The 144,179-nt window shown below is 43.0% G+C and overlaps 3 protein-coding genes and 1 pseudogene across 12 annotated transcripts in view; 2 read left to right on the top strand and 2 right to left on the bottom strand.

Annotated features, from left to right (window-relative positions):
• Positions 1-30,816: 30,816 nt before the first annotated feature.
• Positions 30,817-60,342, bottom strand: slc2a8 (solute carrier family 2 member 8). Of its 2 annotated transcripts, XM_078549941.1 has the most exons (10): positions 60,200-60,342; positions 49,945-50,107; positions 49,164-49,370; positions 45,013-45,112; positions 43,685-43,896; positions 41,859-42,008; positions 40,274-40,382; positions 37,192-37,368; positions 35,316-35,461; positions 30,817-32,336 (listed from the first exon to the last, which is right to left on the bottom strand). In XM_078549941.1, the coding sequence occupies exons 1-10, from the start codon at positions 60,271-60,273 to the stop codon at positions 32,196-32,198; spliced, it is 1,479 nt and encodes a 492-aa protein (XP_078406067.1). In that variant the 5' UTR covers positions 60,274-60,342; the 3' UTR covers positions 30,817-32,195. The 2 variants fall into 2 exon arrangements, with proteins under 2 accessions (XP_078406067.1, XP_078406068.1); XM_078549942.1 differs by lacking the exon at positions 49,164-49,370.
• A 1,090-nt stretch (positions 60,343-61,432) lies between these two features.
• fbxw2 (F-box and WD repeat domain containing 2) lies at positions 61,433-99,406 on the top strand. Of its 6 annotated transcripts, none has more exons than XM_078549935.1 (9): positions 61,433-61,575; positions 74,019-74,193; positions 80,171-80,341; positions 84,139-84,648; positions 86,479-86,673; positions 88,374-88,507; positions 90,541-90,627; positions 94,790-94,959; positions 98,474-99,406. In XM_078549935.1, the coding sequence occupies exons 3-9, from the start codon at positions 80,281-80,283 to the stop codon at positions 98,760-98,762; spliced, it is 1,446 nt and encodes a 481-aa protein (XP_078406061.1). In that variant the 5' UTR covers positions 61,433-61,575; positions 74,019-74,193; positions 80,171-80,280; the 3' UTR covers positions 98,763-99,406. The 6 variants fall into 6 exon arrangements, with proteins under 6 accessions (XP_078406061.1, XP_078406060.1, XP_078406062.1 ...); XM_078549934.1 differs by having other exon boundaries at positions 74,014-74,193; XM_078549936.1 differs by lacking the exon at positions 74,019-74,193.
• A 12,352-nt stretch (positions 99,407-111,758) lies between these two features.
• Positions 111,759-144,179, bottom strand: part of LOC144685438 (ras-specific guanine nucleotide-releasing factor RalGPS1-like) — a 911,907-nt gene continuing 879,486 nt past the window's right edge. For all 4 annotated transcript variants that reach the window (XM_078549928.1, XM_078549931.1, XM_078549929.1 and 1 more), the window contains 5 exons: positions 142,037-142,129; positions 116,289-116,394; positions 114,720-114,811; positions 112,312-113,190; positions 111,759-112,271 (listed from right to left, as the gene is read on the bottom strand). In XM_078549928.1, the coding sequence (XP_078406054.1) occupies positions 113,161-113,190; positions 114,720-114,811; positions 116,289-116,394; positions 142,037-142,129 (321 nt within the window). In that variant the 3' untranslated portion in view covers positions 111,759-112,271; positions 112,312-113,160. The remainder of the gene's footprint in view (positions 112,272-112,311; positions 113,191-114,719; positions 114,812-116,288; positions 116,395-142,036; positions 142,130-144,179) is intronic.
• LOC144686084 (large ribosomal subunit protein uL5 pseudogene) lies at positions 127,358-127,892 on the top strand (annotated as a pseudogene).

Here is a 144,179-nt window from a genome sequence, read left to right as displayed (position 1 = left end):
TCTCCAAGGAAAACAGTCCCAAATTTTCCAACCCATCTATGTAATTGAAGCTCCCCATCATTGGAACCATTCTCGTGAATCCTTTCTGCACCCTCTCTAATGCCATCAGTGCTGACTTTCATTTGTTAACCCCATACTTTTCCAAATGTAAAATAACTTTGTCCTGGATTGTCCTGGTCTCTGAAAGTTCCACCTGCAGTTACTGACTTCATCCCTCAGCCCTTTTTTAAGCAGGGGTGTAATATTTACAACCCACTGACACCACCTCCATATCTAAGGAGGATGGGAAAATTGTGGCCAGAGCCTCCACAATTGCCATCCTTATTTTCCTCAGCAACCTAAGATGCCTCCCATCCAAACCGGGTGGCCTTTCTACTTTAAGGACTGCCAACATTTTAAGCACATCCTCAGCAGCCATTTTAATCCTATCCAATATCATTACTGCCTCTTCCTTTATGGCTTTATGTTGGCAACATCCTCTTCTCTCGTACCTCAGCCACATAAACATTTCTCCTTTTCCGTCCCTAATTATCCCCATGATTATGACTAGGCTTTGACTATTCGGTTTAGAAACAGAATAGAAACAGAAATTTTATTGCACAGAAGGAGGCCATTCGGCCCATTGTGCCTCTCACAGCCGAAAAGAGCTAATCAGCCTAATCCCACCATTCAGCTCTTGATCTGTAGGTTATAAAAGTGCATATCTGTAGTAATCTGATATGTAATAAACCTTTCAGACAAGCATTGTAATGTAAGGTCACATGATCTTAATATCCACTAGCAGAGTAGCGCGGGGTATCTCTATGTGCAGAGTCTTGAGTTAGTTACTGATGAGTGAAGACAGAGTTTTATATAATGAGCACACAAGTGTGGCTGCTGAGTTTAGTTTGTAAATAAACAGCATGTGAGTATTCTAACAACAATCTCCTGATGTTCCTTGTCTCTGTACCGACTTGGTCACCCTGAAACAAATGTGCAACCCGATCCTTTAGCCTCTACAAACCAAGGGCACTGGATCCAACAAACCGGCGATGAGAACCAAAGCACGAAAAATCGAGACAAAAAGCGCAACAATAACAAAGGAATCCAGAGGAATTGAAGTCAAGCTGTATCTCACATGGCAGTTGTAAGTAAAAGAAAATTTCCTTCTGAGCCATCGAAGTAATCCCCTCAGCGCATGCTGCAATTTGGAAGAGTGGAGCCTTTTTGATCCCGCCTCGGACGACTGGTCTCACTATGTTGAACACCTCGTGTTCTTCTTCCAGGCGAACAAGATTGCGGGGGAGGAGAAGAGGCGAGCGATCCTTCTGTCCAGGTGTGGGAGTAAGACATATGGACTAATTTGGAATCTGTTGGCCCCCAGTGCCCCAGACTCGAAAGTATCGATGATTCAGTGAACCTTGTAAAAAATCATTACCAGCCCCAAGCCGTCGCAGTTTAAATTTAACTCAAGAAATAGCACCATGGGGGAGACTGCCACTTATGTGGCAAGTCTGAAGCAATTAACCGAGTATTGTGAGTTTGGTCCTTCTTTTAATGATATGCTTAGAGATGGTTTGGTGCGCGGTATAAACGAAAACGCGAATCGGAAGAGATTACTGGTTGAATAAAATCTAGATTTTCAGAAGGCGTTGGAAATCGCTCTTGCAATATGGAAGGCGCAGTATGAGACTCAGAAGCCTTTCGGAGAGCGCAAAATGGCGCCGTCCTCCATGTTGGGTGTGGTGCTTCAACAAAAAAAAGTACGAAAGTGCAGAGCTTTGTTCCAAAGCAGGAAGCAGCCACCACTAGTGAACAAATTAAAAAGGAAATCTTTGCAGCAAATAGTGGCAAAATATTGACAGAGGTGGAAGCAGACAGCCCTGTAATGGAGAACAGCTTAAAAGAATTGAATGTTTCTTCTGCATCCTAATGGGCACCTCATGAGACATTGCAAAGATAGAATCAGGCAGACTTTCAGACAAAAGCAAAAACCCAATGAGATTAAAAGTGTTGAACAGCCTGAAGTAATAGATGCTGATATCTATTCGTCATATAATTTAATGGTAGGAAGAACGGAGCCTATGTAACCATGAGAGTGAATGAGATGTTTCTCAGAATGGAAGTGGGTACCAGGGCAGCCACTACAGTGATTAGTGAGCATACGTTTAAATAACTGAATCATGGAGAATGTAAGTTGAATTTAGAAGGAACTGATGAAAAATTAAGAACTTACACAGGAGAAGACACACAAGTCAAGGGCGTATGTAAAGTCACAGAACACTATGAAGGTCAAACAGTGAGATTGCCCTTGATGTTAGTAGCAGGTGAGGCACCTAGTCTTCTCTGATGAAACTGGCTGAAAGAAATTAAGTTGGAATGGACAGAAATCTTTCAACTGAGAACTAATGGGTTATCACAGCTACTACAAAAATATGCCTCAGTTTTCAAGGAGGAACTTGGAAAAACTGAAGGGCTGCAAGCAAGATTCATGTAGATCCATAGGCAACCCCAAGATTCATCAAGGCAAGAACAGTACCTCATACAATGTGGGATAAAGTAGACGCCGAACTGGACAGATTAGAAAAACTGGGAGTGATACAGCCAGTGCAATTTTCAGAGTGGGCAGCACCAATTGTACCTGTTCTCAAACCTGACCAAAGCGTTTGTAATAGTTAATAAAATGGCAAAAAATTGGATAGACAACCCATACCTAAAATTGAAGATTTATATGCGAAATTGGCAGGTGGAAAGGCAGTTAGATATGAGTCATGCCTACCAGCAATTGGAATTAGAGAAGGCATCCCAAAAGTTTGTCACCATAAATACACATAAGGGATTGTACCAATACACCCATTTACCATTTGGCGTATCTTCTGCTTGCGCCATATTCCAAAGAACCAGGGAAAGTTCACTACAGGGAATGCCCCATGTTGTAGTTTATTTGGATGATGTTCTCGTGACTGGACTCACCGAAAAGGAACGATTGATGAACTTGGAAGGAGCTCTGAAACGTTTTTCACAGGTTGGCGTGAGATCGAAAAAGGAAAAGTGCACTTTCCAGGCCAAAGAGGGAACTTACCTAGGTCGCAAGGTAGGTTCACAAGGCCTACACCCAGTTGAAGAAAAAGTGAAAGTCATTAAAGAAGCCCCCGCACCAAAGAACACATCCAAACTGAAATCATTCTTGGGAATGATCAATTACTTGGACGTTTCTTGCCTAATTTGTTGACAGAAACTGGCTCCCCTGTATTACTTGCTCAAGAAAAACCAGAGATGGTCATGGAAAACACCACAACAAGAAGCTTTCACAAAAGTGAAAAAAATTGCTACAATCTTCTACGCTGTTAGTACATTTTGATCCAAAGAAAGAGTTGGTATTAACGTGTGACGCATCACCTTATGGAGTAGGAGCGATGCTTTCCCATCGAATGGATGATGGATCAGAATGACCTATTGGATATGTGTCAAGAACACTTAGTACTGCAGATAAAAAGTACTCACAAATTGAAAAAGAAGCCCTGGCAATCATTTTCAGTGTTAAAAAGTTTCAATATGTACATGGTTGTCATTTTACTATTATAGCAGACCATAAACCATTATTAGGACTATTCGTTGAAGACAAGGCTCTACCTCCTATAGCTTCAGCAAGGTCTGGGTGTTGATCTTGGCAGTGTATGATTATACATTTCTTCACAGACCCGGAAATCAAATTGCAAATGAGAAACAGTCAGTCATTTACCCTTGCAAGTAAAAGATGAGGATGTTCCAATTCCTCAGGAATTCACCTTGTTGTTGAACTTCCTGGACCCATCACCGATATGTACTAAACAAATTAAAGATTGGATGAATGGAGACCCAGTCTTATCCAAAGTGAAGAATCAAGTTCTTCATGGTTGGTCACAAACACAAGAATCCGATGAAATGAAACCGTATTTCCAGAGAAGATACAAGATAACCAGCCAAGAAGGTATTTTATTGTGGGCAGCACAAGTGATTGTTCCTCCAAAAGGATGAAAGCCATTGTTATCTGAATCTCACAGTGCACATCCCAGAATTTCCAAAATGAAATGCAATAGCACACAGCTATATGTGGTGGCCGGGAATGGATGGAGAGATAGAAAACTTAGTGATAAGTTGTATGCAGTGTCAACAAGTGCAAAAATTACCTACAACAGCGCCGTTACACCCCTGGGAGTGGCCAGGAAGGCCATGAGTACGAGTATGCATCAGCTATGTGGGACCTTTTATGGGAACAACATTTCTCCTTATCATAGACTCTCATTCCAAATGGATGGACATATACGAAGTAAGGTCACCCACATCTTCAGCGACAATAGACAAGCTATGACAAAGCTTCGCTAGAAATGGACAACCTAAAGTGCTAGTATCAGATAATGGAACAGTATTCACAGGTGCTGAATTTAACCAATTTACAAGACTCAATAGTATTGTTCATGTGAAAACATCTCCTCACCACCCTTCTTCAAACAGACTGGCCGAGAGAGCAGTTCAGACATTCAAATCTGGTATGGAGAAATTACCCGGAGATTCGATTGCAACTAAATTAGCACGATTTCTTTTCCATTATAGAACCACCCCTCATTCGGCAACAGGTATCACACTTGCTGAATTGGTGATGAAGTGCTGTCTCCGATCGAGACTGAGCCTAATTATGCCAAACGTGTGGGGAAGGTAGAGAGAAAGCAGGAAAGCCAGAAAATGGGACATGATTATCACAGTCGCGACACAAAATTTAATGTAGGAGAGAAGGTATTTGTGAAAAATTTTACAGAAGGATCAGCACGGTTGTTCAGTGAAATAAGTGCTGTAACAGGACCTCTTTCCTACCACATGAAAGTTGAAGATCAAATAGTAAGAAAACATGTGGATCACATATGAAGTGGCGAAACCAAAATTCCAGAAATGACTCCACCAGTGCTCGAGACTGAACTAACATTTCCTGTTGAAAGAACTCAACCAAGTACAAATGTTCTTGAAGGGCCGACTGTACCTGAAAGAATTGAAGAAACAAATTTACAGGTACCTGCTGTAGAACCAGGCACTCAGACAACTTCAGTAAGGGAGACTCCAAAACAAACTTCAGAAGCTGTAGAGCTGAGACGTTCCACAGGCATAAGGTAACCCCCAGAGAGACTGGTTTTGTAAATAATTGATCTGTGTAAATAACTTGATACATTGAAAAATTGTAAAATGTATTTTTCAGTAAAGTGGGGGATGTAGTCATCTGATAATATACCTTTAAGACAAGTATTGTGATGTAAGGTCACATGATCTAAATACCCAACAACAGAGTCGCGCGGGCTACCTCTGTGTAGAGTCTTGAGTTAGTCACTGATGAGTGAAGACAGAGTTTTTAAGTTGTGAGTACACAAGTGTAGCTGCTGAGTTTAGTTTGTAAATAAACAGCACGTGTTTATTCTAACAACGATCTCAGGATGTTCTCTGTCTCTGTATCAACTCGGTCATCCCGAAACAAGCAACCCAGATCCTTTAGCCCCTACAAACCAAGGGCACTGCATCCAACAATATCCAACTAGTTTTTAAATGTAATGAGGGTTTCTGCCACTACCACCCTTTCAGGCCGTGCGTTCCAGAACCATTGGCAAAAATTTTCTCCTCAACTCTTCTCTAATCCTTCATCCAATCATTTTAAGTCTGTGCTACCTCATTATTGACTTCTCTGCAAATGGAAATAGGTCCTTCCCATCCGCCATCTAGGCCCCTATGTGTTGAAAAAGACTTTTGGGCTCTATTTTCTGTTAACCACATCTATTCTCATACTATCTCTTTTCCCCTTTTACTCACTCTTTTAGATCTCTGTACTTTCTACAAAGCTATATCTGAAAAGCCTTAGCTATTTGGAACTTTTACCTTCATATGCAGTGACACGCAGGCTTCTCCTCATACACGCTTTGGGAAAAATCTTCTCTCAAGTCAAAGTGTGAAAAACAGAAAATTGGTAAACAATTTATAAACACTTAGAGAAATGTAGATTGCAAACTGCGCCAGTATGGAGGGGAATTGTCAATTTAGAACCAAATCAAGTGAATCTTGGGCTGAGTTTCATGGGGAGGGGGCCTATTGCTCACCACCGTGCCCCCACAGCCCTCCACCACCCCACCCATCCCCCCCCACCCCCCCGCCCCCCCTCAATTGCAAGAGACGGCCGGCAGCTGACACACCTGAACAAGCTTGTCCCGCAGCCATAATGCGCTGCTGGTGGGATACACAGGCAAAGAGTGGGATTTCTGCCACTCAGCGGGAGTAAGGGCCACCTTCGAGAGCTGACGGCCAATCATATTGGCTAGCAGCTCCAGCAGGCCCAGCAGCGCCAGAGCTCAGTAGTGGGCGCTGCTGGGATAGCAAGGAGACCCGTCAGGAAGAGCGAAGGTGTCCGGAGTGAGGTAAGTCCTGATCTTTCAGTGCGGGAAGGGGTCTGGCAACCTAGGGAGTGGGTGAGGAGAGATGGGGGAAGGGTTTTGGAGGCCGGGGGGAGAGGAACAAAGTGGAGGGGAGTGGGGTTACATCTTGGGGTCGGGGGCGGTGCCCCGGATATGCACAGGGCACCGCCCAAAGGACAGTCCCCGCCTCATTATATGCATTCCGGAGAAACACGCCATTTCCATGGCGACTGGGCTGTCATTCGCCCGCTCGCCATCACCCCGCTGTTGCATCATGCTGGCCGCCATCCATAAAAGGCAGCCGCCAGCAAAGTGCTCATCACCACCAGCTCACCACTGCTGCCCGGGAGATATGGCCAGCAAAGGAAAAAAGACTGCAGCCCCCTGCTTCAATGATGGGTCTCTCTCGAGCGACTGCTCGAGGAGGCCCCGACAGGATGTGCTCTATCCCCGCTCCGGCCGCAGGATGGGCGACAAAGTCACCAATCCGGCTTGGGAGGCAATGGCAGCAATGGTCAGTGCGAACGCCCTGCAGAAGAGGACAGCCACCCAGTGCCACAAAAGGATGAATGATCTCCTCTGTTCCACCAGTGTAAGTCACTCTTTTCATCATTCCCAACTCACACATTCACAAACACATCACACGTCCACAGGGCCCTCACTCACTGCCAGTGCAAGGTACATCACCATTCACTCTTTCACACACACCTTCATTGTCCTCATCCCGTCCATGGGACCACTCACCACCCACACAGGCCAGGCAGACTTATCACCTGGCCTGGCAGGCATCCTGATACACTCTCCCCATCACTATCCACGCAGGACAAACTGGCTCACAACAGGAGAGAAAGGTTGCTGACAGGTGGAGGGATGCCCGAGGTCAAAGTTCTGACAGAATTTGAAAACAGAACCATCCAGCTGGCCGGCAATGACCGGGACTGGTCCTGTGCTGATGGTGAGGTCGGCACTGCTCTACCAAGTGAGGATCTAGCAATATTCATCAGACAACCATGCTGTGAGTGACATGCCCTCTTTCACAGGCCACTCCCATGCACTAATTATCTTTCCTTGCTTTCACAGGCACATCTGCCAAACAGCCGACAGAATCCATGACCCAGAGCCTCTAATCAAGCCCCAAAGAAGCCCCTGATGTGGAATCTGGAGGCACCCTCCCTGAAGATCCATCACAGCGCTCACCCACACCCTCCACCAGTGCAGAGACACACACCTCGGTGGGACCTAGCTTTAGCGTAGCCTTGGGATCACAATCTGGTGAGCACATTGCACTTTCTGATCCACAGAAGGCGGTGACAGAGGCTTCCCAGGTGTCCGGCACTCGGAGGACTGTTGGAGGTCAGGACATTGCTGAGTCGGGTGAGAGATGATCAGCCTCTGGACTTGGTCGTGTCTCAAGTTGATGGAGCTGCAAAGGCAAGCTTGGGAACATCAGGAAGGGATGTCCACTGCACTCCTCAGATTACAAGGCACGATGGAGGAGTCCGTCCATCTTCAGGCTGAGGTGATAGCGCCAGCATTGCAACCCACCGAGGTCAACACTGGTATGGCGATATAGTTCCAAGTCAGGGCGGTGTGTGGTTTGGAGGGGAACTTGCAGGTAGTCCTTGTTCTTATGCATCTGCTGCCCTTGTCCTTCTAGGTGGGAGAGGTCATAGGTTTGGAAGGTGCTGTTGAAAGAGTTGCTACAGTGCCTCTTGCAGATGGCACACACTGCTGCCATTGTGCATCGGGGTGGAGGGAATGAATGTTGAAGGCGGTGGATGGAGTATCAGTCAAATGGGCTGCTTTGCCTTGGGTGGTGTTGAGCTTTTTGAGTGATGTGGGAGATGCACTCATCCAGGCAAGTGAGGAGTATTCCATCACACCCCTGACTTGTGCCTTGTAAATGGTGGACAGGCTTTGGAAAGTGTGTGACTCGCCACAGGATTCCCAGCCTTTGACCTGCTCTTGTAGCCACATTATTTATATGGCTAGTCCAGTTCAGTTACTGGTCCATGGTAACCCCCAGGATGTTGATAGTGGGGGGATTCAGTGATGGCAATGCCATTGAATGTCAAGGGGAGATGGTGAATGCTCTTGTATTACATTTCAGATTTATTAAACAATAGTTATTTCATAATCCCTCTCCGAGCCAGGTCTGTGTGTCCGTTTCTGTGTTGGATACTTAAACTTGGGGAGCAGGTTTTGAACTCACCTCAACTGACTAACCACCTGGGCGGAAATTTTAGGTTGGCGTGTGGGCTTGCGCCCGACCCGATCGGGCATGACATCGCGCGCGATGACATGGGGCGAGTGTCCCAACGTCGTCCTGCGCTCGGGCGATATTTCAGTCGGTGGTTGCATGCAAAAGTCGGAAGTGTGCCCGCCGCCGATTAAGAGGCCAAATAGCGCAACTGAAATTGTAATTGTCTCCGATTTTTCGTGGTCCGGTGAATTGGCCAGGCGGACTTTGCGTTTTTCATGAAACCTCATCCAAGGTTGGGATGAGGTTTCTGTTATCAAATTAAAAAAATAAAAACGTATGGGCAGAATTTTTATCATGTATATGTTCAGGTGACTGACTGTGATGCGTGGACAGTTTTTTCCGGATTTAAGAAACTTTATTTATTGGTTTTAAAGGCTTCATCTCCCTGAGGCAGCTCTCTGCCTTCAGGGAACTTCCATTCAGCACTCGCCAGCGCCTACCCTCATCCCACCCCCACTCTGGCAGCGTCCAGCATTTCAGCGTGCGCTTCACGTTGGCTGGCTGTTAATCGGCCAGCCAATGTGAAATCATGGCCGGGGTCCATTTCCCGGCCGCTCCCAACCTAAAAATCCTGCCCACTATCTCCAAATTATGCAGAACAATTAACCTTACAAAAACGAAAATCAGTTTTATCTTGAATGAGTTAAGTAGTGGAGTGGTGATGAGCTGCTTCACGTCATTGAGGCTCATTGTATCAGGAAATCAGGAGGGTTTGAGCCTGAGTCGTGAATCAGAGACAGATACATTTTGACTTGTCCTGGTTGGGAGGTATCCATCCCCTCAGTGGGTGGGAGTGGTATTGTCTGATAATGATGCAGGTTCATAATGCAATGATCATTACTTGTCAGAGAAAGGCTATAAAGATTGACTAAATGTCTTGCAGGAAGCGCAAGTGATTTATTGTTGCTTAGATCGCTCACAAGCTGACATCTTTGCTGCCAATGTGATTTTGAAAATGTTATCAATGCTAACGTTGTAGGTGGTAAAGGTAGAACTTGGCAGAGTTATGTGACACCATTGTTAGATTACATGTCCTGCTCACAGATCCTGATCTCAGAGCTCTTTACAATTAAATTTAGCTCACTGGATTTTAGTTGTTTAAGTCAGATATCTATTTTCAAGGAAATTTCAAAAGGAAATTGCTGTCCCAGATGCTGCACCTCGCCAATGTTAATCAGTCTGCCATTAGCAACCAAGTCTTCAGCTGTCTTTGCCCTAAGCTCTGGAATTTGCTCTCTGAACATCTCTGCCTTTTCACCTCTCTCCCCTCCTTTTATAGACTCATAAACATTTACAGCCCAGAAGGAAGCTATTCAGCTTATTGTGTCCGCATCGGACAACAAAGATCTGACTACACTAACCCCATTTTCCAATGCTTGGCCCATAGCCCTGGAGGCTATGGCAACGCAAGCGAATATCTAAGTATTTAAATATCTTTTAATCTACTTCTTTGACCAAGCTGTTGATTTTCCTTCCTAATATCTCCTTATATGGCTCGGTGTACAATGTTGTTTGACAATGCTCCTATGAAGCCTCTCGGAAGATTTAACTACATTAATGGTGCTGTATAAATGCAAGTTGTTGTTGGCCCCTTTCTATTTGGGCCTGGGGTGGGCATTGGAAGCAGCTGAAGTTTCTAGTGGAATATTTCAAAGGGGTAAAGAAGGGGATTGTTCCATTTTGCAGATGGTTGCCAAGTCCCAGACTGAAGCTCTGAATGCAGTGCCCAGAGTTTTGCTCGTGGACAGTGCTGGGGAAGCAGCAGGCCCTGTCTTGCTTGATGACTTGAGACTCATTCATGTCCCTCGGTCATCCCTTTGGAGCCCTTCAGTTTCCACTGGCCTTAATTTTGGCCTTTATCGCAAAGGGATTGGGGTACAAGAATAAAGAAGTCGTGCTACAGTCATATAGGGTTTTGGTGAGACCACATCTGGAATACTGTATGCAGTTTTGGTCTCGACATTTAAGAAAGGATATACTTGAATTGAAGGTGCAGCACAGCAAAGGTTGGTCCCTGGGATGAGGCGGCTGTCCTATGATGAAAGTCTAAGTAAATTGGGCTTATATTTCTTGACGCTTAGAAGAATGAGAGGCGATCTCATTGAAGCCTGCAAAATCCTTAAGGGGCTTAATAAGGTCGACGCAGAGATTGTTTCCTCTGGATGAAGGGTCGATCATTTAGGACTGAGATGAGGAGAAGTTACTTCATTCAAAGGGTTGTGAAGTTTTGGAATTCTCTACCCCAGAGGGTCGTGGATGCAGCATCATTGAATTCATTTAAGGCTGGGATAGACAGATTTTTGGTCTCTCAGGGAATTAAGAGATCAGGTGGGAAAATGGAATGGAACCCCAAGATCAACCATGATCGTATTGAATAGTGGAGCAGACTTGATGGGCTGCATGGTCTCCTGCTGCTCCTATTTCTTGTGTACTTACGTTCACTGAATCATAACAATTAGAGTGTAAGAAATAGGAGCAGGAGCAATAGAAACAGCATGGCTCTGAAAATCCAGGCACACAATTACTGGGTCTTAACACTGTGCGCTCTCGCTCTGAGCCATTTTTCACGGCCAGGTTTAACTTTTGTTGCAAAACACTGTTCTGTTAACATTGATGCGGCATGGGATAAGTTGGAGTAACTTTTATACCAAACAAAAGCCCACAGGCCTTAAATTCTATTGTTGACGCTGTTTGCTTGTTATCCCACATTGCTGCACCAGTGGACACTAAATGGCTGCCCTGAATTTTCCTCTTCAGTAGTATTAGAGTGAGTCACTTTGCTGTTGGACAGAGTCCGTGCAGGCCCAATGAGAAATTCTGGCCAACAGGCCCAACATAAAGGCATGTGTGCACTTAGAGAAGTTCAAATTAATTTCAATCTTTATCAACCTTTAAAATGAAATTTAGATACTCGCTAACTTTGGCCAAGACTTGGGGAAGAGGAGTGTGAGAGGAAATGCAATGTGGAGGCAAGACTGATTCTGGGGGCAAAAGAACACCCTTGACCCTCTGTTTGATGGCTGCAAGGAGGGTTGCTTAATTTGATCGGCTTCATGGGACTCACTCTAGAAGAGAATATCAGAGCACCATTCCTGGCAGCAAGTGAACACTCTGTACATTACCTGCAGGGCCTGGGAACAGATACAGAGCCAGCACACTTCAAGGAACCTGGCAAGTAACCAGCACCATGTATCTCTTGGATAGCTCCAAGGATTGCTTCTTGGAAAGCATTGTCCTTTCCACATGAGGCTCCTCACCCATGGTAAGTCCTCATGCGACCTTAGAGGCATGTTCTCTGGGATGAGGCAGCTGCCCTATGATGAAAGGCTAAGTAAATTGGGCTTATATTTCCTGGAGCTTAGAAAAATGAGAGGTGATCCCATTGAAACCTGCAAAATCCTTAAGGGGCTTGATGAGGTGGATGCTGAGAGATTGTTTCTGCTGGATAAGGGGCCGATCACTTAGGACTGAGATGAGGAGAAATTACTTTATTCAAAGGGTTGTGAATCTTTGGAATTCTTTACCCCAGAGGGTTGTGGATGCAGCATCATTGAATACATTTAAGGCTGGGATAGACAGATTTTTGGTCTCTCAGGGAATCAAGGAATATGGGGAGCTGGTAGGAAAACGGAGTGGAACCCCAAGATCAGCCATGATAGTGTTGAATGGTGGAGCAGAGTCAATGGGCCATGTGGGCCAATTCCTGGAGGTACACCTTCATAGTCACATCCTTGTCAGACTAACGTTTCTCAGGGCCGTGTACTACAAGTCATTCCACAGCAATCTAACTGCATGAATGATGCACAGCCACTTACGGACACCAGATTGGCAATTTGTACCTAGCTCTGTCACTGTGCTTGTATTCCTTCAACTTTCAACCTCTCGAGGCTATTCCTCTGATAGTTCATCCAGATGCCACCTGGGGAGCAGGTGCCCACCTGTAGAAAGGCTTCCCTGGTCAAATGTAGGTGCCGGAGGCGCATTTCCGCTGACATGCCCAAGGAGCTCAGAAGGGATTTGCGATTATCGGTGGAGTTGGCCAAGCTGCCTTACATACAGCCTTTGATGAATCTTCTGGAAACTCTCACTAGCTTCCAGAGGCAAAGAGGAATTCATAAGGATTGCACATGCTGTTCAGTGGGAGTTGTCGCTCTTGCAGAAAAAATGTTTTACAAGAGAAAATAATCAAAATGCTTAATATTTTATCAAACATACTGCCTCATTTGAGCTAAATAAAATCTCCTGTCATTAGTCTTTGGTTACAGAGTTCACCTGCTGCATAATTTGTGGCATTTATAACTAATTATAGCTATTAAATCACTGACAAAGTATAATTAAAAAGTAACTCAACTGAAAAATTCCTGTGATTTTTCCTATAGGAAAACATATGTGCACAATCTATGTACTCTCCTCCCACTGAGCACCTAGTCAGCTGTTTATTCTGATAGCACCTGGGCAAACGCAATCAATGAGTCATTCAGTGGTATTCAGACTTGATCACTGTCGGAGTGGACCTGCTTCAGTCAGTTTGTTTTAACATTAGTGAAGCTTGTCCATTATGTTGGTCGAACAGCCAACATGAATTAAAACTATCAGGGTCACTTTCTGATCTAGAACCTAGCAGCAGGGTACCTGGTCTCACCTAAAACAGAATTCTAATTCAGATTGATGGTTACAATACGTCGTAACATTGTATATTTCCTTGACAAACCATTGAGATCCAATGCTCAGTGAAAGAGCTAAGATGCTCTGCCCACTGGTAGACGAGGAGTTTTACAAGGTACATTTTGGGAATTGCAAAAATAAAGCACTTTCAAAGAAAGAGCAAGTTAATTTCAGGATTTAAAAAAAAAAATCCTTCTTGGGTACATCGTCGCTGGCAAGGCCAGCAAATAATTGCCCATCTCTAATTGCCCTTGAGAAAGTGATATTCTTCTTCAATAGCTGCAGCTCATTTGGTGTAGGTACACCCAGGGTGCTATTGGGAGCGAATTCCAGGATTTTGACCGTGACAGAGAAGGAATGGAGATATAGTTCCAAGTCGGGATGTTGTGACTTGGAAGGGAACTTGCAGGTGGTGACGTTCCCATATGTCTGCTGCCCTTGTCCTTCCAGGTGGTAGAGGTCACAGATTTGGAAGGTGCTGTTGAAGGAGCCTTGGCAAGTTGCTGATTCTGAAGCATTTAATAAATAGTCCATTTGGTCAAAATAATTTTAAAATACATTTTAGGTTATTTGCTAATCTGTAACATTGGGTGTTTGTCTTTCCTGACTGTTTTTAGCACTCTCAAAAAATGATCAGCAAGGACTGGGAAATTGCTGATAACAATTCTGTTTTGTATATGAGCCTAACAATTGCCTTGAGGAGGGCAGCTACACATTGGGTGTATTCATTGCAATGGGTTACAGCAGCATTAGGAGGAATACCAATATCCACTGTGAAGAAGGGTTGTTGGCAACAGATTGGACTGGATTTCGGGAATCTGGTAGTATCTTTTAACAACTGATTTAATTAAGATCATGCATTTTTTTTCGGTTGTTTTGAACCAATTGGTCAATTTAGCAAGTGCTTCAGAATCACTTTATGCATAATGCAATATTTAGTGTCGCCACGTTTTTTAATGAGGTGTGGGCCAGGAAGCTGTGAGCCTTATGGAGAAGCACTGGTAGACCATTCAACTGTAGAGGGACTCAGAGGTGAGTCAGATTCTGTCCCCATCTAATATCCAGCCAGGGTCACCTAGATACCAATCGGGAATGGGAAGCCTTCCTTAAGCTAAAAGTGTCGAGGCTGCTTGTTGCTGCCCTAACAGATTCCCAACCAGGACCTTACCTTTGAACAATCGGGTTTGTTTTCCTGCTTCATCACTTTTGATTCTTTCTCCGTGTAAGCTGGTGATGAGGTGAAGAGTGGACTTGTAAGTTGATTATCATTTAGAATGGTACTGGAAACATTTCTAGTCCAGTCTATTACATCAAAAAATTGGTTTAAAAATGAACACGTTCTATTGACCTCATTAGTTCCCAGGGCACTATTTGCCCCTGTTGAATTGCCACTATGATCTTAAGACAAGGGTAATTGTTCTTTCAAAGCGTTCTCGGGAGTCAATCTATTGGTTTATGTGTCAGGCTTTAATTTAGCTCAGTACCATATTCTGCTATCGCTTAATCACATTTCCTTTCCATCTTATTATTTGACAGAGTCTAGCCATCCTGTACTTTACTTAATATTTTTTTTTTGTTTTGAAGGGAAACTAAAAGGTTTACCTCCACAAGGTGCATATATACTTCAGGAGCCACTGCTGTATTCACTTTTGAAATAATTTATCATAGTTTCAGCTAAAGTTATCCAATGCAGTATCAAAAACAAAACACGTACTTTGCGTGGAAGCCACTGTTTTTGAATATCTTGACACCTCCTGATCTGAGGTACTTTTCCACCACCTCCTGGTATGTTGTTGAAATGCTCGGGTTCTGCAGTTTTGCTTGGCTGATTTCACTGACTTCATTTTGTCTTTCTCAGGCAAGACTTTCACTTACACGCACTCACGTGATATATTCCTGGTTTCTCCAGTGTGTCTAGTGGGAGATTTCACAGATGGTATTGAAATTCTAGGCGCTGCTAGTCAAAGTTGTAAATATTACACGCTCAAATGTATAAATTACATGTGAGCTTTTAAATGCATGGAGACTCGTGTTTTCCATTATCTCACTGTAGAGGTGAGGATCCAGGTTTCGGAACTATTCCACAACGAAGCCACATGGGCCTGTCTCCAGGCAGAGTTTAGTATGATCTCATTATCCACCTCATTCAGGACGTCCTATTTCATATTAAATTAAAGGAAACATTTTAAAACTTATAAAGCCCCGCATTCGTAATAACATCCAATAGATAATTACTTATATTAATGAACCCAATGAAATCATTAGAATTACCACCTCCCCACCCCCAAAATCAGTGCCAACCATCTCTTTCACTATTGTATCCTGGAGAGTAGCCAGTAGAATTACTTCATCGCAGGCATCTAAGTCTGGAGGCTGCTATAAATCACAGTCACTGCAGAACTAAGTGCCTGTCTGATTGATTTAAAAGCACAATATTGGCTATCACCCTATTTGTTTCCTTTTGCTTCTCCTTCTTCTTCCCTCTTGAAGTGTTCAAAAGTCATCAGTGAATAAACTACAGGAGCGAGGATTTTTGGAGCGTTCACAACTATGTGTTATAAAGCTTACTCCACGGTTCCGATGTGAATACAGCGAAGTTGTTTGGCTAATATACTCTAGAACTGAAATAAAATGGACTTTTGCACAGCGCTATTTGTACCTTGTGTCACAAGGTAGAGAAGGGGAGATTTTCCTGAGACTGGGCCCAGGCACACTCGATTGTCTTGCAACAACAGATTGACATTGGATAGAGTCGGCGTGCATGCTGGCAAAGAAAACAGCACAATTTCCCTTTTGTCATTCAAAACGGGGAACCCTGGGCACTTCCCTTCCGCAGACCTTCCATCTCACCCACCCAGGTTTCCAATCCATTGCAGCTGGCTGCAACCCCAGGAACACCTCCCATAGCGAGGCCATTGATTCTAGTGAACAATGCAACAAGACAGCAGTGGCGGCCCTGAGGGATATGGTGAACAGTTAAACTTAAAGCATGCTTCACGCATTTATCTGATACTTCTCTCTATAACAGTATCGTAATGTCATATAGACATCACAGCACAGAAACAGACCATGTGGCCCAATTGATTTCTGCTGGTGTTTATGCTCCAGTTGAGCCTCCTCCTTCTCTACCTCATCTAACTCGAACAGGATATCCTTCTAAATACGTGTACCTTCTTGAGGAGACACCTCTTCTTTGTGAAAGTCTATGCCACCGATAGCTGATTATGTTTTCTGCTCTAGGCACTTCAGCAAGAATAATGCTTGTAATACTCGAGTATACTGCACCAGTATCCATTGTGTTAGGAGCGTTGTCAGTCTAACTGCAGAAACTGAATTTCCAGAGCAAAACCATTTTGGATAGGAAATCACAGCACTCTATTTGTTGGTGATAAATTTGGAAGCTACAAAGTCTTCGTTATGGCACAGCAGTTGGTAAAGGCTGAGTTGTTTAAATCCCAGAGGGAAACTTGAACAACTGTCATAACCTATATTTTCAATAGGTAAGTTTGAGATGCAGCTCTGAATTCAGGAATAAAACCATCAAGCCTCAAGAGCTTTTTTTTATATATAACTAAATTAAACTTTTATTAATTTAACAACAAATTAAACACATACACATGTCTACAAATTACTACCATAATAACTTTTAAACAAATCCCCAAATTAATCACTCTCAGGTAAATCTTCACCAAGGTAACAGTAACCCATAGACTTTAAACAGACACCAGGCAAAGCACATTTAACCTTACAAATTCAAAATGTGGTCTCTTGCAACGTTGTTCCTTTACACACACAGTTGTAGGCTTATAGGCTGGTTAGGTCTTAAATGCCTCTGACCTTATACACACAAACTCCTTTCTGTTTATACCTAGCTTTTTCTTTGCATGTAAATTTTTTTATGGTATCCCAAGGCTTTTAATGTCACATCTTCTAACAGTAACATTTTCATCCCACTAATTTTATTAGTAACATAAACACATTGCTAGGCATCTCCCAGCTAGGTGAAAGATTTTACTCATTCCTTTGAATGCTTCATTTAAAAATGCAAATTGCCCCCTTGACACTTATGTTTCTAAACTTCCCCATGTTATCTAATCAAACCTGTTGCCCTGCATCTGATTTAACACCGTAGTGCCACTCATTTCTCTTGTTTACTAGAAAATGTCAGCAGCGAAAAAGGGAGAAGGACCTTCGGTTTTAATTTCCTTGGGTAGGAAGATTGATCTAAAGCCAACTTATTCAAATGCTAGAGACTCTGTTCAAAGCGCTTTACTGTATATTGCTTGATGGATCTGCCTAGATGGCTTTTTCCACTTGTGCTTGTGTAATAACTGTGCCAGCTTGAACCGAGTGATTGCACACTTGCCTCTGACTCAATGTGCTGTGCATTGCCCAGGATTTAAGTCCATAATGAGGGAGAAACAAATAGATGGATAGACTGATAGGGTTAGATGGAGTGGGGTGGGTGAAGGTTGTGTGAAGTATAAGCTCCAGCATGGACCGGTTGGGCCGAATGCTGTACATTCGATGAATGCATTGAAGCCATTTGCTTCTGCTTCCTGATTTAATTTCTCCTACTGCAAAATTGATCTTAAACAGAAGGGGACACTGCAGGGATAATTCCTGATGCCTGATGCTCCCTTGACGAACTAATCTTTGCTGCGCTGTAATAACCAGTTGCATTTTACAAAAAAAGACTGAAAAATCATTATTTTACATATTGTTAATATGCGAATGATAGTGATAGAACCATGGATGTTTCCAACACAGAATAATGCCATTGGCTCCAATATGTCTGTGCAGCAAATGGAGTGCAACTGAGGAAACTGAGTGCAGACTTGGATTTTGATGACAGGGGGAGTTTAAAGTGTTAATTTTGTTCTTAAATTTTGCTCTTAAAATCTAAGCTAGCCTGTAATTAGCAGTAACTGGAAAGTGCTGTGTAAGTAGGCTAAGTTATTTTTCCTTGCAGCTTAGACAGGATAAACTCACACTCGGCTGTGAGAGCTGAGTAGTTAACTAGCTAACTGGTTGAATCTGGTTCCTCTAGCCCCAGTTCAGATAGCTATAAATACAGGCCTCTTTAGTGTAGCTGAGGTAAATGAAGTGCAGCTGAGTAAACTGAATGCAGATTTGGGAATTTGGTGAGAGGGAGAGTTTGGTGAAGGGGGAAAGGAGGGGTTTGTTTCCTTTTTCTATTTTCCTCACCCTGGAGGAATTGGCTCTTGCTCTACTACAGGGAAAGGAGCTAGCTATTTGTTGAGAATCTGGTGAGAGGCTAAGGTCTATTCTATTCTGAAGGTTTAAAATAGTATACAAATTGGTAGTAAAGTTAATAAAATATATTTTAAAAAAATCATAAATAAGTGAATAACATAATGAAGTAATTACTTAAAATGCATTAAGGATGGCAGGACAGGTGATGTGTCAAGGCTGCATCACGTGGGAGCTCCTGGTAACATTGTGATCCAGAGCAAACACATCTTCAGTAAGTGTTTGCGGCTTGAGAAACTTCAGCTCAGAGTCATTGAGCTGGAGGCTGAGCTGCAGACTCTGCGACACATCAGGGAGGGGGAAAGTTACCTGGATGCTCTGTACCAGGAGGCAGTCACATCACTTAGGATAGGGTCTTTTGATTTGGTCAATGGTCAGGGACAGGAGTGTGTGATTGTGAGTGAGACAGGTAAAGGGACTCAGAGGGCAGGAATGTAGGAGTGTGAGCCTCTGCAACTGCCCAATAGGCTGGAGGTTCCCTCAGTTTGTTTGGATGAGAGTGGGGGCTGCAGGGTGGATAAGCAAGCTGACCATGGTACAGGAAGCCATTCAAGTGGGGGGAACAAAAAGGAATGTAGTGGTAGTAGGGAGTAGGGGACAGAATAGTAAGGGGGATTGACACTGTTCTCTGTAGCAGAGAGTGCCCGGTGTCAGGGTTCAGGACATCTGCTCAGGCTGGAGAGGAACTTGGTGGTGGGGGGGGGGGAGGGGGGGGTGCAGGATTCAGGTGCCGTGGTCGATGTAGGTGCCAATGACATAGGTAGAATTTGGAAAGAGATTCTGCATAGATAGTATGAGGAGCTCGGTACTAAATTGAAATGCAGAATCTTAAAGGTTATAATCTCTGGACTATTACCTGAGTTGCATGAAAATTGGCACAGGGTACATAAAATTAGAGAGATGAATATGTGGCTCAAAGGTTGGTGTAGGAAAAGTGCGTTCCAGTTTGTGGGGCACTGGCACCAGTACTGGAGAAAGTGGGGGCTGTACCGTTGGGACGGTCTACACTTGAACCGTACTGGGACCAGTGTTCTTACAAACTAGGAAGTAGAGAGGGCTTTAAACTAAAAAGTGGGGGCAAGGGATCAAAAGTGGAAAGATGTGGTATATCAGAGAATAGAGACAAGGTAAGAGAGGAAAATAGTAATATGGGAAATGAGGGTTGGGGAATGGCAGAAAGGGACAGAGAGAAAAAAAGCCTAAGAATGCACCAAGAATCAAGACTAGATGTCACAAAGATATCAAAAAGACAAAACTAAAGGCTCTGTATCTGAATGTGTGTAGCATTCATAACAAAGTAAACAAATTAATAGTGTACATTGAAGTAAGTAAATATGATCTGGTAGTTATTACGGAGACGTAGCTGCAGGATGACCAGGATTGCGTCCTGAATATTGAGGGGTATATGACCTTCAAGAAGAATTGGAAGCTAAGTAAAGGTGGAGGGGTAGCATAGTTAATCAAGGATTTATGCAATAGTTAGAGATGACCTTGGTTCAGGAGATCAGAATGTAGAATTGGTTTGGGTGGAGAGAGGCAGATAACAGGAAACTATAGGCCAGTTAGCTCGACGTCTGTTGTGGGGAAGTTGTTACAGTCACTCGTTAAAGCGGTCATAGCTGGACACTTAGAAAAACACAAGGTGATCGGGAAGAATCAGCATTGCTTCATGAAAGGGAAATCATGTTTAACCAATTTATTAGAGTTCTTTGAAAGAGTAACATATGCTGTGGATAAAAGGGAGCCTGTAGGGATACTATACTTGGATTTCCAGAAGACATTTGATAAGGTACTATATCAAAGCTTATTGCAGAAAATAAAAGCTCAAGGTATAAGGGGTAACATCTTAGCCTGGAAAGAGGATTGGCTGTCTGGCAGAAAATAGAGAATATGCATAAATGGGTCTTTGTCTGATTGGAAGAATGTCACTAGTGGAGTCCCACAGGGATCTGTGTTGGGCCCTCAAATTTTTACAATTTACATCAATGACTTAGATGAGGTGAGCGAAGACATGATAGTTAAATTTGCAGACGACACAAAGATAGGTAGGAAAGTATGTTGTGAAGAAGACATAAGGAGTTTGCAGATGGATATAGATAAGTTGAGTGAGTGGGCAAAAATCTGGCAGATGGAGTTTAATGTGGGAAAATGTGAAGTTGTTCATTTTGGCAGGAAGAATTAAAAAGCAGAGTATTACTTAAACTGAGAACTGCTGCAGAATTCTGAGGTGCAGAGGGATCTAGGTGTTCTAGTGTATGAGTCACAAAAAGTTAGCCTGAACATACAGCATGTAATCAAGAAGGCAAATGGAATGCTATCCTTTATTACAAGAGGAATTGAACATTAAAGTAAGGATGTTATGCTTCAGTTACACAGGGCATTGGTGAGACCACATCTCGAATACTGTGTGCAGTTTTGGTCTCCTTATTTAAAGGGTGTAAATGCATTGGAGGCAGTTCAAAGGAGGTTTACTAGTTTGATACCTGGGATGAGCGGGTTATCTTATGAGGATAGGTTGGACAGGCTGGGCTTGTTTCCATTGTTTTTAGAAGAGTGAGAGATGACTTGATTGAAGTATATAAGGCCCTGAATGGTCTTGGCAAGGTGGCTGTGGAAAGGATGTTTCCTCTTGTGGGTGAGTCCAGAGCTAGGGGGCACTGTTTTAAAATTAGGGGTCGCCCTTATATGATAGAGCTGAGGGGAATTTTTTTTCTCTCAGAGGGTTGTGCGACTTTGGAACTCTGTGCCTCAGAAGGTGGTGGAAGCGGGGTTATTGAATATTTTTAAGGCAGAGGTGGATAGATTTTGGTTAGGCAAGGGAATCAAAGGTTATTGGGGGTAGATGGGAATGTGGAACTCGAAACACAAACAGATCAGCCATGATCTTATTGAATGATGGAGCAGGCTCGAGTGGCTGAATGGACTACTTCTGTTCCTATCTCGTATGTTCGTAGTTCTTCACTGGAGCCCTAAACTAATCCCACTGCCCTGTATCTCTGCTCTAAATGTTGATTCTTTTTCCATTAGAGGATGCAACTGTCTCTGCCTCAGCTACTCCCCATGGAGATTTTATAAATTGTGTTTTTTTTAAGACTATATTATATTACATAACTATCTAAAAAATAGTAGCAGACTGCTGATTAAAAAAAGCCCACAGAGCTGTGCAATTTCAATTGAGATAAGTTAAAGAACCTACATCCAAAGCTTTGGTTTTCATTCAGTATTAAAGCTACATGTTAAAAATACTTTATGCTTGATGCATTTTTCATTAAAGAAATGGATCGAGTTGAAAATGGGCTAACTTAATATAAAGTCTGCTTTCATCTAACATTGGCCCATACTTTTGCAAGAACGTCAAAATGCTGCTTAATTCTGTTAAGCTTCAAATATATTTATTGCAAGCTACGAGTATCATATGATATGCCAGAGACATGTCTATGGTGATTGAGTTTACCTTATTATGAATTATGCATTGCCCTGGTGCACCAGACAGTAACTTCAAAGCATTTGGAAAGCTGGCTTGAACCTGACAAGGGAAGATGCTAAATTAGCATGCACAATTAAAATAACACCATTGCTAAAAGGTCTTGTGTTAATGAATGTACCGCTATAAATCTTAATTCAACTCTCTCAAAATGTCAAACTAATGCCCCATTCATATTGCGGAGCTATTATAGAACATACAGAAGCTCAAAATGTTGAATTATGATAACTTTTCATTATTAACCCCAGACCTTCCTCGAAGGGCTGAAGATCATTTGGTTAGCCTGTACAAGCGGGCTGAGTGCTGTGACATAATGCTGATGGTGTCAGACACCTATGTGCTTGTTTTAGATGAATACTGGGCTATCATTTCCTTTGGTGAAGGTGGTTGTCAGCATGCTGTCTGCTCTTTGTCAATATTCTCCCAATTACTTCACTGCTGTGGTTTTTTTTTTGCTGTGTGATCTCTAACTAGTGACTAAAGGACAACTGCAGAAGTACGTGATTTAGAAAGCTTGCATCAATTGTTTCCTATCCTGTTATATTCGCGCCACCATTCATAGAACATGATATCAGGTTCTTGTGAGAATTAACTGTCAGCCCTTGACCCATTTGGCTTTTCTGCCTTTCTCAGACTTCCACATAAGTCTTTTGAAATACATCAAATGGTTCTTCTGACTTTTGTCCTCTGAGCTGAATTTACATGAAAATCGGTTTAGAGTGATTTTTATTCAAAGCTTACTTGCCAAACCATCGCTTGACAAAAGACCGCCTCCCATAACATTCACCCTTCCTTCCACAGATGCTGCTTGATGTGCTGAGAGTTTCCAGCTTGGTCCATTTTTTGTTTCAGGCTTCCAGCATCTGCGTTCTTTCCCTTTTTGTTCACAGGAATTTCTAACCTTTAGCTGACTTCACAAGCATTCCAAGCTAACGAAGATCCTGGATGGTCCTTAAGGGCAGCAGGAACAGAGAAACCTGCGGTGGGGGTGGGGCGGGGGGTTATGTATAACAAACTTTGAATTTGGCAGGGCAAGTTGATAAATCTGTTTAAAAAAAAAAGCATTTGGGATTCTTGGGCTTATTGCTGGAGGCACAGAGCACAAAAACCAAGAAAGTGATGCTCATCATTTATATAATATGGGTTAGCCCTCTGCTGGAATATTGTGTCCAATTCTGGGCACACATTGCTGGGAGGATGTCAAGGCTTTAGAGAAGATGTAGGAGAGATTTCCCAGAATGGTGCCGACAATGAGCGACTTCAGTTATGCGGAGAGACTTAAGAAGCTGGGGTTGTTCTCCTCAGAGTAGAGAAGGTTATGAGGGGATTTAATAGTGGTGTTCAAAATCATGAAGGGTTTTGATAGAGTAAGTAAGGAGAAACTGTTTCCAGTAGCACAAAGGGGTTAACCAGAGGATACAGATTCAAGGCCGTTGGCAAAAGAACCAGGGGTGACAATTTTAACTCAGTGAGTTATGATCTGGAACGCACCACCAAAGAAGGGCGATGGAAGGAGATTCAATATTAACTTTCAATATTGGATAGATACTGGAAGGGGGAAAAATACAGAGTTACGGGGAAAGAGCAGGAAAGTGGGATTAACAGGATAGCACAACCAAAGAGCTGATACAGGCACAATGGTTCGAATGGTCTCCTTCTGTGCTGCATTATTCTGTGATTCTATATGCAATGGAAACCAGCAGTTCAAAACAGATCATCTGGTCATTATCACATTGCTGTTTGTTGGAGCTTGCTGTGCACACATTCGCTGCCCCATTTTCCACATTGTAGCAGTGACTAAACATCAAAAGTACTTGTTTGGCTGGAAAGTGCATAGGAAAGTCCTGAGGTTGTGCAAGGCCCGATAGAAATGCAAGTCTTTCTTTTTTCTTTTAATGGGCCCATACCGTCAAATAAAAGTCTGGACATCAGTGGCGGATAGGATTACGATTAGGCTTGAATTCCTCTCACCTGCAAAGGGCCATATTCAATTCTAATACAACACCAGCTCCTTCCCAAGACCATCAAGACTGTTGCTGCTGGCTGAATGCATCAGTATTCTATGCTGCTATGCAGCAGCGGAGTGGTGAGAGAATAATCTGCTCCTCATTTTGTATGCAGGCTCTGTCCTTCGCTAGTGAACATTAAGCCATCGCACACAATCATGACTGCCCGGGCGTTTGACAAGTTCGACGAAACCTGAAGGGGCTGCTTCTTGTTCAGAGAAATTAGGCTATTTAAATTTTGATATTTAAGTCTTTAAGAGCTGAGAATAGTGCATCTGTCATAATGTTGACTATTCCCAGGACACTGATGTTTCACTGATGAAAGGTATTCATTAAAATGCTCAATCTGGATAACTATTGGCTATTTGTTACTGCAGTCATGTTGCTAATACAAATTATTCATTATTTCTGCACCCCCTTCCCAGTGATGTACTTACTAGTCTCAGTAAGTTAGCCAGCTCAAACAGGAGATGAGAATGAATACCTGCTGTCAGTCTTAGTTAGGTACTGAGCTGGGCAGACAAGAACTGACAGACTTATAATGAAGTGACGTGAGTTCACAGACATTCTGACTGTTGGGAATATTTCTGCCTTAGTGTTGCTAAGAATGGAAACAATGCATAAATTTTTTATGGGTTTTCTTATGAAATAATTAAAATCGTATTTTAAATGAACTATTGCGTGGGCTGAAATATTCAGGAAAGTAAAGTAGCAGAACGCAATTGAACAGAAAGAAAAGCTCACCGGCACACCCTTACATAGAGCTGAATTTGAACAGAGAGGAGGCAATTTTATAATTAACATATAGTTAAGATGAATCCTGTTTTTGAAGCTTTGTGATATTATTTCCTCTGATTGTATAGGCTGCCTCTCGTTGCAGAAGCAAGAGGAAACTTATGACAACACTGTTTAAAATCACGTCGGGCTTCTGTCGAGTGTCTTGTTTTCTTGATGCCACCTGAATGGGGGGGGTACACACACAGTGAGGAAAAACAGAAAGGGGAGAAAGTGCAAAAAAAAAATCTTAAAACGTTAACAAAGGAGGTAGGATTAGTTAAAGATCTCTGCCAGCCGGCACCAGCTGCTCCATTTGAAACTCTTGATCAGATAAGGGAACTTTGGTGCAAAAACAGAAGGATCTGCAAAATCCACCACCAGGTCATTCAGCTTCTGCCGGAGGGAACGGTCAACATTTTGGGGGGGGTCATACCCTTCGCAAGACTGAAAAATACAGGAGACACAAGAATATTAACAGAATTAGATAAAAGACGGAGGGGAGGGAAAAAGGAAATAGTGAGAAAGTATCTATGGATTGTCTGGTAGATGAGGTTGCTGATCATTCTCAGTCATCTCATAAAACGTATTAAAGAAACGAAAGACATTAAAGAAACATGGATAAGTGGGAGGTCAAAGAAAAGTGCAACAAAATGTGAGAGGTTGTGAACCTTGGGTGAAGAACTATATTTCAGTAAAATGGAGTTCAGTTGTGAAGATTGCCATTTTAAATGTTGAATATCTGACAACGGCAATCGCTCAAAACAGATGCTATTCTCCTTGGGGAGGTGAATTCCCTCCCATCTAGTTTTACCAGTACAGGAGATCCTCGCTTAACGTTGTTAACTAGTTCCTGGAAAGCACGACATTATGTGAAACTACATTATGTGAAACACCACGCAATGTTACAAACGGGAGTTACGTTCCTGGGAGAAGGCTTTTGGAATATACGTTACTGTACAAATTTTTAGAAAACATAGAAAACATCAACAATAAATTTATCGTACCATGAGACAGCTACAAAATCAAAGCTTGGGTACTCACTAGGCTGTGAAGCCTTGTCTCAATTATGGGAATGGATGAGTGATGGTGAAGACGGGTTTTAGTGGAGATTGGGAAGATTATTTTGGAGGGCGATTAGAAGGGTTTTTTTTGAGGACGATTAGTAGGATTCTTTGCAGCATCCTTTGGAGGGTTCTTTGAAGTGGGGCTTTTAAAGAATTTTTCCAGTGACAGCTGCACATTTGCTTTTTTTCTTTTCTCTGTAGAGTTCCTTGTGGCATTTGACTGCATTGTTAATGCTTGTGATCACTCTTGAACTAAGCTGTCAGGGTCTTCTTCATCAAACATGGCCATTGTCTCTTCAAACTTGTTCAAGGCACCACCAAAGCTAAATGTCTTGGTTGGTCGTTCTTCTTGCTCATCTTCCTCCTCCTCTGTTGTTCCTTTTTTTTTTAAGGTCCTTGGTGGACAATACCTCTGCATGGGAGGTAAGCAACTCTGCAACATCCTCGGTGTTTAGCTCATCCAATCTAATTTGCTTCCCCATTTCCACAATTGCCCCTTGGATTTTCTCAATAGGCTCCACAATGCCCTAGGCTCTAACACTATCTTGCTACAACTTTCTCCACACACCACAACAATTCAAGGCAACCAAGATGGTGATGATGGATAACTGTTTTGCCTGCTTCACACACTGGCGCGGTGCACACTCCACCTGTCTACACTGTACAAGGCGATGAGTGTTTAGCCAGCAGTCTTTAAGAGGACCACTGGAGACCACTATACAACAGTGACACCTGGGCCAAGCACAATAAAAATCTAGGCTGCTTCCAATATGTCTGAGGCTCATAACTGCCTGCCAAGATTGCTTCTGCCTACCTCACCCCAGGCCCAGGCATTTGGTGACGTTAATACAAGACAGCAGCAACACAATGTGAATGCAGGGTATCAGATTGACGTTAATGCAAAATGAGGTTTTGTGGGACGATGTTGAGCGAGGATTTCCTGTGATAGTAAGGCTGACTGTAAATCAGCAGTGATTTTTTCATTAAAATTATTGACAGGAGGGTTTTCACACTGATCCTTTTTTAGCTGTCAGGTTGGAAAATAACAAACTTATATGACACTTTTAATATAGTGAAACGTACCAAGGCACTTGAAAGGAGCATGATCAAGCAAAATTTGACACCGAGCCACGTTAGGAAATATGATCCCAGACTGTCGGACTGTCACCTTTTTGCATTTGTGCAGAATCTTTCTTTTTGTTTATTACTCTTTGTTCATAATGGTTTACTTAAATGCACAAGTGGAGCTTTTGCCTGTTGAAGTGTGATGTGATGGTTTTGTGTTGGGTTAAATACTCCTGTTTGTCCTTATATTTACCCATTAACAACTCAGCCCAGTATATTGCTCAACCCTTCGATGTCTGCTTTGCTTACATTTAAAATCTTGGTTTATGCTTTCCTCTCTCAAACTCAATGTCAAAGTCAATCATTGTGTGGTCATGACATTTGCAAGCTATTTCCTTATAGTCAGATTCATATCTAATTCTGCTCATTACTTAGCACTAAATCTTGTATGTCCTTATCGCTTGGCAGTCCTTAAACTTAATCCTCCAGCAAACTGCCCCAAATACAAACAAGAAAGTCACTGCTGTTTGTAGATGGTCTGCTTTTTCCAAGTTTGAAAAGTAAGGTCTTCTACTATAGTCGCATCTGGGAAACATAGCAGAAACAATCTCCATATTTAAACATGTCTCTCACTACCCCATTGTCAACTCCCAAAGTCCTGCATCCTTTACTGTTAATGAGGTCTATCAAATCGGAGGAAAGAAGCACTAATTGTAAATCTGATAGCTCCTAAATTTGGCAGAAAAACAGTTCTTCAGGGACAGTAAGGTAGCTGTAACTATTGCTCCTGTATTATATATATATCACTCATCCTTACTCCAGGACTCCCATTCAGTCCCTCTTGAACATGTCTTTGTCTCAGATTCACAGAGGGACTGCCATATATCTATGATGTCTTTCAGATATCAAGCTACAGACAAACTGTAGGTTTGGTTTTGCATGGAGGCTATGCTGAGAGCACAGCTATTAGTCAGGATAGGTTGTTTGTAAGGGAAAATCGCAGAATGCGAAGTGTAGCTGGTACAGTGACCTGGAAACAGTAAAAGCAGAGTGAACAGCAAAAACAAAGACATCCTCTAGCAATCTAGCATTAATGTAGACAGCTTGGAAAATTTCACAGCTGATTGCATGAGTTGTTGACCAGTGATGCATGATGGTATGAGCATCAACATAATCCTTTGTGAAGTGACAGCAGAAACATGAACAGTGGTAGTCTGTTTATCCTTAACAGGCTACTTGGATTTGTGAAATGTGTAATAAAGCTTACAATTGAAGCCAATGCAAGACTAGTCAAAAATGATCTCTTCTTCAGTGAGAATTATTACCTTTGAATGTAAAAGGGCTACCAGATCCCACTAAGCCTTAAATGATTAAATTTTAGTTAAATGTTTTTCCACATTTACTTTTAACGTATTAATAAAATGTTGAGGGGAATAATACAATGGGAAACTGAGCATTTGCATTTGTCTCCTCTGGCTGCATCAAATACAACACCAGCAGGTTTGGGCCAACTCATGGAGAACATCCAGGGTTTAAAAGGTTTGCTCATCAACAAACCATTTGTTTTGTATCTATGAATAGACCAACTATTTACATTAGAGTAGCTCAACCATACCAATTATGCAATAAGTAGACTACAACTGGTCATCACACTTACCTTCCCCCAATCTCATCCTCACTTATTTCTGGATCTACGTTGCCAGCCCAAGTGTAGGAACGCAAATGTAAGGCATCGCTGCCAATACGGCACTCACTCAATACTGCACTTCATTGCAGACTTGGGTTTCATGTTCAAATCCCAGGGTGATCTACAAACGCCTTCAACCTTCTCTTGTAAGGTGTTCATGTCTATTGCCTCCTCTTTAAATCTAATGTAGGGATATTTAACAAATGTTAGAAATAAAGCGAGCGCGCTGATCTAAATAAAAATAGAAAACGCTGGAAATACTCAGCAGGTCAGGCAGCATCTGTGGAGAGGAACAGTTAACGTTTCAGGTCATCATGAAGGCTCATCATTGACCTGAAATATTAACTCTTTCTCACCACAGATGTTGCCCGGCCTGCTGAGTGTTTCCAGCATTTTCTGTTTTTCTTTCCGATTTCAACCAACTGCAGTGTTTTGCTTCTGAGCTAAACTAAATGTTTAATCGAAACACTCGGGACTCTCGGAGCAGGCGGAGGTCACAAGCAGTTCAGAAAAACAGAAGTAGCTATTTTTAAAAAAGAAACGTGTCTGCATCTATGGCACTAGCTTATGATTTATTTATTTGAGAAGATAACTGCATTTAGAAACCGAGGTTTTTGAGTTTTTGTCTTATGACTTTAGTTTGGCTACGGCTGAATTAGGGGCAGAGTGAGAGGACATTGTGTTCTTGGACTGCTTGGCAATGGCAAGGCATATGACTTACAGCCAGGGAGCCTAATTTAGCAGCAGTTAGAAGTCGTTCAGAGAGGATTTACCGTTAGCAGCAATGCAGGGGTGGTTTACTAAACTAACAACAGGAATGGGCAGCTGTCTTATGAGGAAGGGCTGGACAGGTTAGGCTTGTATCCACTGGAGTTTAGAAGAGAAAGAAGTGACCTGATTGACACCTTTAAGATCCTGAGGGGTCTTGACAGGGGTGGATGTGGAGAGGACGTTTCCTCTTGTAGGAGAATCTAGAACTAGGGGTCACTGTTTAAAAATAAGGGATCGCCCATTTAAAACAGAGATGAGAGGAATATTTTTCTCTCAAGAGGGTTGAGAGTCTTTGGAACTCTTCCTCAAAACGCAGTAGAAGCAGAGTCTTTGAATATTTTTAAGGTAGAGGTAGATAGATTCTTGGTTATCAAAGGGGTGAAAGGTCATCAGGGATAGGCGGGAGGTGACAATCAGATCAGCCATGATCTCATTGAGTGGCAGAACAGGCTCGAGGGGCTGTGGCCTACACCTGCTAATTCGTATGTGCGTTTGTAATTTACTCTACTTGGAGCTGTTAATTTTATCTATCCTGAGTAAAGGGACAGACATTTCATTAGGCAACCTTGTGGTCTCCATCAAAGGGCCAATGCCAGTAGCTCCTCACTTCCATATAGCTTTTTTTGGGGACACCATTACATAATCTGCTTTAATGATTGTTGCTTTAAAAAGAAAAAATATTCCTACAGCATGCAACGTTAAATTGTTTGTATTACATTTAGAACTGGTTTGCATTAAATCTTAGACTAGCTCTAAATCTATCAAAAGCATTGGTAATGGCACTCATCAATAAATTCCCTATAAACAATAGGACATTTATGGTTATTACGTAGCCTTTACCCCACCCAATCCAAATCACTGTTGAGCCATATTCTAGGATAGAAGTTCCTTCCTTTCCCAGCCTCACTATGGGCACTGGTGGGTGGGTTGTAAATTGAGCAATGCTCTTACTGTATGAAACTCAAGCTCCCTTCTCAATATATCTGTCTAAAATTGACCATTAATTACCACTTTTTTCCCCCTGAGAGCCTGATCACATGGCCATTAATTGCCTAATTTTTCCAGGATTCTGTTCACGTGACCACTATTTTTGGGGGATGAAAAGGAGGCTTTCCCTAAACCCTGATCTTGCACCTCTAACCAAAGCTCACTCTCCTCTCCCTGGAAAATAGCTGCCACTTGAGCCTTTCTACCCAACTTGGTAGTGGTGGCAAAGATTATTTTGTCGGAGAGTATAAAATGACTTTTGTTTGTGGATTAAAAGCAATGCAATTCCAATGAAACAACACAGTTGCCAAGTTATATTATCTGCTTGTTCTAAATGAATGGAGTGGATTAGGTGTACAATGACCCAGATCCCATTATATTGAATTTATTACAATATTGGCAACAAGTTCAACATAATTAATCAAAACTCGAGCAAATATTCTATAATTCACATTTTAACAAACAAAGGTAAACATGGAATTAACAATGATGCTACACTTTGCTGACATTATTCAGCGAGGTAGTGTGTTAAATCTGATTCAAGATGGAAAATACAAGTATGTGATCTCTTAAAACATGCAATATATCAAAAAGCAACAAGGACTATAGAACCTTAATGACTCTACCTTCAACTTAAAATAGCACAATTAAAAAGATCAATTTTCGGATCCTGCATTTCAGTTCCAATATATGTTATGGGGCCATACTGATTGGAAAGTCATAAGCCCAGCTTCAGACTACGCTTCTCGAATACTTTACAGTGCAGTGAAACTTCTTTATGGCTATTTCCTACTCATTTTCATCCACGGGTTAGGAATAATTTAAAAAAAATTATTGCTGAGTCTCCCATTTTAATATGGTTTCTGTCCTTTACGTCAGCCACCCCTGGCACCATTCCCTCACAAGGCAAGCAAACAATTTGCTCTGTAATTTGTCTCCAGCTGCTGCACTGCAGAATCTGTTCTGCATTTTCTCAGACCATGCCCTTGGCACCCTGCCCCCCCCCCCCCCCCCCCTCCAACCCCCTACTAGATAGGGCATACATAATCACTGTGTTCTAAAAGTAGAAATGTTTAATGTGTCCCATATTACATTGCTGCTGTGCGCATTTCTTTTTAAGATCAGGTAACTGTCAGCGCTAAGCCGTTGCTTTTAATAATGAGCCTTAAATTATTTGTTTTTAAAAATAGTATGCACAGTGTAGTGCAAACACTATGGGGCCATTTTGACTCTGGACCGTAGCAAATTGGGAGATGTGAAAAAAAGAAATAGGCTTCCCATTTGCTAGTTCCCAGTTTACAATGCCCCAAAAATTACCCCAATAACTGTTTGCATATGAACTTTGTCAGTTGGGATTTCTCCACCAAATCACTCAAATTCAATAGCAATGATGGACAATTGCTAAGACAAACCAGAATAAGATAAAATATGATTAAAACTTTAAAAAAAAATCAAAACATAAAAAATTAAATCAATACAGTACTATAAGCATTTGGGTCCAATCTTCAGCTTCCACGTATGCTAGTGTCATATGTCTTCTCCTTGTCCTAGAATTTTTGTTTCATGCGACAGGGGGCAAGTGGAAGGTGGACTGATGAAAGGAAATGACAATGGCGATATGATATCAACAGTTGCAACATCAGTGAGGGCCCAGGCGTGGTACCAGTTAAAAAGATCTGTATATAATCACAGATATACAAGACTGAACAAAGGCAGCTTTAAAAATAAGTAATTCAGTTTGCCTGCCCTTAAGCAGTTGCTTTAAAATGGGCCTCAATTTGTTCTAGTGTTTTTCCTTTTGTTTCAGGAACAAAGAAAATTGTGAAGACCAGGTTCATGAGGCAGAAACTGGAAAAGAGCCAGAAGGTCCCATATTGAGTAATGTTCTCCTAAAACAAAAAAGGAAAAATTTGTGACTTCCCAGTAAAAACACACATAGGTACGTGAACACTTAAAGGAACATCCAAAGGTTTCTGCATAAGACAAGTACATAAAATAGTTTCATACTGAGCATGCCCTTCATTAATACAAAATTATAGTAATAAATTTTCATCCCTTTCTCCAAATGTTGCAGTGATCTCACAAGTTGAAGCAAGCCGCATATATTCTATTTGGAACAGCTGCTGCATTACTGTCTCTGAGGCTGCCAGGGGAATGAGAAAGGTAAAGCGAGTGGGCAAAAAATTGGCAGATGGAATATTGTATTAAGTTGTCCACTTTGGTGGGAAGAATGGAAAAGCAGAACATTAATTCAATGGAGAGAGAATGCAGAATGCTATGCTACAGAAAGATCATGTCCTCACACACGAATCACAAGAAGTTAACATGCAGGTATGGCAAGTAATTAGGAAGGCAAATAGAATGTTAATTTTTATTGCAAGAGGGACAGAGTACAAAAGTAGGGAATTCTTGCTACAACTATACAGGGCATTGGTGAGACTGCATCTAGAGTGCTGCATACAGATTTGGTCTCCGTAAGGAGAGATATATTTGCATTAGAGGCAGTTCGGAGAAGTGGGCTGATTCCTGGGATGAAAGGTTGTCTTATGAGGAAAGACTGAGCTGCTTGGGCCAGTACTCATTGGAGTTTAGAAGAATGAGAGGTGATCTTATTGAAACATAAAAGATTCTGAGGGGGCTTGACAAGGTAGATGCGGAGAGGGTGTTTCCCCTCGTGGTGGGGGGAATCTAGAGCTAGGGGTCGCAATTTCAAAATAAAGGGTCTCATTTAGTATGGAGATGAGGAGGAATTTCCTCTCCCAGAGGACCCTTAAATCTTTGGCAATCTGTACCCCAGAGAGCAGTGGGGGCTGGGTTATTGAATAGATTTAAGGCTGAGATTGACAGATTTTTGATCTACAAGGGGAATCAAACATTATGGAGCCTGGCAGGAAAGTGGAGTTGAGGCCACAATTAGATCAGCCATGATCTTATTGAATGGCAGAGCAAGCTCAATGGGCCAAACGGTCTACTCCTGCTCATGTTCTTATTCTAAACAAAGTCAAAAATCCAGTCATGTGATAAAGTTTAAAAAAAAACTTCCGTGTAGTGGGGTACAAATCTAACTTTTTAATATTAATATTTAAAAATCCTGAATCTACAAACTGTAAGGAACATGTCTTTTTATTTCTGTTGGACTGGGGATTAAGATTACAATGGCTGCAGGTTGAAAGACATGTCCACTGGAACAGGATGAGAGAAATATTCAACACTGCAGGCTAGAACAGAGTGTGCCATGAAAAACAGGATGGTGCCGTAAAGCAGTCCTGGACCACGGGAGCTGCCTGGCAACAACGTTTTAATTGGCTTCTGACCAGGTGGTCAGGTTTTGTGTGAGAGCAGTGTAGCTGAATAGTTCCTAGCCTGAAAGGATCAAGACCTAAAACCTCTTTTTCCTGTGTGTGGAAGATTCCAGTAATTCCACAATAATAGCTAGCTGGCTTTTTCTTCTCATATCTCTATGACATGCTCTCTCTCTCTGAAAATCCCTGTCAAGAGGCAAAGGGGAGTATCACTGTTAGAGATATTGAAAGGCAAGTGCTCAATCAGTGAACTGGAAACTGAAAGTGCTGGAAGACCACCTTATGTCATCAACAAGAACTGAAAGGAATTTGGAAGACTTCGATCAAAATCAACCCATCGAATCCTGTACTCCGGAATTGGTGCTATTGAACTGTTTTATCCCACCCTTAAAATCCATGCTTTTGTGCGTCTTGTATGTGTGTGTATAGGGATTTAAGAAGGGGACAGAGTTTAAATTATAGCATTAGAAATGAGCAGTTCAGGTTTCTTTCTTTTGCCACTGGTTAACTATTTACTTATTAAGTTTACAAACCTGGTGCTCGTATTCTGTTAACTTGAATTAAACAGGTAGAGTTGGGGCAATCTGGTGGTTTGATCAAACATTTTTATGTTTGTCGTGTCTCAGGGAACAGTGGGGCTTGATATTACAGCGCACTATCCCCAGTGAGTCGTGATAAAACTGCAACATTTCTCTTAAGGCAATTTAGTTAGATAACTTGAGGTCATGCATGTCAGAGTTTCCATTCACAATGTCGACTGAACTTCCAACAACAAAGGAACGCATATAAGTGGATAAGGGAAGGTATTCCTTATGGATGTAAAACCAATGGGCAGTATAAACTTTTCATAAGGAAACCATGTTTTACTGGAATTTAAAACATTTGAGGTTTAACTTGTTCAGATTAATAATTTTGCAATTATCGAATTATCCTTGAGATAAAAACAAAAAACTACTGTGGATGCTGGAAATCCAAAACGAAAACAGAATTACCTGGAAAAACTCAGCAGGTCTGGCAGCATCGGCGGAGAAGAAAAGAGTTGATGTTTCAAGTCCTCTGCTGAAGGGTCATGAGGACTCGAAATGTCAACTCTTTTCTTCTCCGCTGATGCTGCCAGACCTGCTGAGTTTTTCCAGGTAATTCTGTTTTTGTATCGAATTATCCTTGCTGTTTCCTTCCTTTGGTGGGTTCCTTAAAACATTCCTTAAACTTTCCACTTTTTTGGGGTCTTCCAATTCTACTTCCCATTTTATTCTGCCTCAAATCTTTTAAAATCCTGCTGTTAAAAGCCCTGTGCAAGGGAAGGCCTATTTTTGATCTCATCCTTTGGGGTTACAATATCAAACTGGAACTCAAAAAAGTATTTCTACATCCAGAATACTATCTAGTTTTGATGGGCTAAATACTAAATCTGCCCCAGTTCTTAGTTTCATACCTCATGTTCTGAAGCAGTTACTAATTCTCTTTAAGGAATGCTTTCAAATGGCCTTGTCAATTTAGCCTGACATTAAATCGTGTGGTAAACAAGAATTTAATTTTGGACAATAAAAAAAATGTCATACTTACAACCAGATCATGGAACTCCTTGGTTACCAAAAATGCAGCTGACCAGTTTGCTAGGACGCATGCTGCACTTGCTATGCCTCTCGCTCGGATGGGAAATATCTCTGACATCACCAACCATGGAATTGGGCCACAGCCAAGTGCAAAACCTGAGGTGGATCATTTTGGCTTTTTAATGCAAGTTGTTCCTAATAAACGTTGCAAAACATACAGTTGCATTTTCGCTCTAATTCTCAAGCGTTCATGTTCCAAACATACAAATCTCTTTTCCCCCCTGGGGTATTTACCATTTGCAGGTGGTGTTGCGCTTGGTCCTATCCGCACCAAGTCCAGACCTAGGGAGGGACAGTCTCAAGGTAAGCCATTTAAAGAATGAGATAAAGGAGAAATTTCTTCACTCAGGAGGGATGTGAATCTTCGGAATTCTCCGTTCCAGAGGCAGCGGTTATTTTACTGGACTAAAATCTAGACACACAGATGAATGATTTGGAGACAAGTTCAAATCTCTCCATGGCAGCTGGAGAATTTAAAATCATTAAATAAAATCTTCAGTAAAAAAGCTAGTATCAGTAATAGTGACCATGGAACTTCCAGATTGTTTTAAAAACCCATCTGGTTCATTAATACCCTTCAGGGAAGGAAATCACCCGTCCTTTGCTTAGTCTGGCATATGTGACTCTGAACTGCCCTCTGAAATGGCCTAGCAACACAGTCGTTTTCACAGAAAGTGGCTCACCACCGCCTTCTCAAGGGCAATTGGGGATGGGCAATAAATGCTGACTGTCAGCGACGTTACATTCTGGGAATTAATGAAAGGAAAAGGCCGTGGATGCTCAGTTGTTCAGCATATTCAGGGCTGAGATCGATAGATTTTTGGACTCTAAACGAATCGAGGGATATGTGGATTGGGTGGGAAAGTGAAGTTGATGTTGATGATCAGCCATGATCTGATCACATGGTAGCGCAGGCTCAAGAAGCCGCATAGTCTATTCCTGCACCTTTTTATGTTCTTAGCACTATTAACCATCTTGAATCATCCTCTAAAAGCACATGATAGTCACCCAGCAATGTCAGTCTGTTTAAATATTTTCCCAAGGCTCAGTATCTGGGAACCCGGCCGATGGAGGTGACTGAACCCAGCTCCACGTGCACTTTGCTAATAAGGGCCACCATTTTGGTTCCATTGAATCTTTTCCCTCAATGCTCCTGTCACGGGCACTATTTCTAATGACGGTGGGCAGAGGGAACTAAAACTTCAAGCTGCCACATCTGATGATACAATGAAATCAGCGACCTATTTGTGATCCAGGGATGAGGAGCAGGCATATGAAAACAAGATCATCATCCACTCCTTAACCAGTTTCAGAGTCAAATAGTGAACAGCTTTCAAGAGGATGTTTAGTTGAGACCTACAGGCTAAGGGGGTCTCAGGTTTCACAGCCCTGGTCTGTGGTGAGTTAACTGATCTTTAAGGCTCACAGTAGTTGAAGCTTCAATTTGCATAAGCACCGTGAGGCAGAGAGGTCCAGTTATTGGTCCAGCTCCTGCTGGCCATCCAGCAATCACTATTGAAAATTATAGACGAGGGCATCAGGAGAGGAAAGGATCAGGTTTGATTTTGATCTCTCCTGCAGTCATGATCTAGGCTTACATATGAATAAAGGCTACTTTGGAAGGATGCTGGACACGCCAATGAGTCTGCATCTTTAGGAGCAGAGTGAAGTGGAGCGGATAACATTAACGTATGAATTTTCTTTCACGCTAATGGCATACCAGTAACATTGCGAGCACTGAAATCAGAAAACAGCTTCTTGCCCATTCCACAAAAAGAACAATCTAGGACTTCTCAAAGACTTATTGCAGCAACTGTTAAATTTACCTGCTATAAAAACAACCAGACAGGCGAGAGGTAACCACGTTGGAACACTTATTGCCTCAGGGACCGAATTCACAACAGTTAAAATGTCAGCTTTATGAAGAGAGGAGTTGTTGATATTTGCTTGCCAGATCTTAAAATAGACCCCGAAGACCGCTGCACTGATGGACATGATCAACGCTGAAAATAAATACAAAACAGCAATTATCAACCGGTTGAAAGCTCACGTCAAGTGATCTTTAACTAATTACAGACTGGAATTTCCATAATCCCCAGTTACGCTGAAATTTCTGGCACTTTCGGTTCCTGCTGACCAGTGACTTGCACCCAGAAACTCGTTATGTGGATATTGGGTGACTCTGGGCTGTGCCATATACCCAAACTTTTCACATAAATCTACGCCAGTGCAAATCTGATATAAACTGGGCTTTTGCCATGCGGGTGGGGCTATGTAAACCAGTGGCAGAGTGTTTTGGCAGACCCATCATTGAAACAGTAAAGCCATCAAGGAAGCTCATGTTTCAGTGCAGATCAATTACACACAAGTCCTCTAGCAAAAACACTGGTGCTACACTGTAGTTACAGGGAAGCGTTCCAAGAAATTCCAGGAGTTACATTTTCAAGAGATGCTAGACAATGGGAAAAATGATAACAGTGGTATTTCATAATCCCTGCGATTACTTAATTTTTAGCTCTCTTTAAAATACGAAATCTGAGATGAACTTAGGGCAAGGCCACCTGAATGATGTCTCAGTCGATCAGGAAGCCACTAAACCCAGACTACTTGTTTGCTACTCCACGGTCCGCAAACATTGCTTCCTTGCAACTGCTGCACTCCCTGAGGATTCAGTTCTTGCACACGCATTGTTACCGTAATGGTCAAGGTACTATGTTACCTCTCTCCCTCTTCCTAACATCAAAATCCACATGTGACAAGATAAAGCAAACTGCTAAATTAATAAGATCTACCATGGCATGGTGTTTGGAGCACACACTGGTTTAAAATGGGCAATGAGCAGAAAGCCTTGGACACCAAGCAGAAGTTCAAGAGAAGAAGATATGGAATTGCCTGTTATGGTGGGGATGTTCTGCTGTGATCAGTGGTCTCCAATTCTGCAAAATGGTTGCAGCATCTCTAAAATTCAGAGGCGCTTTAAATGTATACATCATTTATAAACTGGCACTGAGTTTAAGCCAGTAATAATCTTTGGGTGCTGACAGCACACAAAAGAATGATTCACCCAAGAGAATGAGGATGAAGGTATCAAACTCGGGAAGAGAGGTTCTTGAGCAAATTGATATAGGGAGTGACAAGGTATTGGAGGTGTTGGCAGGCTTAAAAGTGGACACATCTCCAGGTCCAGATGATTTGTGTCCCAGACTGCTGAGGTAGCCAAGGGAGGAGATCACAGGGGCTCTGACCCAAATTTTTAATTCCTCTCTGGCAACGGGGGAGGTGCCAGAGGACTGGAGAACAGCTAATGTGGTTCTGCTATTTAAGAAGGGTTGTAGAGAGAAGCCAGGGAACTACAGACCAGTGTGTCTCACGTCAGTGGTAGGGAAACTATTGGAGAAAATTCTGAAGGAGAGAATCTATCTCCACTTGGTCAGCATGGCTTTGTCAGAGGGAGGTTATGCCCAACAAATTTGATTGAATTTATTGAGGTGGTGACCAGGTGTGTAGATGAGGGTAGTGCAGTTGATGTAGTTTATATAGGTTTCAGCAAAGCCTTTGACAAGATCCCACATGGGAGATTAAAAAGAAGGCAAATACACATGGGATACGGGGTAATTTGATTAGGGGGATTCAAAATTGGCTTAATTGTAGGAGACAGTGGGTGATGACAGAAGGGTGCTTTAGTGATTGGAAGCCAGTGTCCAGTGGTGTACCACAGGGATCTGTGCTGGGTCCCCTATTGTTCGTCATTTATATAAACGACATAGGTGACTATGTGGGGGGTAGGATTAGTAAGTTTGCAGATGACACAAAGATTGGCCGGGAGGTTAACAGTGAGGTTGAGTGTCTTGGGCTACAGGAAGATATAGACGGGATGGTCAAATGGGCAGATAAGTGGCAGATGGAATTTAATCCTGGAAAGTGTGAGGTGATACACTTTGGAAGGAGAAATTTGACAAGGAAGTATTCAATGAACGGCACGACACTAGGAAGTTCTGAGGAACAAAGGGACCTTGGGGTGTGTGTCCAAAGATCTCTGAAGGCGGAGGGGCATGTCAGTGGGGTGGTGAAAAAGGCATATGGGACAGTTGCCTTTATCAATCGAGGCATAGATTAGAAAAGTAGGGAGGTCATGTTGGAGTTGTATTGAACCTTGGTGAGGCCACAGCTGGAGTTGTGTGTGCAGTTCTGGTCGCCACATTATAGAAAGGATGTGATTGCACTGGAGGGGGTGCAGAGGAGATTCACCAGGATGTTGCCTGGGATGAAACATTTAAGTTATGAAGAGAGGTTGGATAGACTTGGGTTGTTTTAATTGGATCAGAGAAGACTGAGGGGCGACCTGATCGAGGCGTACAAGATTATGAGGGGCATGGACAGGGTGATAGGGAGCAGCTGTTCCCCTTGGTTGAAGGGTCAGTCATGAGGGGACATAAGTTCAAGGTGAGGGGCAGGAGGTTTAGGGGGGGATGTGAGGAAAAACCTTTTTACCCAGAGGGTGGTGACGGTCTGGAATGCGCTGCCTGGGAGGGTGGTGGAGGCAGGTTGCCTCACATCCTTTAAAAAGTACCTGGATGCGCACTTGGCACGTCATAACATTCAAGGCTATGGGCCAAGTGCTGGTAAATGGGATTAGGTAGGTAGGTAGGTCAGGTGTTTCTCACGTGTCGGTGCAGACTCGATGGGCCGAAGGGCCTCTTCTGCCCTGTGATTCAAGCTTTGGTTAAGGTCATTTTCAGAATACCAAGACTGCTTTGCTGTTTATTTTATCACACATTTAAACAGCCTGCAGTTCTGACAAATCTATTTTTTTTCCTTCAGTTCATACTGTTGCTTGGGTTTTAAAAGTGTGTTGATGCAGAGTTTTGAATAAACCGAAGTTGCTTTCTCTTTTAAAAAGAGGCTCACCTGATACTGCCAGGAGAAGTTTTCTCCCTGCTTTGTCCATGATGAGAGCTGCCACAGCTGTGAAAACTACCTGAACTGCACCAACTATTACCGAGCCCTCACTGCTGTTCTGAAAGAGAATGGGCAGAACAAAAGTTGTTTGTTTCCATGCTATGGAAAAAGATTTTTAAAACCACCTAGAAGTGACTGTAAATATTCCTATTCAATTTCCCATAGTTACGTTTGTTATTTTAGTTTTCATGGTCATTTACAATAGTCGGTTACTTTTTCGGACTCGGTGATGCTGTTCTGAAGACCAGGCTAAAATATACTCCTTCCTTTCCCCACTCATCAACATCAAACTATTGCAAACTGCATGCTTAACTCGGCAAAAATCCTAATCTGTTTCACAAGAGAGAATAGACAACTTCATACACTAAGTGAGAATTCAGTTAGGTGACTGACTGAAAGCAAGCCTGGCACAGGGAGGTTAGAGGTTGGGTGAGTAGAGAGAAACAGATGAAGTGAGCTGAGACCATGCCAAAATCAGCAATGAGGTCCTATTGCATTACCCAGAAATTCTGATAACTGGGGTTTATGACAGTTTAGCTCACGGTTAATACAGTGTTAATACCACCATTGGGGCACTAGGTAAGATATTTTTTTAAACAATGTAGCAGTGTGTTAACAAATTAATTAACAAATCAATTTACAAAAGGGAAAGGAACTTTCACGGCGATTACTGTTCACGCGTCCAAGTGGAAATGGTGTATATAGTACATGAATATTGACATACAAGGCTATGGAACAAGTTCTATGCTACATCGCCTTTAATGTCCCACGGTGCTCCACAGAAACGTTACAAAACAAAATTTGACACCAAGTCGCACCAGGAGCTAGTAGGGCAGATGACAAAGAGCAAAGAGGTAAGTTTTAAGGAGCATCTCAGAGGAAAGAGAGGTAAGGGGGGGGGTTGAAGAAGTTTAGAGACGGAATTCCAGAGCTTAGGGCTTTGACAGCTGAGGCACATCCACCAATCGGGGAGTGATAAAAATCGGGGATGCTCAAGAGGCCAGAATTGGAGGAGCACAGATATCGTGGTTATATCTTTTTGTTTTACAACTACATAAAATAGTCAGCACGCTTAAAGAGGAGCCTTTATAATTGACATCCATCATGCAGGCAAATGGTCGGTTCCTTTTCCGATTAAAGGTGCTTGTCCAGTATAAGCAGGAAATGTCCTCTCTGTTTATACTGCATAATTTAATAGCGAGTCATCTTGACTCTTGTGCACATTTGGGACGTTGCTATGCTAACCTGGCCTCTGCCTTCAAAGTTACTGCTCTGAAGAGACAATGGAAGGTAAATGGAGCTACTTATAAATCCCTCAGGTCAATTGTCAACAATTTGCATTTATGTAGATCCTTTTTAATATATAAGGAAATGTGCATGTTGACTGCTTGTAAATTTTAGGCTCCAGGGCAATGACTGGATTTCTTACAAGTGCAAACCTTATTAATAAAACAGTGTGATAGATGATTGCTGAACACAACATTTCATAAAAAAAAACGAATATATTGCCTCTGTGGTTCTGCAACTTTATTACCTTAAAATTTGCTTGTTCAAAGATGGTTTCTGCATAAAACATAACTGCATTGATTCCACTTAACTGCTGAAACAGCATCAGAAATATTCCAATAAGAAGAGGCTTGTAAATTGTTGGATTTTTTAGCTCTGAAAGTGCAAATTTGGTATCCTATAAACAAAGCAGAAAAAGCATGATCAGTTAAAACAAAGTGAATCAAACAATTGCCATAACTTTGGCAGTTTCCTCCTCTAACATTGGCCTGGAATTTACAGGGTTTTGATGGCAAAGTGCCTGCGTTTGTGGTCAATACCCTTCTGAATTGGATCACAACTTCAGGATTTAACGCAAGCGCGGGTGAACACAGAATTCCTGAAACAAAAACAGAAAATGCTGGAAAAACTCAGCAGGTCCAACAGCATCTGTGGTGAGAGAAACAGAGTTAGTGTTTCGAGTCCGTATGACTTCTTCAGAAGAGGAGTCAGAGGGATTCGAAACGTTAACTCGGTTTCCCTCTCCACAGATGCTGTCAGACCTGCTGAGTTTTTCCTGCATTTTGTTTTTATTTCAGATTTCCAGCATCTGCAGTATTTTGCTTTTATCACAGAATTCCTGAGGTTGCGGCCTGTCATTCGCTGCTCCAACACAAGTGGCACTGTGCTAACCACTCTCCCCACGTTACCAAAGCTGGCAGTGAAATCAATTGGTTACATGAGCACTTTCACTCTCATATCGCTGTTAGAAACCCCAAAAGAACTTCAGCCTTGCTCAGTTAGATATAATTGGGGTTTTTAAACGGCAACCTGAAAAACAGCAATTGCTGAACAGATGACCTGCCTATGAAAAATTAGTGGAATGCTATTCTAAATGCCTATGATTAATCATTCGGTTTTTTCGAATCAGAATTTAATTAAACTTAAGCTGAAATTTCATGAAAAATTCATGTTTCCTTTTTACACAGAACAAACAAAAAAAAATTGTAAAGTGATTTGATTGTTACTGCTTTTCATTTCCTGGTTAGCTGCCTGTGAGAATTCATTAATGTGATTGGCTGTTTGGATAGCAAGATGACATCACTGCAGCTCTTAACTTTCATTGTGCAATTGTGTTGTTTAGAGCTCTCGCTAGAGATCATATCATCTCTTAGTGGCCAACAGTGAGCACAAAATCTAGGCCAATGTTACTATAGCTGTAATTTACTAAACCAAGGCCACTTATTGTGTGCAAGTTCATCTAAATTCATTACTATATTCAATTATCGTTAAAACTACAGTAAAGACCCGCTGTTCGCGGGGGTTATGTTTCCTCCAAACCTCTCAAACACGAAATTGCAAACAATTAACATGTTTTTCAATGGGACTCAAGATAGGTTCCAGCAAATTGTGGTGCAGTACCTCTATACAACAGATGGGGGAGCCTCTGAGCAATACAGTGCACTGAAGATTTCAAAATTGTTTGGGCTGCACTTCAGCTCCTAGAATAATAATAATAATTTGACCAAACAAAGAGGAGAGAGGGAGAAAAAAAACAGGAATGAGTGAATATTGTACACTGCATCGCTTATCGCGTGAGCAAAGTGCAGGTAAGTGAAAACGCGAACAAACAAGTCGCGAAAGGCAGGACCTTATCTGTATAGGCCATCAGGCATTAAATTCAAGTGCAACAAACTGCTATTGGCCATATTGTTTCACAGTCCACTTGATATGTTGCTTGTTTTTTTTGTAAAGCTTGTAGTTGTTCACAATAGGTGCCTGATGAAAGGCAGGGGGGGGAGGAGGGGGTGAATTTCAATTCAAAGCACATGTGATCATCAACTTAAAGGTTCAGCTCTGGGTTAATACAATTACCTGTTCATCACAACTTGTTTCGATCTGCCTACATTCCCATTCGGAATCCACTTCAGGTCCTCTGAGCCATACCAGCACCTGCAGTGCTTCAGCACGTTTGTTCTGACTCAGCAGGTACCTTGGAGTTTCTGGCATGAAGCTCATTAGTACAACCATGATGGTTGGTGGTAGGGAACATAGCACAGCAAGCCAATACCAGGGTAAGACCATTCCTGATAAACATGAAAAAGCACACTGTCGTTACCTTCAAACACAATCCAGTTGAGCTCCTGCAATCCTAATTTTACTATGATTTTAAACAGAATTGGGGGTTAGATCAGATTCAAGATTGAATCTCCAAAAATACAGGCAATTCTACTTGCTAAGTGGGAGCCCTGGTCTCCTAAAGTTCACAGCTGGCAGATCAGCTTTTCTGAGTCTTAGTGAGTGTTACTGACCTAGCTGTGTCTAGTACAGTGCTGGCAACGACATAGTCATAGCATATCTACTTGATAAGGTCACATGCATGTCACCGTCCTGTACAAGCTGCGCGTGTTGCAATGTTATTGTTGGAGGTGCATTATGTTTTATGCACTTGGTGGTTAACTTATCAGTCCCTCCGTGTGCACACTTCCCCTTTACTGCAAGTGCACAGGGAGGTCAGTGGCCTGATTTTGAAGTAAGCTCATGAGAGTACGTAGTTCTAAGCTGCTCTTCAAAAAGCCAGAAGGCTTGCATTCAAGCCCACGTTGGTTGTAGAGTAAACGAGCCTGAGCCCAGGCTGGTTTCACCACACCACAGCGAGTTCAAATGCAGCCTATCAAAACATGCCAACCAACTGCAAGACTAAATCTCTTCTGTGGCAACTATGTTCGTTGACCCACACAATATTCCCCGTCAATGCCATTTATTGTCACAATAGGGGTGATCAAGGGTTGGAATTCTGCCCGACTTGTAGACGAAGAGAAGACATTCAAGCAAGCTTGAATGCGACTTGCCTTTTCTTTGTAAGGAGAGTAGTTAGACAATCGGCACCTTTCAAATGAATTAACAAAACAAACCGACCGAAGCTATCAAAGCAACGCTGAAAATACATTGCAGGTAAAGCCATCACCACCACAACCCTCTGCATATCTCAATGCTCTTTACAAGGGGATAGCAGAAAATTGAGCAAGTGACAAAATTGTCAGGTGGTAAAGGAAAAAGCCAAAGATGATGCCTCGAAAAGGCTGCGAGGGTGAGGAGAGAAGTAGTAAGGCAGGTGTGACAGGGGAATGCACAATAAAGTTTCACGATAGCTTTGGCCTTTCAAAAATCCAACAACCGTAAAAGAAAAGCTCCATTCATACCGCCGACATATGCACCCATAATTCCGGTTACCACCATCAGCTGCACACTAGATCCTAACAGCCCCCGTACTTTAGGGTGGGCTGTTTCCGAAATGTACACCTGGAAAAGGAAAAAAAGAGTCCCAAAAACCACAAGTTTTGTTTCAAAAGTTTTTCAGTGAAAACATTACTGCACCTCAATTAAGTGACATTCCAAAAATAGTCCTGTGTTACATGGTTTGAAATTGGATCCAATCAAACCGGAGAGGATTGCAGCAGTTGTGTTCAGATCCCCCACAGTAAAGGACCTGTCATTCCTGTGATACATGACTATTACTCAGTCCTCCACTCCTGAGTTGTTGACATTTCTCATGGGAACCATAACAAACCAGTTTTCGAGAACTCAAAATTAGATTGGTTCTTAAAACACTGTATGTTACCAATTTCCCAGCTAGGGTCGCCCTCTATTGGTTCAGCAGGGTTCCTACAGGCTTCATTTTAGGCCAAAGAGCAAGTGGTGAGCGTTTTAAATACTGTAGGTGCTAATTTTTAAAAAGAAATCTCACCCTTCTCTCAAGGAAATGTTTAATTGAAAAGGTGGAAATTAAAGTCCAGAAAGCAGCCATTCCAGGCAAGTGGAGAAGCCGATGCTTTCTGGCATTAAGCAGGGGCACTTCCATAGGTCTACTGGTCTGATTTCTGAGGAGTTGGCTTGTTTACACACTAAACAATGATCACAAGGGCAATAAAATTGCTGGCATTGAACTATGTCTTCTACACGAGTCATCACCGTGTGAAGATGGAGGGGGGGGGGGTGTTTGGGGGAAGAGAATGAACCAGACAAAGAAAGACAAAAATGAAATCTGACCACTTAGGTCTTCATCCTGTACAGTATACATAGTACAATGCAGCATTTTTGGTTCAGTTAAGTTTTTTTGGAAGGAATTCAGTTTTGGATCTTTTGGGAAGATTGGTCCGGCACGTGTACTTTCCACGCAATTTATTCTTGTACTCAATCTTATGACGTTTTATTTATTTATTTAGCTGAAGAGATAGTGGAGGCATTAGTGGTGATCTTTCAGGAATCACTGGAGTCAGGGAGGGTCCCAGAGGACTGGAAAATCGCTAATGTAACCCCCCTGTTTAAGAAGGGAGTGAGGCAAAAGACGGGAAATTACAGGCCGATTAGCCTGACCTCGGTTGTTGGTAAGATTTTAGAGTCCATTATTAAGGATGAGATTTCAGAATACTTGGGAAGTGCATGGTAAAATCGGGTAAAGTCATCATGGTTTCATCAAGGGGAGGTCATGGCTGACAAATCTGTTAAATTCTTTGAGGAGGTAACGAGTAGGTTAGACAAAGGAGAGCCAATGGATGTTATCTACTTGGACTTCCAGAAGGCCTTTGACAAGGTGCCGCACAGGAGGCTGCTCAGTAAGATAAGGGCCCATAGTGTTAGAGGCAAGGTACTAGCATGGATAGAAGATTGGCTGTCTGGCAGGAGGCAGAGAGTGGGGATAAGGGGGTCCTTCTCAGGACGGCGGCCAGTGACTAGTGGAGTTCCGCAGGGGTCAGTGTTGGGACCACAACTTTTCACTTTATACATTAATGATCTAGATGAAGGAACTGAGGGCATCCTGGCTAAGTTTGCAACAAAGATAGGTGGAGGAACAGGTAGTATTGAGGAGGCGGGGAGGCTGCAGAAGGATTTGGACAGGTTAGGAGAATGGGCGAATAAGTGGCAGATGGAATACAACGTGGGGAAGTGTGAGGTCATGTACTTTGGTAGGAAGAATAGAGGCATAGACTATTTTCTAAATGGGGAGAGAATTCAGAAATCTGGAGTGCAAAGGGACTTGGGAGTCCTAGTCCAGGATTCTCTTAAGGTTAACTTGCAGGTTGAGTCGGTAGTTAGGAAGGCAAATGCAATGTTGGCATTTATTTCGAGACGACTAGAATATAAAAGCAGGGATGTGCTGCTGAGGCTTTATAAGGCTCTGGTCAGACCACATTTAGAATATTGTGAGCAATTTTGGGCCCCGTATCTCAGGAAGGATGTGCTGGCCCTGGAGAGGGTCCAGAGGAGGTTCACGAGAATGATCCCAGGAATGAAATGCTTAACATATGAGGAACGTTTGAGGACCCTGGGTCTATACTCGATGGAGTTTAGAAGGATGAGGGGGGATCTGATTGAAACTTACAGAATACTGAAAGGCCTGGATAGAGTGGACGTGGGGAAGATGTTTCCATTAGTAGGAGAGACTAGGACCCGAGGGCACAGCCTCAGAGTAAAGGGAAGACCTTTTAGAACAGAGATGAGGAGAAACTTCTTTAGCCAGAGAGTGGTGAATCTATGGAATTCATTGCCACAGAAGGCTGTGGAGGCCAGGTCATTGAGTGTATTTAAGACCGAGATCGATAGATTCTTGATTGGTAAGGGGATCAAAGGTTACAGGGAGAAGGCGGGAGAATGGGGTTGAGAAACTTATCAGCCATGATTGAATGGTGGGGCAGACTCGATGGACCAAAAGGCCTAATTTCTGCTCCTATGTCTTATGGTCTTATTTGGAAAATTTGGTATTGCATCCGCCAACTGAATTTTGTAAAAAAAGAAAAGCTGCAATAGAAGCCATTTTTGTTTGTACACAAAATTGTGAAGAATTTTGAAATGGTCAAAAGGTCATGGAATTACTCAGATGCAGACAATCCTGGTTAATAATTGTGGTACTTTGAAATAAACGTGCAGAGATTAGCTGTGATCATGTGAAGTGTGTGAACTAAAATACCCTTTTCCCGGCTTAGAATAACTTCCTATCAAACCATAGAGTTGATGGGCTATAACCTTTTGGATCAAGACGGATCAGTAAGATTTTAATGCACCAAAGAGATCACAAAACATAAAAACTAAAACTGCATAATTCTTATGCAGGTAAACTTTCCGTATTCAGCATTATTTTCCTTGCCCTTGTCCAATATAATTCAAAAACTCAGAATGATTTACCAGCTAGGTTGTGCAATATGAGCAAACCAGGGTTAACAGCATGGCCCCATTGAACTGTTACTAGATTGTGATTTGAAAGGCATGGTTAGCAAAGGCCAAACAGATGCGGAACTCTCAATCAAGGGAGCAACTCGTCAGGTGCTGGTTTTGCATTGCACCCAACTTTGAGCAAATGAATAACAATGGACAGGGTGTAAACAGGCACAGGAAGCAAAATTAGACATTGAATTATTTGCTGCAAAGCTCCCCAACTCCAGGTTAAGTTACAATTACCCACTTTGTTGTCTTGTTCTCTTGCTATGATCCAGTCCCCATTCGGTCACCGAGTCCGCGCTTTGCTCCTTGGGCTGCCGGCCTTGGCTGACTTCGAATATGATAATATATGAAATAATACGGAGACGACTCACTTGAGGCTGCAATTGTAGTAAAGCTGCCTGCAGAAAACTACAATTCATTTACCTTAAGGGTTTCTTCTGATGGGGTGAAACTTAGTCACCTGCCACGTCTCACTTCAACTTAGCCATCATTTGGCAGTTTTCTAAGAGGCAGCAATTTAATTTAATTTCCACTGTCAATCTTTGAGAGAACCGATAGGCACAGAGCAGGAGAAAATTCGGGTAATTGGTAAAATATAGGAGTTCATTACATATTGAGTGACTGCAATGTGTTGTTCATTGGCTTGGCCTTTTACATTGTTCTGAAATCGCATTTTAAACTTTTTGTACAGAGCAATTATACAGGAGATCAGCCTGCAGCAATTAACTCAACGCCCCTATCAAATATAGAATTTTTGCAATGTATCATCATTTTATTTTAACCACAAACGATTAAGTGCTGAGTAACTGAAATAAAAAAAGGGCATCTAAGCCAAGCTGTCCAGTAATTACTAAATTAGTCTAATACATCTCTGGCATCCCTTACAGGTCACAAAATAGCGTCGGGAGCAAGCATCGCAGGAATGATCACTCACGCATCCCAACTGCTGGAACTGTCAGGGATACAGGAACTGGACTAGGTTCATAGGTTACATAGTAAGTAAATGAGTGTGGTTGAAATTTACTTTGCATACTGCCTTTTTACAGATTTAAAATGGGCTGTTTCTGTCAAATAATGCCAAGATTTCTACGTGAATACGGTCCACTGTCGCTCAGTGTGGACGCATTGTACTTACTGGCACAACAAGCGAGGTCACGCCACTGGCTATTCCAGTCACTACTCGGCCGCCATACAACATCCAGACATTCTGTGCTGCAATGATCATCGTAAACCCAGCGACGTAGGGGACAGCACAGATCATCAGGCTCAGCTTTCTGCCAATTTTATCAATAATCCAGCCTCCAATTATGCCGCCCACGGCTGCTCCTATCGTAACCAAGGACTACAAAGAAGTTAGAGGACAATGAAATCAATTTTACTTTCATTTCATTTTACTGAAACAAACATTTAAATTTAAACACACACAACTCTCAATAGGGAAACCATTCATGTAATCAACCAATTTAGGTTAATTCACTCTGGATTCAGACAGTTTCTACATGCAAAGTGGTGCAAATCTTCACGTTAAAGAAATCCAACATTCAGCTCTAGACTTCCGTATTCCAAATAAGTCAAAAAAGGTGACTAGCTGGGACCATAGTACGATGTCACAAAGGCTGACTGACGGAGGAAGTGTGGAAATGGAGGAGATAAATAAGCTGCCTAAAAATTCTGTCCGAACAGTATATTCGCCCAACCTATGTTAACCACCACCGCAGTCGTCCCAACGTTAGATGGTGCAGGGTGGGATGAATGGAAAATTACAGGGGAAGATCAAACATCCTATGCCAAGTTCAGTAACAGGGAGAGCACACCAGTTAAGGGGACTAAAATGGAATATTTAAAGAATTGGCCCAACTACACCACATGCAACGGTTGAAAGAACATCCCATGGATTATTAAGTATAAATGCTTACCCCAAACCAGGAAGCCTGAGTGGAATCAAGATTCAGATTCGGGTTTGGATTAGCTTCCAATTCTGGAATGGCAGGAGAGCTGTAACCAAGGACAAATCCAAAGCTAAGAGGCCCCAAAACAGCAGCGAACGTAGCCAGGTACAGATTCCTGTTGCACACATTACTGTGGAAATAGAGGAAAACCAAGGCATCTTTTAATCCAGAAATGTTTGAAGATTTGAGCATTGAACACTGAAACAAGCGCTGTAAACTACACACATGCTGAGTGTAAAATTCATTGCTCATCTCTCAAGAGTCACAGCTTAAATTATTTTGTGGCATGGCAAGCAGGATTTCTTTACCATACACAAAATCTGCTATTTAACTAGAGGAAAATCGTTTTGATGACAACATAGATTTGCAGGAGCACAGAGCACCTTCGAAAGAATCAGACATGAGCAGAGGGAAAAACTAAAGGTTTAGAGTGGTGGGCTAAACAGTTACTTGCGAACCGAGTACCATTGAGTTGAGTTTGCAGCTACAATACTTTCCTGTGTCTGTTCACAACCCTGAACCAATGTTCCTTTTGAGCTTCTTGTGGAGAAGTGCCCATGTGTGCGAGAAAGGAGTTTTGATGTTGGTGTGCTACTGTTTTCAAAGGCAAGAATTTTTAAAAACTAAGGAAAATGGATTATAAAGTGCCCCATTTGAAACTCTATTTATTGATAGTGATAATTTCAGTCATTGTGTAACAGGCATTTTCAGGCATGTCTACTTTCCAAATTGAACTAGACTCCATTATTTTTCTGCATTCTAGTGGGAAAGATCTACAGGTAAAGGAGAAATACTTTGATGTTAAATGTTGAAAAATGGACCAGTGAGAGAGTGTGCAGTGGATCCTATTGGATCAGCTGGTGCTAAAAAAAAAATTATTTAAACGTGCCAGAGCAAAACACTGATCCAAAAAGACTTTACAATACATTTGAGTCAAAGGATGTGCAGTACTGAAAGTCAAAAGCTAAACCCAATTCTGATTCAGAAACAGGCATTTCCTTCAAGGGCCAGTGAGGGAAAGGAGCACAATAATGCGATGTTCTGGCTGTACAGTTACAAGTATTGCACTTGCAATTACATGAGCGTGGGGAAATTAGTTTTGACCTCCATGCTATGTTTACTTTTATTATCTATTAAAGAAAGGATACTTAACCTTGTGACTGGAACGAAGTACATTTTAGAATTGTCTTCCATCTTGCCATTTTAATAAATATTTTATTTGCAGCCTAAGCATGAAAGGTAAAGTATCTTTGTTGAGAAACTAGAATTGAAATCCTGATGAAGTGCCTAATTTATCCCAGGAGGAGGAAATCTGTTAGCTTGTTGAAAAGCCTCTATGTAGAAGACTAAAGGTTCAGATTGCTGTTTATTCCTGGGATTTGATCACTTGATTTAACAAAATATTTTTTCAGATTTTGCAGTCAACAGCTCACAGCTGCCCAGAGGTTTTGCAGACTTCTGAGCACAGACTTGCTCAAGTCCAGTGTCTAACCCAGTGCAGCACCCTCTAAAGTGCATCTGTGGAGTCTGCGAGCAGCGCAAGACACAGCGAGGCTCTTCAACCAATCAGATTGAGGAATCCTTACTGAACCCACAGAATTCTAAAGTATGGACAGAAAGTGAAAAAGATTGTGTAAGAAACGTAAAAAAAAAGTTTAACTGTTTATAAAAGCTCCCAAATGAATTGACTTCTGAAGAAATGAAACTTGGCACTTCCAAAATTAAATTTTCTGGGCCAGAGAGGCTGTTTAGCAGTAGTGATCACTTATCATGCAATTAGGAGTTCACTTACTTTCGAATGCACCAGCCTAACTTTTACTGAGTCTTTAGTGGTCCAACTTCAGGGGTTGCATTGATTTCAGAGCTGTGCCTTTGATGAGGACCGCTTTGGTGAACACTGTGGAGGAGTGGGTTATCAGATGGCATCTTCCAGATTCCAGAAGTTGCTGCCAGATTTACTCCGTTATAAAAGTGTCAGACTCGCCGTTATTATCTAGTCAAAAATCCAGGCTGTTGAGTTTCATTAGCTCTGTGCATCGAATCCAAGTCAAATAATCTTTCATGGATATTTTCTATTTCTTATACATGAATTATGCTTTCTCTTCTTTTTCAGTTCAGGAAACCAAATTTAATTCTCCGAGCCTCTCTTCACAAGTTAGAGCCTAAGTTCCAGAGCTCCTATGCATCTCCAATCTAAATATAAAATGGTCATTTTCCCTTTAAACCCATAATTTTGATCACCGTGCTTGTAAGTGGTCTCACTAATGATCTAAAGAAGATTAGAATAACTCCTTTCAACTTATACCTGTCTCCTTAACATGAAAATTTGTACTCTTTTCCCCCCAATTAGATGGCAGTTCCTTACAATTCCATCCCATTCTCTGCCTTTGTAATACGTTAAGGGTTGGTACCAACACAACTTTAGCTTCTAAAGTCAACTCGCTGAGCAGGATAGGGAGACAGTAGTAGGCTGCAGCTGATAGACCTTTTAATACATGGTAGGGACGAGCAGTAGCTCAGTTTAAAAAAATCCCACAATAAATGTTGTTCTGGGCGTAGAGCCTCGATTGCATGGAAAACCAGTCTGGCCAATCGGGATACCAATTTTCAGCAGCGTAGCACTCATCTTCAGAATGAGCTGCATTGTGGTAGAAACTTAGAGGGGAATGGTTGGTTAAAATGTGACTGAAGGATCTGAACAGGTTACCTTAACGTTATCATAACACTTGAGAGAGTTTTAGCATCAAGCTACATGAATGAAAACTTCCAAGCTCAGAGCTGAGAACTTGCTGGAGTTATCAGTAATCTGAGGGATAGGCCTACACAGACCACATAAGGAACTGATCATGATTCACATTTGAACTAAACATTGAAATTACCAAACACGAGAAGCAACTTTGAATTCAAAGACAGTATATAATGAAACATATACGCCACGTACATTAACATCAGGAAGTACTGACACTACACAATGTTTGCGAATATCAAATCCATTATTAATGAGATAAAAACAAAAAACTGCGGATGCTGGAAATCCAAAACAAAAACAGAAATACCTGGAAAAACTCAGCAGGTCTGGCAGCATCGGCGGAGAAGAACAAAGTTGACGTTTCGAGTCCTCATGACCGAAACGTCAACTTTGTTCTTCTCCGCCATTATTAATGAGATTAGAGATCCTGCCATCAACATGCGGCAAGCAAGGAAATTGGAATATCAAAACATTCTTCTCACCTTCCAGTGACATTTTGAATATGAAACACAGGTGCTACAAAACCAATTGCATCTTGATGCATTTGGTTGAAACGGGCATCAGTTATGTACAGATTGGAGTGCAATTTATGCACCTGTAGGATCAATCTTTTACCGCCTGGATTTTGCCACGTAAGTGAAATAACAACAGGCTTAATAAAGCTATTGATTTTGTTCGAGTGCGTTGTACACAAATTAGTTGATGTGAGACATTGGAGCAGGGGAGGGGTTTTTTTGGGATGAGATTCAACTACTGACATTTTTGTAGTTATTCAATACAAGATCGCAACATAAAGCCCGTGCACCAGAAAGTGAGACCGCTGAATCTTAATCAGCTGATCCAACAGTGATTTGGTGCAAATGAACAAAACTCTGAGGGAGAACACACACACACACTGCAATATGAAACTCGTTCTGATTAAGAACATATAGCCCAACAAACCCTCATTATTTCTAGTTTCTCTTTACAGCTGCTAACAAAGTTCTGAATTCCCAAGTTTTTCGACATGTTTGCAATTTATATAGTGCTCCTTGCATGAGAAAAATGTCTCCGAACACTTCACTTAAAAGAACAAGAAAGAAAGGAGGTAGCATGTGAAACTCACCATTTAAAAATAAACCTTCAAAGCATTTTCTCTAATGCACTTTACGCTTTAATAAACATTCAAAAGCAAAAATCTGTATCATTGGAGATAACAGCCAACATACTGGACTTGCAGAATCTTTTCAACACATTCGATGGACTTTTGCCTATTTGAAGTGACTTAGAGAAGACAGACTAATCCACAGCAATCCAACATTATCAGGGGGAGAAGATCTGTTCCAAGCTCTCTTCCAGAGGTCAGTACGAGGTAAATGGAAAGCCCGAGTAGGATGAGTCAATTAGTTTTCCCACAGGCAGGTACACTGCTTTGACTTTTCCTGGCATATTCCCTGTCAATTGCCATGTGAAGATCTTGTTATCTGTTCTTTTAACAATGAAATGTAACATCAATGCTTTTTTATTCTTGGTTTACAGATCCATCTAACTCTGAATGGTGAGTCACATGTTGAGCCTGGAGGTTAACAGTGCATTCATTCTATGGTTTTGATATACTAATTTCATCATTGTTTTCAGACAATCACTTTATTCTTTGTACTGTTTACTAGCTACTGTGAAGATACCCACTACATTATTTCCCATAACAAAAACAAAAATACCTGGAAAAACTCAGCAGGTCTGGCAGCATCTGCGGAGAGGAGCACAGTTAATGTTTTGAGTCCGAATGCCCCTTCAACAGATTATTTTCCATATTTATCTCGATTTTCAATTGTTCACCGGATTGGAAACTTGTAAGTGCCGCTCCATTATTGAAGGAGGAATGGGGAAATCAGGTAACCACAAAGTTGTCAGCTTGGTATCAGTTGTGGGGGGTTACTGAAATCTGTAATGGCACTTGGACAAGTATCAGTTGATCAAAGAGTCAGGATGGGTTTGTGAAGGAGAGGACATGGCCTGATTTAATCTGGTCAAATTTTGTGAGAAGGGCACTAACATGGTGGATAAGGGAATGTCTATGGACGTTGTCCATGTAGACTTCCAGAAGACATTTGATAAGGGCCATACAAGAGATTATTTTCAAAAAATTAGGAAGTATGGATTTGGAAGAAGCCTTGAGGCATGAGTTTCTAATTGGTTAGGAGGTAGGAGACAAAGTAGGGGTTGTTTTGATTGGTAGGATATGACAAGTGGTGTTCTCCAGGGATCTGTACCGCAACCATAGCTTCTCACCATATATGTTAATGACTTGGATGAGTTGTATCTCCAAGTTTGCAAATTAAACTAAGTTAGGAAGCAGAATGTGTTGCGGCGAAGATGGGAGCAGCAAGTCATAAAGAGATATACACGACGTGACGCGTGTACGAAACTATGATTGATTTATGCCAACGGAAGGAAGTATGAGGTCATCCACTTTGGATTGGAGATGATAAAAACAATAGAATATTTTCACAATGGTGAGAGATTAGGAGCTGTGGAGGAACAAAGGGATTTAGGTATCCATGCACTAAAATCCCTAACAGCTAAGAACTTTGGGTACAAAATATTCAAAAAGGTTAATAGAATGTTGGTGTCTATCTCATGGAGATTGAAATTCATAAGTGAAGCAACGTGTGCTTCAGTAACAGAGACCTTATCTGGAGTAATATTTGGAACATGAGATGAATAGTTTAAGCTACTACAGGTGATTCCTTAGTATTAACCCATCTATTTAACAGCATCATGGAAATAAGCTGAGAATAAGTTGCGGAAAGATGGGTGCTCGCCACTGGCAAGAACATGGGATAGAGCACAGCTAACAATGCACGGGAACTAAGGTCAGTGTTAAATTTGGAATTTTGGAAACAGGAGAAGAGGAACTAGCATTTCTGCTAAAGGCTTCACAGGGACCATTAACCATTAAGGACATAAAATGTTTTTTTTACACAGGCACAATATTCATTCACGTTACAGCAACTGCATCTGACAACAGCCTCAACAGTCAAAATGGATGTTGAAAGGGAGAAGATTGAAATCTGCACAAGCGGGATGTGGTGCACAAGATAGCTGTGTAACTGGGTAATGGATTTTGGGTGTAAGCCAGCGATTGTTGGGCGTTACTAAAATCAGTATTTGAATTGTAGGAAGCATATTAAAAAAAGTGTATGCATGAGATCAATATCCACTTAGCATCCGTGTATGCTGTTCTCTGATAAACAATAAAAGTTAGGCCTGCAGGTGATGACCGACCATTCAACACCTCGTGCAACTACACCCCACTTACCAAGTTGGATGAAGAGCTGTATTACATTAAGTTTTGAGCACCAAACTTCAGGAAAATTGTACTGAACAAGGGTGGAGTAAGGGGCTCAAAGAATCAAACTGAGGGCAGATTGCATGAACTGGCTTGGAATTCCCTCAAATTTGGAAGGCTGAGGGTTGATCTAATCAAAGTTATTAAAATGATTAGGGAAATCGATAGGTTAGAGATATTTTCACTGATGGGGGAAATCTAGAACAAGAGAGCATAATTCTCAATTAAATATGACTATGTAACCTTTAGGATGAAGTACCAACCATTTTCCATTTATAGCTGAGGAATAAAATCAACACGACTTCACAATCCATTACAGAGCATGTTGCCTGGGCTTGGGGCATTTCAGCTATGAAGAGACTGGATAGACTAGGGTTGTTTTCCTTCGAGCTGAGGCGGGGACCTGATAGAAGTGTACAAAAATTATGAGGGGCATAGATAGGGAAGATAGGAAGAAACTTTTCCCCTTAGCGGAGGTGTCAATAACCAGGGGGCATAGATTTAAGGTAAGAGGCAGGAGGTTTAGAGGGGATTTGAGGAAAATATTTTTCACCCAGAGGGTGGCTGGAATCTGGAACTCACTGCCTGAGGGGGTGGTAGAGGCGGGAACCCTCACAACATTTAAGTCGTGTTTAGATGAGCACTTGAAATGCCCTAGCAGTTACAGCTACGGGCCAAGTGCTGGAAAATGGGATTAGAATAGATAGGTGCTTGATGGCCGGCACGGACACAATGGGCCGAAGGGCCTGTTTCTGTGTTGTATAACTCTATTATCCAACACTCCAAGTAACGAGAGCTTGGTCCCTCCTGGCCTGCATGACTCAGTGCCACATCTCACAGTCCCACTGATCTGCTGAGGGGAGAAAATCGTAAAAGGCAAAAAAAAAAGGGAAAAGAAACTCTGGTGGTTGTGGGTGAGGAAAATTGATGAGTGCACTAATACCGAGACATCCTAAAGATGCTGCAGCCGAGACTTTAAAGGATGCTTTTTAAAAAATAAATACTGCTCCCCCAAGTAATTCTTTTGAACAGGGGTATTAACTCTTAAAATAACAATCTTCTCCCCAGACCTGAATCTGCGCGTGATGAAACTGTTTGCTCACAGTGACAAGAAAAAAAAAAATTTGACTACAAAGAAAATATTAACTACATGCAGATTCACAGAATCATACAATAGTACAGCACAGGAGGCCACGCAGTTTATCGAGCGTAGACCTGCGGCTCTTTGCATGAACAATTCAGTTAAGTCGCACTTCCTTGCTCTTTCCCCATATACCTGTAATGCTTCCTTCTTCCAGTATTCAATCCTCCTTTTAAAGGATATTATGGAACCTGTATCCACTGCACTATAAGGCAGTGCATTCTAAATCCTAACCACTGCTGCATTAAATAAGGGCTTTTCCTCATGTTGCCTCTTGGCTCTTTTACCGATCACCTTCAAATCTGTACATCAGCAGTTTGAAAAAGACCATCAAAGCTTTGTTTAATTTGCACCACTTGTTGTTGCTGCTTTTTAAAAATTCACTGTGTTGCGATTCTTTCATTAATATAACATGACAATAAAGGAGGAAGGGCCTCCTAACTTGTGGTAGATGATTTTTTTTGTTGTTGTTGAAATTTCTACTTCCCCAGTCCCCGTGGAGATGAAAGTCTCAGACTAAGGGGACATTTGAGTGATAAAGATCGTAGATGAATCAGGAAGTAGACCCAGCGACCCCAGAAGCTGATGTTAGGAATTGGTAACCAAGTAAAGATAATAAGAGCATAAGACATAGGAGCAGAAATTAGGCCATTCGGCCCATCGAGTCTGCTCCGCCTTTCAATCATGGCTGATAAGTTTCTCAACCCCATTCTCCCGCCTTCTCCCCGTAACCTTTGATTCCCTTACCAATCAATGTTGCTGAGGCAAGGCTTAGTGCCCCCCACCTCTACTCAGATGAAAGTCTTGGTTCAGTGCTAGTATCCTTGCTTCAAAGCGTGAGAGTTGTGGGTTTGAGCCTAGCTCCAGAGACTTGGATATATATTCAAGGCTGAGACCCCTTTTGGAGTACACTACGATGGATATGCCGTCTATCAGATGTTAAACAAAGGCCTCGTCTGCCTTCTCAGGGAGCTTTGAGAGATATCATGGCACCGTTTCCAAATGGAGCAGGGACTGTCTCCTGGTGTTCTGGCTGCTTTTTAAATCCTTCAACCGGCAGCACTAAAAAAACAAAATGCTGCTGTTTTTTTGGGATCTGACTGTGGCGATTTGACTGTTGCGTTTGCCTATATTACAACATTTGCAACTTTGAGTACACTTGAAGTACCAGGAAGACCCTCAGAATGTGAGGGTGCTCTCTAAATGAGAGTCAGGTCTTTCTCCCAACTATTTTTATGCTGATCCAAGTATGTGCACAGCTTTCAAACTCTTGTTTGTTTACTTCCATTCTCATTAGAGAGCCAACAGGAACAACTGGCTTGTTTTTCATGCTGACGATGATAGCTCTGAGAATCCAGCAAAATCACATGCTAGACGCTGGCATACAGACTTCTTTGCACTACAGGTCAATGACACAGCCAATCTAAGAATGGGTACAATGCCACCAATGTGCCACTGTGAAATGCAACTGGGTATGCATCAAGGCGTAAATGGTAGCTGTAAACCATAGACATTAAAACATAGGGTGAGTTTTTTTTTAATTCTTTGATGGGGTGTGGGCATCATTGGCAAGGCCAGCATTTGTTGCCCATCCCTAATTGCCCTTGTACTGAGTGGCTTGCTTGGCCATTTCGGAGGGCAGTTAAGAGTCAAACACATCGCTGTGGATCTAGAATCACATGTAGGCCAGACCGGGTAAGGATGGCAGATTTCCTCCCCTAAAGGGTATTAGTAAACCAGATGGGTTTTTCTGATAATCGATGATAGTTTCATGGTCACCATCACTGAGACTAGCTTTCAATTCCAGATTTTAATAATTGAATTTAAATTCCACCAGCTGCTGTGGTGGGATTTGAACCCATGTCCCCAGAGCATTAGCCTGGGCCTCTGGATTACTAGTCCAATGACATTATGACTACATTATTATCTTCTCCTACATGTCAGATTGTAGTTACATTGGAACATAGGAAGCATAGCTCCTGCCTACAGGGTTCTTTGTATTTACTTAACCCTGCCTCATTGAAGGAATACACTTGCAAGGGAAATCTATTACACATGCTGCGATTTCTGACACTCCAGAGAGAGGATACTACCTTGAAATCACAATTGCTTTTCTCAGTTTGAAGCAACACCTTAAACAAACAGAACAAAGCACTATACGATCGAATACTAAAGATTACATTTTTCACATGTCAGTAACTAATTCACAAGATTGAGGGAGGGGGGTGGGTGAACAAACTTGAAAACCTTCCTGCATCCACTGCAACGACTATTGCAGAGACACACACTCTAATGAAAATTATTCAGCATGATCTTAACAGTGGGTATAAAATGAAGCTGGCACACTCACTGAATGAATTGCAAAAGATAAAATGCAGTTTGGGCACTCGGTGAAAGTAACGAAAAGGACGTATAAAATGCAAGCACAAAGGCAAAAATACTGCGGCTGCTGGAAATCTGAAACGGAAAGAGAAAATGCTGGAAAAGCTCAGCAGGTCTGGAAGCATCTGTGGTGAGAGGAACAGAGTTGACGTTTCGAGTCCAAAACGGCTCCTCTTTAGAATCTGAAGGGTCACATTGGACTCAGAAATCTTACTGTGTATATAATATATAAAGGCAGCTGAATGTAAAGTATAAATTAAATGCAACTGGGACACTGGATCAGAAGCACAGAGGAGGCTATGTGACCCATCGTGTCTGCACCAGGCCTCTGGATGAGCAATTTACTCAGTGCCATGGCTCCTGTCTTCTCCCCCTAACCCTGCACATGGTCTAATACATTTTTGAATGCCCTGACTGAATCTGCCTCCGCCACATTCCAGACCCTAGCCTCTTGCTGCTTGAAAATGTGTTTTTTTCTGTCATGTCCCTTTTGCTTCTTTCACCCATTATTTTAAATCTGTGCCCTCTCATTACTGATCCTGTCAACAATTCCCCCCCCCCCCCCCCCCCTTTACCCTGATACCCGGGGAAAGCGAGGTAAAGTCATTGGGACACTCACTGAAAATACTGCTCCTCCTCGGTGTCCCGCTCAGTCGTTGGCCCCAGTAACGGTCTGTATTCTTCAGGAGTCATTCTCTCTCCTGATCTCTCACTTGCCCAGTTGCAGCTTGGGCGGGTGGGGGGGGGGGTACGCACGTGACCCTCTCCCTAACTCCTCCCCCCACCTGACCCTTTCCACTAACTCCACCCCCCCACCTGACCCTTTCCCTAACTCCTCCCCCCACCTGACCCTATCCACTAACTCCTCCCCCCACCTGACACTTTCCACTAACTCCTCCCCCCACGCGACCCTTTCCCTAACTCCTCCCCCCACCTGACCCTTTCCCTAACTCCTCCCCCCCACCTGACCCTTTCCCTAACTCCTCCCCCCCACCTGACCCTTTCCCTAACTCCTCCCCCCCACCTGACCCTTTCCCTAACTCCTCCCCCCACCTGACCCTATCCACTAACTCCTCCCCCCACGCGACCCTTTCCACTAACTCCTCCCCCCACCTGACACTTTCCCTAACTCCTCCCCCCACGCGACCCTTTCCCTAACTCCGCTCCCCCACCTGACCCTTTCCACTAACTCCTCCCCCACGTGACCTTTCCCCGAACTCCACCCCCCACGTGACCCTTCCCCCCCCCCCCCCCCCCACCCCACCACCACCCCCCACGCCCCACGTTTGCCGACACACACAGTTGTCCCGCTGCCGGCTCCAGCCAACCCCAGCGGCGTCTCTTGCCCACAGGGAGAGCTGCACCTTCTCAATCGACTACCCCCCTGACCTCCGCCACCGTCCTCTCCAGCCTCCACAGGCCCGATCCCATTTTTCCCACCCCTCCCCCAGGGATGACTGGCAGCCCGGCTCTCTCTCCAGGCCGGTTCTGACCGTCATGTACATGCGCACAACCGCCTGTGGAGGAGTCAGGGCACCGCCATCATTGATACAGGCTCACAAAAGTCTCTCTCTCTTTCGTTCATGTCAAACAAATATTTCGTCGCCTTCATTATCCTAGCCTCACTCCAGGGCGCAGAGCAGCTCCTGCGCTTGTATTCCTGATTTTAAAAAAAAACGAAACAAAGCGAGCAATAACTGCGCATGCGTATTTCACCTTGTGGCTCGAGTGGTGTCATCGGAGCGTGACCAATGAGAGGCGGTGCAGCGAGTGACGCATTATCCCCGCGCCCAGCTCCCGGACCCCCGACGTTGGCGAACGCGCAGCCGCGGCGCGTCGCGGCGATCCTGTTCCGTCATTTCCGGCCGTCTCAAACTTGGACTTGTCTTTTCTCCCTTCGGTTGAGGATGCGGCAGCGGGGGTCCGTGTGAAGAGTGAATGTCCCCCCGCCGGATCGGTGGCAACGGCAACTATGGTGACATTATTCAGGACCTGGTAAGCTGGGGTCAGGCACATTGGGCCTAATGCTGTTAATTTAATGTTTTAAAGAGATAACTTTCTGTTGGTGTGTGATGGGGGTGGTGGGGGGTGGGGTGGGGTACTGTTTACATTGACCTGTTTACTGACAGCCACGTTCAGGGTGACGGGCGCTGAGCCACCCGGCCCTCGCTTCGTGGTTTTGCTTCGGGTTATTTGTGCCAATTCTCTGCCCACCTCCATTCCTCATCCAGCAAGGTTTGGAGCCATAGCACGGAATCCATAGATTGTAGAGTCTAACCTCCCAATTAGCTAAAAGCAAAATACTGCGGACGCTGGAAATCTGAAACAAAAGCAAAAAATAGCTGGGAAAAACTCAGCAGGTCTGACAGCATCTGCGGAGAGGAAGACGGTTAATGTTTAGAGTCTGTATGACTCTCCATCAGAACTAAAGAAAATGAGGTGAAATGTAAGCTGGTTGAAGGGGGTGGGGGGGAGGGAGGGGACAGGTGGAGCTGGATAGAGGACCAGTGATAGGTGGAGGCAAAGGAGAGATTGCCAAAGATGTCATAGACAAAAGGACAAAGGGGTGTTGATGGTGGTGATATTAGCTAAAGGATGTGCTAATGGTGACATTAAGGGTAGAAAGCAGGACGAGCAAGTATTTTTTTGCGGATTGTAGGGTATAACCTCCCAATTAGTGTTGTCCACACCGTCTTATTTTTAGTTAAGAGATCAGACGTTTCTCGGAACCTCACAAAAAGAAACCTCGTTCGCACTTGAAAAAGATCGTAACCACATCATATTGCAAAATAACAGCAGAAACTGAGGTTTGGCATAGGAGCCACCCAAGTTCTACACTACATCTCCCTTGAAATGTTCAAGACCTATACCAATTTCAACCCCAGATACATTTTTAGTGTATGTAATAGATGAACAAACTCAGCTTCTGTACTCTGGTTAACCCACTGTGTAATTTTAAAATGATTTGACTAAGAGATTTAAAGTTTTTTTAATGTAAAAGTAGCTTCCAATCGAATAATAATGAATCCTTAACTTTGCTTGTGACATATTAAAATTGTGGTTAACATAGTATGCTTTTCTCAACACGTGTAATGTCAAATCTGTTGCTAATATAGTTATTCAGGCTAAATCTCTCAATGGTGAATTGGTTTTGGAGGGCACATTTCCTGGCATTACTTCCAAAGTTAACAGATCAATTCTGAGCACTGGCTTTAATGAGATATTCCAAATATGTGGCACTAGGAGATGCATTGCATTGGCACCCTCCTCATTCATTCTCAGGTTGTGGCCATCGTTGGTAAGGCCAGTGTTTATTGTCTGCCCCTAATTGCTCCTGAGAAGGTGGTGAGTCACCTTCCTGACTAGAGTTGAAAGGCGTGTTGGGCCATTTCAGATGACAGTTAAAGGTCAAGTACATTGCTGTGAGTCTTTAGGCACACATAGGCCAGACTAGGTAAGGACAGCAGAATTCCTTCCCTACAGGGCATTGGTGAACCAGATGAGCTTTTACAATAGCACGGTAGTTTTATTGTCAGCATTACTGAGACTAGCTTTTTGTTTAATTAATTGAATTTAAATTCCCAGCTGCCATGGTGGGATTTGAACTCATGTCCCTGCATCATTGGACCAGATCTCTGGATTACTAGTGCAGTCACATAACCAGCATGCCGCAGGACCCACTGAAATTTGAGTTACAATCCAATTCTACCCTGTAGGATGGGGTATACAGGAAGAAATAATGGGGGCTTGTGAGAAAGGTATGGCAAAAATCATGGGTGATTTTCAACTACTTATAGATTGGACGAATCAGATTGACAAAGGTAGCCTGTGTTTTCAGGACAGTTTCTCAGAGCAGCACATTCTAGACCCAGTCAGAAAGCAGGCTATTCTAGACCAGTTAATGTGTAATGAGACAGGTTTAATTAATGACCTCAGGGTTAAAGTGCCCCCTGGAAGCAATGATCATAACATGATTGAATTTTGCATTCCGTTTGAGGGACAGAAGAGTGGATCTAAGACTAGTGTTTTAAACTTAAAGGCAATTATAAGGATATGAAGGGTATGGGAAATTTGAGGAAGAGGTAAGTCAGCAGAGATGCAGTGGAAGACAATTAAGAAGATATTCCATAATAACACTCAGCAAAGACTCCAGTGAAAAAGAAACACTCTAGGAGAACTTGTCATTCATGGCTAACTAAAGAAGTTAGTGTACAATTCCGCAAAGATTAGTGCCAGGTCAGAAAATTGGACAGAAAATGAAAAACAGCAAAGAATGTCAAAAAAACAATAAAGGAGGGAGAAATTAGAGTACAAGAGAATGCTTTCTAGAAATATAAAAACAGACAGTAAGAGTTTCTACAGATATTTAAAGAGAAAAGCAAACTTAAAGTGAGCATTGATCTCTAGAGAGTGAGTCTGGGGAATCAATAACAGAAAATAAGGAAATGGTGGATGCATTGAACTAATGCTTTGTGTCTGTCTTTACTGTAGAAGACACAAATAGCATCCCAATAAATCAAGAGGTGAAAGGGAGGAGGAACTTAAACCAATTACAATTATCAGGGAAAGGATACGTTGAAAACTATTAGAATTAAAGGCTGACAAGTCCCCAGGTCCTGATGGGCTTCATCCTAGGGTCTTAAAAGAGGTGGCTGCTGAGATTGTAGATCATTGGTTTTAATTTTCCAAAATTCCCTGGAAAGGTTCAATCAGCTTGGAAAATAGCTGATGTAACTCCTCTATTCAAGAAAGGAAGGAGACAGAAAGCAGGAAACTATAGGCCAGCTAACATGACATCTGTCATAGGGAAAATGCTAGAATTTGTTATTAAGGAGGTTATAGCAGGACACTTAGAAAATCTCAATGAAACCAGGCAGAGTTGACATGGTTTTGGGAAAGGGAAATAGTGTTTGACTAATTTATTAGAGTTCTTTGAGGAAGCAACAAGGATAAAGGGGGACTGTTGATGTGGTGTACTTGGATTTCCAGATGGCATTTGACAAGGTGCCACATTAAGGGTTACTACACAAAATAAGAGCTCATGGTGTAGTAAGTAACATAATAGCGTGGATGGAGGTTTGGTTAGATAACAGGAAACAGAGTAGGCATGAATGGGTTATTTTCGGTTGGCAAGATGTAACGAATGGCGTGCCACTGGGATCAGTGCTGGGGCCTCAACTATTTACAACCTATATCAGTGACTTGGAAGAAGGTACCGAATGTATGGCTGCTAAATTTGATGACGACACATAGATAGGTAGGATAGTAAGCTGTGAAGATGGCATAAGGAGTCTGCAAGCAGATGTAGATAGGTTAAGTGAGTGGGCAAAAATGTAGCAGGTGGAGTATTATTGGGGAAAATGTGAACTTGTCCACTTTGGCAAGAAGAATGGTACAGAGATCATGAATCGCAAAAGGTTAGCATGTAGGTACAGCAAGTGATTGGGAAGACAAGTGGAATGGAATGTAAAAGCAGAAAGGTTATATTAACCCTAATGAGATCACATATGGAGTATTTAAGAAAGGATATAACTGCATTGGAAGCAGTTCGGAGAAGGTTCACTCGACTGATTTCTGGATGAAGGGGTTATCTTATGAGGAAAAGTTGGGCCTGTATTTTTTTTTTATTCGATTATATATGTTTGTACAATCATGGGATGTAACTGGCCAGCATTTAATACCCACTCCTAGTTGCCCTAGTTCAAGAGGCATTTAACCACATTGCTGTGGGTCTGGAGTCGCATGTAAGCCAGGCCAGGTAAGGATGGCAGATTTCCTAAAGGACATTAGTGAACCAGATGGATTTTTACAACAATCGGCAATGGTCATAATTAAACTTTTAATTCCAAATTTTTATTGAATGGCATGGCGGGATTTGAACCCAGGTCCCCAGGACATTGCCCTAAGCCTCTGGAATACTAGTCAGTGACAATACCACTATGCCATCATCTCCCCATATACGATCCTGAGGGAACTTGACAGGGTGGGTGCTGAAAGGATGCTTCCTCTTGTGGATGAGGCTAGAACTAGGGGACACGGTTTAAATATAAGAGGCCTCAAATTTAAGACAGAGATTAGGAGAATTTTTTTCTGAGGGTCATTAGTCTGTGGAATTCTCTTCCCTGGGAGCAATGGAAGCAGGACCTTTTGAATGTTTTTAAGGCTGAGTTGGATGGATTCTTGATTGACAAGGGAGTCAAAGGGTGTGGGGGTGGGAGTGGGTAGACAGGAAAGTAGAGGCTGCAATCAGATCAGCCATGATCTTATCAAATTGTGCAACAGGCTTGAGGGTCTGAATGGCCTACTGTTGCTCCTTATTCATATGTACGTAGCTCTGGGCAATTTGGTCTGGTATGCTCCTGTTCTTAGTGGGAACCCAGCTAGTGTGTGTCGGTGCCGGTCTGCAGCCTGGAGAAATGGGGAAGGTTAGTGGCAGAAAAAATTATGCCCTTTCGCCCTTGGAGTTGTAAAACCACTGACCAAATCCAAAAGGAAACCAAAACAATGGTTGATGTGAAAGGTGGTTAACCAGCATTGTGGCGACTCTATGTAACATTGGAAAAGCTGAAAGAGAAAGCATGCTCCTGTTCTTCATGGCTATGGGTGCACAGTGTACAACTGTCAGTAATTTGTTACTCACTTGGCCTATATAATGGCTGGCGGCTTTGCCACTGATAGTGAAATGTGCAGCTGGGGGTGTGGGAGGAAGAGAGAGACAGGAGGAATGTATGCACAGTAAGCCAAAGCCTATAGAACGGAAAAAAAGCACAGGACATGAGCTTCTTCTTGAGTTCTCTGCCAAAGGCAGGCACAACCCACAATGCCACGATCTCCATCACAGGTCGGGCAAGGAGGCAGGCCCCAATTCCATCCTGTCCTGTTGGCACCGATTTGATCCACACTGGCCGTCCAGCCAACTAGCCCCACGAGGGGGTCTGAGTTGCTGTGGCAACGTACACTTTTACTTGCAAGGATAGTGCATGTGGAGCTATGGATAGTGATGGTAGAGGCTCCAATTTCTTTCCATCACATGGCTGATCAGGAATCTCTCCCACTCTTACTGCTTGCCATTGATGTATGTTGGAAGGGTTTGAAAGTTAATACCCAACCTGTTTGGCCACGTTATGAACGCATCTTCCTTGGTCATTAAGTCCTGGAGTGGGACTTGAACCCAGAGCTTCTGGCTCAGAGGCAGGGACGTTACCGACTGCATCACAAGACCTCCTGGACATGAACTAGCAAGATTCAGATCAGAGGCAAGTTGAGGTCAGACTGTGGAAAAGTGAGTATTTTGATTTTGAAATACTGGTGATCCGGGAGCTGGTGGATGTTAGCCAAGGTGGGGTTGATGGGTATGTTGGATACAGCCCCACAGAATTCCAATTGGATTGGCAAGGGGGAGGATGGTGTTCAAATAAATTAAGCCCTTGGGGTGGCAGCATTTTAAATGACACAGCAGTGTATTTAGTGGCAGAGGTGAGAAGCAGTTTTGGATATGCCATTTGGGTGAGATGTATGATTGATTTTAGCCTGAGCAAGGGGGAATGAAGAGAAATGGAATCGGTGTTAGATGTGCAAAATTGAACTGGTTGGCTTTAATGATTTTTGAGTTCAAAAAGAGTTCTGATTTATCTGAGATCTAACGCCTGACAGGCAGTCAGCACAGTGACCATCACCGGGGGGGGGTGCTTTTTTTGAATTTGCAGTTGAGGCATATTGAGTGGAATAAAATTCTCCTTTTCATCTGGTCTTGTGATCTGGTCTTGTGTAGTTTTGTGCAGCTTTGTATTGAAAGAGTGTGAAGTAGAAAAAGTGTTCCATGCTGCACATGTGTTGCTGACCTCGACAATCGTAACCACCCCCTTGCCCCAAAAAATCCTTCCTTGTTTAAGGAAAACGTGCTTCAAGTTGTCACATTACTATTTTCTAGTGGAACACCCTTTTCTAACCACTGAAGTCAAACAGATGTCCAAATGCTATATTATTGCGTGGATTTCCCTCGTTTGACGGCCTCCAGAAACAGAGCTCCCATTACCATAGAAACACATCATTGAATTATACATTATTACCTACTAAATTGGAATGTAAAATCTCGGGGCTCATGATCATAAGTTGTCCCAGCTTCATTCTAATGGCATTACCAAATCCCAGAATGGCTTGGGGTTAACTACCGCTTCACTAATCAGATAGTGTCAGTTGTGGCTCAGTTGGTAGCATGCTCACCTCTGAGTCACGAAGTTCCGGGTTTAAGTCCCTTTCCAGGTTTTGAGCACAAAAATCTAGGCTGACACGACAGTGCCATACTGGGAGGTGTGCTGCACTGTCAGAAATGGCCTCTTTCAGATGAGACCGTAAACTGAGGTCCCATCTGCCCCCTCAGGCAGGCATAAAAGATCCCATGGCACTATTTCAAAGGCTTATTGTCGATGTCCTGTTTGTTGCTGTGTTTCCTACGTTACAACTTTATTGGCTGTGAAGTTCATGAGACATGTAAAGCATGAGCTGTGTAAAGCGTTGTACAAATGCAAATGAACCATGGTGGTAATTTTCTGGCTTTGTACATCCAGCGAGGAACACAGGCAAACATAATGCATGGGTTTCCCTAACCATTTAATTTTCATGGTTAAAAACTACGTGTCACATGCCCCTGAATTTCTAACATGTAGGAGACTCCCCATTGGCAGCATTGAAGTTGAAAAATGATCGCTATATGTTGATTTTTGAGTTGTAAAATAATTCTCTCGTCAGCTCCAATGGATGATTTTTGACAGGTTATCACATTCATCTGATAGCTTTTAATTGTGACACTATTTAGCTGCCGTTGATGCTGTTTTCATCTTACTGAGGGCACAGTACATCCTGCTATAAATGAGCGGTTGTGATCTGCTTATTCTTTTGCTTCACAAGGATGCAAATTTATCCATGTCTGATAGTGAATGGCTCTTCATGTTAATGTTTGAAAGGAATTGGTCTAAGAGTTTGTGTTTTAGTAGTTCCCAATCAAATAATCATGAAATCATCAATTTTACTTTAAATTATGGTTAAAATAATGTGCTTCTGTCAACACTACTGTAACTTCATATCCGTTACTGTTGTAGTTATTCATATTAAAACTCTCAATGCTGTATCAAATGATATGTTTCCTGACTTTCTTCCCAAAGCTGCACATTTAGTGCAATAATGATGTCAAATGTTCATGGCACAGTTCAGTGTGGTGCAAAATTGGTCTTCCGGATTCTCTTTTTGAAAATAAGCAGTCAAAACCATGAAGTTTTCCTTTTATTTTACCTTTTCTATTATTTACCTGGAGTTAGGCATCTTCCTGCAAAGAGTGGAGAAGAGCTATAAAACCTGTTCACTTTACACAGCCCTATTATGACACAGCCGATGGTAAAGGCTGAATTGTTCAAATCCCAGAGGAAACTTGAAACAACTGTCATAACCCATTTTTGCAATTTGTATGTTTCAAGATGCAGGCTTTGAATTCAGTAGTAATAAGACTACTGAGTCTCAAGAGGTTTTTTATAAAACTAAATTAAACATTCTTAAACATTGAGAACAAAATTAAACAATCTTCAGCCAGGAGTGCCAAGTAGATGATCCATCTTGGCCTCCTCTGGAGGTCCCCAGAATCACAGATGCCAGCCTTCAGCCAATTCGATTCACTCCACGTGATATCAGGAAAAGACTGAAGGCACTGGATACTGCAAAGGCTATGAGCCCTGACAATATTCCGGCAATAGTACTGAGGACTTATGCTGCAGAACTTGCCGTGCCCCTAGCCAAGCTGTTCAGTACAGCTACAACACTGGCATCTACCCGGCTATGTGGAAAATTGCCCAGGCATGTCCTGTACACAAAAAGCAGGACAAATCCAACCCAGCCAATTACTGCCCCATTAGTCTACTCTCCATCAGTAAAGTAATGAAAGGGGTCATCAACAGTGCTATCAAGCGGCACTTGCTTAGCAATAATCTGCTCACCGATGCTTAGTTTGGGTTCAGCTAGGGCCACTCAGCTCCTGACCTTGTATTAGCCTTGATTCAAACATGGACAAAAGAGCAGAACTCCCAAGGTGAGGTGAGTGTGACTGCCCTTGACATCAAGGCAGCATTTGACCAAGTGTGGCATCAAGGAGCCCTAGCAAAACTGGAATCAATGGAAATCTGGGAAAACTCTCTGCTGGTTGGAGTCATGCCTAGCACAAAGGAAGGTGGTTGTGGTTGTTGGAGGTCAGTCATCTCAGCTCCGGGACATCGCTGCAGGAGTTCCTCAGGGTAGTGTCCTAGGCCTAACCATCTTCAGCTGTTTCATGAATGACCTTCCTTCCATCATAAGGTCAGAAGTGGGGATGATCGCTGATGATTGCACAATGTTCACACCATTCGCAACTCCTCAGATACTGAAGCAGTCCATGTCCAAATGCAGCAAGTCCTGGACAATATCCAAGCTTGGGCTGACAAGTGACAAGTAACATTTGCGCCACACAAGTGTCAGGCAATCTCCAACAAGAGAGAATCCAACCATCGCCCTTGATGTTCAATGACATTACCATCACTGAATCCCCCACTATCAAAATCTGGGGGTTACCATTGACCAGAATCTGAACTGGACTAGCCATATAAATACTGTGGCTACAAGAGCAGGTCAGAAGCTAGGAGTTGTGTGACGAGTAACTCACCTCCTGACTCCCCAAAGCCTGTCTCACAAGCCACAAGTGAGAAGTGTGATGGAATACTCCCCACTTGCCTGGATGAGTGCAGCTCCCACAACACAAACTTTCATCCCCTCCACCACCAATGCGCAGTAGCAGCAGTGTGTACCATCTACAAGATACACTGCAAGAATTATCCAAGGCTCCTTAGACAGCACCTTCCAAGCCCACGACCACTACCACCTAGAAGGACAAGGGCAGCAGATAGATGGGAACACCACCACCTTGAAGTTACCTTCCAAGTCACTCACCATCCTGACTTGGAAACATATCGCCATTCCTTCATGGTCACTGGCTCAAAATCCTGGAACTCCCTTCCTAACAGCACTGAGGGTCTACCTACACCACACAGACTGCAGTGGTTCAAGAAGGCAGCTCCCCACCACCTTCTTAAGAGCAACTAGGGATGGGCAATAAATGCTGGTTCAGCCAGCGAAGCCCACATCCCATGAATGGATGAAGAAAAATTAATGAAAGCTTGTAAGCACACACAAGTCTACAAGATTACTACAATAATAACTACAAAAATCCCCTAATTAATCTGACTCTCAGGTAAGGCAACAGTAAAACACACAGATTTAAACAGACCCTGGCAAAGCACACCCTGGACAGTCCCATTCAAAGTGAGTTTCTTTCAGTTCTGGGTCCTTGCAGACAGACTTGAGGCTTACAGGCTGGGGGTTTTAGATCTTCAAATCCCTCCTCCATTTACCAACAGCCTTCTCTTCCTTTGTACACATTTTTCTCTTTGAATGCAAATTCTCATTATCACTAGGTTTTTTTTTAAACTTTAAATCTTCTAACAATAAAACCTTTTCATAACACCCACTTTACTAGTAAGCTTTTTAAAAAATAAAAACATTGTTTCTGACCTTCATCTGGTTAGGTGTAATATTCCACCCACTCTTTTGAATGGTCTATTTAAAAATGCAAGTTACCCCCTTTACACCTCACCACCTATTTCCCTATGTTTATCTAATTAGCATTTCAAACCTACTTCTCTTCTTTACATCAAAGCCTCTAGACCAGATGGTTTTAATCCAATTAAGACACACACACACACACAGACACAGGCACCATTAAACTCTATTTTAAGATAATGTCCAATTACATTATAGACTTTATTATATCTTCTTGACAGCCTTTGATCGCAAAAAGTTGTGGGTATCCTTTTTTTCCCTCATTTTGAAGGCACTTGTGTTCTTGGTTGTGCAGCCAAAGGATAATTTATTCTAAAGAGAAATGAATCATATATTCTCTCTCATGATTTGAACTCAGGAAGAGTAGATTGCTGCCAAAGGCATTTCCCATGGCTACCAGGCCTGGTCAATAGACTGGAGTTTTGAATAATTTTGCTGGATTATAATTGCTTTACTTCCAAGTGTAACCCATGACAGAGAAACTTATGGCTGTCCTGTTCAGCAGGAACCTGATCCAACTTTGTCTGTAGACTTTGCATAAAGCAGAGAACTTGAAAGTAGATTAGCAATAACACTGTACCTGGTTAGAACAGAAGACCAGTTCCCTATGTTCCTGAATTAAGTAACTCTGGAATGAGGTAGCCATCTCAATCTTTATCCTGTGAAGATTTTCAGTTCTTGCATTGCTGACTAGGCCACCTGACCTAGTGTTGTCACCATTTTTATTTATTTCGTACTGATAGTTCAGCGTAGGAGGGAACATGTATAAGTCAATATGATTTACTGTTTGGTGACAGGCATATTTGCTCTTAATTCATTTATATTGCTTTGAACATTACCATTGCAAGCACACATCAGATGCTAAATAAGTCAAATTAATGTTTCTAGACACAATCCAAATCCGGAAAGACAAAACCTATAACTGTTCTGTGAGAACCACACAACTTTTTATACAACGCCCACTTTAACTGTTACTCATTCAGTTCAAATGGAAGCTGGCTGAGAGGTATACACTGGTATGGACAAAATTTCAATTAGCCACAGACGTTACCACGACCGTCACCACCCCCACCCCTCGGTCGTGGGGGAGCGCCGTCCCTGTTTCTCCCCCCCACCTCAGTTGTGGGGGTGCACCGGTCCTGCCCCCTGCTCGCTCGCTTTCTCTCGTGGCTGCGCACCGTCCCTCCCACCCCATGCTCTTGGTGGGATGCCGTCCCTCCTCGCTCTCTCTCACTTTCAGTAGGGGTGCGCCGCCCCCTCTCGCCGGGGGCCCCCTCTCGCCCTCTCGCTGGGGGCCCCTTCACCCGCTCACCGGGGGCCCCCTCGCCCTCTCGCCGGGGGCCCCCTCTCGGTACCATGCATGCCAAAAGAGGGTGTTGGTGACTATGGACCACATTAATCTTGCTCTGGGAACGTGATCATCCTCGGTGCTACATTCATCCAGTTTGCGAGGCTCTTTAGAAAGATCGCTCTTTGTCTACCTCAATCTCACTTCTGTATGATAAAATTGTTGTGTTTTGGCATTCCAGGATTCTCAGCTTTGTTTTCATGATTAATTTTGAGTTGATCGTAACCTTTTTCATTCTTTGAAATCCATCTTTGGCCATTCTAATCCTCCATCTTATTTCTTGGTCGCACTTTGTCCAATGTTAACATACTTCCTGGGTAGCAAAATTTATCCACTTGTGTGACCTTTTCATTCTTCACTGTGATCTTAAATTCTGGTAGGACTTTCTTTCTGGACACTACTAGACATTTTGCTTTCTTACAGTTTAGCTCAGCCCTTTCCTCTCACTTTCACTCACTACTCTATCCAAAATCTTCTGCAGTTGTTCCCCTGAGTCGGTAGTAAGAACGGTATCATCGGCCTATCTTATATTATTAAAGTTGTAGCTTCCAACTAACAATCCAGTAGGGTCTTCAATCTCTCTAAGAATACTTTCACTATATAAATTGAATAAATCTGGGTACAAAACACACCCCTGTCTGACCCCCCTTTCAATCTTCACAAAATTGTTTGGATCATTCTCAACCTTTACGGCTGTAGTTTGTTCCCAGTGAAGATTTCTTATCGCTCTCAGATCTTTGCCTCAAGGTTAAGAGACTTTAACGTGCTCATTAGTTCTTTGTGTTTCACCTTATTGAACGCCTTACTATAATCAATAAAACACATGAATACATATTTTACGGACAGTACTGTACTTCCCTAATCTTCTCACAATGCTGGATCCCATATCAGAAACAGAAAATGCTGGAGAGAGTCGGGGAGAAACAGAAGTCTGTCAGTTTCATGCATTACGGATTTTAAGGGCTGTAACATTGACTGACTCCTGTGTTTTTTCTTTATATAGATGTTGTTTGACCAGCTGATTATTTCCAGTATTTCCTATTGTTTCCAGATTTCCAGCATCCGTGGTATTTTGTTTATTGTTTACTATCCGTTCTGTTATACACAACTGCTGTTTCTGAATGACTTTGCTGTTGAAAAGGACCTACTTGCGGTTTCAATCTTGGCCTGGGTTCTCCCTCTCATTCTGCCTGACTGGATGCCGTGCCTACAGACTCTATGCTTCATGGCGAGAGCTTTGCAGTAAATCCACTTCCAGTCAGTTGTGTTTAATCTAAACTTTGGCAGCCTGTGATCCTTGCATCATTGAACATGAGCATGTAGCAGCAGCATTTGTTTGTCTCTTCAAGATGAAGAGCTGCAGGCAGGCAGCACTAAGGTTCAAGCGAATAAAGGCTAAAGGTTTCACTCTCTTTTATATGTTCAATTAATTGAATTTCATGTTGGTTCAGAGAAGAATACTGACCAAAGCACTGGGAGATCTCCAGATGACGGCCTTGGCTTAACATCTCATCCGAAAGACAGAATGTCTGACAGTGCAACTCTCCTTCAGTGTTACAGTCAAGTGTCTGCCTATATCATAGGCTCAAGCCCTGGAATGTGAATTGAACTTGTGACCTGCTGACTCAGAGGTAAGTGTGTGATCAGCTGAACTGGTATTGCTGCAGTAGTGCAGAGAGTAACGTTAAACTGGTAGAATGTCAGTAGATGAAGAGAATTTATTACTTTCAGTCTTGATCTGTGTGCAGTAGCCAGTGAATGTGTTTTAAATAAACTGCTCTGTGAACAGAGAAAACGATTACAGCTGTGAGGAAGGATGATATGTTAGAAGGATCAAATGGATTGAGCTTAGAAACAAAAGAAGGGGCAGTCACAGTACTGGGTGTGTACCACAGACCCCCAAACAGCCAGAGGTAGATAGAAAAGCAATTATATAGGCAAATCTCTGAGAAGTGCAAACTGATAGTGCAGTAATAGGGGATTTTAACTACCCCGATGTTAACTGGGATAATTTTAGTGTGAAAGAATTTGAGGGAGCAGAATTCTTAAGGTACATTCAGGTAACTTTTTTGGCCAGGATGTAGCAAGTCCAACAATAGAGGGAGCGGCTCTGGTTTTAGTTTTAGGAAATAAAGCTGGACAGGTGGAAAGGATGACAGTGGGAAAGGACTTTGGTGGCCGTGATTGTAATTCGGTTAGTTTCAACATAATTATTGAAAAGGACAAAGATAAAACAGGAGTTAAAGCTCTAAATCGGGGCAAGGCAATTTTATGAAGCTGAGGAGTGATTTAGCAGAAGTGGACTGGAAATAGCTACTTGAAGGTAAATCAGTGTCAGAACAGTGAGAGGCATTCAAAGGGCAGATCCAAGGGGTTCAGAGTAAACATCTTACCGCAAAGAAAAAGGGTGGGACGGCCAAATCTAGAGCCCCCTGGATGTCAAGGAGCTTATGTGGTAAGATAAGGCAGAAAAAGAAAGCTCATGTCCAACACCAAGAACTTAATACTACAGAAAGCCAAGAGAGGCATAGAAAGTGGAGGGGTGAAATCGAGAAGCAAATTAGGAAAGCAAAGAGAGAGCATGAAAGAATATTGGCAAGCAAAATCAAGGAGAGCCCAAAGATGTTTTATCAACACATTAAAAGTAAGAGGATAACTAAGGAAAGAGTAGGGCTCATAAAAGACCAAAAAGGTAACTTATGTGTGAAGACACAGAATGTGGGTATGGTTCTTAATGAATACTTTGCATCTGTTTTCACAAAAGGGGGACGATGATGCAGACATTGTAGTTAAGGAGGAGGAGTGCGAAGTATTGGATGTGATAAACTTAGGGAGAGAGGACACATTAAGGGGATTAACATCCTTGAAAGTGGATAAATCACCAGGGCTGGATGAAATGTACCCTAGCCTGTTAAAAGAAGCTGTGGGGGAAATTGCGGTGCGTCTGATTATCATTTTCCAATCTTCACTGGATACAGGTGAGGTGCTGGAGGAATAGAGGCCTGCTAACACTGTACTTATGTTTAAAAAGGGATCATGAGATAGATGGAATAATTACTGACCAGTCAGTCTGACCTCTATAGTGGGAAAATTATTGGAATCAATTGAGGGGCAAAATAAACTGTCACTTAGAAAGGCATGGATCAATCAAGGACAGTCAGCATGGATTTGTTAAGGGATGCTCGTGTCTGACTAATTTGATCGAATTTTTTGAGGAAGTAACAAGGAGGCTTAATGGGGGGGAAGTGCAGTTGATGTGGTCTACATGGATTTTAGCAAGGCTTTTGACAAGGCCCCACATGGCAGAATGGTTAAAAAAAAAAGCCCATGGGATCTAGGGGAATGTAGCAAGCTGGATACAAAATTGGCTCAGTGGCAGGAAACAAAGGGTAAATTGTTGATGGGTGTTTTTGTGACTGAAGGCTGTTTCCAGTGGGGTTCCACAGGACTAGGTCCTTGCTTTTTGTGGTATATATTAATGATTTGGATGTATAAGTAGGGGGAATGATCAAGAAGTTTGTAGACGACACAAAAATTGGCCGTGCAGTTGATAGCGAGGAGGATTGCTGTAGACTGCAGGAAAGTATCAATGGACTGGTCAGGTGAGCAGAAAAGTGGCAAATGGAATTCAACCCAGAGAAATGTGAGGTGATGCATTTTGGGGAGGTCAAACAAGGCAAAGGATTGCATAATAAATGGGAGGATACTGAGAGGTGTAGAGGAAGTGCAGGATCTTGGAGTGAATGTCCACAGATCCCTGAAGATAGCAGGGCAAATTGATAAGGTGGTTAAGAAGGCATATGGAATCCTTTCATTTATTAACCGAGGCATAGAATATAAGAGTGAGGAGGTGATGCTGGAACTATGTAAAACATTAGTTAGGCCACAATGTGAGTACTGTGTGCAATTCTCAGCACCTCATTACAGAAAGGATGTAATTGCAGTAGAGAGGGTACAGAGGAGATTTATGGGGATGTTGCCAGGACTGGAAAATTGCAGCTGTGAAGAAAGATTGGATAGGGTGGGGTTGTTCTCCTTGGAACAAAGAAGGCTGAGGGGAGATTTGATTGAATGTACAAACTTGAGGGGCCTGGATAGAGTGGATGGGAAGGACCTATTTACTTCAGCAGAAAGGTCAGTGACTAGGGGGCATTGATTTAAAGTGATTGGTAGAAAGGTTAAAGGGAAGATGAGGAAGAATCTTTTCACCCACAGGGTTGTAGGGGTCTGGAACACAGTGTCTGAAAGGGTGGTAGAGGCAGAAACCTTCAACTCATTTAAAAGATGTCTGGATATGCACCTCCAGTGCTGCAACCCGCAGGGCTATGGACCAAATGCTGGAAAGTGGGACTAGGGCTGGGTGGCTTGTTTTTCGGTCGACATGATGGACCAAGTGGCCTCTTTCTGAGCTGTAAGCTTTCTATTCTATGATGTTGAAAGAGGTGTCTGTACAGGTAGTAGATGCATTGTGGTCACCTTTCAAAATTCTGTAGACCCTGGAATGGTTCCTGCAGATTGAAAGGTGGCAAATGTAAACCTGCTGTTTAAGAAAAGAGGGAGGAAGAAAATGAGGAACTTCAGACCTGTTAAGCCTGACATCAGTAGTAGGGAAAATGCTTGACCCTATAATAAGGGATGTGTTAACAGGACACTTGGAAAATAATGGTAGGATTGGGCAGAATCAACTTGGTTGTATAAAAGGGAAATCATGTTGAACAAACCTGTTGGGAGTTTTTTTGAGTTTGCAACTAGCAGAATAGATAAGGGGGAACCAGTGGATGTGGCATATTAAGATTTTCAGAAAGCTTTTGATAAGGTCCCACACAGGAGATTAGTAAACAAAATTAGAGCACATGGAATTGGGGGTAGCATACTGACATGGATTAAGAACTGGACAAAAAACAGAGTAGGAATAAATGAGTCATTTTTAGGCTGGCAGGCTGTGACTAGTGGGGTATTGTAAGGATTAGTGCTTGGGCCCCAGCTATTCACAATCTATATCAATGATTTGGATGCAGGGATTAAATTTAATATTTCCAAGTTTACCGATGACACAAAACTAGGTGGAAGTGTGAGTTGAGGAGGATGCAAAAGACACTTCAAGGGGATTTGGAGAGGATGACTGAGTGGGCAAAAAGTTGGCAGATGGAATACAGTGTGGAGAAATGTGAGGTTAGCCACTTTGGCAGGAAAAACAGAAATACAGGGTATTTCTTAAATGGTGAGAGGCTGGGAAATGTTGAACTTCAAAGGGACTTGGGCATCCTTGTTCATGAGTCACTGAAAGCTAACAGCAGGTACAGCAAGCAATTAAGAAGGCAAATGTTATGTTGGCCTTTATTACAAAAGGATTTGCGTGTAGGAGTAGAGATGTCTTGCTGCAATTATAGAGAGCCTTGGTGAGACTGCACCCAGACTATTGTGTCCAGCTTTGGTCTCCTTACCTAAGGAAAGATATAGTTACTATGGAGGCAGTGTATTGAATTAACTCCTGGGATGGAGGGATTGTCCTCTGAGGAATGATCAAATAGATTGAGCCTTTATTTCCATGCGTTTAGAAAAATGAGACGTGATCTCATTCAAACATGCAACATTCTTACAGGGCTCGACAGGGTAAATGGTTGGGGTGCCCAGAACCTGGGGACTCGATCTCAGAATAATGGGCAGGTCATTTAGGACTGAGATGAGGAGGAATTTCTTCACTCAGAGGGTGGTGAATCTTTGGAAATCTCTGCCCCACAGGACTGTGGAGGCTCAGTTGTTGAGTATGTTCAAGAATGAAATAGATAGATTTCTACACAATAAAAACACCAAGGGATATGAAGATATTTCAGGAAAATGGTGTTGAAGTAGATGATCAGCCATGATCTCATTGAATGGTGGAGCAGGCTCAAATGGCTGAGTGGCCTACTCCTGCTCCTATTTCTTATGTTCTTATTTTGCTCACCTTATTTCTGCTTGAAACCAAGATGGTATTGGGTGGAATGGAGTTTCATTTTCTCCTGACCAGTTAACATTGCTCCCAGATCTCTGGCGAAGGTCATTCCTGGCAGCTTGAGCTGCCATCAGAAACAGGCAGGAGGATTCGTGAATAAATGCAAAATAGAACCATGCCAATGCAATTTCCTCACCCTGCTTTCCAACTAATACCACTGCCTGTTCCCACCTAAAAGCCACGTGCCATGTTTATTCTGAGGCAGTCATTTTGTATGGTATGTGAAGCAACTCTCAGCTGCTTGCAGGTAAACCTATATGGAATTTTGGAATCATATTTATAGCATTAGCTTGTAGGTGTTTTGTCATTGAAGTTATTGTACTTGCCACTGTTTTAGACTCTGAACTATAAAGGGACTTCAGGCATCACAGTTGTTTTATAATCATCTACACGCCTGTTGCCTTATTGAACACATTCGTCAGTATCCTCATGACACAAAAGAATGGGGCGATGAGGTACGTGATGATTGCAGGATTCGCCCAAATCCAAGGTGTTTTTGCACCCACATCACCTTGTGGGCTTCCTCATACTGTACAACTGTGTTCTTGAATAACGAGGAGTGCCACTTAATGAATGTTCAACTGGTGTGTGTTGACCAGCAGCACATTGTGCAAGCCTGAGACAACTTTCCTGGCAACTGCCTTGAGGTTTTTAAATTGTATCACTCAGCCATTTTTCCACAGTTTTCCTCTGAGCAGCACATTAAAAGGTGGCTTCTTGAGAGCGATCTCCTACATACGTGGTTTATGCCACCTCTTAAGAACCCATTGCCAACACAGAAATTCACAACAGTCAGAACAATCAAAGCCCACATCTATCATTAGAGTGCTCAAACAATGATTCAGATGTGTGGCCCTGTCCAGTGGCTTCCTACAATGCAGCCAAATAATAATGTACCTTATTGTGTTGTGCTGTGTGCTGCATGACTTTGAAAATTTTCATGTGTTGATATGAAACCACCATTGTGGGGAGCCTTGAGCATGATGAGGGAGTGTACACCGATGGCACAAAGCATGGCGAGGAAGTTTTTAACTATTGCATGTATCCAGCGCTGTTTGGCAGTAGCTTATTGAAGAGAGCTTCAGTGGAGGAATCTGCTCCCTTGCATTAACAGTCATGTCTAACACTTATACTCCTTCCACATCACCATCAGCATCTGCCCAAATACCAAAATTACTGTTTAGGTGATCCAATGTTGGAAGATCAACAGCTACTACAGAAACACACTCTCTATAGTGTTACATTGTGATTCAAATGGTTTACCTACAATTTGTCACCACTGTGTGAGCCCCTAATGTCTGTATACTGTGCTCTTTAATGCATCAACAAGGTGCTTCCCCAATAACTGCAATATGGGTGGAGGTAGGTTGCTCTGGATCAATCAGGGAGTCACGTGATGTTGACGATTTGAGAAGACAAGGAGCTGTGGACTGAGAGCCTATCTTCAGAGTTTAAAAATTCACCATCTGTGGGACCAGCTTGGCATAGCTAGCTTTCTGGCATCATTGTGGGTATTGGTTTTCAGAGTTTGCAAAGGTGTAAAAATATTATTGTGTGAGGTGGAATTATTTTCCATTCCCATTGCTTTAACTGCCACTGTTACTGATCTACAGGAGAGCAGATGAGTAGCTCGGTGATCTGAGTGAAGCCCCTGTCCATTTGATCTCCAAACCTGCCCGAGGCAGTGAAGATGGGTTGAAGCCAGAGTTTGCACAACTTCAATATGAGTGTCCCTGCAAGATGCTATTACTGCTATAGGGATGCTCTGTGCAATGGGCATCAAGGTGACTACATGGTTGAATGCAGAATATTGATGATATGTGAGAACACTTTCATGCTATCTGACAAGTTTTTACCATCCCCCTGACAGGTAATTCGGTGCCTTCAGCAATTGCTGGAGCATTGAAATCTACTTCAAAATGACAGGACGCTGAAGCTTGCATCTGTGTCCTAAGACCATAAGACATAGGAGCAGAAATTAGGCCATTCGGCCCATCGAGTCTGCTCCTCCATTCAATCATGGCTGATAAGTTTCTCAACCCCGTTCTCCCCGTAACCTTTGATCCCCTTACCAATCAAGAACCTATCTATCTCGGTCGGGGTGTAATCCATCTGGTCCAGGTGATTTATCCACCTTCAGACCTTTCAGTTTTCCTAGCACCTTCTCCTTGGTAATGGCCACCATACTCACCTCTGCCCCCCCACTCTCTTGAATTTTAGGGATGTTGCTCGTGTCTTCCTTTGTGAAGACTGATGCAAAGTACCTATTCAGTTCCTCCGCCATTTCTTTGTTCCCCATTATTACTTCTCCAGCGTCATTTTCCAGCGGCCCAATGTCCACTTTTGCCTCTCTCTTAGCCTTTATATATCTAAAAAAAACTCTTGCAATCTTCTTTTATATTACTGGCTAGTTTACTCTCATATTTAATCTTCTCCCTCCTTATTTCTTTTTTAAGGTCCTCTGTTGGTCTTTGTAGGCTTCCCAATCCCCTGGCTTCCCACTGCTCTTTGCCGCATTTTATGCTTTCTCTTTAGCTTTTATGCTGTCCCTGACTTTCCTTGTCAGCCATGGTTGCCTCGTCCTCCCTTTAGTATGCTTCTTCTTCCTAGGGATGAATTTTTGCTGTGTCTCCCAAATTACTCCCAGAAACTCCTGCCATTGCTGTTCCACTGTCTTTCCTGCTAGGCTAATCTCCCAGTCAATTCTGGCCAGCTCCTCCTTCATGCCTCTGTAGTTGCCTTTATTCAACTGTAATACCGTTACATCTGATTCCAGCTTTTTCCTCTCAAATTGGGGGGTAAATTCTATCATATTATGGTTACTTCCTCCTAAGGGTTCCTTCACCTTAAGCTCCCTTATCAAATCTGCCTCATTACACATCACTAAATCTAGAATTGCCTGTTCCCTAGTGGGCTCCACCACAAGCTGCTCCAAAAAGCCATCTCGTAGACATTCCACAAATTCCTTTTCTTGGGATCCACTACCAACCTGATTTTCCCAGTCTACCTGCGTATTGAAATCCCCCATGATCACTGTAACCTTGCCTTCCTTACACGCCTTTTCTATCTCCTGGTGTATCTTGTGCCCCACATCCTGACTACTGTTCGGAGGCCTGTAAATAACTCCCATTATGGTTTTTTTACCTTTGAGGTTCCTCAACTCTACCCACACAGACTGTACATCATCTGACCCTATGTCTTTTCTTGCTATCGATTTAATTTCATTTCTTATTAACAAAGCAACCCCACCCCCTCTGCCAACCTGCCTATCTTTTCGATAAGATGTATGTCCTTGGATATTTAGCTCCCAGTCCTGATCCCCCTGCAGCCATGTCTCCGCGATGCCCACCACATCGTACCTGCCAATTTCAATCTGCGTTACAAGCTCATTTACCTTATTTCGTATACTGCGTGCATTCAGATACAACACCTTCAGCCCTGTATTTCCCATCCCCCTTCTCATTGTCATCCCTTTATCTGATGTGCTTGAAGTTAGATTCCTAGTCCTTTCCAAACACTCTGTCCTATTTTGTGTTCTGGAGACTTTCATATCCTCTCCTGGGCTTTCCTTCCTCTTCAGCAGAATGAGGGTATAAGCTGGCCTTCCAGTTAACTTTTCCCTTGGCTCTCATTGCCATTTCCACCTGATCTATTTGTGTTAGTGTTTGGTGTAGAGAGTGGCAACATTGCGTTGTCATCAGTCTTTTGATAGATTTGGCAGCAAGGGAGAGAAGGATAAGAATGAGGAAGTAATTTCGATGCTAAGCACTTGCCGGTTCAACACTAGTACTAGCTTTTTGTGTTGAAGAGATGAGTGTGTGACTGAATTAAGTAGAATGACACCTGACACAAATCCTGTTGTAACAAGCCTGTAGCTTCATGATCCCCAAAGACTGCTGTGACTTCAGTATGTCAATGTGACCTCTTTCATAGGAGTGTGTGTGGACTGGCAGCACCTCCCTCCCCCAGCTCTGTGTAGTCTTCTCCTGTAAGAATAGTGGAAGTGGGTAAATGTGCCCTGGTTAAGGGCTTTCAGCCCAGCGTACAATTGTGCGCATGATAAGAGGTAGCTGGAATGGTCAAAGGGAGATGAGGGTGGTGGCAGCTTTTTAGAGTGAGTGAAAGGTGTATGAATGCTTCCCTCTTGATTGACTGAAAATCATGAAAGTGGGAAAGGGTCTTTTTAATTGTGTGGAGGTGATAGGGCAGAAGGAAGACAATGTAAGCAGGAGTCCTACCTCTGCACTGCAGTCAGGTCCTGGAAGAAAATGCTGCATGCGTTCACGTGTGGACTGTTGCCACCTGAGAGGAAGAAGACTACATTCCTCTGAATGTGCTGCACTGGTATTTCCACTGCTGTGTCAGAAAACCTTGGAGCCCTGCTCTTGTTGACCTCGTGCATCTTCCTGCATCTCCACTACATTGCTTCCCTTTATTTGGCAACAAAAAATACTTCCCTTTAAACTGCTGCAACCCCTTAAGATCTTGTAGCCGTGGCCCATTTCCGGCTTTCTGTTTGATGAGCTGCCTATTGGAACAGCACATTGCACTGGCAGCTCCCCTATCATATGCAAAGTAGGAATGGTAAGAAGCTCCTGGTAGATTAAATGCAACTTCGTTTTATGGCCATTGCTCGCTGCCTGTCCCATCGCCGACCTGTTTCACACCAGGAAGCTGCATTCGATCCCAGAAATTTTTTGACCAATGATTGATTTTGGATGATTTCTCCAGAAAAACGCTTAAGATGAAAGAATGTTGATTCTCGGCAGATCAGCTGATGTCCACTTTTCCTCGCTGTAAAATTGCTCCTCCTCGTCTTAGTTTTGAAAATATTTGTCCCATTATAGTTGAATGGAAAATAGTAGAATATAGTCCAGAGACTCAAATATTTTTAAGTAGATTTAATGTTACAAGAACAGTAGGAAACCCAAGTGCTTCACTTTTTACTGAAGAAAATCTTGCAATTGTATAGAGCACCTTTCATGAGCGCCGTATGTCACTATGCACTTTACTGCCATTTAAGCTCTGTACTTTTGAAGTTTAGTCATTGTTGTGGTAGATAAGCAAAGAACATAAAAACATTTGAATCCTGACATTGGCATTCTAAATACAAAGGTGTTTAAATTATTTGGTATCATCAGAAATCGGAGATTGTAATTTTTTTCTGTAAAACTTTTCTGTTAAATTTTTGTAATCTGTACTGTAATAAGTAGTGTTCATAATTAAAGCATTGCCTCCGCTGCTCTTTGAGGTAATTCAGGAGCAGAATTTACAATTGCAAATGACATAGTCCAGCAAATCAAATAAGATTGGCATTGAAATACCAGTTGTATAGAAACAAGTGACAAGGTAATTGGTCCTCATGAACTTTTCTAAAAAGAAGCAAATATTGCACTTGAATGAAATTTGTGCTTTTTTGCCGAGAAACTCTGCCTGTGCAAATATGTTCACCCCACAGCTAATAAGGCGGCATGGAGTGCAATTTTTTTTCACCCCGTTCCCACCAAATGGTTTGTCTGCGATTTTAACTGTTCTACATGTAGTTAACTACAAATGTAATATGCTGCCTTACGTTTCACAGGTATATTGTCACATGGCCATATGGAGAGAAAGGACTTTAATGCATGGCTTGAAACCCTCTCCAGTACATTTATCGCCCTGACAGAGACGCAGAAAAATGAGACTCTGGACCACCTGATCAGCTTGAGTGGGGCTGTCCAGTTGAGGCACCTCTCCAACAACCTGGAAACGCTTCTGAAACGAGACTTTCTCAAACTGCTTCCACTAGAGCTTAGTTTTTATCTGTTGAAATGGCTTGACCCATCAACCCTACTCAATTGCTGCCTAGTCTGTAAGCAGTGGAATAAGGTGATAAGTGCCTGTACTGAAGTTTGGCAGGAGGCCTGTCAAAGCTTAGGATGGCAAATTGACGATACAATTCAGGACACTCTGCACTGGAAGAAGATTTACCTGAAGGCGGTTAGAAGGATAAAACAACTACAGGACAAAGAAGCCTTTGAGACCTCCTCTTTGATTGGCCACAGCGCTAGAGTGTATGCTCTTTATTATAAAGATGGATTGTTGTGCACAGGTCAGTATAAATAAAATATCACCATTCCAAGAATGTTTGGAAATAAAAATGCATGCAAGATATAACTTGTGAAAAGCTCATCTCTGCTAAACATGGGGCTTTTACTGAAATAGCAACCGTTAAAATCAAGGAGTCAATTATTAGCCAGATTTTATAGGTGGAATTAAAGATGATGCTTTCTTTTTTGCATTTTATTCTTTTCATCCTAACCTTTTCTCCCAGCTGTTAGCTGCCACTTAGTGTCCTTCAACCAAGAGGGCAGACTGATCAGCGCTGTAGCCCTCTCTGTCTGCTGTCCAGTTGGTTTTTGGTTGTTGGGAAGTAGTCAAGAGTTGGAATTTTCCTCACTTTTTTTGTTCTTTTCTCCCCTTCCTTCCGTGCAATAAAGTCAACACCGATGTAGTTTGCTCTGCCTGAGCAGCCTGGCTGTGTATTCGAATGACTGCCAACCTGGAGGAACACGCAGCTGTTGATGAGAGTCAGAAATCTCCAGGTCATCAACCTGCCGGTGTCAGTTGTGACTGGTTGTGGTTGTCATTAATCTTTTGGGTATTTGTTGGGTGCGTTATAATCCTTTCTAGACAAGGATTATCTGAAAAACACCATCAAATGTCACATTATAATTCTTCAGGTTAAAATGAGTATGAATTACGGTGTCTGTAAATTTAGAATTCTGTGGGTGTAATGACCTCACCAGCACACGGTACCATCATTGCTTGATTTTTACTAAAACAAGCATAATCTGTTTATATCTGCCTGTTACTGCTTCATTTGATTGTGGGCTATTTTCAGAGTGTAATTCAGTATGGTTTGTGTGGGTTTGGCGTGTGTTCTACTTGTCATTGATACTAGCTTGTAATGTGTCTAGTCCGTTTGACTGATGGTCACTTGGCTGAATAGACACTTGAGATGACATAACATTCCCTTATGCACAATGCTGCTCAGAGTGAACACATGTGCTCAGTACAGAAACTGAATCTGGAGCACTGACCAAAACACAATACATTTTCCTTCAGGGTCCAAAACATCTCTGATCAAGCATAGAGCTTTTTTATTTATCTTCAAAATAATTCTTCAGTTGCAGTTATAATAAATAGAGTTCCTGCTTTTCGTTCAGGCATCTTTTTTTTTACTTTGCTTTGGCTAACTGAGTCCAGGTCCAGGGACATGCTGAGCAAAAAGACCTGAGGGTCAGAGGTAGGAAGCAAGTGACCCAAATTATATTAGCGTACAATTGAGTGAGTTCCACTTTAGAAAGTAACTTTGGATACACTAATATTGTAGTGAATTTTGTAGTGAAAATACTGCGGTTGTAACCTCTTAGTATTAATACTCGCTTGTGTTACATGTAAAGCAGCTTTTGTGTATGTCATTGCTTTCTGAGACTGCTTATTGTATAGACTTTGTTTTATGTACTTTACTAGCAACAAATTTACTGTAGCTGGGTGAATCTAAACAATATAACTAATGGTGATTTGCTATTTATCAGCTACTTAGGGTCCAGATTCAGAACTTACATAAAGTACATATTTCTAAACAAAGTTACATATAGTTGGGGTGGGGGGGTGATGGAGGACTTTCTCAACTCTGCTTAAACTCACGTGAGCTGAGTGCAATGACTGTTGAAACTATAGTTGGGGTTTGAATGTGCCCAAATTAGAGAGACCCGTCAGTTCAGAATGATTGAATCTCCTTTTGCAGAAATTGGAAATAATGGAAATTATAATCTTATTTGTATTGTAAAATGTACATGCATCATTGCATTGCGAAGTTCTTTCTTATCAGATACAGTGCTGAAAAGATCACTGAATTCATTTTTTTAAACTATAGGCTCTGATGATCTATCTGCCAAACTCTGGGATGTTTGTACTGGTCAGTGTATATATGGGATCCAGACTCACACATGTGCGACAGTAAAGTTTGATGAGCAGAAACTAGTTACAGGATCATTTGATAACACAATAGCCTGCTGGGACTGGAGCTCAGGAGCCAAAACCCAAAACTTCCGAGGTCATACAGGAGCAGGTAATGAACAACAAGCTATCTTTCTAGATAATTTTTACCAGCACTTCTGCTACGTGTCCTTCAGAGTAAACTCGTGATGAAATTAAAAGTGGCTGTTTAAACTCAGGTGTTTATCTTGGTATGTCAGTTATGTAATGCCTGACATACTAAGGTCTCTAACTTAGCGAATACATACTTTCCCTCATAAAAGAAGCCCTAAAAAGCCTCCATGTGGTGTATGGCAATTTTTTTCATCATGTAGCTCCAAAATATTCGGTGTACACTGGTTTGTTAACTACTCACACCCGCAACACTAACTGTCCTCTGTAATTTCACACTCTTAGGGCAGAATTCTCCGGTTGGCAAGCGGGGGTGGGGCCCACTTGCTGATGCGTTAAATGACACACAGTGATGTTGGGCGGGCGCCCAGACGTCACCGCGCATCATTTAGATTGTCAGTTCGGCGGGCGCGCAGCTGACTCAGTTGTGCCATTTAAATAGTCATTCACTCAATTAAATGAGCGGGCAGGCGAAGAGCCCAGGCGGCCTTCACATTTTTCATGAAACCTCATCCACGGGCGGTATGAGATTTCATGAGGGTGTTTTAAAATGTAATAAAAATGTTTGCATTAATTCTTTGACATGTCCCAGCTCGTGTGACAGTGTCACATGAGGGGACATGTTTCAAAAGTTTTTTCCTTCCTTTATTTAAACTTACACATGTCAAATGGATCTCCCTGAGGCACCTCCGTGCTTCAGGGAGATCTCTGCGCTCTTTAGCACGCGCTTGTGCGAAAGAGTGCAGGGAACCACTCGGAATTCCCACACGCCCGCACAGGGAATGCACGGCACTCCCGGACGCGCGTCATGATGGGCGGGCCTTAATTGGCCTGCCCACGTAAAATGGTGGCACGTTCCCGATCGGGGGTGCTGATCGAGTTCACGCTCACCCCCGCACAACCCCCCATCGGGAGGGCGGAATTTTTCCCTTAAATCCCAAGCACATTTCCTTCCATCATTTAGCGTCGGGTACCTATAATCCAGTGCGCTTGTGCATTTCTTGCTTTTTAAGCTGGTGAGCCAGGAGGGTGTTGTAATTCAGTATTTAATCACAGTTTAAGAACCTTTTGCATCATCCGTCTGATGTTTTCTTCTTCCATAATATCTCTCACATAGTTTTAAGGCCCAATGTGCCACTGCGGGGTATTAAAGCCCAACTGTTTATGTCACATTGTACATCCACCCAGTATGCTTGCACATTCAATTTGAAAGCGTGGTGTACCAGTTTTGATAACTTGTCTTGAGTGTACTTTAGTCTTCCGACTAGAGGCTTCATTCACTTCCTTGCCCCAACCCCGCAATTTCATCATCTCTGCCAAGCTACCACAGCGACTTGAAGGCTACTTACATCCAAATTGGGACACATCCAGTCTGGTTACCAGTTGTTGAAAGTAACACTGAAATTAAAACTGGTTCCAGTAAAAAGGCCACTGAATGACAAATGGTATAAGCAGTGATTAGAAAGATCATCTAGTTTATTTGATCTGACCCTACCCTCCTCTTCCCTCCTCTAGATCCCAATAGGTTCATCTGTCTTCAACTACACTCCTCTCTGACGGCACATTTAGACCAGACAGAAATGTTATGGAAATAATGGTTTAAGGACATGTTTTTTGTTTATTGGCTCTGAATTTTAATAGCATAAATTTTTCTTTCTCCAGTTTTCAGTGTTGATTATAGTGATGAGCTAGATACCCTGGTCAGTGGGTCTGCAGATTTCACTGTGAAGGTCTGGTCATTGTCAACAGGTATCTGCCTGAATACACTCACTGAACACACTGAATGGGTGACTAAGGTACGATTATTGTGTCATATTTTACTTGCAAAGCTGATTTGTTTCTCCTGTTCTTTTAGTCAAACTTGTTTCAATATGAAGGTGACCCTAACTTTGTGGTTTACCATTTGTTGTGGATTTTGATTTTTTTAATATCCAATGTGATATTAGCACTGGAAATGGATCATTTTCTACTACTAGCTTTCAGTATGTCAGTTCTGAGTCAGTTATAACCTAATCCAGATGCCTTCTAAAGCTCCCTTTTTATGTTGCCACAGAAATGCTCCTTGAGGGAGCTAATACTAGTGTAATTTTTTCCAATCTTCTTTCTGACAATCCCTTTAATTTGTCCGCTTCTAGGCGAGGCACTAATTTGCTGTTGCCAAAATTTGAGTTGGGGGTTCGTTTGGAAACTCTTAAGCCAAGAAGTAAAAGTGCAAAATGTTAACCCCACCATGACTCCATGTTCCGCTCCTTTTCTCTTATTATGTACCTAGTCATCATGCGCATGGCTTGTAGCACCTAGATCAAAATCACTTCATCAAAATGGACTTGTCAAATGAAAACTATATGCCTTGTGCTATCTCGATATAAATTAACTATTAAGATTTCTATGCTCCTACCATATTCCGAATTTTGCTAAATGTGAGACTTCAGAAGAGTGAACAGAAGACTTCAGCTGTAACAGCCTTGCTATTGTGTAGTCATAGGCAATTGTGAAACTTGAAGAACCTTAGCAAAAGTTGGGAGTTCAGTGTGTAGGATTAGATTTCTACCATTATGAAAATGTTAATTATTGTCTTTGATATGAGGTTGAGTATTATCAAACTCAGTGAATCTTGGCCTGGTCACGTTCATGTGCCCAAGCTGAATGTGCAACAATATTAAATGCAGTAAGTCCTCATTTAATGCCAACTCACTTCATGTTCTATCACTTTAATGTTGTTAATAAAGTAGTGTCAATATATCTGTTTAACATTGCCAGTTTCACTTTAACGTCACTTGCCACAGACTTCTGCTTCTGTGGTCTGTCTGGTCACATGATTTTTCCTGCAGTCCTTTCACTCTCGCCCTTGCTCCCTCTTCTACTGGCTCCCGGCCTTGCTGGCTCCCGGTTTCTGTTCTTACCTTAGCCCTTGGGGTATGTTCTTCAGTAACTCCTGACTTCTGGCTCTCCTGCTGGCTTTGCTTCTGAAGTCCTGGGCTCCATCTGCTGGCAGAAATTGCTCAGTGCAGGTAGTCAGGACTTCAGCTGCTACCTGCACCGAGCAGCTTCTGCCACTGGCTGGAGCCTGCTTGATCTAAAAGTACTGTGTGCTGAGCTGAGTACTGTAATTTTTTTCAAAGAATTTAATTGTATTGTATATTGTGTTTCTTTTATATTTATTGATGTATTTTATTTTGCAAGTTATTTCAGTTAGGAATGCACGGTTCTGCACGTGTGTGGTACAGTATTGCAACTCATACATTGTTTTTTCTGAGCGTTGAATGTCTGAAGGAACCTAACTCCAGCTTTAACATTGATTCCTATGGGAATCAATGATTCACTTAAAGTCGTTTCACTTAAAGTTGTGATTTTCAGGAATGCAACCACAACTTTAAGTGAGCACTTACTGTACAATGACTTCCTAACAGGACTGGGTGGAGTATTGGAATTTGTGTGTAGTAAGCCTCAAATAAAATGGATGTTATTCAATATTAGTTGAATGCACTTATCCATAAGTTTGACTTAATTTTAAGTGCACCTCTTAAAACTTGCACGTAATTGGATCGCATCAATGGATTTCAGGAAACTGCTCTAATTTTTTGTTTGCAAATTGATTGTCACATAGGTGAAATACATTAATGTGTGCTGTATGAGCTAGTGGCATTTGGTGAACAATTCTGCTATGCCATTGCAGTCTTTGTTTAAAATGACAAAGTAGAGGATAATTTTGCCACATGATGGGACCTTTAGTCCAAGCTGTTCACATTCTTATGACTAGTTGTGGGTTTTGATAATATAACGTCTGTCTCTCACTCTGTTCTTAAGCCTGTTTTCTTTCCTCATATAGGTGGTTTTACAGGTCAGCCAGGTTGAATCCGTGATGCACAATCCAGGGGACTATATTCTATTAAGCGCTGATAAATATGAAATCAAGGTAACTTCATTTCTAAAGGAAAAAACAAACTCCTCTATTCTCTTGTAGCTTTTTAATATTACTTCAGTTTTTGCAGCAGTCCTTGGAGATTGCTGAGCTTCTCTAATATTACGCACCCCTGAACTGCTATTCGGCAGTGCAGCCATGGCTAGCCCCTAAACCGCTGGGCTTTCCTGCCACTAGGTCCTGCTGCCACTGCCCTCCTCCTCCTTTAGAATGCTCCTTAAAACCAAGCTTTTGGTCACCTGTCATAATGCCTCTTTAAGTGACTTGGTGTCAAATTTTGTCTAATACCGCTTTTGATGTTTTACTCCATCAACGATGCAAATTGTTGTTGACCAGTTATTAGACCATAAGACCATAAGACATAGGAGCAGAAATTAGGCCATTCGGCCCATCGAGTCTGCTCCGCCATTCAATCATGGCTGATAAGTTTCTCAACCCCATTCTCCCGCCTTCTCCCCGTAACCTTATTTTTCAAAGATTGCAGAATTGTAAATTTGCCCATTCCCATTCTGATCTTTGAAAAACTCAACTGTGAACAGCTATTCTGTGATTTTCGTTGTATTAATATCTCCTAGATGTAGCTTTACCCATTTGATTTTTCTTGACAGTCATTAGAGCTCCTGATTCTTTTGTCCTTTGTTACTGATGCACTTAATAAATTATGGGTTTACTTCAGTTGTATGACTTTTAAGGTTGCTTCAAAAAAATGCACAGTGGTATTCTATTTGTTGCTTGTTGGCAACATTTCCTTGGAAAAGTGATTTAGATCACTAGATTTTGCAACAAATCAATGGTTTAATCTGGTATTGTATACCTATGGAGTAGTGATGTTCACTTCCATCGTGCCATGAGTTGGAGGACTAGCTTTGGTGGTGGAATGGATAGACAGCAATCTAGTCCAGGCTTTGTTCCAATATATAACTTTGTCTATGGTTTGTGAGGGAGTTTTGCTGGTTTTCACCCACTGCAATTTGTGGAGGCCCTTTATAACATCAGTGTGCCTGGGTGTGGGGATTCGTCATCATCTCCGAAGAAATCTGTTGACCAGCATATAACGGCAGCTAAAAGACGAGGTGACATGGTGAAAAAAAATTCTTACGCTTTGGTATTTGAAACATGTGAAACCTAGATGCTATGGAACAGTATAAAGTATATATTTTTTAAAACACAAGGAAATGACTTTGTAAAGTTTAATGTTTCTGGTGAAAGTTTGCATCCTAAATCATCGTGCAGCACTTCCCGCTCCAGCTTTGGCCCCTCTTCAGTTCTGGCCCCTCTCCGTAGGTCTGTCAAATGAACTACAAAATTATCACCTGTTTAGTTTCAGTTTCAAACCCATGTTGGAGATGCAAAGTGACACTCTGTCATGCTTCAACTTTTTAATAGATTTTTTTGCAGTTGTTCACCTGACTACCTTTTTCCTCATGCACTGACCTCTTCTGCACGGAGTACTGTTCCTTGCACAGCCCTCAGTATATTTATGATCCTTCATTTGGGAGTTAACATGCAATTTAACCAGGGAGGGTGTCACAATCCCTGAGGAGATTTGACTAACTTTCTCCCCCTCTCTTTCTTTCTCCCTTTCTGCCTCTGTCTTGTTTCTGCATTTTTCTCCTCCACCTCTCTTTTCCAGCTGAAACCCTGTCTTTGTATTTTCCCCTGATTTGCACCCTCTCTGGCAATGAGACCAGATGTGCTAATTCCACTGTCTCTCTGCCTACATTCATAACTTTGATTAGATTAGGATTCACGCAGGAGAGCAGCTTGGTGTCTGGGGCACAGTTGCTATCTTGGTGCTCCTCTTTAACTCGATTGATTCTAAGAATGAAGATTTCTGTTTGTTCTCCAGTTCAGTTTTTGAAATAATTGTCTACATCGCAGCACTTGCATATGCCAAGCTGTTTGAGTGACATTCTTGTGCATGCTGTATCTGTTGTCAAACCATAGGCTTCCTGTATCTGACAGCTGTTTCTTATATGGCCAGCCTGGTACAGGCTCAGTTGAAGGCTTAGCTCTGGGCTGAGGACCTGATGCTGATAAATTATTAGAATCTGGCTGCATGATATTCCAGTTCTAGTGCAGGATTTCTTATGGACCAGTTAACCTTGTGGAAATCCACACTGAATTTGACCTTTTGTGTGCAGACGCAACATGTAGCACAGCTCCAGCCTCGGCTTAATGAAGAACAAGTTTGGTGCTGAATGCAAATCCCCAGTCATCAAAGGTGTTCACGTGTATCCTGATGTTTCAAAACAGCATCGGTTTGCATTCTATCCCAAATCCCAGCGATTGCAAACATAAATTTTTTTCTGGTGCTGGGGAGAGGTGGCTTTGTTACTAATTCTGATTGGTACCACAGATAATGAAGAACTTGATACTGAGTATAACGAATCAATACCTTTTGGCCTTCATCCCTCAAGATCTCTGATCCCGCGTATTTATTATTATTCGTTAACTTATTCCATCCCAGATTTTTGCTGCTGTGTAAAGGTGGTTGAAGTGCTGAAGCAAATGCTTATGGAAACAGCAAACAGCATCTTACAGCACAGAAGGAAACCATTCAGCCCATCATACCTATGCACACTCCTTTCCCTTGTAGAATCCGATCCACATTCCTGTTGTCCCATAGAATGGAACCGGAATTCATATTGTGCATCTTGCAGGTTTTCTTGTGCTGCGTACCAATGCTAAGATTATGGCAAGAGGCAAGTGTCATGCACCCCGTTCACTTCATGAGATGTTACGATCCCCATGGTGACCCATAAACCAACATATATCGAATGACCTCCCAAATGAAGAAATTACTAGACAAAATTTCACTTTATGTAACTCTAACACAAATCTGAATCAATGCAAATACATATATGTATAGAACGATAAATTACACATGGAATAGTGGTTACAGCAAAGGCTATCTCATGGCATTAGTACACAGTCCACCCCACCTGTATAGTCACAGTTTCAGCCACACAGTCTTTTTTTTAATTCATTCACAGGATGTGGGCTTCGGTGGCTGGGCCAGCATTTATTGCCCATCCCTCGTTGCCCTTGAGAAGGTGGTGGTGAGCTGCCTCCTTGAACTGCTGCAGTCCATGTGGTATAGTTACACCCACAGTGCTATTAGGAAGGGAGTTCCAGGATTTTGACCCAGCTTCCAAGCAGAATTCCAGTCCTTTTCCTTCAAGGACTTAGCTAAGTCTCCGCAGGCAGCAGCCAGCTCTTCTGCTCTCTTGGTAACTCTGTTCTTCTGCGTGTGCCAAATGGCCTCTGTATTTTAACATCTTTCCTCTTGGTACTGCTTCCAGGTCAAGAGTCACAGGTCACATGGACCAGCATTTCTTCTTATCCAAAAATTACAATTGATCTCATTACAGGTGATACAAACTCTTAAAGGTACTTTTCAGCATTTTTAAAAACAATTACAGATTCCCCAAACATTTTAGAGTGACTACAAATTTTCCTAACTGCAACTGCTCCTGGGTCAAAGGTCATCACTAAGGTCTAAGCACTACAATTGAGATCTCACCAGTATTTCTTCAAATCCACATTACATTCAGAGTCATCTCTTCAGGTCATCGCTTCAGGATATGAACTTGTTAGTTCCCAATCTGATTTGCTTCACAAGGATGAAGATATTTAAAATATTCTCTACAGTTAAGGATGGCTCCCTCAATTAATAGTTTGGGCCTATTTGTCCTACTATGAAACTGTGCTGGAGATGCCCTCTATTGATATCTCCTTGGGTAGCCAGTTAAAGTGTGAAAAGCGCCAGTGAAACTATACTTGGAATTGCTCAGGTGAGCAAACCACATTTCAAGAATTTCCATAAATCAAGGTTCCATGGAGTTAATAGGTGCCATTATTGGTGATTACCTTATTGTATATTCTTGACACTAGTTTCATTTTTCCAGATTCTATTCCTTATAATGTGAAGGGCCCAGTGAGGACTGTTTTACGGAAATTCATTAATTCAAATACATAGGTCGAGGAAGCCTTTGAGGTTGACTAACTTGCAGTGTAGGGATAGTTAAGTCTTGTGTCCTCTTGTCAAGCATTCTCATGTGTGCACAAATATTTACATATGCTGTGATAGGTTTTCCTCCTTCTAATAGTAGTAATATATTTCATGAAATTTCATTGACATTAACATTTATAGGTTTGGCCAATTGGAAGAGAGGTCAACTGCAAGTGTTTGAAGACTCTTGCCGTGTCAAATGACCGAAGCATATGCCTCCAACCAAGACTGCAATTTGACGGCAAGCATATTGTTTGCGCCTCTGATCTAGGGTTGTACCAGTGGGACTTTGCGAGTTACGATATTATCAGGTATTATGCACGGTTGTTTTGTTATTTCAAAATTATCAAGGACATTTTTCATGAAAGTCTTACTGCCCCACCGTGGGAATGAAGTGGTTATGCTGCTCAAACAGTAACGCCAGGAGTTGAGTTTAAAAATCACTGCGCAAGTCGTGAAATTAAATTCAGTAAATCTGCTAAATTGTGGGCTGGTGTTATGGCACAGCGGATGGTAAAATGCCAAGCTGTTCAAATCCCAGATTTAAAACAGCTGCCACAACTGTTTTGCAATTTGTATTTTATTTCGAGATGCATGCCCTTGAATTCAATAGTAATATGTCCACCGAGGCGTAGAGGTTCTTTTTATAAAACTAAATTAAACATTTATTAATAAAAGAAAAGATTTTAAGCACATGCAAAGGTCTACAAATTACTGCTATATTAACTCCTAAACCCACTAATTAATCTGACTTCCCAGTTACACCTCTGTTAAGGCAACAGTGCAACAGTAAAACAAATAAATTTCAGCAGACCCAGACAAAGCGCACAATACCACAGTGATATTCACAGTGAGTTTTCATAGCTTCGGCTCCCGTAGACAGCAGCATGATGCATAGAGGCTCGAGGCTTTTCACACTTTTTTTGTTAGGTCTTAGAATGCCTTCCCCCTTACGTATAACTTCATCTCCTTTATTCATGCTTCTCCCTTTTTAATGTAAATCCCATTGTTCCAATATCTCTTTACAACTTTCCTTTTCTCTAATATAAATCTTTCATAGTACTCATCTTATCAGTAACCTTTGGGAAAAATAAACACACTGTTTGGCTTAGCTTCATATGGCTAGGTGTAACATCTTACCACCTCTTTGAAATTCAAAGTACTCCAATTTATCTAAAAGTGCAAATGTTCCTCACACCTCGCATTCTAACACTTCAGCCATGTTTACGCATTTAGCATTTCAAACCTGGCTTCCCTTTTGATAGCTCAGAAGTTCCAGGCCAGCTACCTGCAATTTAATTAAATCCCCCACACACACACATCCACACAGAAACTGATCCAAACCCCACTATTAACCTACCTTTACAATAAATCACAATATTATGTAAATTACTGTATTTTCACGACACCTGGAACTAGAACAAGTGCCCCCAACTACCATTTTATCATAAAAAGCAACGTGCTTTGGGGAAGGGAACATGCCACCCTTAGTCAGATTGGCAACACAGACTTCAGGTTTATATTGCACGGTTAATTCAAGTCTTCGGAAGAGGCGTGGCAAAATAATTGCAACGGCAACTCATCCTGGGCGATTAACCTGAACTTGCCACTGTCATACACATGTAAATCAAGTGGAAAAGTATTTCATTTGTGCAAGTTGCAAATGCTAAAAAGTTTAGAAAAAGAATTTACTGAAGATGAACAGTACAATAGAGGGTAATCTAATATTTGTATAGCAGTGTCAATGGGATCAATTTAGAAATGTGGAATCCTTTAGCTTGTCACTTAAAATAAAAATGAGCTGTAAGTGGAAAATTTGTATTTGTCCATTTGGATGATGGTGGGCAGTAATGATAAAGGTTAAATGTAGTTATCGTAACAATTTCAAAACTGCAATTTACTTTTGCAGAAGGACAGATCTCTAGAAAGGGATAACTCATTAGAGAAAATCTTGATGAAATAGGTACTGAAATTTCAGTAGGTAGGATTTTTCTTCCAATTGTAATATTGCAAGTTTTCTTTCAACGGGAGCTTTTGTTTCATTTAAAATGGTGGAAACTCTTTTGGGTAATTTTGAGAAGCAATAGCTTAGTAAATGCAACAGATTGAGCCGGCACAGAATTTGATCCTAGGTTTTCTAACTCTTTTTGATTTTGTTTTCTGTAATTGCATGTCACAATTTATGACTGACTTGCATTTTTTAAAAAAGGGCATCCCGATTTTGTGAATTGCATAGAAAATACAGCTTAGAAGCAGGCCATTTGGCCCAACCAGTCCATGCTGGAGTTTTATGTTCCACCCGAGCCACTCCCATCCTTTCTCAAGTACCTTTATCAACATAGCTCTATATTCCTTCATACGCTAATTCAGCCTCCCTCTCTAAATGTACCTGTGCTATCTGTGCCAACTACTTCCTGAGAGAGAAATTCCACATTCTCAGCACTCTCTGGGTAAAGAAATAAGTTTCTCCTGAAATCCCTTAGATTTTGTTTTTGGTGACCATTTTATATTGATGATGGTCTCCAGTTTTGCTCTCCTCCTCCCGCCCCGACGTCCCCCAGTTATAAAGTTTGCAGTTAAGGGTGGGACACTAATGACTTTCCATTTCTGGCACCCTGTATCCACTTCATTCTTCAGTCTGCTATAATATGGTTAGATGGAGCACAAAGGCCTTTCCCCTCTCTTAGTATCAGAAGAGCTGCCCGCATTGAATCGAGGAAACATTTTACCTGAGTTATTCTATGGGCTTTGTATGATTTTTTGCAATTGGTTCCTATTAGTGTTGAACTAGCGGAAGTTCTGTGCTTTTCAGTTTGGAGTGGAGTTGAAGCCAGATACTAGAAGTGAAAAGCCAGTGTTCACTTGCATTTCTCCATTACCTTTGGTTCCTGCCACAAACTCTGTTCCCTCGCCATCAGCTGTATCCCTCTTCCTGTCCTCTGTCTGAAGCTGAATCTTGCCAACCTACTTGATTTGAGTTGAGCTTCCCCTCTCATCACACAAAAGCGCCTTCTTCAATCTCTCTAACATGGCCCGTCTCTGTCCCGTCTCAGCTCTCCTGCTACTGAAACCCTTGTCCATGCCTTAGTTACTTCTAGACTGGTCTATTCCAGTGCTCTCCTGGCCAGCCTGCTAGGCACCCTCTAAACTTGATAATCAAAAATTATGTTGTCCATTTGGCCACACCGTCTCCCCCGCCGGGAAACTTGAACCTCTTTGGATTTCCTGTACGCGGGTAGAGGCCATTGCCCCTGGGTTCACTGACCAATATCGGCTCCTGGTCTGGCAACTCACCAATTTTTTTGTTTTTCATCCTTGTTTCCAAGGCTTTGTCCTTTCCTATCTTTGCAAGCACCTGCAGCCCTCAGATCTCTGTGTTCCTCCAATTTTGGCATCTCGGATATCTCCAGTTTTTATCGCCCTAACATTGGTGGCCGTGCCTTCAGCTGCCGAGATCCTAAACTCTGGAATTCTCTCCCTAAACCTCTCCACTGCTCTGTATCTCTCCTTCTAAGACTCCATAAAACTGACTTCTTCGACTGAGCTTTTTGTCCTAATATCTGCTTATGTGACTCCGTGTCGAATTTTATTTGAATATACCCCTGGGGAAATGCCTTGCAATGTTTCACTACCTAAAGGTGCTGTATAAACAAACATCGGTGTTGACTGTAGTAGTTCAGCAGAGACTGCTGAACTGGAAATTTGTCCATTTCCTTTTAGACCCTTTGGAGGCACAAGTGTTGACAGACCTGTTCTGCGTTTTTCATTGAACTGCCATTAGTTGCGTTTAGTTACAGCTTCACCTATTTGTGTTTTTCTTGACAGAGTTATTAGAACTCCTGATTCTACAAATCTTTCCTTGCTGAGCCTGGGAGAAGTCTTTGCTCTGCTGTTTGATAGCCATTATCTGTACATAATGGACCTAAGGACAGAGAAACTAGTTGGTCGCTGGCCTCTACCCGCGTACAGGAAATCCAAGAGAGGTTCAAGTTTCTTGGCGGGGGAGACGGCGTGGCTAAATGGACTCAATGGCACGAACGACGCAGGCCTGGTTTTTGCCACAAGCATGCCAGACCATAGTATTCATTTGGTCCTGTGGAAGGAGAATGGATGAAGAAAAATATTAAAACTGTAGGGCATGAACTGCTTGTGCTGCTGTTTCTGGGGATACATCTGAGAATGCAAAATGTTGCATCAACCAAAGTCGTGCAGACCTGGCATTCTCGTGTGTACAGTACGGTTAATTGCCTTTATTTTTTTTAAAATGTCAAATGAAACCAGCATGTTGAAAATTATTTTTACAGCTTTAATCCGTTTGCTTGCAAATTGATGTACCAATACAGGGACGGGGAAGGAAAAAAAAAAACAGTAATATCTGTTTAATTTTACGTGGCACTGTTTAGAAATTTATTATGAGCCAAGGGTTGAAAATTATGCTTGACAAGCACATTTCAATGTAATGAATCTATTGTTTGCAGTATTCTGAACATTCCCTGAATGCCTTCATTTCTTCTGCACCTGACAGTGTGGAACACCTTACTTTTTTATATATAAATATTTCCATTCAGGACTTTGCCTTAATGCTTTTAGTAGTGGTTGCTCTCAAAGAATATGTTTATAGAACATAAGTAGGTACTTTAAATTTGTCCACATTTTATATTTTGGTATAGTCAGTATTTACAATGATATTTTTATTGAAATTTGCCCATGTTGTCACAGTTGTTAATTATCTTCAATATATTCTTTCTGAAAAAATAATTGGGAATTTACTTGGTTGCTTTGCTCATTGTAAGTGTACAATCATGGAACATTTAACACAAAGCAGTGTAATGAAGAAGATATTCCCTTTGCACTTGAGATTGTTAGACACTGTGTAAGCTGTTTCCATTCTATGTTAAGACATTGAGGAGGGCGGGTGTAGATTTGGGGGGGAGGGGGAGAAGAGGGTGGGGTGTCACATTTCTTCCTCCCACAAGACTCGGACATCTGCTAACCTAGTCATTAATGCCAAGACCAGAAGCTGCTGAAAAGGTTTCAGTCGGGGAGTATACTGTCCAGACTGCTTATATAGGAACAGGAGTAGGCCATTCAGCCATTCATTCAGATCGTGGCTGATCTGCATCTACCTGCCTTGGCTCTATCTCTGCTCAGATGGAACTAGTATGCTCCTGCTAGTGTGAGTGGTTTGCTTCAATATTGAATGTGCAGGTGCTCTGTATATTGGACTGTCTTGTAAATTTCCTAGCTTCACCTTGTTGTGCCAACTATTCACTTTCCTTTCATCTTTGGTTCTTGTGTTAAGTATTTAGTATTAATTACTTGTAGCCTGTTTTAATAAGAATTTTTTAACCTTTCTTCAACAGATTAACCTCTTGCTGCCTGACCTAACCTTGGACCATCTGACACACAAGCAATAATCCATTTGTCTAAGGAAGTGCAACCTTGTTTGTTTTTTCATGTTGCCTTTAAGTATATATTGGTGTTTAATTTTAAACTTTGCATTTTCTCATCCATTCTTCAAAATCTAACTATTTAATTGACATCTGTTTACATTCTAATAATGTGTGAGGGATGAAAGAGTTAAGCTTTTCAAATGCACCTGAAACCATTCCAGCAAACTAAGAGGCTAGTGCAATGTTTTACTACCTGTCAAACTTTCAGATACATATTCTTGCAGGCAAATTTTTGTAGCAACAATGCCACACTGTCTTGCCAGTTGTCTATTTTGTTAAGGCACAGCAGATGGTAAATGCTGATCTGCTCAATTTTTAAAAAAGTTCATCCACAGGATGTAGGCTTCGCTGGCTGGGTCAGCATTTATTGCCCATCCCTAGTTGCCCTTGAGAACGTGGTGGTGAGCTGCCTTCTTGAACAGCTGCAGTCCATATGGTGTAGGTAGACCCACAGTGCTGTTAGGAAGGGAGTTCCAGGATTTTGACCCAGCGACAGTGAAGGAACAGCGATATATTTCCAAGTCAGGATGGTGAATGACTTGGAAGGGAACTTCCAGGTGGCAATATTCCCATCTATCTGCTGCCCTTGACCTTCTAGATGGTAGTGGTCGTGGGTTTGGAAGCTGCTGTCTCAGGCGCCTTGGTGAATTCCTGCAGTGCATCTTGTAGATGGTACACACTGCTGCTACTGTGCGTCGGTGGAAGGAGTGAACGTTTGTAGATGTGGTGCCAATCAAGCAGGCTGCTTTGTCCTGGACGGTGTCAAGTTTCTTGAGTGTTGTGGGAGCTGCACTCATCCAGGCAAATGGAGAGTATTCCCTCACATGTCAGACTTGTGCCTTGTAGATGGTGGACAGGTTTTGGGGAGTCAGGAGGTGAGTTACTCTCATCAAGATTCCTAGCCTCTGACCTGCCCTTCTAGCCACAGTATTTATATGGCTAGTCCAGTTCAGTTTCTAGTCAATGGCAAGCCCTAGGATGTTGATAATGGGGGGGCTTCAGTGATGGCAATGCCATTGAATGCTAAGGGCGATGGTTAGATTCTCCCTTATTGGAGAAGGTCATTGCCTGGCACTTGTGTGGCATGAATGTTACTTGCCACTTGTCAGCCCAAGCCTGGATATTGTATTGGTCTTGCTGTATTTGGACATGGACTGCTTCACTATCTGTAGAATCGCGAATGTTGCTGAACATTGTGCAATCATCAGTGAACATCCCCACTTACCCCCACCTTATGATGGAAAGCAGGTCATTGATGAGCAGCTGAAGATGGTTGAGCCGAGGACACTACCCTGAGGAACTCCTGCAGTGATGTCCTGGAGCTGAGATGACTGACCTCCAACAACCACAACCATCTTCCTTTGTGCTAGGTATGACTCCAATCAGCGGAGAGTTTTCCCTCTGATTCCCATTGACTCCAGTTTTGCTAAGGCTCCTTGATGCCACACTTGGTCAAATGTGGCCTTGATGTCAAGGCAGCCACTTTCCCCTCACCTTGGGAGTTCAGCTCTTTTGTCCATGTTTGAATCAAGGCTGCAATGAGGTCAGGAGCTGAGTGGCCCTGGCAGAACTCAAACTGGACTTCAGTGAGCAGGTCATTGCTAAGCAAGTGTCGCTTGATGACCCCTTCCATTAGTTTACTGATGATGGAGACCAGATTGATGGGATGGTAATTGGCCCTGTTGGTTTTGTCCTGTTTTTTGTGTACAGAACACACCTGGGCAATTTTCCATGTAGCTGGATAGATGCCAGGTTTGTAGCTGTACTGGAACAGCTTGGCTAGGGGTGTGCCAAGTTCTGGAGCACAAGTCTTCAATACCATTGCTGGAATATTTTCAGGACCCATAGCCTTTGCAGTATCCAATGCCTACAGCTGTTTCTTGATATTACGTGGAGTAAATCAGATTGGCTGAAGGCTGGCACGTGTGATGTTGGGGACCTCTGGAGGAGGCCGAGATGGATCATCCACTCCGCACTTCTGGCTGAAGATTTTAACAAATCCTTTAGCCTTATCTTTTGCACTGATGTGCTGGGCTCCTCCATCATTGAAGATGGGGATATTTTGGAGCCACCTCCTCCTGTGAATTGTTTAATTGTCCACCATCACTCACGATTGGATGTGGCAGGACTGCAGAGCTTAGATCTGATCCGTTGGTTGTGGGATTGCTTAGCTCTGTCTATCACTTGCTGCTTATGCTGTTTGGCATGCAGGTAGCCCTCTGTTATAGCTTAACCAGGTTGACACCTCATTTTTAGGTATGTCTGCTGCTGCTCCTGGCATGCCCTCCTGCACTTTTCACTGAACCAGGGTTGATCCTCTGGCTTAATGGTAATGCTAGAGTGGGGGATATGCTGAGCCATGAGGTTACAGATTGTGTTCAAGTACAATTCTGCTGCTGCTGATAAGACCACAAGATGTAGGGGCAGAAGTAGGCCATTCAGCCCATCAAGTCTGCTCCGCCATTAAATGAGATCATGGCTGATCTAATAATCCTCAACTCCACTTTCCTGCCTTTTCCCCATAACCCTTGCTTCCCTTACTGATTGAAAATCTGTCTATCTCCACCTTGAATGTACTTGACGACCCAGTCTCTACAGCCCTCTGTGATAAAGAATTCCACAGATTAACTACTCTCTGAGAGAAGAAATTCCTCATCATCCTGGTTTAAATGGGCGACCCCTTACTCTGAGAATATGCCCTCTGGCTCTAGACTCTCCTACAAGGGGAAACAATCTCTCAGCATCTAGCCTGTAAAGCCCCCTAAGAATCTCATATGTTTCAATAAGGTTGGCTCTCATTCTTCTAAACTTCAATGAGTACAGGCTCAACCTCTCCTCATAAGAAAATCCCTCCATATTCAGAATCAACCTCGTGAACCTTCTCTGGACTGCCTCCAATGCCAGTATATCTTTCCTTAGATAAGGGAACCAAAACTGTTCACAGTATTCTAGGTGTGGCCTAACTAATGTCTAGTATAGTTTTTGCAAGACTTCCCTAATTTTATACTCCTTTCTCTTTGAAATAATGGCCAACATTCCATTTGCCTTTCCTATTGCCTGTTGAACTTGTATGTTAGCGTTTTGGGATTCATGTCCAATGACTTCCAAATCCCTCTATGCTGCAGCCTTCCGCAGTCTTTCTCCATTTAAATAATATTCAGCTCCTCTATTCTTCCTGCCAAAGTCCATAAGCTCACATTTTCCCACATTATATTCCATCTGCCACTTTTTTTTCCCACTCACTTAACCTGTCTATATTCTTCTGTAGACTCCTTGTGTCATCCTCACCACTTGCTTTCCCACCTATTTTTGTATCATCCATAAATTTGACGATAGTACATTCACTTCCCTCATCTAAGTCATTAATAACCCACAGCGCCTCATGGATGCCCAGTCTTGAGTTGCTAGATCTGTTCGAAATCTATCCCTTTTTAATTCATTCATGGGATGTGGGCTTCGCTGGCTGGGCCAGCATTTATTGCCCATCCCTAGTTGCTCTTGAGAAAGTGGTGGTGAGCTGCCTTCTTGAACTGCTGCAGTCCATGTAGTGTAGGTACAACCACAATACTGCTAGGAAGGGGGTTCCAGGATTTTGACCTAGCACGATAGTAGTGTCACACATGATGGAGGGTATCCTCAATGTGAAGGCAGGACTTCGTCTCCACAAAGACTGATACTGTCATGGATAGATGCATCTGCAGCAGGCAGGTTGGTGAGGATGAAGTTAACTATGTTTTTCCCTCTTGTTGGTTCTATCACCACCTGCCGCAGACCTCTCTGGCAGCTATGTCCCTTAGGTTTCGGCCAGCTCGGTCAATGGTGGTGCTACAGAGCTACTTTTGGCGATGGTCATTGAAGTCCCCCACCCAGAGTACATTCTGTGCCCTTGCCACCCTCAGTGCTTCCTCCAAGTGGTGTTCAACATGGAGCAGCTGGAATTCATCAGCTGAGGGAGGGCAGCACATGGTAATCAGCAGGTGGTTTCCTTGTCCATGTTTGACCTGATACCATGAGACTTCATTGGGTCCAGAGTCATTGTTGAGGGAAGTCAACCCAGAGTCAATCGCAGAGGGAAACTTGAAATAACTGCCACAACTGTTTTACAATTTGTGTTTTATTTCGAGATTTGTACCTTGAATTCAGTAGTAAGTCCACTGACACTTAGAGGTTTTTTTTTAAAACTAAAACATTTATTAATAGAAAAGATTTTAAGCACATACGTAAGTCTATAAATTACAACTATAATAACTCCTAACTCCCCTAGTTAATCTGGCTCCCAGTTACACCTCCGTTAAAGTAACAGTAAAACAAAATAGATTTCAACACACCCAGGTAAGGCACACAATACCTTGGACAGTGATATTCAAAGTGAATTTTCTTAGCTTCGGTTCCTGTTGACAGCAACTTGATGCATAGAGGACGGAGGGTTTTCACACTTGTGTTAGATCTTAGAATTCCTTCTCCCTTACACATAACTTCATCTCCTTTATACATGTTTCTCCCATTTTACTTTTCTCATAATATAAATATTTCATAGCACTCATATTATCAGTAATATTTTGGAAAAATAAACACTGCCTGGCTTAGCTTCTTATGGCTAGGTGTAACATCCTACCATCTCTTTGAAATTCAAAGTACTCCAATTTATCTAAAAATGCAAATATCCCTCTCACCTCACATTCTAAAACTTCAGCCATGTTTGCGTATTTAGAATTTCAAATCTCGCTTCCCTTTTGATAACTCAAAACCTCCAGACCAGTTGTCTCCATTTCAATTATATCCCCCCCAAGCGCGCACACATCCACACAGAGAAACTAATCCAAACCCCACTATTAACCTACTTTTACAATAAAGCACAATAATATTATGAAAATTATTATATTTTCATGACAGTTTTTATATGTGCATGTAGAAAGATATGTAAATAATATCGTTTGATTCCCAGAATGACATTGTTGAGGTAAATTCTTCTGAAATATTATCTGGTTCTGAGAAATGTTGGTTTGGTTATAACAATGACCTCATGAAAGTGAAATCATCCTATTTTTGTCAAGTACCAGATGCACGTTTTTTTTTCCCCCCCATGAGAATTTCCTACAAGTAGATTTTTGCAAATCCTGAAAAACCCTTCAAGATAAGTATTTGGAATGCTTAATTCCTTTATAGTTTGAACAGAAATGTAAACACGTATGTGTACAGATGGAGTAATTAGTTTTTTTTTAAAGTCTTGCTTTGCAACCAATTATAATTGGTTCAGCAGATTGAAGGTTGATCTTTGAATACTACAGTAAACACGCGAGGGGATGGTGTGCAAAGTAAAAACTGCACCCATCATTGATCTTAATTGAAAGAATAATATTTGATGTGTTAGAGATGGAAGTTCTAATGTACAAGCAAGAAATATGAAGAATATAACTGCTTAATTTTACTGTTTAGAAATTCCAATCTATGGATTTAATTAGCAAGGGTGGAAAGTGATGTGAATTATAAACCATTTAATTTAGTTGTTGCAAGTATATCTATTAATCCTGTGATATTGGGATAGTGGTGTCCTGATGGGAAATACACTGGGGAGAGAGAGACTGTAGCTATGGTATATTCCCTGGTGATTGGTGAGATGCTGCTTATAAACCTTCACAAGCCAATAATTGCATTAGAAATGTGTGTGTAAGATTAAGTCTTACAAAGTCAGACCCGTAACAAATAATTATAATGAAGTATGTTTGAGCTGCATTAAATTTCTTCAATCCTTATAATGGCATGACTAATTTAGATTGACATAAGCAATTAAAAGGCAACTCGATGATGCCCACCACCACCTCTCATTCTCCTCCGAGTGCCAGTAATTAGTTATACTGGCATCTGCCTAAACATCAAAATCCCATGAATCTTCATAAGTCTGTTGACACTAAAGTAATATAAAAAGATGCCCTAGACCAGTCAAAGTTTGACCTGGAACTTAAAGCACTGGATGTAGAAAGGAGAAATGCTAAAAACCAACCACTGGTACATGATGCAAAAATTAACATGCTGATTTAAAAAATATATATATATTTTGTTCATGGGGGATGAGTGTTGCTGGAAAAATCAATTTATTGCCCTTGAGGTGCCTTCTGGGCTGCAGTCCACCCGGTGCAAGTACACCCAGCATTCTGTTAGGAAAGGAGTTGAGTTCCTGTTTTTTTTTTGATCCAGCAACAGTGAATGAATGGAAATATAATTCCAAGTCAGGAGGGGAATTTGCATGTGCTGTTCCGATGCACCTGCTGCCCTCGTCCTTCTGGGTGTTAGAGGTCGAGGGTTTGGAAGGTGATTTTGAAGGAGGTTTGGCGAGTTGCTCCAGTAGGTCTTGGATCTAGTACACACTGCTGCCACCGTGAACTGGTGGTGAAGGGAGTAAATGTTTAAAGTGGTCAATGAGGCCTGGACCAAGTGGGCTGCTTTTTCCTAGATTGTGTTGAGCTTCTTACTTTGTTTGGAGCTGCACTTATCCAGGCAAGTGGAGAGATTCCCATCACACTCCTGACTTGTCCCTTGTAGATGATGGACAGGTTTTGGGGAGTCAGGAGGTGAGTTGGTTGCTGCAGAATTCTCGGCCTCTGACTTGCCCTTATGGCCACAGTATTTATATGGTCGGCCCAGCTCAGTTTCTGGAAAGGAGTCCCCAATCCCTACGATGCCAATAAACGGCTGGGAAAGATTTTACTTTTTAAAGCTTTTACTGTACATCAACATAATTCAGACATTAATAGGTGAAGGATATTTCAGATTTAAAAAAAGTAAATAGTGCTTTAAATAATGAACACAACAAAGATACACCTCAAGTATTTAATGCAGCATCACACGTACTCTCCGTTTTTCCAACTTGGCCTTTGTAGGATCTCTCAATTCCCATCCGATTGTTTTGGCTGGAGTTGCATTCACCAGCATCCATATTCCAGCTGAAGGCCGCTGACACTGTTACCACTGCCAAGGCTCACCTCTGTGAACCTTCTCATTCTGGTCATGAAAGTCTCCATGGCATAGAATCCCTAGACACTCCCTTTTCCATCCCCTCAAAAGGTCTGGTGGGCTTTGCACCACTACACCAGCAGCAGTGGGTATTGTCCAATCTGCAATCCCTTGCTCTTCCTGTCTTCAGTGTGTTGCCCTTTCCAACTGTATAATACACACACCCGCCCACCTTCGCTATCCAGAGTCTGTTTGAAGACTGTGGCACACAAAACTGTTTCATCCAGAGAAACATTTGCTTGTTATCTCTTGGCACAAAACCCCAGTGTTCTGAACTGCTAAACATGTAAAAACAGACTAACCCCATGCCACTGCAATTGACTTTCTATCCTTGGCTTCTTACCTGTCCCATGGGCATTTCTTGGAACCGGATGCTGTCATAATCAGGACAACAATTAACCCTCTTTATAAATACTCCCTAGCACTCTTATTCGCAAAGGGAATTTGCAGAAAAGAAAACGCAGGCTTTTCCCAGCACATAGGTGATCGCTTCCCCACCCCTCCCCATCTTGGAATTGATAGTGGGGGATTCAATGACGGTGATGCCACTGAACATCAAGAGGAAATAGCTATTGCCTGGCACTTTAGTGCAAACGTTACCATTTATCAAACCATTTATCAGCTGAGGCTTGACTGTTGCATACAGACACAGACTGCTTCAGTATCATCCCTACTGCTGACCTTATGGGGGAGGGAAAATCATGGATGAAGCAGCTGAGCATGGTTGCAATGATGTTTTGGGACTCAGATGACCTCCCAACAGGCCCCATCTATCTTCCTTTATATTAGGTGCAACTTCAACCCACGGAGAATTTTCCTCCTGATTTCTGTTGACCTCAATTTTGTTCAGGCTGCTTGAAGTCATTCTCAGTCTGACTGCCTTGATGTCAGGGGATGCCACTCTCGCCACACCCTAGCAATTCAGCTGCATGTTTGGACCATGACTGTAATGAGGTCTGGAGCTGAGTGATACCGAGAAGCAGGCAAGACTGAGTGAGGCACAAAGTCCTAAACTACAACAATAACCAGGAAATCTCAGCAGTTTCACTCCTTCAGAATGACTATTGGAAATCTTCAGGCATTTTGTGCAGTTTTGCTGTCTGTATTTGTATCGTCCCCCTAAAGGTTATACATGTTTTGCAGTTCTTACAAAATGCAGTGTAGACTTGCGCAGGCCCTTCAGAACACAGTGATAATAAATAAAAGCAGCTAAAACAGATGTTAGCAAGAGTAGAGTATGGCAGTATTATATTGCAGATAAAACCAGGAAGGATGAAACATCATCTTCAGAAATAAAGTATTTTCTAAACATTGATATACAATGCTACCATCAGCAAGTTCCAGCAGTTAATATCTGCTGCATGTAGGCCAAGAATTTGGTTTTTGTAGTTATTGTTGAAATTATTCTTCCTGTTAATCACAAATTGGAATCAACTGATCTTAAAGGGAAAAGCTCAGGTGCATTTAAGGATCATATTCCCTAAGTTGTGCATGATGACTTTGATATTTTAAATGCAAACTATGGAAAAAGAATCAAGGGATTATACTTACTAAGGGTGCATGGCTTGTTAAACCTAAAAAAAGCTTATTGTTGAGCCTTGACCACTGAGTCAAGCTTCTATTTATTCAATTTTAACTCCCAAGTAAAATTAGTCAAATTCTCAAAGCTGAGTCACTGATTTTCAGTTTTAGCAGAGGTGTGTTTGGTTGTATGCGAGTAACCTTCTCATTCTGGAGATGGATCGATTGTTTTCACAAGCTAATGAGGTTCATTTGAAGAGATACTGGCGGATTTGAATGCATCACCTCTGGCTTGGCTTTCCTGGGGACTGTGAAATGAAGGCTAGTCTGAGTGACACTTAATACAATAGGATAAGGAAGACCCTCACCATCCACAGCAGTAATGTTATGTTGTGGTGGGATTTATAGGTATGCAACAGAAAAGTGCACAAGGAGTCGGAGAACAGATGCGAAGCGAGTCCACATCTGGATCGTCTGTAATGCGATGTGGAGCTGAGTGGCCCTGGTGGAACCCAAATTGAACATTGGTGTAAAGGCACTTGGTGAGTATCATTTGATAATACTGTGTGGAATGACTCCTTCCATCGCTTTACTGACCATTGAGAAAAGGCTGACAAAAGTCAGCTGCTTGCATCTGTCCTGCTTTTTGTCGACAGCTCATGTGGAGAAGTCATACCTGGGCAAGGTTCCAGATTGCCAGATAGATTTCCGTATTGTAGTTGTACTGTAACTCTTGACCTGAGGTACAGCTAGTTCTGGAGCACAGGTCTTCAACAGTGTAGCTGGGATGTTGTCAGGGTCCGTAGCTTTTGCTGTGTCCAGTGCGCCATGCCATTTCTTGATACTGCGATTGAGAGGGCACATTCAATGATCAATACAAGTCCTTCTCCCTCTGTTACCGTAAATTGACATCCACTCCATGTTATATTCCATACCCTTATTATATACACCATAGCTGGTGTTAATTGTGTAAGAGGTGTTCACATTTAGCAGTATTACCTTTGGGTGCTGCATTTCCTATATTATCCAATTTACATAGAGAGACCACAAAAACAGCAATGAAATATTTCTACAATACAACTGAGACTACATTTTACAAAGTACTTCTTTAGTCACAAAGCCCTTTAAGAACATCTGAAGGCTGTGGAAAAATACACTATAATATCATTTCTTTCCAATGACCTGATGGTCTTTTTTCTTCAGTGTTTGTTGAGGAATAAATATTGGCAAGGACACCAGTGAGAACGCCTCTGCCCTTTTCAAAATAATGCCAGGGGCCTCCTGCATCCACCTGAAAGGGCAGATAGTGCTTTGATTTAATGTCTCCTCTGAAAGATAGCACCGCCAACAGTGCAGCCCTCCTTCAGTACTGCATTAGCATGCTGGAGTCTCTGGAGTGCAATTTGAACCCACAATCATCTTACTCAGATGTGAGTGCAGTACGACAGAGCCACTGCTGAAGTCTTTTTTTTCCCCTCATCTTCTAATGCATTCTTTTAATGTGTCTCACAGCTGACTTTACACATTAAGGCAAATGACACTAAGATTTCAAGCTTGTGACATAAAAAGCACTCATTTGCTGAAAAGCAGCAGGGTATTGCAATCGCAAGAAAGCTTTTTGAAACAGCAATTTGTTTATCGAGTAACTGAAACTGCGTCATCAGTGTAACAAGCTGACAAAACAGCAACTTGATACAAGCCTGAGGTAACAAATAATTTAGCAAAGAACATCCATTTGGGCAGTCTGAGTTCAGTAGTTGAAACAGATTAGCTTAGCAGTTGTAGAAACAAACACGTTGACACAAATGGCATGCGAATAATCTTCATTTGTTACCATGTTTCTTCTTAGTGCTGTATGAAAATCCTATTACTCTCTGAATATTAAAAAACTGACAGTAGCAACATCCGTTGATCCAGCACTTGCCTCAACTAAACAAATGTGATTTAACACTTTTTACAGAGGTCAAACCCATTGCATTCAAGCAAACCTGACAGTCAATGTACACCTCAATCAATATTGGCACACAAAGATTATGTTGGCTGCAGTTTGCAATTATAAGCAATAAACATGAGTTTGCTTTGTACAGTTATGGTGGAGCTGATGTCACACTTGCTGGCACGAGAGTCATAGAACCTACAAATGAGGAAATCAATAACCAACCTACGACACTGACATTTAGTGAACTGAAGACAAATAAATATTTGAGTTCAAGCATCAAAACCTATCTCGAGGAAGGGAGAAAATAAAATTCTGGATTGTGATTGAGCGACGCAGCAGAAGTGTGACAGCTGTAATAAAAAGAATGAGTTTTCAGCTTGGTAAAAGAGCACTGCTCTTTGAAAATCCATTGTACCAACCTCCCGTGTTCTAAAAGAAAGTGATGCTGACCGTGCTAGTCTTTGTGGAAAAATGACATTTTTTTATGGTGCCACACATTTTCTCCCCTATGTGACCTATAATTTTTATCTGGGAAGTGAGCACTATACTTACTGGCACACAGATATTGTGTACATCAGGATCCTCATCAGCGGTACAAGACAGGCTTCACAGGCCACAGATGTTAGTGCAGTGAAAGTTCAATTTACATTCTGTCAGCGTGGATGTGGTTTTGACACTCCGGTTATGATCAGAGGACCGCAATGATCATGTGAACTGTTTCCAATCCCCTCTCTTAATCAAACAGCCGTAACAGCAGCTCAGGATAACGCGCTCCGTCATTCTCACCTGTGAGAGAGAGCACACGGCCCCTGTCTGGTCCCTTCAAAACACTGGGCCGAGGTGTACGGAGAATCACAGATGCTAACCTGTGTGGAACACCAAAACTGGCTGTGCATTTTAATTCCATACAGTGCCGAATTCTGAGTTTTGTTAGAATTTTTGAATCCATCTAATTAGAGATTATGACTCCTGCCCAGAAAATCTGAGCGATCCTTTAGCTCTCACCAGAGGGGTTGCCCATCAATGCAATTTGAAGAAGCCGATAAACCTGTTTGCTGCTTGTGCCCAAAGTGAGTGCCTGACAGCAACAGTCTCCTCTTAGTAGGACTAGAGGGGTTAAGTTTTCAGCAGACCTACCCACTTTAGCTCGTCTGACAGACAGATAGAAATAAATTAACTCAACGTGGCCGAAACAGAATATACTTTATGTGGAAACCATGAGATACAGTTAAACACACAGCGACACAGTATTTTACAAGTTATAACACATCTCGGACATTCAGATAATGTTGAAAAACCGTTCAAGTTTCATTCGTTTTGACTATGCAGCCAGGTGAACCCTACTTCTGTTACATACCCTGGTTGAATATTGACTACTATATTCGACCTTTAAATAATACACAACAAATGAGGGCCATCATACATTACGTACTTATTGCAACATTTATGCAGAAGTCATTTCAAATAGTTATTTAGAAACTAAAGCTGTCTTTAGAGGATGCTGGAATCAAGTTGCATGGCAAAATAAAATGATGGATGTTATCCAAACTCGGTTAACTTGGAGCTGTAACCAACTGTATTATAAGTAGCATAGCCTGATGATGTAAAGCACAAGTCCAGCACGGTTAAAGCAGACATACTTGGACCGGTTGTATAATGGTTCCTTTACCCGGCAGTGCTGTATATGGGCAGAATGCTTCTCTGCAGGGAGACTTCAGCCTCGCTTGGCTCCGATGAACCTCCTAGTGGCCAGTTAGAGATTGGCACTGTCAAAGGGCTTGGACCAGAAAGAGCACACATGTCCTCTGAACTTAGAAATACTGTCTGGCATGAGGGTGGGTTGGCGCGAGTTAGATTGTGGGGGGGTGGGGGGGGGAAGTGGGGTTGTGGGGGAGTGGGAAAGAGATTAAAAATAAATTGGTTTGGGAACGTTGTGAACTGTTAGGCTTGCTCGAATGTCACAATGGATTCAGACTCCACCAGCTGGAGAAGATTGCTGGAACAGTGAAAGAACTATCACTGATGCAGACAATTTTGAGGCAACCACAGTGCCAAACAATTCAGTGCACTTCATTTAAAAAAAAACTCTCTTCACTGATTTACTATTCTAAATGCCACTCAATGCAGCCTGTTAACACTGTCAGTAGTATGTTTTGTGCATAAGAAAGTTAATACCCAACATGGGCTAAAAATTGTTCCATTACAATAAAGCAGCTTAAGAAAAAAAAACAAACATTTAAAAAAAAAATTAGGCAGCAGTTATTATGCACAGTTCCTTGGTCGACACCTGTGCTCCTTGCAGTGTAGTCAGTTTCTGTAGTTTCGCCAATGCTAAAACTGTGCCTAATGTCTGCAGCCGATACCATAAATTAGGAGCAGTTGTTCACTTCCTCTTTCGAGACATACCAAAATCATTTCGGGGTCATGTAGTAAGCTTCAAAAAAAAGTGCTTCAGTATTCAACACTGGCAGTTGGTGCACAGATTTCTCCTCATAAGATTGTGTTTTTTTTTATCTTCACTTAAAAGTTTTATTTCCCATTGCTTGGGTTGGCACTTTGATCACATCATGTGTACTGGATCCATATGTTCACTCAAACGACATAAGGTTAGTGGGTATCTGAAAGTAGAAGGGAGGGGGACACATGAGTCAATGCTCAACTGTGGTTCTGCTGCCCGCCCTCCTGACAGGCGATTTACATTAACTGCACCACCTCGAGTCACCTGGATCCCTGGAAGCTCGGACATAAACAATTGGTCACCAAGGGTACCTCCTGAGGGAAAGTAATGGCCAACTGCAAAGGTAAAATGGCTGCAGTTGGCAATACTTACCATCGGGGCTGCTATTTTATCCTCAGCCAGCAATGCGACTTTAACATTGTGTGTCAGTGTTAGTTTTTGAATTCACCCTGTGGCTGTGATTCCCATATTATAAATAACGTGCAAATGTGTAACTTGTTTTTCTCAAATCAAAGGAAGTCATTTTCCTCATGCACTTCTGGCAACTGAAATAATAATAGTCACACATACACAATGGTAACACGCTCTCCCTGAAGCCTGATGCATAAATTTTAAACCAGAAACCGGTCGGCTAGGAAAATTAAACAGCCACATTATTTCTCTTAAATGTCACGTCAACTTGCCTTTGCTTTTCAACGGCTCTTAGCATAGCCAGGGTTATTAATATTGAATTAATGGGACAAGCATATTTGGTGTGAATCATCTTGCACGCCTTTTTGTCCGTAAAAATTACACTGGATGCGTACACGAATTCAGACATTTGTTTCGCAAATACGACTGAGTAGATTCTTAAAGTGCAAATCTGAAACCAGGAGCACTTGACCCGACAGCCAGATCCAGCATAACCAAAAGGAGATGGCCACTGTTATCCCAGGCCACTGCTGATCCTTCCTCTTGTGCAAATGTATTCAGATCACTCAGAGGAAAAGACAATTGCAAACAAATAAAATTAGGGGCAGAAAACTACCTTCCACCTCCTAATTTGTTTTAAAAAAAAATAATTATTTGTTACTTCAATGGCTTGGACACCACATCCTGTGACGGTGAATGAGCAAAGGAGCCTGGAACTATTTTGTGGCTAACCAAGGAATAATTGATTGAAACAGGCACATGTGCCTCAATCTGAACTCTTCCTCTGCCTGGTGGAAAGCTGTGGGACTTATTTCAGCCCTTTCCTGCCACTATCTGGTCCACTGCATTTTCACACGGGCATAGAGGTAGATGATCAGCCAGGATCTGTTTGAATGGCAGAGCGGGCTTGATGGGCCGAATGGCCTACTCCTGCTCCTATTTCCTATGTTCTCATATTACAGGTGGTGAGGACACTCAGTCCAATATACAGCTCAGGCCCTGATGACAGCATGGGAGCCCAATCTGCCATTTTAACCTGATCGTCAACAGGGGAACAGTATTGACTTTCACATCAGGCAAGACCTGCCAGGAACAGCAGCCTGGGCCGAACCAATACAAAAGACTATGTTTAATAACACACTCGACAACATCGAGCTTTGTGTGAGCTGTTTTTTTTGATTAATTCTACAATTTTATGTGCTGAGTTGACCTCTTTTGGGTGGTTATCAGTGAGTACCCGCTTTGGACTACATTCTGATGTCAGCTGAATGGTCCTACCTGAGGCCTATTGCTTTTGCATGCGTCATCCAAATGTTTGTGCCACAGTATTGCATGAAACCTCGAGCTGGTCTGGAACTTGTAAACGTTACCTGCAAATGAAAAGCAGATCTGCAGTCACAATGACAACACGTGCAAATATGTAGAGCCTTTCAGGTGGTAAAGATGTCCCAAGGTGTCTCACATGAGCAGTCAACAAATGCCACTCTTTAAAAATGAAGTCTGTTTAGGTACTTATAAACTAATATTCTGTGACTCAACAAGTGAAGCACTGAGCAATTCACTCATGTTGAACCAATTTAACGAATGCTCTTTTACCATGCAGTCTAAGCAGTGACCGTGAATAAATCTATTAAATCCTGCTAAGTCCATTTTAGAACTTTATGTAACTTTTTATGTTGCAGATTTTATGATCCAGGTTTTTAGTTCCAAAAAGGGACTGTCTCAGTGTTGCTCACACACTCTATGCTGGTCATGTGGGCTGGGAGCTCCTGGCTGGATACTAACAGGTCAACTCCAGACACTCCAGCGATCAGGATAAGCAATACCCTGAATCACTTCCACTTTAAAAGAATTGAATTTCATTAAAAAAAGCTGCTGGACCCTGATGCGTACCTTGAATATTAAAGAAAGGAATTTTATATTAAATCAAGGAGTCTTCACCTTAGGATAAATCCCAGCAATCTTCAACAGGTCTGACTGGAATCTACAACTAAATTGCCTGTCAGAAGATCTACAAAATGGTCATCTTTAGATCAAACATGCGAGCACCCATAGATTCACAGCCAGGGGACAGAGTTTCTGTTTCAATTTAAAAAGGAGGGAGTTGCTGCATTGGAAGCAGTTCAGAGAACATTCACTAGGTTGATTTCTGTGGCACGGACGGGTTTGTCTTATGAGGAAAGGTTGAGCAGGTTGGGCTGTACTTACTGGAGTTCAGAAGAATGAGAGGTGATCTTACTGAAACATATAAGTTTCCGAGGGGGCTTGACAGGGTAGATGTTGAGAGGGTATTTCCCCTCGTGGGGGAATCTAGAACTAGGGGGCCACAGTTTAAAAATAAGGGGTTTCCCATTTAAGATGGTGGTGAGGAGGATATTCAGCGTCATTAGTGTTTGGGATTCTCTACCCGAGAGAGTGGCGGAGGCTGGTAATTGGACATATTTAAGGCCGAGTTAGACAGATTATTGATCTACAAGGGGTCAAGGGTTATGAGGGGCAGGCAGGAATGTGGAATTGACGTCGCAATCTGATCAGCCATGATCTTATTGAATGGAAGAGCAGGCACGAGGCCCAGTCCTGCTCTTATTTCTTATCGCTTCAGACAGAATTGGGTATTTTCTCCAACACTACTCACATCTCACTCAGGAAGCAGTTGACAAAAATGGATTACTCTTGCCACTCTTAGCTAAAGCTCCATATGACAATACATTGCAATGTCTCACAGGCTGGAGATCACGTCTGCTGCTGTGTCATTCAGGACCATTTCTTAAGGAGGGCTCCAGTGTGAAGCCTATCAAATGTAAAGGATTTGAGAGAATGGGTCCCTTTCCTCTTTCCGTGGCTCACCTTTATCAGGGTCACTTAGCTGAAAGACGTCTGGGTGCTCTGGATCATCAGGTAGAACGACCATCCATCCTGCTATGGATACCTTCTTACTTGGTGACGATTTGAACTGTTTGGAAGATAGTAAGGTACAGTTTTAAAAAACCCAGGACCTTTAAGAAAAATTTCTAATGAAATAAATTTGTCAGAAGAATGACATAAACTAGAAACAAAAGACACTAAACTACAACAGGGGAGATGATGGCATAGTAGTACTGTCACTGGGTTAGCAATTCAGAGGCCCAAACGAAAGCTCTGGGCACACAGGTCCAAATCCCACCACAGCAACCAGTCGAATTTAAGTTCAATTAATAAATCTGGATTATAAAGTTAGTCTCAGTAACGGTGACCATGAAACTATCATTGATTGTTGTTAAAAACCCATCGGGTTCATTAATGTCCCTTTAGGGAAGGAAATCTGCCGTCCTTATCTGGTTTGGCCTACAAACATGTGACTCCAGACCCACAACAATATGGGTGACCCTTAACCGCCCTCTGAAATGGCCTAGCCTAGCAAGCCACTCAGTTCAGGGGTAATTAGGGATGGGCAACAAATACTGGCCTTGTCAGTGACACCCACATCCCATGAAAGAATAAAGCAAATGAAAACTTATCGGTTGTTATCCGGTGACCACAATAATCTAGATAGACCCTTGATTCACGTTTTGTCCCTGTTGTGATCAAAAATACATTTGGTTTTTCCCAATTCGCTTATCTGAAGTTTTCTTCGTTTTTCATTATTTATTTGTTAGTTGTTTGCGCAACTTTGAAAAAAAAAATTGTTTTAGATAACTGAAAGATTACACAAAAGATTTCCAGATTTACAAAAGTCTAGCCAGAAATGGATTCTGTAAAACAGTCCAGCACATACTTGTCTGGAAAGTTGCTTAAATATAAAATAACTCACAAACAATCAAGAGCTGTTAGCCATCTTTCTATAGCCAAACTAAACACACTGAAGCATTCCTCTCTTCATTTCTCCTCTGCTGATGGCCGCTCCGATTGCTGACTTGCACACCCAACTCTGCTCACTGACTTCTACAGAAGCTTCAAATTAACCACGTGTTCGATATACCCCCCAAGATGCTTTCAAATGGGTGCACAGAATGATCCCAATGTAATAGCGTCAACTGTTTTGCTGCTACCCCTAGTTACGCACCATGGTGATGTACCACAACTGTTGGCCCAATACAGGTATCAAAAACTCCTTCAAAATTTTCCAGGCGTTCCTCATGATATTTGAGTTTTTTTTAACCAAATAGTGGATGTGCAAGAATCTCCAAATAACCTACTGAGGTATCCATTCCAGTACGCAGCACAGAGCGGTTGCTGATATGCAGCACATGCTTTGTTCACTACCACCCGGATGTTGGAGTCGTAATGACGGCGAAACTGTCAAGTTTGGCATCAACTGGCATCATTACTCCACTGAAACTGACCTGCAACTTTGGGACTCTACATGTGCGGAATAATGTGGAAGTCCAGAAATTGCTGAAAGCGTTTCCACACTCCTCCAGAGATTCTACGCTGCAATCCTCAAGCAGTCAATGAAATGACAGAAACTTGCTATAGAATCTCTTTAAAAAGATACAACTTGTGCATGAGGGGTAACTGGGTACTATGTGTTCTTGTCGTCTTTTGGTTCCCAGGTGTTCTTCATAATCACACTTTAAGCTTGGGAAGATCAGAAACTCTATGTTTAATTTTGCTATGCTGTTTGGTTCAAAGTAGGACCAGACTGAACTGGTTCTGTACACATCACCTAAGGCTCTAAGGCAGCTGTGAAATGTGGCCCCTGGAACACTTACACATAACACATTATTTCCTAGGTATTTACAGATAATACACCAATATATAATGTTTTTTTTAAATAACATGCTAACTTCATAACTACTGCTAATCAGCCTCACTGGCCCTGAAAACTTAAGTTTATATTTGTGGAATGTCAAGTTTCTCCATTATGATAAAATAGTCCACATCATTTTAAAAATATTTTTTAAAAGTTTGTTCATGATATTTTAGCTTCTATATGAATCCAATTGTACTTATTTGTTTTGCTATCTGAAAATTAAATTAAAAGTGAAGGGGTTCAGTGCTTTTAGCTTCCTGGTTTGCTGTCTGTGAGAATACTTCAATGTGGTTGGCTGTCATCTGCTTGCTGACATCACTGCTGCTGGCCGTCTGGAGATCTTGTGCCAAATTTAACCTGGTGTCGGCCAAGGGGAAAGCCACACCACAGAGATTGCCAGAACTTTGCATGCACCTTCCCTCGAGGTCAGCGATCTTGCTTTGCCACAGTCCACAAAATCCAGCCTAATAGGAAACATCCTACTCACCTGAGTGTTACAAGTATGCAAAAAGAAAGTGGAGACAAGACCGTCAAGGGTAACGACGCCCATCCTATTCATTAGAAGATGCATCCTCCTAAACCACTCCCCTATCTCTTGCAGGCGAATCAGTGGTTTTTTTCCCCCCCGTGTTTCCCAGGAATGCATAATTAATGAGGCGAAAATGGGAAGGTACGGCGTGAAAACCCACCATTGCGGCCAGCGGGTAAAACGTCCTTTTCCCCACCCGCTACTGCACTTAGTGTAAATCTGGGACGATTCCGCCCTTGAGACCCAAAACCTACTTTCCCATTACAGAGGTTTCTGCAGCAGGTTCAGAATGGTCTGCTTTAGTTGCTGCTAAATTAGACAACTGCTTTGACTAAGGTTTAACTGCCCACAGCAATATGGAGATCAAGGCACTGATCATAGAGACACAGCCACAATCTATTATACCAACAACGGGGCTACTGAGCTAATGACCCAGGGGCCTATCTCATGCTCTGGAGACATGAGCTCAAATCCTACCAAGGCAGCTGAAGGAATTTAAATTCAATTAATTAATGAATCCGGAATAAAATGCTAGTGTTGTTGATAATGATCTTGAAACGACCGGATGGCAGTAAAAGTGCACCTGGTTCTTTTAAGACCTTCAGGGAAGGAATCTGCTTTTCAGGTTGGCCTGGTGTACATGAAACTCCAGACCCACAGCAATGTGGTTGACTCTGAAATGGCCTAAAAAGCCACTCAGCTGTAGGCGGCTCGACACCAACTGCTCAAGGGCAATGAGGGATGGGCATTAAATTCTGACTTTGCCAGTGATGCTCAGATTCCCAAGAACCAAAACAAAAAAAAAACCAAGGGCCATATATCTCTTTCTTTATTCGCCTTTTATCTGAATTTTCTTGTGGAATAAATGTTATCCACTTGCTCCTTTTATCTCTACGCATTTTCTTAAGGAATCCTAACAATTCTTCGCTGTCGCTACCAGTCCCATTTCCACCAGGCTTGGTAGAATTCTGCCTCTATCACTGGCACATCGCCTTTCCCCCCATTAGATCACGGTTCAATTTCTTTCCTTCGTTTTCATCTTGGACACGTTGCTCTGCGTCCAAGTAAAACAGCCTCATCTTCACTTCCCCCACCCCACCTCAACCCCCAACCCCTCAACCACACCGTTACAAGACCCTACCCTGCAAATCACACCAACCAAGGGCGTTCCCGCAGTAGATTTAATACCTTCATGTGATTCTTCAACCCTGTGCAAAATGAGTACTGCTGACAGTTTTGAGTCAGTTACAGCAGATGGTGCTGACCTGTGGTGCTGATATCAGCAGGCGACACCGCACCAAAGGACAACAGCGAAGGCCAATGCTAACAACACTTTCGCTGTCAACAGACACACACACATGGCAGATGTGCTTGAGAAAGTTTTAAGCTGAGCTCCTGGAGCTAAGGTTCAAAAAGAAAGAAGAAAAAAAACAGGGTCACATTTGAAAGATGGTTAATTGATGGAGCCGGCAAAAAAAACAACAGACAATAGATGTGTGTGTGGGGGGGACTCTGGTGTGAATCCAACAAGGTTCTGTTTCCTGGAGAAATAAATCCAACAGGTTGAGTTCTCGGCTGCACCCTTCAAATGAGACCTCACTTCTATTATTCTGTTAAAAAAAAACCCCAACAGAAAAAGATTACCAACACATACCCTCATAAAAAAAAAAATAATCTATCCAGCTGCGAGCATATAGATTGTGTATATAGATCAGTTAGAACTGACCTACAGTCTGGTCTCGAGAGTTCACCACTCCTGCCCTTCGCAGCCCCTCTTAGACATTTGCTATTCGTCCCAATACTGTTAACTCCTTTCACTCTCTCAGAGCTCCTCAGCTTGGTGCAGAGTGTGGATGTCTCCAGAGTGTGTGCATTGGCTAACCCCACTCAGGATGCTTTCAAAAGGCTCTCCCCCCACCCTTTACCCCAGTGTGCTGTACTCACTTGGCCAGGCTGTCCAGTGACTTTGTCCTGCAATTCCTGCTGACTGATCCCACGTCCCACATTTTTATTTTATTTCTCTCTCTCTTCCCGGCGGGGCATCCCTTTTCCGCATTGTCCAAAGCTTTGACCGGGGTCGGTGGACCTGGGAATGTTGCCTGGGAGTCTCACCCGTGCCAGCCATGTGTGTGTGTGTGTGTGTGTGTCCTGGTTATTTGTGCAGCCGCGCCTGTGCTCCCGCCGGTGTCCACAAGGTGACGCAGGAGCTGACCAACTTTGAAAGAGTTTGAATCCAAGTTTTCATTTCCTCGTTGAAACCCCCCCGCCTGGGACCTGGCTGGCTCTCACCGGGGCACCACCAATGCCCACCCCTGCTCTCATGGTCACCGGTCCACCCCACCCCTGAGTGGGCGGATGGGAGGGGTTGGCAGGGGCAGTCCCACAATCTCAGCTTCCCATATTCTCCACCATCAACACCCCTTTGTCCTTTTGTCTGTGATATCTTTGGCAATCTCTCCTTTGCCTCCACCTATCACTGGCCCTCTATCCAGCCCTACCTGTCCCAACCCCCTCAAACAGCTTATATTTCACCTCATTTCTATATTTCCTTAGTTCCGTTGAAGAGTCATACGGACTCGAAACGTTAACTCTGTCTTCCTCTCCGCAGACCTGCTGAGTTTTTCCAGCTATTTTTGTTTTTGTTTCTTCCCTTATTCTATTCATGGCTTTAGGGTGAAAGGGGGAAAGGTTTAGGGGGGACATTAGGGGGAACTTCTTCACTCAGAGAGTGGTGGGAGTGTGGAACGAGCTACCATCTGACGTGGTAAATGCGGGCTCACTCTTACGTTTTAAGAATAAATTGGATAGATACATGGATGGGAGAGGTCTGGAGGGTTATGGACGAGGTGCAGGTCAATGGGACTAGCGGAATAATATTTCGGCACAGACTAGAAGGGCCGAATGGCCTGTTTGCTGTGCTGTCGTGTTCTATGGTTCTATTCCGTCAAGAGTTGGTCACCCTTGGCTATGCTTTATCCCTATAAAGGGTGAGGGTTCACGAATGCTCAGGACAACCCCCTGCCTCCCTTTATTGGAGCTCTAAACGACCCCCTTGCCTTCAGAGTGAGCAGAAGTGTGAGTCTAGCTGGGGTAGAGGAGCAAGGGGATCTTGGAGTGCAAATACACCAATCACTAAACGTTGTACCACAGGTTAGCAAGGCCATAAAAAAGGTCAGGAACAGTGTTTTATTTCTGGAGGAATAGGAGTTAAGAGTAGAGAAGTTATGTTGAAACTCTCGCGAACCTTGGTTAGATGACACTTGAGCACCATGTGCAGATCTAGCTGCTATATCATCAAAAAGGGATAGAGGAACTGGGGAGGGTGCAGGGAAGAGTTACAGGGATGATACCAGAATGCATGGGCATAGGAAATGGCTGACAGGCTGGATTTCTTTTTTTGGGGGCGGGGGGGAGGGGAAGTGACTGAGGGGTAACCTAATAGAAATATTTAAAATGATGAAGTCTTCTGATAGAGTGGATACATAGAGCGTGGCCTGGATTTCCATCTTCTGATCGAGTGAATACATAGAGCGTGGCCTGGATTTCCATCTTCTGATAGAGTGAATACATAGAGCGTGGCCTGGATTTCCATCTTCTGATAGAGTGGATACATAGAGCGTGGCCTGGATTTCCAGCTTCTGATAGAGTGAATACATAGAGCGTGGCCTGGATTTCCAGCTTCTGATAGAGTGAATACATAGAGCGTGGCCTGGATTTCCAGCTTCTGATGGAGTGGATACATAGAGCGTGGCCTGGATTTCCAGCTTCTGATAGAGTGAATACATAGAGCGTGGCCTGGATTTCCAGCTTCTGATGGAGTGGATACATAGAGCGTGGCCTGGATTTCCAGCTTCTGATAGAGTGAATACATAGAGCGTGGCCTGGATTTCCAGCTTCTGATGGAGTGGATACATAGAGCGTGGCCTGGATTTCCAGCTTCTGATAGAGTGAATACATAGAGCGTGGCCTGGATTTCCAGCTTCTGATGGAGTGGATACATAGAGCGTGGCCTGGATTTCCATCTTCCAGGCGGGTAGCGGGAGTTGGGAAAATTCCAGGCTTTGCGCGCTCGTATCGGGGGAAAGTGCCCCCGATAGAGGATCTGGATTGCCTAGGGTTGGTGGGGGGGTTGCGGTGTGCAGCTGTGGGCTGCAGTCAGAGCGGCTGACGTGCGAAGGAGATTCAGTGCAGAGATGGGCTGTTTAAAACACTTGCCTCAGTGGTGTGGGACTTTGTCCCAATTATTATGAAGAAAGTAAGGCCCTCTAGCCCTCAACCCTCATCCCTCTCACACACTCCCCATTCCCCATCTATACCATGTCATGCCCCACCCTATGGCCCTCCTGCCCCCTATGTCAGGCTATGGCCCTCCACCCACACCCCCAGGGCCTTCATACCCCCTAATGTCAAGCTGTGGCATTTCCATGCCCATTAACCCACTACATACTGTAAAGAACCAATTAACCCTATCGTGACACTAGGGTGTGGGGGGAAAAAAAAATTAAAACGTCATTCATTCATAGCTTTCCACTATATTTTTTAAAAAGCCCCTTTACTACAGGGTAACAAAAGTGTCAATCGTCCATACCCTTAAAGTATCAACAGCAGAAACTGCAAGCACTTGAACCCTCTTCATCTTGTGTAAGTAAACATTCTGCAATTGACAGCAGAGATCAGAGAGCCACTTCTGTCTATCAAGAAATGGTTTCCCTGGGGCTCAGCTGTTTCAACAGACTAATGGTTTTCTGGGCTCTCAGCCAAAAATGCATGATAAGATTGGCATAGGGGGCATAAGGGGCTATGTGGGTGGGTGGAGGGGCATTGTCTGGCATAGGGGGCATGAGGAGGACATTTTGAACTTACCTTTCAAAAGATTCCCTCATCTATGGTTCACAACACTTCTGAGGTGCCGTGAACCATGACTCTTTAAAAAAGCTGGCCTGACTCCATGAAAATTGAGGAGGAGGAGGAGGAGGACATGCCTGTGTCCACAATGGAGCCAGCCAAGGCTAGACTGCAGTGTGTGGGCTCAGAACCCAAACCAGCTCACATCCTTAAAAGGCCCTGATGAAAATTGGAAAACCTGGCAATTGGATCGGGGATTCTGGAACCGGAATCCGCCTGTCATTTTTAAAGGGCCCCTGAGTCATCCCGACCTGGTGAAAATCCAGGCCCATGTTTCCTCTTGTGGGGAAGAGCATAACTAGTGTTTATCAATATAAAATAGTTGCCAAGAAATCTAATAGGGAATTCAGAAGAAACTGCTCTGTGGTGAGTGGTGAGAATGTGGAACTCGCTACCACAGGGAGTGGTTGAAGTGACTAGTAAAGATGCCTTTAAGGGGAAACTCGACAAGCAAATTAGGGAGGAGGGAATAGTGCATTACAATGATTAAAATGAAGATGAGGAGAGGCTTGAGTGCAGCATAGGGGCTGGCATGGATTTGATGGGCCAAATGTCCTTTTTAGGTGCCGTTTATTCTATGTAATTCTATTTAATTTGAGGAGCATGAATGAACCCTTACAAAGGACTTGACTGTACCGAAACAACGTGTTCATTTGGGGATGTTTTGTATTGGAAATCGTTTCAGTGAAATGTATCATGACACTTACCAGCGAATTATCACTAGTCAAAATGATTGTCGTGTTTTTGTGCCAAGCTTCAGAAATGGTGAGAGGGCTGTTATCACCTTGTGGATTGCCCCAGTTATAGTATTGCTTATAATAATTTATTTTTGAAAAATAATCTATCCATGCACTTACTATTTGAGGGTAAAGATATCCATTAAGTCTGTTCCTTTAACTTTCATGATATCCATTGACAAGCCAACCCTTCAGTCAGTTACACTTTTGGAGAAAGCAAAAATGAGCTTAGGGTTCACTCGCTTTCATTAGCCAGTAAATCTGGTCACATTAAACATAATATCCACGGGAGATAAACAGGCACTCTGATAACCATGCCTTTCTCATAGTATAAACCCAAGGCTGAAAACATTGGTCAAGATATTGCAAGGTGCACTCAATCGGGAAAGGTCACTGTCTAAGGCTCTACCGTCATAGCATTGTGAGGGGCTGGAGTCCGTGTAAAATCCCTCGGGCTGTATACAACAGAGGATGTTTGACCTGAAATGTAAACGTATATTGTTAAGGACAGGGGAGAGATGGTAGAATGGTTCCCCCTTTCTCCACTTCTTAAGTGACCCACAGGTGGGTTTGTTTTAAAGAAGTGTTTTAACCCCGACAGTGCTGTGACTTACAAGAACAGACACAAGGCAGGTTTCCTTGTAAGTTTTTAAAAAAGAAAGAATACATGTTTATTTCTCAACATTGTATTTGCAATGGCACCCACTCACACAGACATGCACACACACAAGAAAAGTTGATTACAAAAGAGGTAGCATGCACTCAGGTTTTTAAAAGGTCCAACCATTCACTGTATGAGTCTTTCGAGATGGAGGCTTAAAATGTTGCAGGCCCGATAGATTATACCCTTTTGGTTCCCTGAAGAAATGGAGATTGTAAGTTTCTGGCAATGAATTTGTAATGGCTTACTACTTGCAACAGGAGGTTTCTGGCTTTGCTCACTTGAGCCCCTGTAGTGAAGATCCGGCTTGGTTCTTCAAACTGGTAGGTAAAAGGCAAGCCCCACTTCTCTGCCTGTTAGTAGATTCTAGGCAGGGCCCTTTCTTTGCTGGACTGGATCTCTTCCCACTGAGTTCCTTTGTCTCCCAGACTGACTGATGATGGACTCTCAAAAATGTGCATTAATAAATGTTCATTATCACAACCTGGTTTCTGTCAGGTGACCATAGGATCTGTTTTTTCATTGTCCACACAAATAGTCCCTGATGACTCGAGCATTGACGGACAATAGGGTTTGAGTTTTATCCATTTGCATATCCTTCTGAAAGAATGGGTTCTCCTCACACCCTTGTGTGGAATTCCATTCTGCAGTCAAGAAGTCTGTCATTGTGCACTCGTTTCCGCAGATAGTTGGACAATAGCAGCCATTAAATCCACAGGAGAGATCTGTTGCATTTTAATGTCTTCGCAATGGAATGTCTCAAAAGATCATTTGCATTTTAATGTTGACTAGACAAGCAGGCTAACGTCCAGCCTTGTGCAGTTTCATTTACATTGGCAGGCAAGAAGGGAGGTCACCTGACCTCTCGACTCCATCTTGTTTCAACGCAGGTTGTCCATTATCCATTTTATTTTCAGAAGCAAAGTGTCCATTTTCCATAAATCCACTGGTATAACTGGGTGGGCACGGCAACATTGTAAATGCAGCCTGTAGTGGCAAGTGTAGTGAGGCACCTCATGTACTGTATTGAAAGAAACTGATCTGCATTGTACTTGACCTAGTGTCAAAGTTAAACTGTTACGTGATGTACTTTTAGAAGTTATATGGATAAAATATATCAGAAAATAAAGTGGCTAAGGCTCTAAAGCAGTCATTGTGAAGATGAGGTTGACCCTTACGCCAATCTTATGTCCGCTTATCCTGAATTGCTCCTGTGCAAGGGTAGTAATCTCATGTCCACACAGTCTAACACTTCTGCTGTGGGAAAGTGCACGATAACACTTTTGAGGTGCAGTATTTGTTTATACACAATTTACAACAAAGAAACAGGCTTCACACGAGCCTCCTCCCACTTTATCTCACCCTATCTACATACCATTCTCTTCCTTTCTACCTCGTGTACTTCTTTAGCTTCCCCTTAAATGCATCTATGGTTATTCACCTCAGCCACTCTACATCCTTACCAATCCCCCAAGTAAAGAAGTTTCTCCTTAACTCCCTGTTGCATTTATTAGTGACTATCTCATGTTTATGAACCCCAGTTTTGGACATTCCCATGAATGGAAACACCGCCACATCCACACCATTTAACCCTGACATCATCTTATCAACCTCCATCAGGTCATCTCTCAACCTTCCCTTATCTAGTGTAAAGAGCCCCAGCCTCATGCAGAATATCTCAGTACATAGCAACAGCTCTGAATTAAAACTACAGCGATAGGTGCTGGGCGAGATCCATCTCTGTAGCTGCCTTTTGCAACCTCATGCCTTCCAATGAGCATAGACACTGGTAAATTCTGCAGCTAAGTAGCTGCAAAGAGGGAAGTAGAGGCAAAGAACTGAAGAGCATCTAAAAGTGGAAAATAGATCAGACCAGAGCTATTTCCTTGTCACAGCAGCGGATGTGATAGAATAACTTATCACTTGTAACAATATTTGTTCTGGGTGCAATTTAACACCTCAGTTACAATAATAACTTGCATTTATATAGCACCTTTAATGTCGTCAAATGCTATCAAACATAATCAGCCAGCGAGCCCACGTAAGGAGATATTCGGGCAGTTCACCAAAAGCTGGGTCAAAGAGGTAGGTTTTAAGGAGTGTTTTCAAAGAGGAGAGAGAGAGAGACGGAGAGATTTAGGGAGGGAATTATAGAGCTCAGTAGCTCATAGCACGGCCACACATGTTGGAGCGGTTACAAACAGCTTGCACCGGACAACCTTGCACCCAGGATTTTGCTAATATTGATTATCGTGAGTTCGCTGACCTTTACGCTGTATAAGAATAATTCTTAACCGGTACTTTGGGCTGCTCAGCCAATAAGAGGGCTTGTACCCTTGCACACTAAGCTGCTGTGGGGATGGCAGGTCAAAAGAAGGAGAATCCTACGCGTGCGCTCCGCATTGGGAAGCTATGTCTGAATATCTGTGTCGGTGAAAGTGGGCACAGACTCACCAGAGCTGCTAAAATGCTGGAGCAACTCACTGGCCAGACCCCCGTTGTTTTTCTAAAGCTCGCTACCCTGTGCGATCATTTGGGATTCGAAGAAATGAGAAGATTGCTGTTCGTGGCACAATCTGTGGAGCCCCAAGCTGAGGAAATTTTAAAGAAGGGTCTAAAGGTTGGGGAATATGAACCGAGGAAAAGCAACTTCTGTTAACACCTGGGAACTCTGGCTTTGAGATTCAGGAGCACATTGACCTGGGCGTCAAATATGATTGTAGTATTGGGATTTATGGTCTGGATTCCGATGTGGTGATGGGGATAAAAAGGTGAAAAGTGGGCGGGGGGCGCATTGGGTTGAAACACAAGATTTCCAAGGACGAACCAATGAGGTGGTTCCAGGCAGAAATATGGTGGTATCCCTCCCGCCTGGAAAGTAATTTGAAGAGCACGTGAAACATGCAAATAAAAGCTATTTGCAACAGTGTGAAAAAAACACACACAGCTGGGTTAGAGAACCACACATCCTCCCAGAAGATGGAGCTGTTCAACTTTCCAACATCAGGTGGCTACAATCTCACTGATCTTCATAAAAATGCCAAGTACTTCAAGAACCACAACTGCTCCGAGTTGTTGCCACTGCTAACTTTGTACCTCGTCCGTGATGACCTCAGACTTGAAGCTTTATAGTTACTGTTGTAGACAAAGATCCGAATGACAGCTCAAGTCACATTCCGTTCCATTCATAATAGAGGAAGCTTACTGAATAAAGCCCAGAGATCAATTTAACTTAAACTGGAACATTCACAAATGCAAAGCCATTAAGGGCTTAAGTAGACCATCAAGTACCACATCAAACATTTCAAAAACATTCAACCTAAGTTTCGGAGTAAATTATTGTTTGCAAAAAAATATTGCCATGTTTCTGGCAATTTTCCTCAGAAATCCACAAAAACCACATTTTTCATCATTTTGGCTGTGTCTTTTGTTCTCTAAAGTTACTTTTTTTTTTAACTGGAAGAGGAACAATGCAGTCAAATCAGATGCTGTAAGAGAGGCACAGAGTAAAGCTCCCTTCACTCTGCCTCAATATGCTTCAGTCCCAAATCCCTTCTTCACTGGCCCAGTTCTCCCACGTCATCTATCGTGTCAATCTGCCAGGTAAATTTTGTGCGGTGGGTCCGGGCCCACAAGGAACCGGTATGAGACTGCTCAAACTCATTGGGCGGAATCGTCCCAGATTTGCACTTAGTGCGGTAGCGGGAGGGTAAAACTATGCATTACCCGCCAGCCACGATGACAGGTTTTCATATGCATTCCCGGGAAACACGCTGTTTCCATGGCGAGCGGGCTCTCATTCGCCCGTCACGCCATCACCTCACTGCCTCATCACGCTGCGTGCCATGTTTAAAGTTCAGACAGGCGCACACACATCTCAGTGCTCCCAGCCCAAGACTACTGCAGGGAAGATGTCCATGAAAGGCAAAAAGACTGCAGCCCCCCAGGTTTAATGACGCGTCACTGGAATGCTATTTGGATGCCGTGGAGGCTGCCGTGATGTTCTCTACCCCTGCTCTGGCCACAGGACGGGCAGTGGCATCACCAATCCAGCCGGGCAGGCGGTGGCAGTGGTGATCAGTGCCAATGCTGCACAGAGGAGGTTGGCCATTCAATGCAGATAGAGGACGAATGATCTCACCTGTGCAGCCAGGGTAAGGCAACCATCTCATCACTCTAAACTCATGCACTCAAGCCCATCACACATTCACTGGCATCTCACTCACTGCCAGCTCAAGGGACACCACCCATTCTCTCACATGTCCGTCTGGCCTCATCTCCTCTGGAGACTACCTCCTCAGCCCTCACCATCTTGAGGACACTTGCACAGGTCAGCTTGTGCCCCCACACACAGCCTGGGTTACCCTCCTTCCCCAGTACAGCCCTCGCCCTGCAGCCTCTTCCCTTGCCTGAGGTCAAACTTCTCCCCCTTTGCCAAGCAAGCCCTAGCCCTGCAGCCATTGAAAAGCCTCCCACATGTGGCTGATCTGGTAGATGGAGACCTGCCGTGAGCCCCCCTAAAAGTGATGTGGCGCTGCCTGTGAAGCCTGGCGCTGATGACTGCGAGTGCTGACTGAAGCAAGGTAGGCAAACAAACCTTGAAGTCCCGAGTGAAGTGCAGCCCGCCAGGTGCACGTTGCTGATGTGCTGCAGTGAAACATGTTGACATGTTCTCCTGTTGACATAGACGATCCAGTGGTGGGGGTGGGGGAATGATGAATCCGGCGGGCTGGCCTAATAAGTATATGCTGATGTATTACAATGAGGTTCTCGATGTTCAATGGCGGGAAACGCGGCCACTGTCAGTGGGCTGAGCGGACGATCACAAATTGCGCCATACTGCCCGCTCACGCCACCGATCACACCCAACGCTGGCGGGCACAGAGAGTCCCAGCCAACGTGTCAACCAGCAGAATAGATTCTCATCCCAGTAGCCTTGGCTGAACACTTACTCATGAAGTAAAAGACCAGTGTGTAACTCTCCATACTCCACACACCCTTGATAACAGTGGGTAAGACAGGGTAAGGTATATGCACCCAAGAGATATCAATCATTTTCCAAGAATTATCATTCAGATCATACAAGAGGGCCTTAAAGGGTTCCTTTAGAGACTATAACCATGCTGATTGTTATTTTTTCTCTCCTCCTATCAGTATCAATAATAATACACTAAAACCAGCAAGAAATGATGTATTCAACTTGGCCTGTCATGTTTGTGAAACATTGCTCAATTATTTCACATTCTTTGTTTTATTAACGCACAACCTAAAGAGTATAAAACAAGTTCAGAACCATGTTTCTGTGAGTTTTTGTGGCTGTTCTTCGATATCAAACTCTGCAGAAGGAGCACAAACCTTCCTCGAAGGGAAACGCACATCAAGGTTGAGTGTTTCTTCTGTGCAGCAAAGCATCTGAAGTCTGCAAGTGAGGGAGGTTCCAGCACTGGGCAACCAAACTCGATTCTAAATGGCCTTACCCAAAATAAACAAAGCTCCAAGGAAGGAAGAGGATCACTTTTGGAACTTTGTATCTTCCGATTTTATTGGGGCCAGGATAGAAAGACTGGCTCAAAGCTGGGGAGGTGGGAGGTGGTGGGGTTGGGGTGGGTGGGTGGTGGGGTGGGGGGGGGGCGTGATTCCTGAGTTTATTAGGAGGGAGATGGATAGACTCAGGGGGGAAGAGATGTATAGACTAGCTCAGAGCAAGAGGGACGTATAGACTAGCTGAGAGGGAGAGGGACATATAGACTAGCTCAGAGGGAGAGAGATGTATAGACTAGCTCAAAGGGAGAGGGACGTATAGATGAGGTCAGATGGAGAAAGACGTATAGACTAGCTCAGAGGGAGAGAGACGTATAGACTAGCTCAGAGGAGAGAGATGTATAGACTAGCTCAAAGGGATAGAGACGTATAGACTAGCTCAGAGGGAGAGAGACGTATAGACTAGCTCAGGGGGAGAGAGACGTATAGACTAGCTCAAAGGGATAGAGACGTATAGACTAGCTCAGAGGGAGAGACAGATAGACTAGCTCAGAGAGAGACGTATAGATTAGCTCAGAGGGAGAGAGACATATAGACTAACTCAGAGAGAGACGTATAGACTAGCAGAGGGAGAGAGGCATATAGACTAGCTGAGAGAGAGACATATAGACTAGCTCAGAGGGAGAGAAACATATAGACTAGCTCAGAGAGAGACATATAGACTAGCTCAGAGAGAGAGACATATAGACTAGCTCAGAGATAGAGAGACGTATAGACAAGCTCAGAGGGAGAGAGACATATAGACTAGCTCAGAGAGAGGCGTATAGACTTGCTCAGAGAGAGAGAGAGGCGTATAGACTAGCTCAGAGAGAGGCGTATAGACTAGCTCAGAGGGAGAGACACGTATAGACTAGCTCAGAGGGACAGAGACGTATAGACTAGCTCAGAGGGAGAGAGGCGTATAGACTAGCTCAGAGGGAGAGACATGTATAGACTAGCTCAGAGGGACAGAGACGTATAGACTAGCTCAGAGAGAGAGAGAGACGTATAGACTAGCTCAGAGGGAGAGAGGCATATAGACTAGCTCAGCAGGAGAGAGACATATAGACTAGCTCAGAGGGAGAGAGACATATAGACTAGCTCAGAGGGACAGTGACATATAGACTAGCTCAGAGAGAGAGACGTATAGACTAGCTCAGAGGGAGAGAGGCGTATAGACTAGCTCAGAGGGAGAGAGACGTATAGACAAGCTCAGAGGGAGAGAGACATATAGACTAGCTCAGAGAGAGAGAGAGAGGCGTATAGACTAGCTCAGAGAGAGAGAGAGAGGCGTATAGACCAGCTCAGAGAGAGAGAGGCGTATAGACTAGCTCAGAGAGAAAGGCGTATAGACTAGCTCAGAGAGAGAGAGGCATATAGACCAGCTCAGAGAGATTGAGAGGCGTATAGACTAGCTCAGAGGGAGAGAGACATATAGACAAGCTCAGAGGGAGAGAGACACATAGACTAGCTCAGAGAAAGAGAGAGGCGTATAGACTAGCTCAGAGAGAGAGAGAGGCGTATAGACCAGCTCAGAGAGAGAGAGGCGTATAGACTAGCTCAGTGAGAGAGGTGTCTAGACCAGCTCAGAGAGAGAGAGAGGCGTATAGACTAGCTCAGAGAGAGAGAGGCATATAGACCAGCTGAGAGAGAGAGAGAGAGGCGTATAGACTAGCTCAGAGAGAGAGGCATATAGACTAGCTCAGAGAGAGAGAGACGTATAGACAAGCTCAGAGGGAGAGAGACATATAGACTAGCTCAGAGAGAGGCGTATAGACTTGCTCAGAGAGAGAGAGAGAGAGAGGCGTATAGACTAGCTCAGAGAGAGGCGTATAGACTAGATCAGAGGGAGAGACACGTATAGACTAGCTCAGAGGGACAGAGACGTATAGACTAGCTCAGAGGGAGAGAGGCGTATAGACTAGCTCAGAGGGAGAGACATGTATAGACTAGCTCAGAGGGTGAGAGACATATAGACTAGCTCAGAGGGACAGAGACGTATAGACTAGCTCAGAGGGACAGAGACATATAGACTAGCTCAGAGGGAGAGAGACGTATAGACAAGCTCAGAGGGAGAGAGACATATAGACTAGCTCAGAGAGAGAGAGATGTATAGACTAGCTCAGAGAGAGAGGCGTATAGACTAGCTCAGAGAGAGAGAGGCATATAGACCAGCTCAGAGAGAGAGAGAGGCGTATAGACTAGCTCAGAGAGAGGTGTATAGAGCAGCTCAGAGAGATAGAGAGGCGTATAGACTAGCTCAGAGAGAGAGAGGCGTATAGACTAGCTCAGAGAGAGAGAGAGGCATATAGACTAGCTCAGAGAGAGAGAGGCGTATAGACTAGCTCAGAGAGAGAGGCATGTAGACCAGCTCAGAGAGAGAGAGAGGCGTATAGACTAGCTCAGAGAGAGAGAGGCGTATAGACTAGCTGAGAGAGAGAGAGAGTCGTATAGACTAGCTCAGAGAGAGGCGTATAGACTAGCTCAGAGAGAGAGAGAGGCATATAGACTAGCTCAGAGAGAGAGAGGCGTATAGACTAGCTCAGAGAGAGAGGCGTATAGACTAGCTCAGAGAGAGACACATATAGACTAGCTCAAAGAGAGAGAAGCATATAGACTAGCTCAGAGAGAGAGGCATATAGACTAGCTCAGAGAGAGAGAGGCGTATAGACTAGCTCAGAGAGAGAGGCGTATAGACTATTTCAGAGAGAGAGAGGCATATAGACTAGCTCAGAGAGAGAGGCGTATAGACTAGCTCAGAGAGAGAGGCGTATAGACTAGCTCAGAGAGAGAGAGGCATATAGACTAGCTCAGAGAGAGAGACGTATAGACTAGTTCAGAGAGAGAGAGGCATATAGACTAGCTCAGAGAGAGAGATGCGTATAGACTAGTTCAGAGAGAGAGAGGCATATAGACTAGCTCAGAGAGAGAGAGGCGTATAGACTAGCTCAGGGAGTGAGGCATATAGACTAGCTCAGAGAGAGAGAGGCGTATAGACTAGCTCAGAGAGAGAGGCGTATAGACTAGCTCAGAGAGAGAGAGGCGTATAGACTAGCTCAGAGGGAGAGAGGCATATAGACTAGCTCAGAGAGAGAGACACGTATAGACTAGCTCAGAGAGAGACGTATAGACTAGCTCAGAGAGAGAGAGGTATATAGACTACCTCAGAGAGAGAGGCGTATAGACTAGCACAGAGAGAGAGAGGCATATAGACTAGCTCAGAGGGAGAGGGACGTATAGACTAGCTCAGAGGGAGTGAGACGTATAGACTAGCTCAAAGGGAGAGAGACGTATAGGCTAGCTTAAAGGGTGAGAGGCATATAGACTAGCACAGAGGGAGAGGGATGTATAGACTAGCTCAGAGTGAGAGAAACATATAGACCAGCTCAGAGTGAGAGAAACATATAGACTAGCTCAGAGGGAGAGAGACGTATAGACTAGCTCAGAGAGGGACGTATAGACTAGCTGAGAGAGAGATATATAGACTAGCTCAGGGGGAGAGGGAGACGTATAGATTAGCTCAGAGGGAGAGAGACGTATAGACCAACTCAGAGAGAGCGACGTATAGAGTAGCTCAGAGAGAGACGTACATACTAGCTCAGAGAGAGAGAGGCAAATAGACTAGCTCAGAGAGAGACGTATAGATTAGCTCAGAGAGAGAGAGTGAGAGACGTATAGACTAGCTCAAAGGGAGAGACATATAGACTAGCTCAGAGGGAGAGGGACGTATAGACAAGCTCAAAGGGAGAGAGACGTATAGACTAGCTCAAAGGGAGAGAGATGTATAGACTAGCTCAGAGGGAGAGAGATGTATAGACTAGCTCAAAGGGAGAGAGACGTATAGACTAGCTCAGAGGGAGAGAGACATATAGACCAGCTCAGAGGGAGAGAGACGTATAGACTAGCTCAGAGTGAGAGAAACATATAGACCAGCTCAGAGGGAGAGGGATGTATAGACTAGCTCAGAGTGAGAGAAACATATAGACCAGCTCAGAGGGAGAGAGACGTATAGACTAGCTCAGAGGGAGAGGGATGTATACACTAGCTCAAATGGAGAGAGACATATAGACTAGCTCAAAGGGAGAGGGACGTATAGACTAGCTCAAAGGGGGAGAGACATATAGACTAGCTCAGAGGGAGAGGGATGTATAGACTAGCTCAGAGTGAGAGAAACATATAGACCTGCTCAGAGTGAGAGAAACATATAGACTAGCTCAGATGGAGAGAGACATATAGACCAGCTCAGAGAGGGAGACATATAGACTAGCTCAGAGAGAGACGTATAGACTAGCTGAGAGAGAGAAGTATAGACTAGCTCAGGGGGAGAGGGAGACGTATAGATTAGCTCAGAGGGAGAGAGACGTATATACCAACTCAGAGAGAGCGACGTATAGAGTAGCTCAGAGAGAGACGTACATACTAGCTCAGAGGGAGAGAGGCGTATAGACTAGCTCAGAGAGAGACGTATAGACTAGCTCAGAGAGAGACGTATAGACTATCTTAGAGAGAGAGTGAGAGACGTATAGACTAGCTGAGAGGGAGAGGGACGTATAGACTAGCTCAGAGGGAAAGGGACGTATAGACTAGCTTAAAGGGAGAGAGGCATATAGACTAGCTCAGAGGGAGAGGGACATATAGACTAGCTCAGAGGGAGAGGGACATATAGACTAGCTGAGAGAGAGACGTATAGACTAGCTCAGAGAGAGAGAGACGTATAGACTAGCTCAAAGGGAGGGAGGCGTATAGACTAGCTCAGAGGGAGAGAGACGTATAGACTAGCTCAAAGGGAGAGAGACGTATAGACTAGCTCAAAGGGAGAGAGACGTATAGACTAGCTCAGAGAGAGAGACGTATAGACTAGCTCAGAGGGAGAGAGACGTATAGACTAGCTCAAAGGGAGAGGGATGTATAGACTAGCTCAGAGGGAGAGGGACGTATAGACTAGCTCAGAGGGAGAGAGATGTATAGACTAGCTCACAGTGAGAGAAACGTATAGACCAGCTCAGAGGGAGAGGGATGTATAGACTAGCTCAGAGTGAGAGAAACATATAGACCAGCTCAGAGGGAGAGGGATGTATAGACTAGCTCAGAGTGAGAGAAACATATAGACCAGCTCAGAGGGAGAGAGACATATAGACTAGCTCAGAGGGAGAGGGATGTATAGACTAGCTGAAAGGGAGAGAGACATATAGACTAGCTCAAAGGGAGAGGGACGTATAGACTAGCTCAAAGGGAGAGGGACGTATAGACTAGCTCAAAGGGAGAGAGACATATAGACTAGCTCAGAGGGAGAGGGATGTATAGACTAGCTCAGAGTGAGAGAAACATATAGACCTGCCCAGAGTGAGAGAAACATATAGACTAGCTCAGAGGGAGAGAAACATATAGACTAGCTCAGAGGGAGAGAGACGTATAGACAAGCTCAGAGAGAGACGTATAGACTAGCTCAGAGAGAGACGTATAGACTAGCTGAGAGAGAGATGTATAGACTAGCTCAGGGGGAGAGGGAGACGTATAGATTAGCTCAGAGGGAGAGAGACGTATAGACCAACTCAGAGAGAGCGACGTATAGAGTAGCTCAGAGAGAGACGTACATACTAGCTCAGAGGGAGAGAGGCGTATAGACTAGCTCAGAGAGAGACGTATAGACTAGCTCAGAGAGAGACGTATAGACTATCTTAAAGAGAGAGTGAGAGACGTATAGACTAGCTGAGAGGGAGAGGGACGTATAGACTAGCTCAGAGGGAAAGGGACGTATAGACTAGCTCAGAGGGAGAGGGACGTATAGACTAGCTCAAAGGGAGAGACGTATAGACTAGCTTAAAGGGAGAGAGGCATATAGACTAGCTCAGAGGGAGAGGGACATATAGACTAGCTCAGAGGGAGAGGGACATATAGACTAGCTCAGAGAGAGACGTATAGACTAGCTCAGAGAGAGAGAGACGTATAGACTAGCTCAGAGGGAGTGAGACGTATAGACTAGCTCAGAGGGAGAGGGATGTATAGACTAGCTCAAAGGGAGAGGGATGTATAGACTAGTTCAGAGGGAGAGAGACGTATAGACTAGCTCAGAGGGAGAGAGATGTATAGACTAGCACACAGTGAGAGAAACGTATAGACCAGCTCAGAGGGAGAGGGATGTATAGACTAGCTCAGAGTGAGAGAAACATATAGACCAGCTCAGAGGGAGAGGGATGTATAGACTAGCTCAGAGTGAGAGAAACATATAGACCAGCTCAGAGGGAGAGAGACATATAGACTAGCTCAGAGGGAGAGAGATGTATAGACTAGCTCAAAGGGAGAGGGACGTATAGACTATCTCAAAGGGAGAGGGACGTATAGACTAGCTCAAAGGGAGAGAGACATATAGACTAGCTCAGAGGGAGAGGGATGTATAGACTAGCTCAGAGTGAGAGAAACATATAGACCTGCTCAGAGTGAGAGAAACATATAGACTAGCTCAGAGTGAGAGAAACATATAGACTAGCCCAGAGGGAGAGAGACGTATAGACCAGCTCAGAGAGGGAGACATATAGACTAGCTCAGAGAGAGACGTATAGACTAGCTCAGAGAGAGACGTATAGACTAGCTGAGAGAGAGATGTATAGACTAGCTCAGGGGGAGAGGGAGACGTATAGATTAGCTCAGAGGGAGAGAGACGTATAGACCAACTCAGAGAGAGCGACGTATAGAGTAGCTCAGAGAGAGACGTACATACTAGCTCAGAGGGAGAGAGGCGTATAGACTAGCTCAGAGAGAGACGTATAGACTAGCTCAGAGAGAGACGTATAGACTAGCTCAGAGAGAGACGTATAGACTAGCTCAGAGAGGGAGTGAGAGACGTATAGACTAGCTGTGAGGGAGAGGGACGTATTGACTAGTTCAGAGGGAGAGGGACGTATAGACTAGCTCAGAGGGAGAGGGACGTATAGACTAGCTCAAAGGGAGAGACGTATACACTAGCTTAAAGGGAGAGAGGCATATAGACTAGCTCAGAGGGAGAGGGACATATAGACTAGCTCAGAGGGAGAGGGACATATAGACTAGCTCAGAGAGACGTATAGACTAGCTCAGAGTGAGAGGGAGACGTATAGACTAGCTCAAAGGCTGAGAGACGTATAGACTAGCTCAGAGGGAGAGAGACATATAGACAAGCTCAAAGGGAGAGAGACGTATAGACTAGCTCAAAGAGAGAGAGACGAATAGACTAGCTCAAAGGGAGAGAGACGTATAGACTAGCTCAGAGAGAGAGAGACGTATAGACTAGCTCAGAGGGAGAGAGACGTATAGACTAGCTCAGAGGGAGTGAGGCGTATAGACTAGCTCAAAGGGAGAGAGACGTATAGACTAGCTCAGAGGGAGAGAGACGTATAGACCAACTCAGAGAGAGCGACGTATAGAGTAGCTCAGAGAGAGACGTACATACTAGCTCAGAGGGAGTGAGACGTATAGACTAGCTCAGAGGGAGAGAGACGTATAGACTAGCTCAGAGGGAGAGAGGCGTATAGACTAGCTCAGAGAGAGAGAGACACGTATAGACTAGCGCAAAGGGAGAGAGACGTATAGAGTAGCTCAGAGGGAGAGAGACACGTATAGACTAGCTCAAAGGGAGAGAGACACATAGACTAGCTCAAAGGGAGAGGGACGTATAGACTAGCTCAGAGGGAGAGGGATGTATAGACTAGCTCAGAGTGAGAGAAACATATAGACCAGCTCAGAGGGAGAGGGATGTATAGACTAGCTCAGAGTGAGAGAAACATATAGACCAGCTCAGAGGGAGAGGGATGTATAGACTAGCTCAGAGTGAGAGAAACATGTAGACCAGCTCAGAGCGAGAGGGATGTATAGACTAGCTGAAAGGGAGAGAGACATATAGACTAGCTGAGGGAGAGAGAGACATATAGACCAGCTCAGAGGGAGAGAGACATATAGACTAGCTCAGAGGGAGAGAGACGTATAGACTAGCTCAGAGTGAGAGAAACATATAGACCAGCTCAGAGTGAGAGAAACATATAGACTAGCTCAGAGGGAGAGAGACGTATAGACCAGCTCAGAGGGAGAGGGATGTATAGACTAGCTTAGAGAGACAGAGACATATAGACTAGCTCAGAGGGAGAGAGACGTATAGACTAGCTCAGAGGGAGAGAGACGTATAGACTAGCTCAGAGGGAGTGAGATGTATAGACTAGCTCAGAGGGAGAGGGATGTATAGACTAGCTCAAAGGGAGAGGGATGTATAGACTAGCTCAGAGGGAGAGGGACGTATAGACTAGCTCAGAGGGAGAGAGATGTATAGACTAGCTCACAGTGAGAGAAACGTATAGACCAGCTCAGAGGGAGAGAAACATATAGACCAGCTCAGAGTGAGAGAAACATATAGACTAGCTCAGAGGGAGAGGGATGTATAGACTAGCTCAGAGTGAGAGAAACATATAGACCAGCTCAGAGGGAGAGAGACATATAGACTAGCTCAGAGGGAGAGGGATGTATAGACTAGCTCAAAGGGAGAGAGACATATAGACTAGCTCAAAGGGAGAGGGACGTATAGACTAGCTCAGAGGGAGAGGGACGTATAGACTAGCTCAAAGGGAGAGACGTATACACTAGCTTAAAGGGAGAGAGGCATATAGACTAGCTCAGAGGGAGAGGGACATATAGACTAGCTCAGAGGGAGAGGGACATATAGACTAGCTCAGAGAGACGTATAGACTAGCTCAGAGTGAGAGAGAGACGTATAGACTAGCTCAAAGGCTGAGAGACGTATAGACTAGCTCAGAGGGAGAGAGACATATAGACTAGCTCAGAGGGAGTGAGATGTATAGACTAGCTCAGAGGGAGAGGGATGTATAGACTAGCTCAAAGGGAGAGGGATGTATAGACTAGCTCAGAGGGAGAGGGACGTATAGACTAGCTCAGAGGGAGAGAGATGTATAGACTAGCTCACAGTGAGAGAAACGTATAGACCAGCTCAGAGGGAGAGAAACATATAGACCAGCTCAGAGTGAGAGAAACATATAGACTAGCTCAGAGGGAGAGGGATGTATAGACTAGCTCAGAGTGAGAGAAACATATAGACCAGCTCAGAGGGAGAGAGACATATAGACTAGCTCAGAGGGAGAGGGATGTATAGACTAGCTCAAAGGGAGAGAGACATATAGACTAGCTCAAAGGGAGAGGGACGTATAGACTAGCTCAGAGGGAGAGGGACGTATAGACTAGCTCAAAGGGAGAGACGTATACACTAGCTTAAAGGGAGAGAGGCATATAGACTAGCTCAGAGGGAGAGGGACATATAGACTAGCTCAGAGGGAGAGGGACATATAGACTAGCTCAGAGAGACGTATAGACTAGCTCAGAGTGAGAGAGAGACGTATAGACTAGCTCAAAGGCTGAGAGACGTATAGACTAGCTCAGAGGGAGAGAGACATATAGACTAGCTCAAAGGGAGAGAGACGTATAGACTAGCTCAAAGAGAGAGAGACATATAGACTAGCTCAAAGGGAGAGAGACGTATAGACTAGCTCAGAGAGAGAGAGACGTATAGACTAGCTCAGAGGGAGAGAGACGTATAGACTAGCTCAGAGGGAGTGAGGCGTATAGACTAGCTCAGAGGGAGAGAGACATATAGACTAGCTGAGAGAGAGAGAGACATATAGACCAGCTCAGAGGGAGAGGGATGTATAGACTAGCTGAGAGAGAGAGAGACATATAGACTAGCTCAGAGGGAGAGAGACGTATAGACTAGCTCAGAGGGAGAGAGACATATAGACTAGCTGAGAGAGAGAGAGACATATAGACCAGCTCAGAGGGAGAGGGATGTATAGACTAGCTCAGAGGGAGAGGGATGTATAGACTAGCTCAGAGAGAGAGGGACGTATAGACTAGCTCAGAGGGAGAGGGATGTATAGACTAGCTCAGAGGGAGAGGGATATATAGACTAGCTCAGAGGGAGAGGGACGTATAGACTAGCTCAGGGGGAGAGGGATGTATAGACTAGCTCAGAGGGAGAGGGATGTATAGACTAGCTCAGAGGGAGAGGGATGTATAGACTAGCTCAGAGGGAGAGGGATGTATAGACTAGCTCAGAGGGAGAGTGACGTATAGACTAGCTCAGAGGGAGAGGGATGTATAGACTAGCTCAGAGGGAGAGGGATGTATAGACTAGCTCAGAGGGAGAGGGATGTATAGACTAGCTCAGAGTTGTGGGGCAGCAGCTCCACTCTTTTTAAATGCATCTTACAACACCTTGAGAAAAGTCTTTACTCTGGCTGCTTTCACACAGTATATGGAGAACCAGGAGATGGCTCTCTTCTCCCTTTGTTACTGCATGAACAGCGCTCAACCAAGCGCCCCCATGATGGGAAAATCTGACCAATCTGTGCTCCCCTCAACGAGGGGAACAAAAAGCTGGAAGCTCAGCAGGTCAGGCAGCAGGAGAGGAACCAAGTTAATTTTACAGACAGGTTAACTTTATAAGTGTGGACCTTTCACCAAAATGGATTTCCAGCATTTTCTGTTTCCACTTTAACTGCAAAGAAGGTGCCTAAACTCTAACCCAAAATGCCCCAATTCATCCAGGGCACCTGCGACCTGAAAGATGTCTTGTAGTCCGACAGAGAAGTCGGCTGTCGGGAGGATTCACCTTATGATCTTTCCTCTGGGCTAAGTGTTGTTGCCAATTTAGTCCCAAGGAACATCAGCTTTATACAGTGTGGATTTCTACAGCAGGGTTGAGGCTGCCCAAACTTAGTCCCCTTAGAATGTTTACAGCTGGCCGACAGAAAGAGAGGGAGAGAGAGAGAGGAGATTTTATTCCATCAGTCAGCGATGAATTATAATCGAGAAATCAAATGACTGATTATTGAATAGATTTGTATGTTCCAAATACGTATTTACTTTCAAGTGCTGTAAAGGGTATTTTAAACAGCATTTTTCAGATAAAATGAAAACAGTCAAAGGGATTCGGAACTTCAAAGCAAAACTCATTGGTGATGGAAGAGAATATACAATGGATGCACTGCAGAAACTCACCAAGGCTCCTTAGACAGCACCTTCCAAACCCACGACCACTACCAGCTAGAAGGACAAGGACAGCAGATAGATGGGAACACCACCACCTGGAAGCTCCCCTCCAAGCCACTCACCATCCTGACTTGGAAATATATCGCCGTTCCTTCACTGTCATTGGGTCAAAATCCTGGAACTCCCTCCCTGACAGCACTGTGGGTGCACCTAAAGCACATGGACTGCAGCGGTTGAAGAAGGCAGCTCACCACCACCACCTTCCCAAGGTCTACTAGGGATGAGCAATAAATGCCGGCCCAGCCAGCGAAGCCCACATCCCATGAATAAATAAAAAAAAATATATATAAAGCAGTACAATAAGAAGTATCCGGGTGCTTTTAGGAGATTTTTTAAAATCCATAATCGATATCTAAGGAAATCCATTTCACATTCTCAAAATAGAGGGTTTCTAATACTCTCATGAACTTGTTGGTGGCAATTACTTACATGCTTCCTCTCAGAAGCTCTGAGTGACTTTGCAGAGTAATACAGCAGAAGGGATCCAGAAAGTATGAGCCAGTAGCGAGTCCAGGATGACATCTGAAGGGAAGCAGAAGGTCAAGTAACTTTTCAACATTAAAACCAAACTAAGCCGCATTCCTAAACGAACAGTCACCACGGCCTCTGAGTGCCCGGCTATTCAGGCTGTAAGTCACGGATTTCCCCATTTTACACCCGGAATGTTCTGCAGAATGCACATCCTTTTTGAAGCTATGCTGCAGGCAAAGAATGCCTTTCTCTTTCTTGGCGTATTCAGCCTTATAGTATTTCACACATTTTGGCAAAGCCCTGCACCTGATGTTTTCTTCCCGTGTGGTTTCTGGAGCGCTTGGTATTGTAGCGTGCGTATAATTCCTGGGCAGTTTATTGGTTATAATGAGTTAAAAATCAATGCAAACAATGAGCTCTAGGTTGTTGCCATTCTGCACTGGTGATATGCAGAGATGTTAACCTTTAAGTGTTGAAACCTGTGAGGCAGGCTCTCCAAAACGTGCTTGGGGTCAAAGCCCCAACATAGGGAGAGGCAGGTCATGTGGGTGCAGCTTCTATGGGTGGGGACCTATAGGCGGATGAGGTCTGGTCACGGAGCCTCTGGCCTGGGCCTGGGGCTGAGGAATTGGTGGGCTCTAGGGACTGAGGCCTCCAATGGGGTCCAGGAAGCGAAGCATTGGTGGGTCTGTACGCAGTGTACCTGGCTGGCTGTGGGAGGCAAGGGGGAAGGTGATTTAGAGGTGGGGGGATGGGGGGTGGTGGGGAAGTCTGCCAAAATTATTCAAATGACACCATGTTGTTAAGATCGATTGGGCCTCCATGTCTGTTACTAGGCTCTCCCGCACTCTCCCTGCACCTCAACTGAACAGATGGCACGTTGCGAGGGCAGTTAATCATCCGAAGGTTAATGTAACAGTCATTCAGTCAATGGCATCACTTCATAATCCATTTCTTTTATCATAACTAGGTGTATCCTGGCCAACTGGCCATTGGCTCCACAGGCCCTGATACAATGAATTCAAAATCCCTCTACAGCCTCTCCACGTTTTACCTCTGAAACTTCCTGCAAACCTACATTTTAAAGAATTCAATCTCAGGACAAGGATGCCATTGTCCAGGACAACGTTTATTGCCCTTGAACGTCCTGAATGAACCCATTTCTTCATACTTGCAGTGCTTTTTAATCAAGCTGCTGGTCTCATAAAACAAAGTGATAAATTTGCCAAGGTGAAATGAATTCAAGTATCCTTGTATTAAAATACATGATGATGTGCAGCTGTTGTGTTAAGAATTTGCCAAAGGGGAGAAAGGTGTACTCTGCAGCTCCTGGTATCATGTTCATTTAGCAAAAAAGCACGACACTATATCTGAAACAGCGGCTTTCAATACTTGTGATCAAGCCGTGAGGAAATATTGTGCGTTTACTAGTTTTCTACCTGTGAATGGATGTGTTTCTTTTAGGGCAAATAAGCAGACTTTTTATTAGCTCGTCTGGATTACTCTAAATCAGCCCACTTTGGACTGGTTACAATTTTACCATCTGGGTTGATCTACTTATCTCCTATGGGCAAGAGCGTATGGTACAACAGCAGGGCTCCTCTAAATACCCACAGCGATTCAGGCTGCACAGCATTAGTCAAACAATATTGTGATGCCTATTTATGGAAAACTCTTGGATAAAGGCACAGTGTCATCAAAGACGGGGGATTGACTGCAAATCTGAGATGAAAAGAGAAGTAATTTGATAGGTTGTGAATACTAAACAAATCAAATGTAAAAACATCCATTTTATGCAGTGCTTTTGTCATAACTAGGTGTATCCTGGCCAACCGGCCATTGGCTCCACAGGCCCCAATACAATGAATTCAAAATCCCTCTACAGCCTCTCCACGCTTTATCTCTGAAACTCCCTGCAACCCTACATTTTTAAAGAATTAAAACTCTTGGCATGGATGTCGCTTTCCAGGCCAACATTTCTTACCCCGGAATGTCCCATGTTTGATAAAACTGAATGGTTCTGCTGTGGTCCTCCTGGCCCCCTCACAAACCCATTAACGTTCAAAGCAGAAGGATTCTTGGTCGATCCACCTGTTCCCTT

Source organism: Cetorhinus maximus, chromosome 10, assembly GCF_964194155.1.
Source record: "Cetorhinus maximus chromosome 10, sCetMax3.hap1.1, whole genome shotgun sequence".
In the NCBI taxonomy this organism is placed as follows: Eukaryota; Metazoa; Chordata; class Chondrichthyes; order Lamniformes; family Cetorhinidae; genus Cetorhinus; species Cetorhinus maximus.
The sequence above is the reverse complement of the archived record's forward strand: the minus strand, read 5'-3'. Positions and strand labels throughout refer to the sequence as shown.

What these genes read in the sequence shown, in the direction of transcription:
- slc2a8 (XM_078549941.1), bottom strand. Translation starts at nt 60,273, where the DNA reads ATGACTCCTGAAGAATACAGACCGTTACTGGGGCCAACGACTGAGCGG. An exon ending in TGACCTCGCTTGTTGTGCCA is followed by an intron (nt 45,113 to 49,163) that starts GTAAGTACAATG and finishes TTCCTTTTCCAG; the next exon opens with GTGTACATTTCGGAAACAGC. An exon ending in TATGGGTGCATATGTCGGCG is followed by an intron (nt 43,897 to 45,012) that starts GTATGAATGGAG and finishes CATGTTTATCAG; the next exon opens with GAATGGTCTTACCCTGGTAT.
- fbxw2 (XM_078549936.1), top strand. Translation starts at nt 80,281, where the DNA reads ATGAGTGTCCCTGCAAGATGCTATTACTGCTATAGGGATGCTCTGTGC. An exon ending in TCTGTGCAATGGGCATCAAG is followed by an intron (nt 80,342 to 84,138) that starts GTGACTACATGG and finishes TACGTTTCACAG; the next exon opens with GTATATTGTCACATGGCCAT. An exon ending in GCGAGTTACGATATTATCAG is followed by an intron (nt 94,960 to 98,473) that starts GTATTATGCACG and finishes TTTTCTTGACAG; the next exon opens with AGTTATTAGAACTCCTGATT.